At 41.9% G+C, this 144,179-nt stretch overlaps 3 protein-coding genes across 3 annotated transcripts in view; 2 read left to right on the plus strand and 1 right to left on the minus strand.

The window, feature by feature from the left end:
- Nucleotides 1–46,062: 46,062 nt before the first annotated feature.
- LOC310855204 (nucleolar RNA helicase 2-like) lies at nt 46,063–63,011 on the plus strand. Its single transcript, XM_083760129.1, has 16 exons — nt 46,063–46,208; nt 49,333–49,539; nt 51,253–51,393; nt 51,496–51,568; nt 51,685–51,863; nt 52,134–52,251; nt 53,497–53,682; nt 54,812–54,957; nt 55,609–55,758; nt 55,960–56,121; nt 57,488–57,607; nt 58,617–58,690; nt 58,900–59,059; nt 59,313–59,447; nt 60,825–60,869; nt 61,381–63,011. The coding sequence occupies exons 1-16, from the start codon at nt 46,116–46,118 to the stop codon at nt 61,624–61,626; spliced, it is 2,235 nt and encodes a 744-aa protein (XP_083616255.1). The 5' UTR covers nt 46,063–46,115; the 3' UTR covers nt 61,627–63,011.
- Nucleotides 63,012–63,834: 823 nt separating this feature from the next.
- chs1 (chitin synthase 1) lies at nt 63,835–97,310 on the minus strand (the record flags this gene model as incomplete). Its single annotated transcript, XM_083759337.1, has 33 exons — nt 63,835–63,843; nt 64,404–64,470; nt 66,037–66,116; nt 66,721–66,858; nt 68,113–68,223; nt 69,224–69,328; nt 71,744–71,897; nt 74,232–74,313; nt 74,492–74,600; nt 76,279–76,360; nt 77,010–77,124; nt 78,101–78,205; nt 78,717–78,896; nt 79,506–79,621; nt 79,866–80,034; nt 80,153–80,353; nt 81,623–81,681; nt 82,476–82,651; nt 83,033–83,098; nt 83,370–83,517; nt 83,704–83,868; nt 85,223–85,318; nt 85,608–85,729; nt 85,934–86,030; nt 86,229–86,325; nt 86,460–86,637; nt 87,195–87,313; nt 88,347–88,422; nt 88,937–89,097; nt 89,391–89,592; nt 89,688–89,873; nt 91,130–91,265; nt 97,264–97,310. The coding sequence occupies 33 exons, from the start codon at nt 97,308–97,310 to the stop codon at nt 63,835–63,837; spliced, it is 3,954 nt and encodes a 1,317-aa protein (XP_083615463.1).
- A 43,722-nt stretch (nt 97,311–141,032) lies between these two features.
- The window catches only part of LOC310878179 (CUB and sushi domain-containing protein 1-like), a 740,702-nt gene continuing 737,555 nt past the window's right edge, over nt 141,033–144,179 (plus strand). The window contains exon 1 of the mRNA XM_083792333.1: nt 141,033–141,102. Coding sequence (XP_083648459.1) covers nt 141,066–141,102 — 37 coding nt within the window. The 5' untranslated portion in view covers nt 141,033–141,065. The remainder of the gene's footprint in view (nt 141,103–144,179) is intronic.

The following is a 144,179-nucleotide window of genomic DNA, read 5'->3' on the forward strand; positions in this document are numbered from 1 at the left end:
CAGTTCAGACGTATGATAAAGCAACGAAGCATGTAACTCTGTTTCTCCATAACACTGGGCAGTGTCTTATTGGTGCATATACTGCCTTCAAGGTGTCATTATTCTCAATAGTATAGTTCTTCAACAGTTCTCAATTAACTAGGTCATTATAGCTTGTAATAAATCAGATAATGGTTTCCTCCTTGGCTGTGGAAATTGCGACACGCCAGTTGTTTTGACTCTCAGCCAATATATCTGTTAAGACTAATTGTTTGCCAATTTTGACAAATTCATATTTCAGGCCCCAGGCTATTACTGTAACATGTTTACATCTATTTAGTATGCAGCCATGGTCCTTGCTCATGGGAAAATAGAAATAAGATTGTCATTGCTGGAGGTAGCAGAAGTTCTACTGAGCTATAGGCTTAATTGATCAGCTGTTGGTCTGTCTGTTCAGGCTATCATGCACACGGCATGAATACAGAATGAAGCCTGCCATATTAGACTGATATGAGACATATTCATGTGTGCCCAAGTGCATGCATGCACTTATATTGTGAAGTTGCTTCAAAAAATCTTCAGCCTTATATAATAACCAGTAAGACGCCTAAGGGTCACCTGCACGCATCCGCCTCGTTGACGGCAGACTGTTGGGCGAGTGCTGGTGCTTTGGCATGGGGGCCCGGGGGGGTCAGATCAACATGGAATGAATTCTGTACTGGCCATATAAGGAGCTTGACTTCAGTGTACAGGGTTTGATAAGGTCAGAACAGGTCAGCGCCATATATGGAGATATCCTCAGGGTTTGATGAGGTCAGTGTCCTGATCTTCATAAATGGAGATCCAGGTGATGATAGTCACGCTCCACGTATGGAAATTCATGTGTTGTTCAACTTGGTTCATTTGAAAGTCTGAGTAGAGTCGCGGCAACCACAGTAGTTAATAGTTATCATGAGACTGTCACAATATGGTCATATATTCCCATATATGCGCCTAATATTGAATGATCACATTAGGGATTTCCATACATGCGCATACCAGGGATTGTATAAGGGCATACGCTGGGAATGCCCATGTATGGACTTTTTTTTCCATTCACATTTTAGGCCTATAAGGATTTGATCACGTTTTCGGGCGTGATAAAATAATGTAATTAGTAAGGCCAGGCGGGGCCTCGGGCCAGCCCAGTTAGGGCCCAGGTAGAGCCAGACCTTAATTTCCGGCCCTGTTGAGAGCTCTATTATTCACTGTCACTACTAGCCACTGGTCGGATTTCCATTACTGTGGTGTCCACTTGCTCATTATCGTCGTATGTCTCCAGTTTGACATCTGACCTCACTGATTCCATAAGGATATATCTGACCTGTTGTGACATCACAATAATGACTCACTGGCCAATATCTCTACTGCTGGGGCAGACCGGCGTGTGCACGCATCCACCTGGGTGATGGCAGACTGTTGGGCGAGTGCACAATGAAATGCACAATGAAAAACAGGTATGGACAGGGTTCATGGCCATGGCCAGGGTTCATAGCCATATACAGCGTGTCTTGGAGACGTGACATCATAATATCACAATATGTGACATTCCTGGGCTTAATATTGATGACATCAGGGGGGCATTTCCATGTATGGGGATTTTGAGTGACTCCATCTTTAACATACTGTATGTTAGTTAGAGCCCATTGTTTAAATGGCTAATGCCAACTTGCATTGCACGCTCGCACACACGCATGCACGCACACACACTCATAAATAAATCTCCATAATATTTGCATGCTCTGCTGATAGCTGAAGGTCATGAGAACACACGCCCCTGCCCTGTTCACCACAGTGCACGCACCTCATAGGTTCTGCTGCATAATTTAAGGTGAAATTAATTACTTTAAAACAAACTCACAGGAGGTTACCATTCAAATCATTTAAGGACTCTTAATGAGTTTCTAGGCATGCATTACAAAGCTATTTATCAGGTCAAGGAAACTTTGGCTCGGCAGCACTGCTTTGTTAGTGTCACCACCACTGATTTATGATGTCTTGCCCTCCTTTATCCGGCTGAGAGGAAAAGTTAAAAAGCATGCAGTGTTGAGGGGAGTGTATCTTGAGATACCAAGGACAAATGGCAGACTACACCTGAAAATACAAATATTTTTGTAAACCGTTCAGTGCTTATATTAGATCAACATGTGACTGGAAATGTGGTTCTAGGGCCCGTGTGGCGCAGGTGTAAAGTGCGCACTGGGTTTGATTAACGCTGGGGGCGTGTTCTCTCCTCCGCTGGGTAAACTATCCAACTCAATCAACTTACGCCCATCCGACAGGAGTTTTCATGCAATACAAGGACGGGTTTGGGAGCGTCTTAGCGAAGGGAAAATTGACACTGGGTAAAAAAAAGGGTTGCAAAATCGTGGGATAAAAAAAAGTAATGCGCGTGTCGGACCAATGCACCGTCAGACAAATGACAACGGCACCCTACCGGGTTTGACCCCCTTTGCCTTTAGAGCTGCCTTTATCCTTTGTGGCATAAATTTAACAAGATGCTCAATTGCTACCATGGAGCCAAAAGTGTGTCAAGAATATATTACACCACCACAACCACCAGCTTGAGCCATTGATCCATGCATTCTTTCACCTTGTAGACACCAAATTCTGACCCTATCACCCGAATATCGCAGCAGACATCGAGACCTATCAGACTAAGCAATGTTTTTTCCAATGTTCCATTTTGATCAACCAAATTGTAGCCTCAGTGTGCTGTTCTTGGCCGACCGGAGTGGCACCACGTTTCAAAGATGCTCTCCTCGGTTGTAACGAGTGGTTATTCCAGTTACTGTTGTCTTTCTATCAGCTCGTACCAGTCTGCCGATTCTCATCTGACCTCTGGCATCAACAAGGCATATAAATAACAAACAAAACCTGTGTGCAACGATCAATACATCATGTCATTCCTCTGAGCTGTATACTGAGCACTGAGCAGGGTTAGGTAAACAACAGCCAGGGGCAGCCATTCATAGAATGCTGATACATTACGAGATATTGTACAGTGTCATACATAATGGACATTCCCCCAAGTACTGCCTGCCAGTGTTGCCAGGTCTGCTTATTATAAGCGACTTTGGGCTTGTTTTCCTATAAAGTCACTTGTAAATATTCATAGTTGCGGGTTGCTTATTTGTTTGGCTTGTTTCTGAAGTGTAGTTGCTTATTTGGGCTTGCGAGTTGAGATTGATACTATGCGTCATGCACTAGGGGAGGCATTGCAAAAACAGGGAGTCCACACAAGAGTATAAACTTTTTTAACATATATTTATTAAGTTAAAGTAATTAAAGAATGGTAAATTATCAGGTGTGAGATGTGAATTATCAGTAATGTCTGCAGTGTATGGATGTGTGGAGAGTGCTGTGTGCATGTTGTATTAAATGGTGTAAAACATATCATTTAGACAAAAGTTTGGTTGTGCCCTTGGGCCAGGTGGCAACCCAAGCAGGTCCTGCTTGCAGGGAGGACAGAGAGAGAATGTGCTGCAGAGCGTCCTGGAAGATAATTTCCAATTCATTTTTCCCATAGACAAAACATAGTTTCAGAAAGTAAAGACCTGTAAGCCTCGGACAAAGCTAACTCGGATGGTGACTGTGAAGTTGCCCGAGGGCCAAGGCTCCAAAAACAGTCAGCGATGCTTTTTGTGGATTTTATTTCTCCCAACTCCAGCTCCAGTGCAGATATTCACAATGAAAAAATATCAAACTGCAAAAATAATACTGGCCAAAAATACAACATAGCGTCAGCTATAGCAGATGAGAAGTCTATAGCAGCCCACGTCACGACGACGGGCTGTTGTTTTTGACCTGACCTAGAGTTCATAAAACTGCTGATTAATACTGCACTCAAATCAGGGCAATGCTAGTGATGACTAGAAGATGAAGAAATCTTCAGTGAAATGTAATTCGAACCACAACTTTCTTCACAAAGGACTGAAAGGAGAGTATAGTACAGTAGTTTTTGAGGGCAGACATATGCCCACTCACTGCAGGGCATTTCAAGTTTAAAGCATAAATTTACAAGCTTTCACAAGACTGAAGTAGAAGTATTGTAAGTCCCTATATGATGTTATTCTTGTCTGAAGGATTTGAGTGGTTCTCTGATCTTGAGACAGGCCTAATCATGGCTTTTACCAGCATAAAAGCCTGGCCTTCAAGCTGCAGCAGAATAGCTATACTTTTGACAAACTGCATGAAACTGCAAAAAGATGAGGCTTTCCAATGCATTTAGGCCAGTGCTGTGATGAAGAGGGCCTTTTGTGGACAAAAGTCAGGATGGGTAAAGCTTTCAAATGCATGCAGGGTTAATGATGTACAGTACATTAGGTGCAACAATGCTAGATGCCTTTCAACGGCATGGTAAAGAAGAAGCGGGGAGAAGTAGAAATAGTACAGAGAAAAGGTGATGAATTGGGGACTGCCCGCTGGTCCGACCTGGACTAAAGAGAGCTCCTAGCAGTACCAACAGCCTGACCTCCCGTTAGGCTGTCAACGCAGCTTTTTCAGAGTGCATTGAAGCAGCCAATGTAGACAGTAAAACCAAGCGTTTATTTAAAATAATATACACATTATTAATTTGATGAATTTGGTTGATAAAAGATCCAAGTGTGTCGCTATAATGTCGTGTTAACTTTATTGACATTATCAATTAAGCACATTCTGGACTGTCATAATAGGTGAATATTTGGAAGAAATGTGCAACCATTATGTGACAATATATGCTCACAATTCAAGTATCCAATATGCTAATTCTCCTTGCTCCTTGCCAGTGATAGTGGAAAAAAGACATGCAATGAAGGAGGAAAGAGAGCAGCACTTGGCCATGTCTCCTTCCCTGTAGGAACCACATGTCCTTTGGGTCACCTTAGTTAATTTGAAAGCCTTATAGTCTTCAAAGGCACTTGCCTAACACTTGAGGTGGGCAGTAGTGTGAGAAATTACAGGGCTTCAATTAGTTTCTACCCCTTTTGCCTCTGAACCGTGACACCCAGAAAGAATCGATAACCTCTCAGTTATGGTGGCGAGTTCGCTAATGAGATGCATGAGAACACTCTCTGTGGCAGGCAGGCTCGCTCTCAGCCCCATATTAAAACATTCTCTAATCAACCAATGAAGGTTGTCAGGGGTTTTTGAAGGTTAGTTGCTTGGATATGTCAAAGGGATATGCGTGTGACTGTGTATGTGCGTGTGTTTGCATGCGTGTGTTTGCATGCATGCGTGTGTCTGTCTCTGGGTTGAATGAACATGCATGCAACAAAGACATGAAGGAGATCTAATACTCTAATGTTCCTGAACATTTGTGTACGATGCAAATTTGTTTGTCGTCTCCACCAGCCGAAGGCTTGGGGAGAGTGTGTTTGTCCATCTGTCCGTCTGTTACTAGCTAATCTCCGGCACCGTTAACCCGGTCGATGCCAAACTTTGCACATACACTCCCTGGATGCCAACGACGAACCTCTGCCCCCAAATTTCCACCATGAGGCAGCTTTTCACATTTTTTACCTATACCTGCACCGATCTGCGTGAAACATTGCATGCACACTCCCTAGAGGCCAAGGACAAACCTTTGACCTGCATTTTCCACATCTGCCTTTCATAGCACCACCAGGAGGCCGACTTTTGTAAAACAATTTTTTTTATATTACTCCTCCAGATTCTGTCCAAAAATCATGCAAATCGTTACACAGTATCTCTATAGTCATGTGCTCAAGACGGCTAACATTGGCTTTCAAAGTTTGCACGATTGGCCCGCTTTGAACAAAAAGCCTCAAATCATGAACACAGCATGCAATTTACGTGAGAACTTTCACATACTTTCCTACTAGGCTGAGGAATATATCCCACCCTTTTCACATTGGCCTATTATCGCGCCACCAGGAGGCCACAACCTGACCTGGCCTGGTGGAGACCTGTGCCCCGAGGGGCACTTTTTCTAGTTAGTCCTTTGTTTTGTTTTGTTCTTTTGGTAATTTCTCCCCTTGTTAGTCCCTTTTAGGTAGACCTACATTTCCTCACAGACTTGTCTCTGTAATTTCTGTCCCTCTGAGTGGTAAACATTATTCTGTTGCATGTATGTTATCACAACTAGTAAATGTAAAGAAATATGGGGAGCGGGGATCACAGCAATCCTGAAATCCAGAAAGCCTTGAAATCTGCCTAGACATCTATACGTTAGAGAGAGAAAGACCTGAGCATGGCTGTCACAGAAGCAAGGCCTGAATGATCGGGTAACCACAGAATAAAAGCAGCTACACCATGCACTCACAACCGCTGATGACGGTGTGGCTGACTTTAAACATTGAGATATAACCTATTGTATCTGTGTTTGCAGAAACGTACAGCTGCAGCATTTCTTATAGCGACTGGCTGTTAAATATATATTTAATGCTGATTTATTATAATTTCATTTCAGCTCTAACCTCTAGTGAGTACAGTAATTGAAGCATACAGTATTAGGGATGGAGCTTGAAACCCGATACCCGGAAAAAAACATGATAACAAGCTTATTGATGCCCTGTAACAATAAGCTTTAGTTTGGGCTTATCAAGCCTGTTATCGAGCGTAGTGGCCCATGTCGTCATATTTAAACAATCAAGACTCTTTGTCTTGATTAAGTACCCTATTGGCCTGCATATAAGACTATGTTCATGGCAATATCCTAAACAAAATGGGGTCGTATTATAAGCGGGGACTAGACTATTTGACATTCAATGTTACAACGTGTACGTGTGTCTCCTGAGATGGGTTAACGAGTATGTCCGCAGGGGTGCATACGTGTGTCTCCTGAGAAGGCGGACCGTGGATCACAAAAAACATTCCTTGGGGCTGGGCCGTGGCTCAGCGGTCCAGGCACAGTCTGGCAGTGTGCTGCGGGTTCGACTCCTGATCCAGACACCCCCCCCCCATTTTGGTCCAGGCCCCCTTTTTTTCTGCTTAGATTGAATGCCCCCCCCCCCCCCCTTCCCCATCCAGGCAGTATAAAGTCAACTAGTTTTCATGGTTTTGTGTGATTAACATGATAACATTTCACGACTCCAGGCAGTATAAAGTCAACTAGTTTCCATGGTTTTGTGTGATTAACATGATAACATTTCACGACTCCAGGCAGCTGGAGCCCTCCTGATGTTTTAATTGAGTTTGCCTGCTGCAGACCCAGCAGGATGAAAGACTTACAATGAGAAATAATCCATAATGACCACTTAAGCAGTCCAGAGAAGCCTCATGTGTGACGCCGCGACACATTAGCCAGCCAATGCATCCATCCATATACAGTACGTATCAGTGGTGTACTCACATGTTTTACTTAAGTCCGGAATTAAACATTTTCGTAAAAGTACAGTAACGGCATCAAAATGTACTTAAAGTAACAAATGTAGAAAGTACTCATTATGCATTTCAAGTTTTCAAAATGTATAATCATCCTTTGAAAATAGCAGCTATTTTACCAGTAAGACCTCACCCTAAAGGGCATCCGCCTAGGTGACAGCAGACTGCTGGGCGAGCGCTGGTGCTTTGGCATGGGGGGTCAGATCAACATATATGGAGCGTGTCTTGAGCGTGCAGTTCGGAGACACTTTCACGTGTCGCTGTGTTAACCGCAGGGACCTCAGCCACCGCTGTAAAGGTCTCATGCAGCCTGCCAAGGCTTATCAGGGAAATGGTCAAGGCCATGAGGCCAGCCATCCGTAGGTAGGCCTACGTTCCAAACAGGAGTGTGCCGTTGACTCTGTCCGGACTCAGTTTACGCCTTGTAGGCGAGACATGAAAGACATGATGCCTATGCATGCATCTTGAAATGAAAAGACTTGGTGGTGTCTCGGAGGTCCAGGATAGGACAGAGCCCTAAAAGTACAAGCGTAGGCTGAACCGCCTCGCCGGCAGGACCTGAGGCAGAACCCAACCATCGTGGTGGAGCCTACTTAAAAATGTACTTGAAGTAGTCCTAAAAAGTAAAGTAAAAGTAATCATTATGCAGAATGTTCCATTTCACGTTCTCAAATGTATCAAAAAATCTTTTGAATGGATCCGAGATGCAGTGGAGTAGAAGTAAAAGTATTGGAAATGACCTCTAAATGTTACTTAAATTCAGTACTTGAGTAAATGTACTTACTTTCCACCACTGAGTATACAGTATAATAAGTTTGTCTAAGAGCTGTCAAACAGAGTATGACGGGATGTCATTCAGACCCATACGTTGTCAATCAGAAAACGAGAGTGAAGGTGGGCTTCTGTCAGCACTGGGGAATGGAACAGTGATGAATAGGTATGGTTATAGAAGGAGGGAGGACTCTGTGCCAGCAGTGTGCCATAATCTTATTAATAGTAGTTTCAGACACGCGTGCACACCGCACACACATATTGTGCAATATATGCACAATCTCTCGATATAGAATATAAAGGATTGTAAAACGGGAAAATGGCAGTGATCTAATTTATGAAAAATAGTATTTAATCGGTTAAATTATTTTATGAATGAATAATGAATAGATTCATGCGATGAACACTGAAGACGGAGCAATCAAAAAGGTCCGCTTTTCCTTATTAACAGCTTTATTATTATTATTACTTGCGCAAGCAGAGCGCGCAAGTAATGTTTTCGCCCGGTCTCTTCCGCCGTGACAGCTGTCCCGCCATTCGATGTTTATGCAGAAAAACATCAAATCTGTGCCTGTTTTGCTGGGACCAAATGACCACAAATGACCATATTTCTTACATCATCATTTAGAGCTAGTCATACGTATACTATATACAGTACACAAGTAAGACGCGCAAACGCGTGAAGCGAACGCAGCTCGTGTGTGTGTGGTTGTGTGTGTGTGTGCTACAGCTGCGCCCTGTGTGTGTGTGTGTGTGCGTGCGTGCGTGCGTGCCACAGCTGCGCCCTCTGGTGGCGGGCCGGTGGTGTAACAGCGTGACACCACACAGCGTGACACACACACAGACACTCAGCCCCTGCTGTCATAGTAAGTGGCTCACTGCGTTCGCAATAATCAGTAAAAAATTAAATAGCAAATTGTGCCTGATCTGCTGGGACCAGAGTACGTGGTGTGTATATGTATGACTAGCTCTTAATGATGACGTAAGAAATATGGTCATTTGTGGTCATTTGGTCCCAGCAAACCAGGCACAGATTTGCTGTTTTCTTGCATAAACATCAAATGGCGGGACAGCTGTCACGGTTTTTGGCGCAAAGTAACCACAGTATACCGCTAATCAACTTACAACTACACACTTTATACAGTATAGAGTATAGAGTATATATGTATACGTATATAGTATATGCCTATATACTATATATATACTATATATATTTCTTACGTCATCATTTAGAGCTAGTCATACGTATACTATATACATAATCAGTAAAAATAAAATAGCAAATTGTGCCTGACCTGCTGGGACCAGAGTATGTGGTGTGTATATGTATGACTAGCTCTTAATGATGACGTAAGAAATATGGTAATTTGTGGTCGTTTGGTCCCAGCAAACCAGGCACAGATTTGCTGTTTTCTTGCATAAACATCAAATGGCGGGACAGCTGTCACAGTTTTTGGCGCAAAGTAACCACAGTATACCGCTAATCAACTTACAACTACACACTCTATATAGTATATATGTATACGTATATAGTATATGCCTATATACTATATATATTTCTTACGTCATCATTTACAGCTAGTCATACGTATACTATATACATAATCAGTCAAAATAAAATAGCAAATTGTGCCTGATCTGCTGGGTACGTGGTGTGTGTATATGTATTACTATTGACTAGCTCTTCACCCAAACTTATATAGATAGAAACTTGAATCATACTTAATAATAATAGGTGTTTATATGCATAAAGTAGGTAGGTAGCAAATAGTTACATCTAAAAATTATACATTTCAAACGTTCCTTCACAGAGATACTGAGATTTGACAGTTTACAGCGGTCGAAAGGACTTGCGCGCTCTGCTTGCGCACTAGTTGGCCATTTATGGCCTACTAGTGTGCAACAAGCAAGTATGCACTCGACAGAGTGCAGTTCTAGTTATTATTATTATTATCATTATTAACCTTTATTTAACCAGTAAAAAAACACATTGAGACTGAAGTCTCTTTTACAAGTGTGAACTGGCCAAGAGAAGAGGCAAAATTACATTGGTTACCCATACAGGCCAGAGCCGATTTCAAGGTGCATGCTCCTCCTGACTTTTAAAGCCCTAAATGGACTTGCTCCACCATACATGTCCAGCTTAATAAAAATGTACATCCCCTCACGACCTCTACGCTCCCAAGATGCTGGAAAACTCACAATCACATAAATCACAATAAAACAACAGTTGGGGGCAGAGCATTCAAACATCGTGCCCCCTGTCTCTGGAATGCTCTCCCACAAACCGTTAGAGATGCCAACTCACTAGACATTTTTAAATCTAGACTCAAAACCCATCTTTTTTCCCTGCACTATGGTTCCCCCTAGTTCACTGAAATCATTCACCTTGCTCTATATTAATGGATCTTCTGAATGCATTTTTTACACCCATTCGTGATAATCTATACAGTAGCTGTGTCCTATCGCATGATACTGTACGTATGTCAGCCATGTATTATGCTTTACCTCTTCGCTATTGTGTTTTTATTGCTGTTTTTTTGCTGTGTTATTGTTGTGAAGTGCACAGAGACCCCTTGGGGTGATGTTGCACTATAAATAAAAATAAACTGAAACTGAAAATAAGTAACAGCTCTGTCAGTAACAATGAATACAAGACAATAACAGGACAAACATGCAAGGCTCATAAATACAGTACCCACTACCAAAGAAGCTCAGAGGGAGAACAGGAACATCTAAAAACCAACCAATAAAGGCTAAAGGCAGCCCCGCGAAATTCTAGTCATGGTAATTTGAAGGTCTTCTCTTCCACACTGTGAATATATACCTTATCGCTTTGAGTTTGTGTTCATCAATCTCAGTGGTTTTCAACCCTTTTCATATCAAGGGCCATTATTTATACTGCATTTGAGCCACATAGCACCATTTGATGAGATCTTGCCTTGAACACCCAGAACTAAAGTTGGTACCATAGAAGAGATAACAGGCTAATCAACAAACGTTGATCAAAATTATTATTTCACATTCTGTAATTGTGTAGACTTCTTGTAAATTAACTTAAGTAATGCAGATGTTTAACAATAATTGAACTCTTGACAGTGTAAAATGAAACCAAATGGACCAACTCTCCATTTAGCTGGGGACCACCTGGACCACTGGTGGTCCCCGGACTACTGGTTGAGAACCTGCACTGATCTATCTGTATCTTGGCTACAGGCAAAGAATTAACTCTTGTATTTAATTATACAGAAATAAATGCAGTGTGTTAATTGGACAAGGGCATGATGGAGCTGCACAGTTTCACCACAACTATAGAAAAACCTTTAGCATGACTTTTAGCATGACCTGACCTTTTGGTCATGCTGTAAAAAAAAACACCACCCCCGCACCAACATCCATAGTATGCAAAACCTTGGCTGATTATGAATCATTTTTCTGTTCCTGAGATGTGAGCAATTATGTAATGTTGATGGTTGATTTGTAGTTTGACATTTACATGTACTGTATATTGACTTCATTTGACACCATGATGTCACTGATGGCAAAGGACTGGATTTAATTTCCCACATTATGCTTTTTATGTATCCGTTACTGAGATACATGACCTTAATGGTGAACTTGACGAATGCAGCCAGCCTCTGAACAGAATGTAATATATCAACAGGGATCATTCGGCTTACCAGGTGGCATATAGTGAAATGTCACTGCAATGTACAGTAGTACAACGTACTACACACAATGCACTTACACAGAGTGCAAGCATGCACATACTGTACACACAATCACACATTTACACACAAGCCATTGGTCAAGCTGGATCCTGTTCACATACCTGATTGCATAGTTGCAGCATCATATTTGAGTGATCATTCACAAATCCCTCTGGAAGGGTGGGATGACATATAGCATGTCATGGATTGCATGATGAATATATACCCTATAGATACAGAACAGAAACTGGAGTTGATTTTAAACACAGATAAGACAAAGGTCATGCTATTCTCCAGGGCTAGTGAGCTTTCCACAAAATATCCCTATAGGGCTACACCTTGCAGGGAGAAGCTATAGCAATCAGTCTCTACCTAATACCTATACATACTGTATCTGGCTTTTCTGAATCAGATTGACCATTAGTTATGTTTTAAACTCTGCATCTCAGGCCTAGTCTCAAAACTCATTGCAAGCCAGGTGTCATCAGACCTCTTACCTCGGCTTGACTGATGATTTGTTGTACATGCATGCTTTGTCACTGAATTCTGCATAGTGCCTTAAAGGTATATTCATACTCCAGTTTTAGGTGATAAGGTGACCACCGAAAACTACAACATGACATCACGGTGCAGTGGTAAAACTACAACATGACATCATGGTGCAGTGGTAAAACTGTAGTATGAATAGGCCTTTAAAGGATGACTTTGCCCATTTTCAACCTATCTTCATATAAATTGTCCTCACTAATGCTCATGACATTATGGTCCCATTTTTGTCTACTCATTCTGTGTCTCAGAGGAGGGCTGTCGACAGTTCAGAAACCCACATACCAGTGACATCATCGATGGGGGGATCCAAGTTACTGTACGTTCTATTCCTGGATGGTTAGCATGTAATATAAAGTCACTAGCTGTTCTGGCTTCCATCATATGTCATCAGCATTAATGAGGAGGACCAATTATATGAAGATAGGTTGAAAATGGGCGTCCTTTCTGAACTGATCTCTTATGAAGCTTTCGTCAAACTTCTGAAGGACTTGAGCTTGAAAGTGTAGGAAGCTGCCATTGTTTTTAGCATCAGTATATTTGTGCCAGCCAAACCCTGTTATGAAAATCTACAATATTCACAAATTTCACATCTAAACAAGCAGATTGCTGAGGGGGAAAGCGTGCTTATTTTGTAACCTCTCAGATGGCAATCATGCTATTTGCTCACACAGCTCCAGAGCAGAGAGGAAGAATGAAATGAAAGAGTGTGAAAGATTAAAAGATTGTTTGTATGGAATCTACACTACATCCCCTTTTCCTCAGTGTAGAAGATGGAAGGGATGGAAAGAAAACAGAGGGGGAGAATCAGCCATGCGTAGAATTGCTTCTTCAAAGGCAGAGCACCTCTTACATCTGAATAGCAAATGAAATGGACACATTTATACATACAGATGATGCTTAAGATCCACCTATATGCTGGCTCTCATACTCAATGATGGACCATGTGGTAGCCTTAATGTATTTATTGTGTGCGTGTGGGTGCATGCGTGTGTGTGTGTGTGTGCGCAAGTGTGCGTGCGTTATTTCATAATGTTCCCTGATCTTTGGTCATTAAAAGCTTTACGTTGGACTGTTCTGCCTCTGACCTGCAATTGTGTTCTGTATACCTTCTCCTAAATCACATCCTTGACACATGCACGCACGCACGCAAACATGCACGCACGCACGCACGCACGCACGCACGCATGCACGTACGTGTGCATGCACGACGACTGTATATGTAAAGGAGCTCTGCCTCTTGCATACTTTGTTCTGTCTACAGCTGAACAAATCTGCTGTCCTGGTCAGAAGGTCAGGCTGCAGTCTGTGCTTTAGGATGCGTTTCTGTAAATAATTCTCATATAAAAGCACCATTCAAAACTAATGGCTCCGTTCATGCGTTGAGCACCAAATCCATTCAGCTATCCGGGTGGGAGATTGGTAATCAAAGCTTTAAGATGAGAGGTCTGAGAGTCCAGGACTCTTAAGAGGTTTGTGTCAATACGGTTTCACTCCCTACACTGGCAAAATGTACAGAGGCCCAGAAAGGTATCTATGCAGAGGGATTTTAGCAGCAAATAGAAGAAGAAGAAGAAGAAGAAGAAGAAGAAGATTAATAATAATTGAAAATGAAATGTATCACAGATTTTCTAAATTCAGCACTTAAGTTAACTTAAAGGGAGGACATACTACATAAATTGCTTTCTTGTCCAGATAGAATCCAAACATGCAATTGCAAAGCCAAATGCACAAAGATGTTGTATTATCCCACAAAAGTTGTGCAAATACTGTATCATACACAGGCCATATTTGCTACTTTGTTGCATACTCAAAAAGTACATTGAAAACCCTTAAAGACGGTTTTGTGCACACTGATGTGAACAACAGTGAATCATATCTTCGGGGCATCTGTTCTTGCTTTTTACCTGTTTGATTGTTGATCTTGAGGAATTTTGGTAATATTTAGGTCTTGACCTTGACCTTAAATGTGACCTTGACACCCTGCCATGCAACTAGTCTCACGTAGCCAGACACCTATTCCACATCTCCGAATGCTATAGAGTCTGGAACTACACCTCCCAAAATCCGAGCAAGGAAGCTGCCATTTCGGTTCACGGAAATATATTTTAAAATACCTTTTTTTTGCTTAGATGATTTTATTTGCGCAGCTGTAAAAACTAAACAGAAGTGGGAAGGAGGTTTCACTTCTGCTTTATTGCTTGCTCATGATCAGGGCTTCCGTTGTCCAGACTGGGGCTTGCAGATTTTTGGGGGGTGCATGAATAATACAGACATTAAAAATCTATAGTCTTGGCCGCCACACGATGTCATCATGTCTGAAAGACAGATGTTGGAGGCCCTCAAAAAGACAGCCAAACATAGTGAGAGTCCAGACAGGCCAGGCCTTTTTTAATCCTTTGTGTCTACAAATTAATGAAAAGACGAATACGTTGGAAAAACGAAATAGGCCTGTACATTCATAAACAAATACACAGTAATACAAAAGATGTTCCCGAAGAGTAGGCCCCTACCTCTGAGTGGTTAAAAAAAAAAGAATCAAGTGCCAGAAGGGCAGATAATCTTATTGTACATGCCTACTCTCTGCACAAAATCTAATTACTGGCATGACAAAAGCATCTTTCCATGGAAGAAGAATGGAGATAGCCAATACATTCACGACGTGGTCTTTTTGTACAGTATACAGAAGTTAATTAAGGGTCAGATTGGGGGCAGACTCATCCAGCCTCTTTCTCCAGCTCCATTATCTGGTCTGTATTCAATTGGAACAATGACAGAAATGCTTCATGCCGAAATGAGGTTGAAAAAAATGTATGCATGCACAGCTGCTGTAAGGTGAACTTACCAGTTCACGATCATGCCAGTGGTCTAGCATGTTTAGTCCATTTACTAAGATGAGATGGGCAGTATTTACATGAAATATGTATTTACATTACTTTTTAGTACCTTATAATGTATTGCATTTGACAGGCCTGCATTGTTTTGAAACAACTTGTAAGAATAGTAAAAAGAATAGTAAATTAAACTATTTGTGTGGTTTCCGCAATGGCTTATATTGCCCCTTCGGGACTTATCCCCCCCCCCAAAAAAAATCTCCAACAAACGGTTACATTTTTTGCATTTGCGGTGCCCCCTATGGATAAAATGGAATTGCTTTTGGCTCTGGGTTGATTAAACCACCCACCACATGTGATTCAAATTTGGGATGGATTGTACATTCCGTTTGTGATTTGTGGCATGTTTTGTAAAATAGGCCCCTCCCACTAACTCAGAAGCCAACTAGAAAAAGTGCCCTTCTGGGCACAGGTCTCCACCAGGTTATCCACAGATCCGTGCAGTTAGAGGTAAAAACACTTTTCGGCCAGTTATAGCGCCACCTTGAGGCTGAGTTGAAATTGTTCATGTGGCATTTTGTCCTCGGCCTAGTGGGAATGTGGGTGCACAATTTCACGGAAATCACGCGATGTGTTCATGATTTGCAGCATTTTGTTTGAAACTGAGCACTCCTGTGAACTTTGGAAGCCAATCTTAACCAATCAGGATGGAGTGTGAGAAATATGAAAGACCGGTTTGGTTGAATGGCTCTAGAGAGACTGTGTACCAATTTGCGTGATGTTTGGACAAAATCTGTAGGTGTGCTGTGCAAAAACCTGTTTTGCACAAAGCGGCCTCCTGGTGGCGCTATAACAGGCCGTTCTGGAAAGTTTGGGGCAGAGGTTCATGGTTGGCATCCAGGGAGTGTGTGTGCAAAATTTGGCATCGACCGGGTTAACGGTGGCTGAGATTAGCTGGTCACGGACGGACGGACACACGGACACACGGACGGACGGACGGAGTGCAAAACATACTCTCCCCATGCCTTCGGCTGGCGGAGACAATTACAGCTTTTGTGAGATTTGGACAAAATCTGTAGGAGGAGGAGCAAAAAGTGTTTTTTGGAGAAAATTCTAAATAATCGAACATGATTTTACAACTTACGGTTCAAGAGTTATAAGCCAAGCATAAAGTGGACTGTTATAGCGCCACCATGAGGCCAACCGATATAATTATAAATATAATATAGTATATAATTTGAACCTCCCCTCCAAGTTTTGTAACTATAGCACTTCTCAGAGAAAAACTTTCTTGAATGTGAGTTTTCCATTCATGTCAATGGGGAAATTTAATGCACAAATAACTTAATATCAATTAAAATATGTACAACATTTCTCTAAGCAAAATACAAGCACACCATTCCCGATGAAGCCGGTCGATTTGACACATGGCTGTGTGTACAGTCAAAACTGTGGGACAAGTAGTACGTAAAAATAAGTTACTCTAGAAGAAGAATAAAGTGTTACAAGTACTATAGTCTGGTTAAAACATACTTTGCTCTTGTTTAAGGGCAATACATGCTCCTATGATAATGTTTTGACTTTTTGATGTAGGGTCTCGGAACTTTTACTCAGAACTTTGCACTCACAGATGTCCTGATCTCTCTTAACATGTTTGGAAATTATGTTTTTTTCCAACGTCGGTATGTAGGTACCTCCAAGCACACTTGGACATACAGTACATACATAAAACAGTAACACAGACAGCTTTTGTGATGTGTGTGTGTGTGTGTGTGTGTGTGTGTGTGTGTGTGTGTGTGTGTGTGTGTGTGTGTGTGTGTGTGTGTGTGTGTGTGTGTGTGTGTGTGTGTGTGTGTGTGTGTGTGTGTGTGTGTGTGTGTGTGTGTGTGTGTGTGTGTGTGTGTGTGTGTGTGTGTGCGTGCGTGCGCGTGTGCGTGCGTGCAAGGCTGTGCGACAGTGACACTTCGTGGTGAACTAACGCTATTTCCGGGACAGACCCAGCCACCCAGCCATGGACAGACCCAGGGACACACATGTCAAAGTAAAAAATGGAGTTCAAGATTCTTTGACTGAGTGCAGACTTTGCCTACTGTCCCCCGAGTCTTTCCAGGCTCAAACTGAGGCTTATGTGATGTATTTGTGTGACATTGTCAACTTCGACCGGGTTGAAAGAAATAATAATGAAAAAAAAAAGAAGCTTAGTTGGCCTAATCCATTTCAATGCAGGAAAAACACTAGAAAAAGTGCCCTTCTGGGCACAGGTCTCCACCAGGAGGATAGGAGTGTGTGTGATGTTTGGCAAAATGTTTAGGAGTAGTATAGACATTGAGGAAATGCAGAGCCAGATCACTCATAGCATCTCTGAGGATAGAATTCTAGATGAGCAGGGCATGTGCAGCATTTTGTACAAAACGGGCTACTCCTGAAAACTTTGGAAGGCAATCTTAGCCAATCAGTGTAGAATCTGATAAATCCAACAGTGTAGTCTTGATCACATTACTACAAAGATCATGTGTACAGATTTGCGTGACATTTGGATGAAATCTGTGCGACTAACATAAACAATGAGTTTTGCAGAAATCTGCCTCATGGTGGTGCTATAATCGGCAGATGTGGAGGGATGCAGGGAAAATGTTTTTCCATGGCCTCTAGGGAGTGCGCATACAAGTTGTATACAGATCGATGCAGTTATAGGTAAAACAGGAATTGCCCTGTTATAGCGTCACCATGAGGCTGATTTGGAAAAGAATGTCGGCCTTGGCCTAGTGGAAATGTGTGTGCATAATTTCATGGAAATTGCAAACTGTGTTTGTGATTTGTGGCATTTTGTTCGAAACGGACCAATCATGTGAGCTTTGGAAGCCAATCAGGATTGAAGATGGGAAATTGTGCAGATCCGTGTTGATCACATGACTATGGAGATAGTGTATACCGAATTGTGTGATGTATGGATAAAATGTGTACGAGTTATCTACAGAAATGTGTTTTGCCTAAATCTGCCTCATGGTGGCGCTATAACAGGCCGTTGAGGAATATTTGGGGCAGAGGTTCGTCGTTGGCATCCACGGAGTGTGTGTGCAAGTTGGCATGGATCGGGCCAACGGTGCCGGAGATTAGCTGATAACGGACGGACGGACGGAAGGACGGACGGAAGGACGGACACACGGACGGAGTGCAAAACATACTCTCTCCCCATGCCTTCGGCCTGGTGGAGACAATAAATCAGTAATTTCCAGTTGCCAGCGTTTTTAAACGTTTTTACTAATCTTTCAAGGTTTTATTTGGTTTTGTGACACCATCGCTGTCCATGGTGCTGAAGGGCATCAAACGTTTTTTTCTCCGCTGTGGGGTGCCTCCGCAGATTCCACGACTTACACAGCCATGGCCAACTGCTGGAGTTGTAATGGTTGGGTGAATTGCTATCTAGGGAGTGTGACAAAAGACTGAAGGTAATTTAGTAGTTTCAGCTTAGACCAGCTCAAATTTGGTCAATAAGTCCAGTAGCCTATATCATTGCGATTTATTGTGTGCCATCCTACTAGCCAAATTGCAGTCGGACATGTCTCCAGGCAGGGCACTTGTGCCATCAGCACTTTAGACCTTGGCCACCTTGCGGCATCATGTGCAGTAAATAGGGCCCTAAGTCTTTCATTACTCATTCATGTTTCCATTATACTTTATATCAGTTGCAGAAAATATAATCACTGAATAATAAATGACCTAACATTGTGATGGATGAAGTGATATGACATTCCGTACGAAAGGTCAAAACAATATGATATTTCTGCTCAGGCTGTGATGTTCAAGGCATTCAAGGGAAAGGAGAGGGCATTATATGGTTGTTGCCCTGCCAGCCAAGATCGAACTTTTGGTGACTTTGCTCAAAGTCAGGGATTAATGCCACTCCCACTGAGCTGAGTAAGTGCTACATTTATCTGGATAGGCAGATAGGCAAAGAGGCAAAGGACGAGAGAGGGAGGGGGGAGAGAGAGAGAGAGAGAGAGAGAGAGAGAGAGAGAGCTTGTTTTGCAGTTCTATGTGAACCCGTAGGCCCTTAGACTAGAGAGGGATGGTTGGAAGTAGAGGGAAAGGAAATGGAGAGGAGGGACAACTAAGTCCTGCCTCCACCCGGTGGACGGAGTGGTACTGTACGTACGTCGTGTTGCGTGTATATGCCGTGATTTACGGAACCATGGGAGAGATCCATTAGCAACGAAACAACATAGCCTGCAACCAGAAAGTGATTTATGTATTTAATAAGCATCTCTGGCTTTCATTCCCTTATTTCCCTCCTTTCACTTCCTTATTCTCGACAGCTGCAGTAAGAAAAACCACAGCATGGAAAGTGTGAACTGCCAAGCATGTAGGTGAGTTTGCAATTGGGCTGTATATTCCTTACTATCAGTTTGTATTGATAGCACTCCCCAGCAAAGTGCTCAGAATGGGACTGGAAAAAACTGCTTTTTCTTAGCCAATCAAAATGTATTTGCATAATAATAACTAGAACTGCACTCTGTCGAGTGCATACTTGCTTGTTGCACACTAGTAGGCCATAAATGGCCAACTAGTGCGCAAGCAGAGCGCGCAAGTCCTTTCGACCGCTGTAAACTGTCAAATCTCAGTATCTCTGTGAAGGAACGTTTGAAATGTATAATTTTTAGATGTAACTATTTGCTACCTACCTACTTTATGCATATAAACACCTAGTATTATTAAGTATGATTCAAGTTTATATCTATATAAGTTTGGGTGAAGAGCTAGTCATACATATACACACCACATACTCTGGTCCCAGCAGATCAGGCACAACTTGCTATTTTATTTTTACTGATTATGTATATAGTATACGTATGACTAGCTCTAAATGATGACGTAAGAGATATGGTCATTTGTGGTCGTTTGGTCCCAGCAAAGCAGGCATATACTATATATAGTATATATATATAGGCATATACTATATACGTATACATATATACTATATAGAGTGTGTAGTTGTAAGTTGATTAGCGGTATACTGTGGTTACTTTGCGCCAAAAACCGTGACAGCTGTCCCGCCATTTGATGTTTATGCAAGAAAACAGCAAATCTGTGCCTGGTTTGCTGGGACCAAACGACCACAAATTACCATATTTCTTACGTCATCATTAAGAGCTAGTCATACATATACACACCACGTACTCTGGTCCCAGCAGATCAGGCACAATTTGCTATTTTATTTTTACTGATTATGTATATAGTATACGTATGACTAGCTCTAAATGATGACGTAAGAAATATATATAGTATATATATAGTATATAGGCATATACTATATACGTATACATATATACTCTATACTCTATACTGTATAAAGTGTGTAGTTGTAAGTTGATTAGCGGTATACTGTGGTTACTTTGCGCCAAAAACCGTGACAGCTGTCCCGCCATTTGATGTTTATGCAAGAAAACAGCAAATCTGTGCCTGGTTTGCTGGGACCAAATTACCACAAATGACCATATTTCTTACGTCATCATTAAGAGCTAGTCAATACACCACGTACTCTGGTCCCAGCAGATCAGGCACAATTTGCTATTTTATTTTTACTGATTATGTATATAGTATACGTATGACTAGCTCTAAATGATGACGTAAGAAATATATATAGTATATATATAGTATATAGGCATATACTATATACGTATACATATATACTCTATACTGTATAAAGTGTGTAGTTGTAAGTTGATTAGCGGTATACTGTGGTTACTTTGCGCCAAAAACTGTGACAGCTGTCCCGCCATTTGATGTTTATGCAAGAAAACAGCAAATCTGTGCCTGGTTTGCTGGGACCAAATGACCACAAATGACCATATTTCAGCAGATCAGGCACAATTAGCTATTTTATTTTTACTGATTATGTATATAGTATACGTATGACTAGAAAAGCAAGGCAACGACATTAAAAAACAAGCAGTAATGCAATACAGTGAGGACATGAATAACAAAAAAATAAAAGATCAATTAATAAATGTTGTAGAAGTGGGTCTTGAGCTGAGCTTTAAAAATGTCTACAGAGGCTGCCTGACGAAGGTTCCATGCCGACGGCCCGTAGAAGCAAAAAGCTGCTTCCCCGTATTTTTTAGTTGCCATTTTCTTAGGCAAAGCGAGCAGGCCAGCAGTGGAAGACCGTAGGGGGGCGGTTTGGGACATATTTAGGCAGGCAGTCATGTAGGTAGGAAGGTGCGAGACCATTGAGAGCTTTATAGACAAGTAAAATAATTTTAAAATCAATCCTAAAAACAACCGGAAGCCAGTGCAGTGATGCCAAAACTGGAGTAATATGTTCTCTCATCTTAGTTCTAGTCAAAACTCTGGCTGCTGCATTTTGGTCAAGTTGTAATCTGTCAGTTGTTTTCTTAGGCAGTCCTGAAAAAAGTGCATTGCAGTAATCAAGCCGAGAAAAAACAAAGGCGTGGATTAAGGACAAATAGGCTCTGATTCGTGCAATGTTTAGGTGAAAAAAGGCAATCTTGGTAACATGATTAATGTGTGAATTAAAATTCAATTCAGAATCAATAATAACCCCCAGGTTCTTTACTGTACTGTTACTTTCTACAGTCAGGTTGCCAAGTCTGCTTATTATTGATTATTTCTGCTCACTAGAACCGATTATGAGAACTTCTGTCTTATCCTCATTTAGCTTGAGAAAGTTCTCACTCATCCAACATTTGATGCTAGACAGACAGGTCAACAGCGGGTCTAAAGCACAGGGATCATCTGGAGCCACAGAAAGATATAGTTGGGTATCATCAGCAAATGAAAATTGACTCAGTGATTGGTAATGAGTTCGCCCAATGGCAGTATTTACAAGGAGAAAAGCAGAGGACCAAGAATCGAGCCCTGTGGAATACCAGAACTGATGTCATAGATAGATAGATAGATAGATAGAGATAGATAGATAGATAGATAGATAGATAGATAGATAGATAGATAGATAGATAGATAGATAGATAGATAGATAGATAGATAGATAGATAGATAGATAGATAAAATTGTCATACATTATATCCCCTGTTAACTGAGCAAGTGTGAAATTTGTTGAAACTGGTTAAATTCTTCCTAAAGAATAAAACCTAAAGAAATACCAGCTGACAGCTGCTGAAGCTAGACTAAAAGCACTGGGTGCTGGCAATGTGATAAATCAGTAGAAAAGAGCTAGAAAGGGAGCTTTCAGGAGAGTGAGAAGTAGCAGGTGAAGATCAAGTGACCACATCCTGCTGACTACTCTGCATTCTAACAGCTTAGTTAGGGAACTTGCAGCAGCCATTTACATATCACTAAGCTATAAATCTACAAACGTGAAAGTGTGGGAGGACTGCAGAAAAAGGATGAAAATGGCATGCAGAGAGAGAGAGTTGGAGAAAGAAAGAAAGGGAACTTACTTTACCACCAGTTCATTTCTAAAATGCCAGGTGTTGAGGAAATCCATCCTTATAAATTTACATTTCTCGTGCAGCCAACACAGCCGCTTTCAATTTGAACAAACCAAACTTTGCGTGCAAAGCTATAACTATATTAAATTGCTTTGTATTATTTCTGAAAATACATTCATAAACCCCACTTAGCTCTGTTCCATACCCTTCCTGCTTTCGATTCTGCAAATTTCTGCCCTGCAGTAAGGCTATGGGACAAACGGGGTTAAATCTCAAATCGAAATCAGACCAGCCTCTCCTCTTTAGTGGAAATCTCACGAACGTTTGACCTACTCACCAATACAAACACGGGTTGAAAGCCTACTTTCCTTAGTGGAAGCACTCTGAGCCCCCCACCACACGTATAAACGGTACTTTTTGGCCAGAAAGGGATTTTTTTCCACCGGAGGAAAAATATTCTCTATGTGGCAGTTCTCTGGGCAATATCAGTAGAGGGCGCAGCGGAGTAACTAAAAATGTTTTTTTTCCGGTGGAAACAAAATCCCCTTTTGGCCAAAAAGTACAGTTTATACGTGTGGTGGGGGGCTCAGAGTGCGTCCACTAAGGAAAGTAGGCTTTCTATTGACACAACCCGTGTTTGTATTGGTGAGTAGGTCAAACGTTCGTGAGATTTCCACTAAAGAGGAGAGGCTGGTCTGATTTCGATTTGAGATTTAACCCCGTTTGTCCCATAGCCTTACTGCAGGGCAGAAATTCGCAGAATCGAAAGCAGGAACCCATTTTTTCACCCCTGTGTCAATTATCTAATGTTACCCTGGGCTCTACACACCCTCCGCCAACCTGGGGAGAGCAACGGACTTGAACTCATGCTTCCTTCATGCCTGAGTGTCCAAGTTGCTCCTTTACACCTGACAGGGGGGAGTTTCCCTTGCTGGACGTAGCGTGTGGAAGGAACACGTTATTCCAACCAGTTCCAACTTCCTTTCCCCTCCATCAGGCGCCCCGGCTGGCCAGGGGGAGGGTAATCCTAATGATAAACACTGACACAGAAAAATAAATAAATGTGATCAAATTAGCCTACAGTACATACATGGTACAAATGCATGAACTGCCCACATTGCTGTCTCGGACTAAAACCACACACCTCAAAACCCAGAAAACCTACAATATAAATGATTGTATTAACTGTAGCACTACACATGTGGTTTATTATCGCCTCACATTTCCTTGTCCCAATGTATTTTATGTACGCAGAACTATAAGCGCCGCCTACGAGATTGCTTGGCTGAGCATAAATATGCCATTCGAACCAATAATATGAATTACCCTATATAGCCAGACACGTTAATCAGTGTCATGACAATAATGACACCCTGACCCTGCTAAGGATCATAGGAGTCTGGAGAGTTCATTCCTGAATACAATACGTCAAACCTCTCACTACAAGGGGGTGGTCGTTGACATTGAAACCTTCTGGATGCACTCACTGTGCCTAGCCTTAATGAGGACATAGATTGTATGTGTTTTCTATGACCATGAAAAACAACATACTATAATGTTGTTTTTCATAACTTTTGTCTTTTTTTATCGTCAAACCATGAAAAACGACATAGCCTACTATAGCATGTTGTTGTCTCCACCAGGCCGAAGGCATGTGGGGAGAGTATGTTTTGCACTCCGTCCGTCCGTGTGTCCGTCCGTCCGTCCGTGTGTGTGTCCGTCCGTCCGTGTGTCCGTGAGCAGCTAATCTCGGCCACCGTTAACCCGGTCGATGCCAAATTTTGCACACACACTCCCTGGATGCCAACGATGAACCTCTGCCCCAAACTTTCCAGAACGGCCTGTTACAGCGCCACCAGGAGGCCGCTTTGTGCAAAACAAGTTTTTGCACAGCACACCTACAGATTTTGTCCAAACATCACGCAAATTGGTACACAGTCTCTCTAGAGCCATTCAACGAAACCGGTCTTTCAGATTTCTCACACTCCATCCTGATTGGTTAACATTGGCTTCCAAAGTTCACAGGAGTGCTCAGTTTCAAACAAAATGCTGCAAATCATGAACACATCGCGTGATTTCCGTGAAATTGTGCACCCACATTCCCACTAGGCCGAGGACCAAATGCCACATGAACAATTTCAACTCAGCCTCAAGGTGGCGCTATAACTGGCCCAAAAGTGTTTTTACCTCTAACTGCACGGATCTGTGGATAACTTTGTATGCCAACTCCCTAGAGGCCAAGGAAAAACCTTTGCCTGGAATTTTTCACATCTGCTCTTTATAGCGCCACCAGGAGGCCGACATATGTAAAACACATTTTCTATTATTACTCCTTCAGATTTTATCCAAATTTCACGCAAATCGGTACACATGATCTCCATAGTCATGTGATCAAGACAGGTTTTTTTGATTTCTCATATTCCATCCTGATTGGCCACGATTGGCTCCTACACTTTTCAGGAGTAGCCCGCTTTGTACAAATCGCCACAACTCCTCAACGCAGCGTCCGATTGCGATGAAACTGTGCACGCATATTCCCACTAGGCTGAGGAAGAAATGCCACTTGACAGTTTTCAACAGCCTGATGGTGGCGCTACAACATGCCAAGTCGCGTCATGCACTCGCACACACACACACACACACACACACACACACACACACACAACCGGTCGATGCCACATTTTACACACACACTCCCTGGATGCCAACGATGAACCTCTGCCCCAAACTTTCCAGAACGGCCTGTTATAGCGCCACCAGGAGGCCACAACCTGACCTGCCCTGGTGGAGACCTGTGCCGATTGGCACTATTACATAGTATATTGTATGTCGGTTTTCATGACTAAAAACGTGTCGACAACCATGAAAAACGACATTGAAAACCATGATGAAATTGGAGGCCGTATTTTTTCATACAATAGATCATACACATAAACGACTACTGACAAAAATATATTTTAAGGACACAGACACACACGCACTACTCCATAAACACAGTTACCACCCAAAGCACACTTTTGCAGGAATCATCAAATCACAAATCATTCGGTTTTTCAGGATTTCATCCAATAGGGAACACTGCAGCATGATTGCTCACATAGCAGCCAGCATACAACCACAGACTCAGATCAAACTCAGACAAATCATTACAACACTTTATCACCAAAACTACATCACCTCCAAACAACGCGACTTCCTCTATGGACCCGATAACCCCAGACCTAGGATTTTCTATCTACTACCCAAAATCCATAAGGATCCCCAGACTTGGACTATTCCCTTCGAGGTGCCTCCCGGCAGACCCATAGTGTCAGACTGCAGCAGTGAGTCCTACCACATAGCACAATACATAGACCACTTCCTCAACCCCCTCTCCACCATACACGCCAGCTATTTAAGAGACACATATGATTTCCTGGAAAAAATCAAGCCCATAGCCGTGCCACCACACACATACATTTTCACCATAGACATTGACAGCCTTTACACTAACATACATACAGCCACTGGTTTACAGGCAGTTAGAAACCTTTTCCAGACACACCCGGACAACACTAGACCAGACAATGCCATTTTACAACTATTAGAACTTAGTCTTAATTGCAATGACTTCACATTAAATAACAAACACTACTTACAGATAGAGGGCACAGCTATGGGCAAGACATTTGCACCCGCTTATGCTAACATATACATGAGTGAGTGGGAGAGAGAGGCCTTGGCAAAGTGTCCACTACAACCTACCATGTATTTCAGATTTTTAGATGACATCATAGGGCTCTGGCCACACACCTTACAACAGTTTGATACATTTTTACAGATTTTGAACACACACCATGCTTCCATAACCATCAAACACATAACACAGAGATTAACTTCCTGGACACCACCGTATTTTTTCATACAATAGATCCTACACATAAACAACTACTGACAAAAAATTATTTTAAGGACACAGACACACACGCACTACTCCATAAACACAGCTACCACCCAAAGCACACTTTTGCAGGAATCATCAAATCACAAATCATTCGGTTTATAGGGAACACTTTAATCAGGCCACAGTGCCACACACACACTCTTTACAGTCCTCCGAAGGAGAGGTTACAGCAAAAGGTTTTTGCGCACCATCAGGAGCAATGCCCTGGCCTCTCTCTCCCCCACCCAGCCACTCTCCACAAACACTCTGCCTCCTACCCCTAACCCTCTCACCCCATTTCTAACCCTAACCTCAATCCTAGCCTTCTTCCCCAGCCACCTCAGCCTCTCTCTAGCGCAGGGACAGGGACGGACCTGGACGGGGCCCACACATTACCCTCTCCTCTAGGTCTTCCCTCCTCCAACTCTTCTTCTCCCACCATCCAGGCCATCGGCTCCTCTACCATTACAACACTACTCCCATTCATAACCACATTTTCACATACACTCCAACCACTACACCACAAATTTAAACAGAATTTCACCACCACACAACAATCCTACCCCCCATTACAAACACATCAAGTAATTTCGGCACTTAGAAGGAATAAGAACCTGGGTGACCTCCTTGTGCATTCCAAATTTTCCACTTTACCTCCCAAGCCCCCACATACACTCCATTTCAAACCCCGCAAATTCATCAACATCCCCCATAGTCACACTTCCTCCCCCATCACGGACCCCCTGTCTCTGACCACACCCAATATAGTCTACATCATCACCTGCACACAATGTCACAAACACTACATAGGAGAAACCGGACACACACTAGAAACACGCCTCAAACAACACTTATATCACATCCAACGAGCAGACATACACACAACTCTGTACACACACTTTCAATCCCATCCTATCGCTAACCTCATCATTTCAGGTCTGGAATGTGGAGTCCGTTGGACCAGTGGACAGCGGAAACTCATGGAACACAGATGGATAAAAAAATTACAAACTGTAACACCCACTGGTCTTAATGAAAGAAGTTGATTTTTATCCCCTTCCTGTTCATTTTTCTGTAAAATAAATAAATGGTATCCAGGCCTTGCTGTGAACTTTTACTCCTGTTTGGTTTTAGGTTGTTTTATTAATGTCCTTTTTTATATCCATTTTACCATTGGGTTTTAGAGTATGGTTTAGGTATGCAGTCTAGCTTAAACTTGGACTCAGGGGGGTGGACGCCTCTGCCTTGCATAGTCCCCAGTGAATAGGCAGTTGGCCCTTCACTGGTAACCCTATTTTGGACTCATTTTAAATATGAAGGTATTGCGGGCAGGGATTTTTACAAAAAAGCCTCCCCTTTTAAAATACATACATACACACATACATACCTACATACATACATTTCAGAAGTTTTAGCAGTTTTTAAGGACCCACTTTTAGGCCAGTGCACCAGAGCAAACTCTTGCCTTTTTTTAAACCCTACCCATTTTAACCAAATACATACATACATACATTGCTGCATATAGGAGTAGCTAGCACCACTCAAAAATAAAACATTCAATATAAAACATACTCAATGAAGGACTTGACACTCGAGTAACAGCACTGTCCGCAGGCATCAGGGAGTTTTCATCTTAACACGTACATGACACAAAAACTGTTGACCCTGTAAGCCTCATGCAATTAAGACCCATTGTGCACTTGGTTCATAAAGGCACTCAATTGAATCGTGCCTTAATTAGAATCATTGGTAACACCTATGTTTACCCTACTATTGGTCTTGAGGCCTCAAATGTGAGACATTTGTCATGCAGATTGGCACGATTAAGTGCCATAATTATAGCACAGGAAGCTGTGCATGTTTCTATATCTGTCCTGCCCCTGGACAGGGTCATGACAAAGTCAGCATCCACTGGCAAATGCCTCATAAATTGGAGTCAGGGGCCATTAACGAAATATTGAATATAAAGTGAATGAGGCAAGTTAAAAAAAAAGAAACCTTATGTATGTATGTGTAAAGTATGACTTGCCTCCAGGGATGTGCATAGAGTGTTACAGAGACAGGGGCTGAAATTCCGCAAGAGGGCACTTTTGTTAGAAAATAGCTGATCTATAAGCTCTCAACGCGTCTCGCTGCGACGCGTTGAGAGCTTGTAGTTCAGCTATTTTCCGGGCGCGACCCCGCACTCGTTGGCTCCTGGAGATAAGGCGATGACATGGATTTCTAAACAAATTCAAATTCAATGCAAAATGCTGAGTTCAAGATCAGCAGAGTTCAGAATAAAGCAATTCTCGGGTATGGCATGGAAAGGAGAGGAGGGCATTTGCATTTCTTTCACCATAGTAAATGCTGCAGTTGTTTTACATATGGGCAAAAGGGCAGGGGCTGAAGCCCCCTTTGATGTCTATGTGTGCACGGGCCTGCTTTCTGCTGACCCTAGGTGTCTATTAGTAATATAGATAATTATGATCATCTTCTGTTAGTAATACAGATCACAAGTAGCCCTTCGGGAATAGCACAGTATGCAACATCACCCTGTACCTGACAAACTTGTGCTTTCAACCGTTCCTTCACAAGCTTCTGTAGTCTCACCTTGTTTCCTGAGTTGACCATGAGTTGGTTGAACTCGGCAGCTCCTGGGAACTTGTCTTTGGACTTTTTTGTATTGCTTTTGACAAAGTGAAGTGCAAACAAGTACAGTATAATCCAATTCATGTCAAAATCCAAAACCCCTTTGTGCCCTTACACTTCCCCCCCACCTTTGGTCCAACATACAACGTGCAACATACGACAAAAAATACATACAATTACAAACAAAAAGACAAGAACAAAAACAAATCAAATAATCGTTATGATGTATCTCGCTCCATAGATCCATACATATACGTGGGTTTTTTAGAGCTTGTCAACCAGTGGAGCTGATGGTAGTCTCCTGTAGCGTCTTTAGTTCAGTTATATGTTTAATCATAGGGCCACATACATGGTCAAATTTTCCTGGTGTTCCCCTCAAATTGAATTAAATTTTCTCCAAGTTTAGATACATCATGAGGTCTTTAAGCCATATAGATGCTTTAGGGGCCAGTGCAGATTTCCACTCCAATAGAATCCATCTTCTTGCTAATAAAGTTATAAAAGCAAGACGCTCATCATCCTTGATGCTGATGGTCATATTTGTCATTGACGAGAATGACGAGACGTGCATCAGCATGGCGTGAGAAGATGATAGAACAGATTTTATCCAGGTAGTGACTCACGGTGCTCTAGAGTGGAGGTCGCTAGCCTCCAGAACAGCCCCAAGGGTGACGTGGTCTTTTGGTTTCTCTGTAACTGGGTATAGGTTGAACAACTTGCTCTCAACAGTCTTGCGCATTGACCGATCTACATTGTAGGTCCCCTACTCTTTCTGCTTTACGTAAACAATATCTGTAGTCAATCAAAGTACGCTAGGTATCACATGTATCCAGATGATATGGTTCTGTACACCTGTGCGCCAACGTTTGAGGTGGCTGTAGCAAATTTGTCTATTTCATCTCCCTGCAGCATGAATTGATAAAAAGCAAATTACTGCTAAACAGCAAAAAAAACAAAGGTACAGTATGTTGTTCACTCCATGCGCTATTGCAGCCCCAGTGAATATCTCCACTCTAGATGGAATCCCCATCGAGTGGGTGGAGCGCTATAAATTTTGGTTGGATAACCTTCATTTTAAATTTCATATGGACTATTTAAATTTACTCTGGCCTTCTACTATACAGATTGAAGGCTTGTTTTGCCTGTTCAGCCCGCAAAAAGCTGGTCACTGGTCTCTTTCTGTCCCAGTTGGATTATGGTGATACCATCTATAGGTTTGCGTGCTCCTCCACCATAGCCAAACTGGATCCCTTGTACCATGCTGCACTGAGATTCATAACTAACTCACCTTTCAGAACGCATCACTGTTCGTTGTATGCTCCAGTTGGTTGGTTTTCATTGACATCTCGCAGGATAGGTACTTTGGGGCATTTCTTGGATTCTTCGCCCCTCAATGGTACATTTATTTTTTAGTTTGGGTTGCTACTCCCCAAAACTGAATATTTCACCACTTTAATTAAAGGTGGGAAAAAATCGAGAACTACACCATTCGATCTGGTGTGCTCCGAATATTAGGTCTCGATTTCTTCCGAAAAGTTGCGCTGTGGCGAAATTGCATCACTCAAGGTAAAAGCTAGCCCTCCAAGCAGAACCCAATGCTACTGAAGTTTCTGACATTTGTTCGACCCAGTGCATTGGGTCCTGTTGCACCACTACCATGCCACCTAGTACGCAGCCATTCTTAAACATAAACAACAAGTTTAGCGCCTGTCCGCGCTCTGTGACGACATTTTTCAGTGTGAGCGTTTCTGAATATGTAAAGTATAAGTACCCATACATGCCGCTGCGAATATCTCCTGTGGCGCGAAAGCCGTTAAGTATTTTTTATCTTTGTTTGACCGATTTGGTCGCTTTGGTTCTTCTCTTCCTTCCTTGTTTATTGACACCTCATTGTACCGCCTATCTGGCTAGCTAGTGGCGCTATAGCTATGACAGAGCAGATCAGAGGCAGGGACGTAGCCGCACAAGCCAACCGCACACCGGGAGGCGGTACAATAAACGGTAAACAAACAAGAAGAAATAAAGCGACCAAATCGGTCAAACAAAGATTAAAAATACTTAACGGCTTCCGCGCCACAGGAGATATTCGCAGCGGGATGTATAGGTACTTAAAGTTCCCGAATTCAGAATAACTCAAGCAAAAAAAGGCCGTCACACGGCGCAGATTCAATCTTAGAGAGCATGTCTACTTCCGCGTTCCGGAATTCCCAGACGAAAATATAGTTATGACCAGGGACCCAACATAAAACTCATAAAAATTTCAGAAAAGCTTTATGTAGGGTCCCGAAAGGGGCTAGGTAAAAGCCGAGCTTGTAGAAAATATTCACCTCATGTGTGTGACTGTGACGTCAGTGAAATTCCGCCCTCTTGAGGCTATCCTCTAGCTGTGCTTTGGAGGGTGTTCTGTTTAAACTTCAACTGTAGCTAAGTCTTATATTTTTTCTAAACCGTTTTTTTTACTGGACATTAGGGGGTCTTTGATAGATTATGCATCATTAGTTTTATAAGTAAAGGTCCCTGCTTTAATGCAGGGTGCAATCCAGCAGGGGCCAATACTCAGACAGCTTGGTCATACGCCCTCCAAACATATCTCCAAAATATCATCGCAAATTAAGGTCACCTCACAGCACAGCTTTAGCCCTATGACATTCAAAATCTAAGTCCATGTCTGTCAAAAGAATTGCTGCTTCAAGCTTGACACTCTCTCCCAGAGGAAAGGATAGCCCTTCACCAAAAACACTCCAGCACACAAGGCCCCAGAAGCAATCAAAAAAAGTAATCATTGAGCATCTGATTACTTGGAAATATTAGAACAGAATAGAAATTTCAGAAATCAGTGACTGATTACTTTGGACTGACAGCTAATTAATTCAATCATCTGAGGAGATTCCATTTTTAGATTTAGATCTCCTATAAATGCCAATCAATAATAGTCCCAGACCTAATAGCAAGTAGCCTTAATAAAGTGGCTGCCCTTCAGAAAATCAATTCACAAGTATCGCCACAGGTGGAAAATGTAGATAGGTTATTATGCTGGCTTGAGTTATGAAGCATGCACCCTATACAGTATGTGTTCATCAAATGGACTGCTATTTTATGACTGACTGCATGGTCAGTTATTTTCTTTTAATTTTGATTTGCTATTTCCTATGTTAAATGTATAGTTAGAAATTAACAGTCAGTGTAGTTTAACAAATGGCATTGTTAGCATTTGGCTGCAAGGAAAATTAAGTTGAACGCAGATCTCTTAAATATATTCTAAATCATTGAACATAATTTTGCAGGACATGAACTGAAACAAAGAAACACTTTTTTAAGGATGTTAAAGATTTGCACACTGTTTGCACACTGTTAGTGATTGCACATTGGTTAAGTGCCATTGCCATGTCACATACTGTCCTATTTTGTGTTTGTGTAAGTGTTATTCTTATCATATATTTCATGTGGCACCTTAAAGGACGACTTCACCACTTCTCAATCTATCTTCATAAAATTGGTCCTTACTAATGTTCATGAGAGTATAGCAAAACATAATAATAATTCTCTGCAGTATCTCATAGGAGGGCTGAGGGCAGTTCATAAAACCCGTCTTCCAGTGACATCATCATTAGGCAGATTTATTTTAAACATGATTCTTATATATAGATTCTTATTAACACAAGAACGATGGCTTCCATTATCACATTGTAACTTTTCAGGAATAGAAAGCCTGCATCGATGATGTCACTGGAAGACGGGTTATGGTGCCGCTGAAAATACTTGAGAGTAGAAGTAAAGTTGTGCCTCAAAAAGTAACTCAATGTGACCACATTTTGCTAAGGGACTGCCATTGGATTTTCTTTTTCATATCATATGAAGCAGTTTTAGAGATATGGCTTATAGAGTAATGTCTTGCAGAAAACAGCGAGTTGAGAAAACAGCGAGTTGAGAAAACATGCGTGAAAGATTCACTTCTGTGGACTCTAACATTACACCTAGCTACATGTTTAAGCATTTATTTCATATTTGCATGTCGATTTCAGCTCTGATATTTATTTCAGACATGCTCTGTATGTGAAGAGTCTGCCTGTGCTATTAACTAATTTGGGATAAAGAAAAAATAAATCTGTTTTTCTCCCTGGTGAAAAGCTGGAGGTTGCACGATGGCAGTCGCTCAGTAAAATCTGGTCACAAATGTACTTAGTTACTTTCCACCACTGGCTACAGAGATGACATGATGTAACCATAGACTGTAAAAAATATGGACAAAGCGTTCCCCGGGTCTAACATGAACGTAAAATGAAGCCTGTAATAATATGCTAATTCCTGATGTAAGTCGCCATCTTTGGTACCAGCTGGCCATTGGCTGGCTCCGTTTTGTATACCAGCTGGTCATTGGCTGCCCAGACAACGAGGCGGGACTTCCCCCCTTCTTCTCCGTTGGTTTTTATTTTGACTCGAGTGGGAGGGGAATCCCGATCATAGACTGTAATGGTAGCCACGCCCCTCAGAACATACGCGATGATTTTTTCTTTATGGTCATTTTTTTAATTAATGGGACCATAATTTTCCAAAAAGAATATTATGACATTAGAAATGAGACTTTAAACTAGTGACTGGAAGAAGAAAGTATTCATGACCATGTTTATTAAGGTAATACAGTCTAGGTGAAGTTTGGCCAAAATACATGGGCCTCTATGGAGCTATGGGGCTTTTTGGGTCCGGTCCAGCGCCACAACAGGCCATTATATGAACTACCGATTTCAAATGAGGCTTCACGAAATATCTGGCTGACTGCCCCCCTGGATGTAACATTCCACCAGCTACTGGAGTTTAGGGGTGCTTCTTCAGACAACAAGACACTGTCAGCCTGGCTTTTCTCTTTACATTTCCATCCACCATGCACCCACCAGGACAATATAGCAACGAGCCACTCGGGAAGAAGAGTTCACTTCATGCTCAGTAGAAAACAATCGCATTCTCATCTGTTGTCAAATGATGTGAAAAAAAAAAAAAAATAATTAGCTATATTTCTGGATGCATATCTGCTGTCATCATCGGGGTCAGAATGATTCATCTAATTTATGTGAGGCGTTCCGACTCTGTGTTGTTACATGTAGAATTAACCAATGGGTTAATGGGTTAGACCTGAGAAAAAAATTCTACAAATGCCTTCTAAATCCTGAAGTTTTCTGAAAAACCCATGTTTCTATGTCAGTCATTCTCAACCATTTTCACGCCAAGGGCCCCCAGAATGATCTGTATTTGGCCGCGGACTCCCATCTGAAAATATGTAGTTCCAGTGACCCACCCAGAAGCAATTATTTGAGTTAAAAACGTTCGCTGTGAAAAAAATATATTCACGATTTTTTTTAAATAGCAGATTTAAAGAAGCTTGTAACGCGGCTCTCTGTGCCGCGCTATGAGCTTGTAGATCTGCTATTTTTCAATCGCTAAAGTAAAACATAATGCTTAAAACACCAAAAGGGGTTCCCGCCCAGAATGAGTTTTAACTGAGACGGGGGTTCATTTGCATAGCTCTATGACTTCTCAACCTGAAACTGCACAGTATTACCTGTTCTGTCTTTGACTCCTGAGAGTAATGTGTCCCCATGTTAACTTTATAAAGTTGGGCTCGCAGTGCTTGTATGTTCTGAAGGTTTATTAAACGCACATATCAATCCTAATCATATCTTCAGGAGCCAACGTTGTGGGTGATTAATACATTTTCAGAGCATACAATAAGAGATGCGAGCCTTCCTTTATGAATTGAACTCAGTGCCAAAGAAAAGTTATATTAAGGATATGCAAGAAACATATGTCCTCATTTCACATTAAGTGCATTCACTTGTATGTGTTATTCACCCTTGACCTGTCCTCGTTGAGGTAATTTCAAAGCCATCATCTGCTCAGACTGTTGTTCTATATACCTTAATTAGCCTTTATTAAGCAATAATGGTCCTTCAGAGGTTGAACATAATCTAATTACAGCAGCTAAATTAGGTCCTAACAAACCACAGTTCCTGGGGAAAAAGCCGTAAAAAGACTGAGTGTAATGAGATTGTAATTACAATTTAGCCGTTTAGCAGATGCTCTTATCCTTAGCGACTTACAAAGTGTAAGGAATAAGTGCAACAGACAAATTAGAGGTGAGTTTTCAGACAGTGACTGAAGATGGGGTGACTCTGTGGTCGTGACTGACAGAGAGGTGTCAGTCCACAGCTTGGCAGTTCAACAGAAAAGGAAGCAATGCGTGTGTGCGTGCGAGCGTGTGCGCGTGCCCACACACACACACACACACACACACACACACACATTTCCTAAGTTCTTGTGGCGCTTCCCTGTCATCAGAGGATAAGAGAATCATCAGACCAGTCAGAAAGAAAAAAAATAATAATCTAATATTAAAATCTTGTCTATGGGGTTTTCTCTCTGCAATATCGGTAGTGGAGTAACTAAAAGCATTGTATACGTGTGGTGGGGGGCTCAGAGTGCGTCCACTAAGGAAAGATAGGCTTTCTAATAACACAAGCCGCCTTTGTATTGTGAAAACATAGTGAAAACATTATTTTTGATTTTCGCTACAGAAAGAGGCTGGTCTGCATTTCAAGAGTAGCATATAGGTGCTATAGGTGTTGCTCTGGTTTGGCAGTAAAAGACAGTTTGGGAGCACACAGGCAACAAAGCTTATTTGACAGGCATGGGTATAAATGGGTTCAGTAATTATAATCCAAAAGATGATTGTGTTCATCCAGTATCGCTGCAATAGCAATTCTATACAGCACAGGAGGAAATAATGGTTTATTTTTTGCATTGTTCATTGTGATTGGTCATCTTTACTGTACTGTATATCAGTGGTTCCCAAAGTGGGGTCCGGCCGTCCGGGGACCCCCAGGGGTCCTTGTAGCCCTGGTCCAAGGCTTACAGCGAGCCTCTCTCTGACGCCTTGTGGAAGTACCTTCCACAGACCTCTGGTCATATTTCCACTCCCGTGCGCTGTTTTTCTAATACCAGCAAATAAACAAAACGACGAAACCACTCACCGAAACAAAGCCTGCTAGACCTTGGTAAAAGTCTATTCTCGAACCTGGGAAGCGTCTCAGGTCCCCAGTTTCTCTCTAAAATGCAAAATTTTAATAACGCAATGTACCCTGAATTTAAGGACGGTAACGCTATCCTACACTCGCGAACCGCCAGGATCACATTACTGGCGGTTCGCGAGTGTAGGATAGCGTGATACAGTTAAATTCAGGGTACATTGCGTTATTAAAATGGCACAAAGTGCATTTTAGAGAGAAACTGGGGACCTCAGACGCTTCCCAGGTTCGAGAATAGACTTTTACCAAGGTCTAGCAGGCTTTGTTTCGGTGAGTGGTTTCGTCGTTTTGTTTATTTGCTGGTATTAGAAAAACAGCGCACGGGAGTTGAAATATGACCAGAGGGCTGTGGAAGGTACTTCCACAAGGTGTCAGAGAGAGGCTCGCTGTAAGCCTTGGACCAGGGCTAGGGTCCTTGAGCGAGTTCCTGGGGGTACCCAGGTAAATGATAGTTTGGAACCAAATGGACCCTTATGGGTCTGTAACTCTGAGAGTGTACAAATGGAACCAAATTTGTACACTCTCAGAGTTACATTAGCATTGATTTTACAATATAAATTGGGGGATAGAAATTACATTAAATGGGGGTCTGTAGACTAATGCATGTCAAACTGGGGGTCTGTGAAATTAAACAGGTTGAGAATCACTGCAGTAAAACTTTTCTCTTATGAGAGTCTCTGACATATCTTTTTCAAATGGGAGTCTGCGGGCTTATTAGGGTCAATTTGGGGGTCCTTGGCATGGACAAGTTTGGGAACCACTGCTGTATATCATCACTGACTTTCTTTCTTATCTCTGCCATAAGTACATGGTATTCAGCAATGCATCCGGGGATGGATTTGCAACAGTGTATATCAGGTTGGCAACCAAAAGCATTGAGGTGTTTTTGTGCAATGTGCAGTAATATTGCAGTGCCCCCTACTGTACAAAATTATATTTTCATTTTCAGTCACATTTTTGTTACTTCAGAGCTAGAATTGAGCTGTGAGTTGAGCAGGCACCGTGACCTAATGACCGTTTCTGTGCCACATTGAAAAATGAATGGAGGTGCAATTGTCTATAGAAGCACTTTCGTCCCGATTGGTGGCATGAAATAATAAGAGTATTGCAGTATGAGGAAAATGCAATGATTGGTCTCCGCACTGCACTTAACAAGTAGGATGACGTTAATAAACAACATTGACACAATGAAAAATGGTGAGAGAATAAAGTGCTTTAGTTCTTCTAGGGGGGGGGGGGGCTCTGTACACATACTGTAGGCCTCTCAGAACCGGAATGTCAATAAACACTGGTCAGGTCACATGACCACATCATCATGTTAACTATGACACCAGTCAGGGACGTGCACACATAGATATCAAAGGGCGTTTCAGCCCATGCCCTTTTACCCGTAAACAACTGCCCTCTCCAGACTACGGATGCAGCATTCAGCGAAGTCTCCTGAACTTGAATGCAACATTTTGCATTGAAGTAATTTGTTTCGAAATCCATGTCGTACACCGCATCTCCATTAGATAAAGAGTGCAGGGTTGCGACCCGAAAATAGCTGATCTACAAGCTCTCAATGTGTCACAGCGCCACGCGTTGTGAGCTTGCAGATCTGCTAATTTCGCTATTTTGGGCCAAAAGTGCCCTCTTATGGGATTTCAGCCCCTGCAACACTCTCTGCACGTGCCTGACACCTAACCCCGCGTCACCAGACTTTCCACCTCGGAGGAAAGCCTGGTCTGTGTTACTTATCGCCTGTGTGATCGCCTGTGTTATCCGGTCTAGACTGGATAACACAGGTCTAGACCGGATAACACAGTTTTGGTACTTAAATTATATGTAATTGGCTGCCAACCCTCATCTGAAAATATGTTGTTCCAGGGACCCCCCCCCCCCCCCCCCAGACAAAAGGTTAGCTCGGAACGAATATATTCAATGATTTGCGACACATTTTCGCGATTTCCCCCCAAAATAGCAGATATACAAGCTCGTAGCGTGGCACTCGTGACAATCTGCTATTTTTCAACAGCTAAAGTTTAACAAAATGCTTAAAACACCAAAATGGGTGCCCACCCTGAATGGTTTAATGAACCACAGAGTAGCCTGGGCACCATTTCATTTCGGTATATGATCCGGGTTGGAGCCGGATGATATGCTTACGTCATGTTGTAGGCAATAGTTTGCCTACAACAAACAGGAGGAAGCGGAAGCGGAAACTTCCTTTTCCCTCTCAATAAAAGCTCTCGCTTACGAGAGCTTTTATTGAGAGGGAAAAGGAAGTTTCCGCTTCCGCTTCTTCCTGTCTGGCGACTACAAAACAATACTACAACATGACGTAACCACATCATCCGGCCCCAGCCCGGATCATACAGACTTTTGAAACAGAGACCAGGCTTTCCTCCGAGGCGGTGGAAAGCCTGGTGAGGCGAGGTTAACCACAGAGTGAACAGTGTCTGAATCTAACTCTCAAAGTAACTGCTGGCACTGCGGCTAAAGATGGAAACTTTGTGCCAATGGTTTTTAAGGTTGCGTGTGCATCTTCTTCATATCACATGGCTCACAGTACATTTGTACATTGTTCTCTGATACGCTTTTCTATCTGCAACAATAATTAGCAAAGTTATTTACTCTTGGATTTATGAGACCTAAAAATGGTAGCTATAAAAGCACCAGTGTGTTAAAAAAAGAAAAATACAAATAGAAGGAAAGCACGAGCAATTTCTGATTAGCGTAATTTCTGAAAGATTTGTGTATGCCTCTGTCAGATTTAGGTTTATGCTATTAGAGTAAACAATAATAATACAGTAGCCTATAATAACCAATTATTGGTGTTCATACAATGTCAATATTTTGTATCTTTTTGTAATGTAGCACATTTTTGGGGCACATACCAACCAATGCAAATTATTCTAGAATAAATGCTTTAAAAAAAACAATTTATTTTCTTTACAAATATAGAATCAACAATTTTCATCACCGTATAACATGGGCATATTAAACGTGTGATATTTACCAGTCATTCCACACTATGTTGGGTTATGTAAAAATGCAAAAGCAATTTGTCTGTCTGCTGCTGGGAAGGAACTAGCATTATTGTTAAAGGTTCTGAAAATTAACAGCTATGAAAATCTGGAATAAATTATTATTTGTTTTAGTTTTTTACACTAGACCGAGTCTAAATGATGGCTTCCCAATGTGAATTGGTTTCCCAGCAAGCACAGTCCTGGACCTGGATGAATTATTGACGTCTCGATTAGAGCCAGATCAAGTCAAACCAAGACTAGTCAGATCTGGCCCAGAATATCACATGATTTCAACCAACATAATATTCTGCCCACTAAGACGGACATCCCTGGATGAATCAGAGAGTCTGATCGAGGCCAGATCAACTTAGGTCAAATCATAACTAGTCAGATCTGGCCCAGAATAAGCTATATTATTTCAACTGGTGAAGACGTCCTGGAAATGACGTAAAGATCATCCCCTATTGATCATATGCAGACCGTGTCTATCTTTGACGTAAAGATCATACCCTATTGATCATATGCAGACCGTGTCTATCTTTGAAATGACGTAAAGATCATATGCAGCTCAAAGAGGAGAAATGAAAAGCTTTGAAGAAATAAAAAGTACATACGAACTGACTAATCAGGACTTCTTCCGATATTTACAGATGAGAGACTATTATAACAAAAACATTAAAAAACCGACGGAAGAAATACACCCCATAATACGAATCATTGAACGGGCATATGGTAGAATCACACCCAAAGCCATATCTGTTTTGTAAACCAGGGGTTCTCAACGTTTTTGGCTGGGGACCCCCGGAAATGCTTTGGCCATGTCTCACAAACCCCCGCCCCGCCCCCCTCCCCACCCCCAATACAAACTGACTGCAAAAATAACCTTGACAAGAAAATATATCATAAATGAATACTGACACCAGATCTAATCATTAAGGAAAGTTTATGTGTACTATGTGTTATGTGTACCATGTAAACTCTTCCTTTCCCCAGCCATTCAGTTGCAATTTATTTTTATATATAATTTGGGGACCCCCCGAAATCATTTGGTGACGCCCCCCTTCCCCCCACCCCACCCACGGGTTGAGAACTGTTGTAAATCATAAGGTCTATAGAAGACCTAAGATACAGGATGTCCTTGTACATATGTACATGCATATACATTGTGTTCTATGCTCAACCTTCTGTTCTGAATATTTGTGTTACTCCCAGTACAAACAGAATAGTGCTTCTTTCAGTTCTTTCCTCATTTTCTACAGATCCACAAAAATGCCATATATTTTTTTCCATGAATCCATTTCCCATTGAGTGTCTTATTGAAATATTATTATTCATAGTTACAGAGACATCGTTGTCAGAATATTTTTGTTTGTTTCAGAAAACCATGCTCATTCACCTTTAAATTGTGAGTTAAAACACACCTGACTAGTGTGCGGAAGGAGAGAAAACAAAACAAACAAATCTGTGGGTTAAGAAGATCAGTCTTATAGTACAAACCTCAAAAAGCAGTTTGTCTGATGTTGTGGTTCCAGCCTTGTGTTGACGAAGAGTGCAGCAAAATGACAAACCATCTCCTTGCTTGGCCACTAGGGGGCAGAAGAATAGTTAAACAACTAAATGGGTGATAAGGGAAACCATATCGAGCATACTTAAATGAGAGAAATAAAATCACTACAAAAAAACCAAAATAACGGGGAAGGTAATGAATGTTTTTTTCAATTCAAACATATATCGTCTGAACTCCAATAATGGACTACATTTGGATATGGAGATAAAACATTTAGCGGCTATGATTTGACACCACGTCAAAAGAAAATCTACCAGTAATCTAATAAATGAGAGGAAAATAGTTCATTTAGGAAATGTGCTCAACTACCCCGGTGGTATTTTGCTGTGTCCACTCAACGCCAGGCATAAATTCACTTCAGCAAATGTTTTCTAAATGACATACTGGTTCTGCAAAAAGTCACTGCGTGAAGAAGGCATCTGGTTGGAATCTATAGTCTCACGTAGCCAGACAAATTCCACAATCTCCAAATGCTTTATAGTCTGGAACTACGCCTCCCGAAATACGAGTAAGGAAGCTGCTATTTCCGTTCACGAAAATACATTTTAAAATATCTTTACATTTTATTTTTTTATTTTCCTTTTCTGCTAAGCAACAACCTATACAACTCTATCACTGTAAAGACCAAACAGAAGTGGGGAGGAGGCTCCACTTCCGCTTTATATTTTACTCATGATAGCTTTTCCCGTTGCTCCAGACAGTATGACGGAAGCATTTGTAAATTGCGAGAGGCTGCAGTCTGGCAACACGAAACTAAGAGAACATTCTGTACAGACGAGGAGAGTCCAATGCAGGCCAGGGGAGAGTTGGGGAATAGGGAGGGTCACACAGGTTAGAACAGATCAAACAGAAAGAATGGAACGCATCTTGCTTTCATGAAAAAGAGAGAGTGTGAAATAGGGTATATACAACAATAAACACCCAATCCTGCTCCAGGGAAGTTATGGGACATTTCTTCTCTCAATATCTGTACCATAATGACAGCAGCAAAACGTTGCTTTACTACTAGTGCCAAATATACCTTTCATATAATGAAAATAGTTCCTTGACCATACTACATCATATCTGTATCATACTGTGGTTTAATAATTTTATATATGAGATTACGTTAACTCTTCATTATGGTTTTATCCATGGTGTAAAATACATTTACTTTACTGTACTCAAGTACAATTTTGAGGTATTTGTACTGTAGGCCTATTAATGGAGTAATTCCAATTTCCAATACTTCTACTCGACTACATCTCATAGACAAATATTGTACTTTTACTCCACTACATATTATTTGAAAATGTTAGTTACTAGATACTTTGTAGATTTGAATTATTATTACAAAAAAAGTACATTTTGATGCCAATACTTTTGTACTTTAATGTACTTTAACAGTAACAAATGTGAGTACTTTTTGCACCACTGGGTTTTATAACAAACCTCCCCATGCATCTAGCCTCTGGAGTAGCATTGGGCATTTCTCAGGTCTTGGGTATGGGTCAGGCATGCTAGGGCCCACCACGGGTCTCTTACAGAGTCTGCCCACTGGGTAACATCCTCAGGTTCGGGAGGATAGGACATCCAGGAGGGGCTGCGATAGGAGGTGGGCGGCGTGGAGACAAAATATTCAGAGTATCCGGGCCGGGTGGCTGCTGGGATGGCGTACACGGCTGTTATTGGGTTTCCTGTTGGGGAGAAGAGGTGGACAGAGAACTTGCTGGCATTAATTAATCTAAGCAGATTCGAATGCCATCAATGAATCGAGAGGGACAAAATCATGTTTAATCAGAGCATTAATTTGAATGCTGCAGTAGACGTATCTACTGAGCTGCCGCAAAAAGAAAAAATATATATATAATTATATTGTGATGTTTTGGAGAAATTCAGTAGAGTCTGCATTCTGCGTTGATCACAGCTACCGTTTTGGCAGCGACGACGTGTGTTGTCCGACATTACTAACCCTAACCCTAACTCTAAAAGATCCCTAAACTCAAATCAGTTTTAACCAGCCACGTAAGTCACCTAACAGCATATCAGTCACGTAGTCAGTAGCCGTGATCAACCGCACATAATGCAGCCTATACTGAGATATGGTAGGTCAGTAGATGGCTAGATTTAGTCAGAGCATTCAATTGCTCTGATTAAACGTGTTTTTGTCCCTTCTTTCTTTCAATGTATTGATGGCATTCCAAACGGGTGTAGAGAATCTCAACCAGGGGAGAAATAACACTTATACTGAGTACTGTAAGTTGTATTGCTTATGCAGCATGCTGCTGCACGCACGCCTCACCTGAGCAGGTCGGTGACGGATGTCTCAGCGCTCCTGCCCTTGGGCCCCAAGTCAGACGATGAGCTGAGATGGAGAAGAGATCGGGAGAGACTGCACTTACATGGACTTGTTGGCCCAAATGCAATGCTCTGTCTATGCCGCTAGAGGGAGCAAGCACTCCACCTGGGTGGGTGCAGTGCACCTTATTGACATTCTTGGCATTTACCAATGCACAAGTTCAATATTCAAATCTAAATCTAAAATCACCCCTTGCCACAGCAAATTATATATAGTGGTCAGGGGATCTTAGTATAATCTGATCTGATTTAAAAACAAAAAAACAAAACAAAAAAAAAACAGTTTTTTGATGTTTGTTTCTGATCAAATATTAAAATTGGTTCATTTTTCCAATTTTCTAGCACATACAAAAGATCAGGACAATGCTCCAATTTTTGATTCTCGACACCTTTTGCCGGGATCTTTAATGCCATACACTAGGCCAGTGGTTCCCAAACTGTGATGCATGCACCCTTTGTGGTGCGACATGAAAAGGCTAATGGTGGTGCTATGTTATTTTAAATATATTATGCCTATATATGGCAAGTATAATTATGCAGAATATAGCCTATGCTGCATATATATGCCATATTCAGGTTCATATATGTGCATATATGTGGATAAATAGGAAATATATGTCTCTCTAGTCTCTATATAGCGTATGCAATTTATATTTCCATGTGGGGGGGGGGGGGGGAGTGCGTCAGCTAGGTCAGGAGGTTTGGTTTGGCCAAAATGTTTTGGGAACTGCTGCACTAGGCTATAATAATAATAATATTAATAATAATAATAATTGCATATTGTCAAAACTGTGGGAGTGGTCTGAAGTTTAGGGTTTCTCTAAGATTTTTTTTTAATATTGTGACAATTACTATAGTGTGACAATTACTTTAGTCTGGTTGATTGATTGATTGAATGAAATATGTATTAACAGTACATTTCAAGCACAACTCAATACAAAGACTTAACTGTGAGTGGACGACCCAATAAAGCATGTTTACAAGAGGGCCCACCTTGTTCAATTCATCAAAATATTTAGAGACGTACAAATAGACACTTCTATATAGCCAAAGAACAGAACAGGAATTCATCATAGGAGGTAAAAAGGGAAAAGAAACATATAGTGGGGGGGGGGAGCTATGGGATTCAGATTTTTACGGGGGCCGAATTGCAGCCGTTCGTAGGTGCCCTTTGGGCTTTGAGAGCGGTTTTTTAAGGAGTCAAGGGATTTGTCTTAATGACTGTTGGTAGGGCGTTCCACATTTTGGTGGCATACTTACTTTTACTTAGGCCCGTCGCTCCCAGTGGAGCATAGGCCATCAACGCCTCTTCTCCATCCAACGCGGTTTTGGGCTTTCCTTTCCGCCTCTCCCCAGCTGATTCCCTGTCTCTTCAGCTCCACCTCAGTGTCCCGCCTCCAGGTGTTCTTAGGCCGCCCTCTCTTCCGCTTCCCCTGGGGGTTCCAAGTCAGTGCCTGGCGTGTTGTACTAGCTGCCGGTTTCCTCAGGGTGTGGCCAATCCAGCCCCACTTTCTCCTTAGGATCTGTTTCTCCACTGGTTCCTGACTCCCTTTCCTCCAGAGTTCTTCACTTCTGATTTTGTTTGGCCACCAGATCTTGAAAATGCGCTTCAGACAGCTGTTAATGTCTGGATCCTTTGCAATGTCCTCTTAGTCATCCTCCACGTCTCTGAACCGTAGAGCAGTATGGATTTGACGTTGGAATTGAAGATCTGCACTTTGGTTGTCAAGGCTATCTGTTTAGAGGACCAGATGTTCTTCAGGATGATGAAGGCTGCTCTAGCTTTACCTATTCTAGCTGTGACATCGTTCTCTGTTCCGCCCTGCATATCTAAAATGCTGCCGAGGTAGGTGAAGGAGTCGACTGCCTGAATTGGTTTGTCGCCTACTGTAATTGGGTTATTGTTCTGGGTGTTGATTGACAATTTGACATTATGTTGGTCTTATTCAGGTTGATTCTTAAACCTATACCCAGGGATGTATTTGCCAGCCTGGTTGTCTTGTCCTGCATCTGCTGGTGATTGTGTGACAAGAGAGCCAGGTCATCGGCAAAGTCCAGGTCATCCAGTTGTGTCCATAGGGCCCACTGTATGCCGTTTTTCCTACCTGCCGTGGTGGTCTTCATGATCCAGTCAATGACTATTATGAACATGAGCGGCGATAGGAGGCATCCCTGCCGGACTCCAGTCTGGACTTCAAAACTGTCTGACATTTGGCCTGCATGTAGTACCTAGCTTGCATGACATTCCTTGGTAGGTTTTCTGTATTAGGCTGATGATTTTTTCAAGACTAAATAATTGAGTCCCTTGTTTGTGCCGAATCTGGGTTGCACATGCAGGTTAACCACACTAATAATAATTAATAATACATTGTACTCATAGTCTCATACAGCACTTTCCCAAATGAGGTACAGCGGTTTACATAAAAAAAACTATAACAAATTTCGACCTTAATGCTCAAATTTGAGGGTTATATTGTACAGGGGGTATTTTAATGTAAATATATTTGTATAATACATTGTACTCATAGTCTCATACAGCACTTTCCCAAATGAGGTACAGCGGTTTACATAAAAAAAACTATAACAAATTTCGACCTTAATGCTCAAATTTGAGGGTTATATTGTACAGGGGGTATTTTAATGTAAATATATTTGTATAATATACGTGTGGTGTTGTGTAAACATATCAATACAATACTTTATAGCTCACCACATCCATACATGGGGATTGTTTTGTTTTGTCACATGATCCTTTGCGGTGAATGTAGAATCCAGAAACGAGAGAAGAAAGACATCTGTGCTTTTTCTTCTTTTTACTCTATTTCTATTTCTATGTACAGTCGGCTTTTGGTCCTCGCCATGCCACGCGGACGAGCGCATGCGCATTCCTTTCTACCCTGCTCGCTCGTGGAGGTAGCCGTGTCCGCGTGTTTTAGGGTTCCATCTGGAGAGAAATGCCGTCCAAAATCATCTTTGACTCTGAAACCGAAGATAACATCACCATGGGCGATGACAGCGGCACCGCGGCGGAGGTTACGCCGGCAAAGGTGAGCAGAAAGACGGCGACGTGGTTGAGAAATGAGTCTGTGTGACTGACTGTGTCCCGTTGTTGGAACACATGTGGTGCTTAAAACTCAAGCTATAGCTTTGTGAATGCTAAGAGTAGATTTTAAATGTGTCATCATTACTTACACGTTTAATGACAAACTGTGTATTATTTAATGTATTTTACAAAAATGAGAATGAATATAACCTATAGATACGAATACGATATATCTAAGATCTAACTAAGTAGTACATTATTACAGCTGAGCTAGTTTCTCTAGCATGCAGCTAGTTTTTGTATGGATTATTGTGTGCCATTATTGTGTGTGTCACCGTTCATATGACAACCGATATGGTATTATTATTATTAGCGTAATAATCTCGCATACAAGGGACAGCTGTTGTAACACCACGTTGTATCGCCAAAGAAAGATCTAATCACGCCACGGATGTAAATACGGTAGTAGCTGTGTGAACTAGTCGAGCATACATGCTAAGTTGCTAACTAGTGCATTGTACAGTACTTTAAACGGCCATGTGGTTTTCAGCTGATCGGTAAGTCACATGGAACGACGCTGAACGGTCGTGGTTAATAGAAAAGCACAGCGCTGTGTTAACAAGTCGGCGCTGAGGGCGGCCGTGTTTGATGACGTGCAACAGCTGGGCCGGTGTATGTTGGCTAGCTAAATCATAGCGTTTAATTTCAACCCTTTTCATATCCATTATTTATTCGGCATTTGAGCCACGGACCACCATTTGATGTCTCGGACCCAAAACTAAAGAAATATTTTGTTAAAAGAAAATAAATAAATTTGATTTTGCCCACAATTCCCTGCTGTATTGATGTAGTAGCCGCAATTTGCAACGCTAGATTTTTTTTTAATATTATGGGATGAATCTAGAGTTGCAATACCCTCCATTGACTCCCCACTCATCCAATTTGGTTTGCGATCTGCTTGTCTTAAACGACGTTAAACTCACCAACATTGCAGCTGTAGTCCAAGCTTGAATTATCCTCTTTCAATCTGCCGAGCTTGTTTTTCATAAAAATCCACAATAGACATGTTTGTTATGAGCTACTTTCTGTCAAGAAATTCTGTGCAGGTGATTATTTTTTCTAAGTGCTCGAGTTTGGAAGCACTCGTCGTATGTCACTGAACGGCCCTGCGTACCACCCGTTTCGAATGTGCACATAATGCATGAGGCAGCAGTGCGACCCGTTTTTGTTAACGAGTGCTTCCAAACTGCAACACTTATATCATCTTATACTTATATCATTATATCACATGCAGAGGATGTCTTGACAGAAAGTAGCTGTCATAACATCTCTACGGTGGATTTTTATGAAAAACAAGTTCGGCAGATTGAAAGAGGATAATTCAAGCTTGGACTACAGCTGCAATGTTGGTGAGTTTAACGTTGTTTAAGACAAGCAGGTCGCAAACCAAATTGGATGAGTGGGGAGTCAATGGAGGGTATTGCAACTCTAGATTCATCCCATTATAAAAAAATCTAGAGTTGCAAATTGCGGCTATTGATGTAGTAACATTTAATAGGAGAGACAGGCAAATGTTGATTAAAATAACAATTCTTCTACATTCTCTAATTGTGTAGATTTCTTGTAAATTAACTGATGCACATGTTTAACAATAATTTAACTTGAGAGCATTTCATCTTGAACGGACCACTGTTGGTCCCCGGACCACTGGTTGAAAACCACTGAGCTAATTCACATAACATAGTTTTGTTTGCCTTTGGCTCTCAGGCAAGCAGAGACAGTGCCCGTTTTTAAACATCTTTTAAAAACACCTGTATGTGAAATGCTTTTCCTAATTCCGTTTTTACATGTATGTGTGTATATGTATGTAGGCCTTTGTATATGTATACATATATAATGTGTATGTATATATTTATTGTTTCCTTGATGTTTTTTGATGTGATTCTATGCTTTGTTATTTCTGATGTTCTTGATGTTGTTTTTGATTGTTGTTTCTAACCTGTCTGTAAAGCACTTTGTAACTTTATGTTTGGAAAGGTGCTATATAAATAAAATTCATTCATTCATTACACAAACATAATAGAGGAGAGCTTGCATTAGCTGTACTCAAAACAATACATACTACTAGGCCAGCAAGTCATCTTGTCTTGATTCTCCAATATATATTTTACAATATGATAAGACAGCAGGGCCTTACCTGGCTGGTGGTCGGGTGAACCTAAGATTTTACAATATAATTTAAATTGGGCGTCCCAGAGATAGAAATGCCATTAAATGGGGGATCATAGAGTACCGAAGTCTGACGTCAATATCGGTAGAGAGCACAACTCCACATGTTCGTGTACTTTCTATTTAGATCGCCTCATATAAGAACTGTGTTTGAAAAATAAACAAACATGTCACCCTGGCCGCTTCACTCATCATGGATATTAAGAATCAACTGACTGAGAGAAAACTCTTAATGTTCAAGGTCAAGGTTTCTTTATTTTGTCTCCCAAGGGAGAAATTTGTCTTGGACCCCAAGGACACACCCTGCAGCATACAGATACAAGACAACAAAGGCACACAGTGACCTGTACAACATTAGAAAACCACACACCAACATACCTAGTGCAAAAGAGGAAGAACATCACCTCATAACCTACTGCTACTGAATTAGTTACATTTTCGCTAGAAGCAGACTGTATCATATGAGTGACTGACTGTTGCAAACGATACAGAGACACCTCCCTGACAATAACGCAGAGACAGCTTGTTTGGACCACAATGCTTGTATGAAACGATTTTAAGATGAGCCCATGTTATTCTCCATAGAGAAATTACTTCCTAGAACCAGGGGAATCGAAGGGATGAGCGAGTTACGTCAGGACTTCGGTGCTCTATAGACTAATGCATGTCAAACTGGGGGTCCTTGAATTTAAACCGGTTGAGAATCACTGCTAGAGCGATAACAATCTTCTCTTATGGGGTCCCTGGCATATCTTTTGAAATGGGGGTCTGCAGACTAATTGGTGTCAATTTAGGGAACCACTGTAAGTTGACTGCCTTTTGCTGCTCATAGGTAAGTTTACCCGCTTAATGTGTATTGTATCTGACAATCTACTGCCTATGCCTGCTTTTATTTTTAGAAAATCAAGAAGACCAAGGATGGCAAGAAATTAAAGAAAAATAAACAGCTGGAGGTAAAGGAAGAGCAGCCAGATTGTGAGCCTCCGGCCCCAAAAAAGAAGAAAAAAGACAAGCGAGCAGCGGACCAAACCAGTAACGGCGCCATAGACCTGAATGGCAACTGTAATGGTGTTAATACGACACCCGACATGGAGGAAACTGAAAAGGTCAGCACTCTTTGAGGGGATGAATTGACAGCAATTCCAATCACTAACACAAAGCACCGTTCTAATACAGACCCGTTAATACAGATTTTGTCTGTGTGCCATTTGGTCCAATAAAAGCCACTAAATTAATCCAGTATTTCAACCGCAGATGCCGCTGTAAACAAAGACGCACAATAGAACATAGCAGTGGCCTTGCCGCAATTTGCAACTCTAGATTTTTTTATAATGGGATGAATCTAGAGTTGTAATACCCTCTATTGACTCCCCATTCATCCAATTTGCTTTTGCGATCTGCTTGTATTAAACAACGTTAAACTCACCAACATTGCAGCTGTAGGGCAAGCTTGAATTATCCACTTTCAAACTGCCAAGCGTTTGTTTCCTAAAAATCCGTTATGAGCTACTTTCTGTCAAGAAATTCTCTGCAGGTGATTCTTTTTCTATGTGTTGGAGTTTGGAAGCACTCGTCTAAGTCACTGAACGGCCCTGCGTACCACCTGTTTTGCATTTGCACATAATGCAGGAGGCAGCAGCGCGACCCGTTAATAAAAACGAGTGCTTCCAAACTCCAAGATAATTTATTGACAGAAAGTAGCTCATAACATGTCTACGGGGGATTTCTATGAAACAAAAGCTTGGCAGATTGAAAGAGGATAATTCAAGCTTGGCCTAGAGCTGCAATGTTGGTGAGTTTAACCCTTGGACTGCCACCCCAATAGCAGCTTTTCAGTGCCTTCTGCCAACTCTATTCATTCAATAGAAAAATCTGTGATATACACAATATATCTCATTTTAACAGGTAAAATATGGTCAGGCTAGTCTACGCACCCACTGACGCAATAGTAACTCAAATAGCACCCACTCACTGACTGAAGGTTCCCCCTGGTCATTTTGTCACGTAGGCTCACACATTTCCAGGGGTGGGGGGTGCCTGTTCCCTGTTCACAGAACAGGTATTCAAATGCTAATAAGGTGGCTTTTGTTCCACTGACCGCACGTACAGTTCATTCACACTCCTGCAGCAACACACAGTCACACTACACTGACACAGTCAGCGGAGAGGCTGCTGTCTGTGTGCTGTCGGCCCGTCTGTAAAGAGCCATGAGCCGGGAGGGATGGGAGGGGCAGCAACACCGCCGGGTAATCTCCACACTGACTTGAGACTTGACAAAAAAGCAAAAAAGCAGATCGCAAAAGCAAATTGGATGAATGGGGAGTCAGTGGAGGGTATTGCAACTCTAGATTCATCCCATTATAAAACAAATCTAGAGTTGCAAATAAGCAGTGGCTGTGGTTTTCTGGTCCCACTGAAAAATAATTTTAAGCCTAGAATCCAGCCATCCTGTATCCTGGTGAGCCATGACCATAAAACCTTTGAAAAAAATGGAATAATTAATTATATGATATACTACGTTTTATAAATACCCTTTATATAGCAGTTTCCATTTTTCTTTCTCCACAGAATCAAACGTTTTATGGTCATGAATGATTCACCAGGATTCTGGATGGCTTGATTTTAAAATAATTGCTATAAATATTTTATTCAATCTAAATTGGAAAAATGGCCGATATTTCAGTGGTTGTTTTCTGTGATTTCAACATGGACATGATGTTTATAATGTAGCATGTGTCATCAGAGCATCCTATTTCAGTCTGATGATTCTGTTTACCTGCCAATTATCGGCCTTACATTTATTCCTCTCATCTCTTCAGAAAATGAAAAAGAAAAAGATTAAAGAGGAATCGACCGATGAAGCTTCACCTCAGACCAACAGACATTCCACCCCCAACACCCCCGCTCAGACCCCATCTCAGTCCAGCGATGACTCAGACATTGATAGTGAGAAAGCAACGGTGAGTGGGTTTTTAATAGTATTTTTTTTTTAAACCCTTCTTTTGTTTCCACAATTTCAAACTATTTTGGAAGTGTTTAAAACGAATTATTTATTAATTTAGGAGACAGAAGAGCAGAAGGAAGGGGCTTTCTCAAACTTCAACCTCTCCCAGCACACCATCAGCCGGCTAAAAGGTACATTTCTATCTTGATATGTTGACAGCATTGAATCCTGGTTTCTCAACAGACAAATATATATCCATGTTCATATATATCCAATCCTCATGATTCTCACTTCCTCTCTTTCTTAGCTCGGGGAATCTCTTACCTGTTTGACATTCAGATCAAAACGTTTAAGGCCGTGAGTATTGGAAAAGATGTTATCGGCCAAGCCAGAACGGGAACCGGGAAGACCTTCGCCTTTGCCATCCCATTGATTGAGAAGCTACAGAATGACCCTGCACAGTTGAGCAGAGGACGCCCTCCTAAGGTCCGAATAGCTATTATATGCATAAAATGTACACAGACTGCACACAATATATTGTAGATACCATACTAGTCCTGCTATGTAAATTGTATGCTGAAAGTTTTGGTGGACACTTAAAGTAGGGACGACGCATACAAATATACTCTTTTTCCAATGTAATTTCTAACACAATTCACTCACTAACTTTTCCTTTTTTGTTATCTTTGTGTCTCCATTTCCCTCTGCCTTGCCATCTGTCTCCCTCCCTCTCTCTCTATTTCTCTGTCTGACCAGGTCTTGGTGTTGACTCCAACTAGAGAACTAGCTATCCAGGTGCATAAGGACTTCAAAGACATCACCAAGAAACTCTCTGTTACCTGTTTCTATGGAGGCAGCTCATATAACCCACAGAGTGAGTTACACACACACACACACACTTCATTTTTCACTTTCTGAATGGATATCGCAATATCTACGTTAGAAATGTGTCAGTAAGTTTTTCCTACATGTAATTTGGTTCACTGTGTAGCCCCTTAATCTAGTAAAAGGCAAATTTTATTTTATTGTATTTATTTCATTTATTATTTATATCCTTTACTACCTGTTTATTTTATTTTATTGTTGTTGTTGTCTTGTTTTGTGATGGAACCGGGGAGGGTGGGGTATATGTGGGGTTGTTTGTCTACAAAAATTGAAAATCTTATAAATAAAGTTATAAAAGAAAAAAAAATGTGTCAGTAAAAACAGAAGAAGGCTCTTGTCTGTGTGAGTGGTGTTGGTGAGGTGTGGTAAGAGTGCGGTTGTAGCAGAGATTGACAGTATTGAACGCATCTGTGTCACCTTGGCTTTAAATCGTGAAAATGTGGCGCAAATCTTTGAATGTAATTATATTATTTCGCAGCAAACGTTTTTAACTCAAATCTTTGCTTCTGGGGGTCCCTGGTACAAAATATTCTGAGATGCTGGTCCACGGCCAAATACATATACAGCAAAATTGGGGGTCCTTGACATTAAAAGGCTCGAGAACCACTGGCCTTGAAACAGAAAAAAAGACTTTTGTAGAATCTGGTCTCAGGTCTTGATGCATAATGACAGCCTAACTGACTTGTGACACACTTAGTAATTACATTACCCAATCATCATAACCTCTAAAATGGCTGGACAAATGCTGCGTTCTTTGCGGAGGTCCTCCACAAAGTTTCTTCGAGAGGAGAGCAGAACATGGTGCCGAACATGGTGCCCCCCCTTAACACTTAAATAGTTAGGACTTTCTACATCGTCACCATGTTTGTTTGACTCTAAACTGCCATCTAGTGGCCATATGTGAACAGTGGCTGTCAGGTTACATAACTTGAAAAATGAAATATTTATTCTTCGTATGTAAAGGGAGTGTAAATGGGCCTTGACATACACTATTCTGGGCATGTCACAATAGGCAAAGATTCAGCCAAAATTGGTGAACGTTTGGTAAACGTCCTCTCCACACTGTTGGGAATTGGGAGCTGACCACTCAGTTCACACGGGTGTGATTTTTATTTTACACAACACACACACTTGAGCATATGACCACCACGGTTCAACGTTGAACCGAAATTGCTAAAAACTACACTGCTTAAGTTTGCATTAGTTTCTAATCTTGATTCTCTCCTTCCTCCAGTGGATGCCATCCGTAGCGGTATTGATATTTTGGTGGGGACCCCTGGTCGCATTAAAGACCACCTCCAGAACAATAAACTGGACCTCTCCCAACTCAAGCACGTTGTTCTGGATGAAGTTGACCAGATGTTGGACATGGGCTTTGCAGACCAGGTCGAAGAAATACTATCTTCAGCATATGAGAAAGGTAATATATGAGAGAGAGGGCGAGATGTTATTATTTAGCTTCAGAGATAGTTTCCTCATGTATGAATTGTTACAGTGCACTTCAACCACGTAGAGTCTGTGGGGGCCACGGGACTGCAGCCCCCATGAAGACTCCCAGGGCCCCTTTAGGCCCCCATGGGACATATTATTTTTACATTACAGATTTTCTGGGAATTATTGACCCACTGTCACAGAGCATACTATTTACACATGCTCGGATTCCGAAAATGTGAACCTCTCCGCCGGCTGTCCAGAGGTGTTAAAAGTGTTGGGTGCAGCCACCAAGTACTCAAATGCTAATCGAGTTTCTTTTGTTTTCACCTAGCCAGATGTCCACAACATCAAAGCGTGTCAGAATTTCATGGTATTTGTTCTTGAGTCGTGACATAATAACACTGATCAAGAATTCACCAAAGAGACTCGTCTTTGAAACCGCTGTGCCCCAAGCGTTGGACCGTGAGAGCAACCTCGCTGAGAGCAATTGTTTCCAACTACACTATAGGCGGCGGGTGTGTAAGGCTAGGGAAGGCTTCCCAAACTCATTTTTAGACCATCTGGGAAATAAAAAAAATAAAAAACCCGCGGCGAGAATCCCCCCCCAACGCCATTCTATAGCCTACCCAAAGGTAAAACGCACCCGCCGCCCGACATTTCTCGCAGAAAAAAGTGATTCAGCCATTTCAGCGTCTCTCTCTCCCCTGAGTGACCGGCTGCCGCCACCGCTCGCTCAATCAATCACTCCGCAGTCTCCGCACCTATCTCCCTCTCCCTCCCCCCCCCCCCCCCTCTCTCTCTCTCTCTCTCTCACTCACTCACTCACTCACTCATATATTTATATATAATATAGTCCTGAAAGACAAAGTCCTCACCTTGCTTGGACATTGGACAAAAGTGCCAGCGAAAACAACTTATTTTTTTTTCCCCCGCTGGGGGGGGGGGGGGGGGGGGAACGGGGAACGGGGCCCCTTGAGGATTGATCAAACTCTTCGGCTCTGGTGCACTTCCATGAATGAAAGCACCTGATGCATTGTATACATTTACTCCTGTCTATGTGTCTGTCACCGCTATGACCATCTGTGTGTGTCTTGTGTCGTCCCCGTCCCCCCCAGATGCTGACAGCAACCCTCAGACATTGCTGTTTTCCGCCACCTGTCCTGCCTGGGTCTATAACGTTGCGAAGAAATACATGAAGCCAGGGTACACGCATGTCGATCTCATAGGCACCAAATTGTCCAGAGCTGCAACAACTGTAGAGGTAAGAGTTCATGTCTACCCCTTTTGTGGGTTTTTACCCTTCAAGACGGGAACCTTCGGGGTTCTTGTTGCCATGTACAGTATATAGCAGCATAACATTTTTGTAATTTCTGAATAAATATTTGTTTTTCAGAAAACTTCAGGTCAGGATTTAGAAGGTGTTTTTTAGAATCAGCCTCAAAATGACTTGAGTAGCATCATGTAAATCGTTAACCACAAGAACCCTATTCTGATTTCTGGGTTGAACACCAGTGAAAATAGTTATATGCTCACAACACACCGATATGCAATGCGTTGTGACTCGTGAGGTTTTGACTTGGCTTGTAGATGGCTGTTTCAGGCAAAGAGATTTGGTGTAGAGGGGGGGGGGGGAGTCGAGACATACATGTATAGGATTTAAGCAGTTAGTGCTAGTGTTAGTTAGTGCTAGCTTTATACCAGCCTTTAACCTGCACAACCCCCCCACGTTTTTGAAAAGGTGTATTTTGATGTGGTTTTAAAAGTGAGATTTTATGATCTTTTTTTACTTCAGTTTTACATGTACATGTCATTTATATTTGCATTGGAAGCATTTAGCGGTTGTATCTATCACAAAGTGTGATGGACTGAATACTGAAAGAAGCGTTCTTCTCTCTGTCTCGCTCCCCTCCAGCATCTGGCCATAGCATGCCACTGGTCCCAGCGTGCAGCAGTGCTGGGTGATGTGATCCAGGTGTACAGTGGTAGCAATGGCAAAACCATCGTCTTCTGTGAGACCAAGAAAGAGGCGGACGAACTGTCCATGAATCCGCTAATCAAACAGGTACACACACACACACACACTCCATTAACATGTATACAGCACGAAACCAATGGAACGATTCTCATTACCCAGTAAAATGTCTTGCTAATTCAAACCCAAAGCACGTCCTTCTTTGTCACGTACCTCAAACAAAAAGAGCGAGTTGTTTCTTATTATTGTGTTCATACCATGTGTAATATGCTGAATGTGATACTATTTCAGAATTGCCAGTCCCTCCACGGTGATATCGTTCAGAAACAAAGAGAGATCACACTGAAGGGCTTCAGAAATGGCTCCTTCGAGGTTCTGGTGGCCACCAACGTAGCAGCCCGTGGCTTAGATATCCCTGAAGTAGACTTGGTAATCCAGTGCTCTCCACCCCAGGTATATTTGGTTTCCTTATATTATATATTATATTACTGACAATAATGATAACAGGGCCTGGACATACCTGATGCACTATTGCATCAGGTGCACTATTGGTCTCATCGTCATTGTGCAAGGTACAGAAGCTTTTATTAGCAATATGAATTCAGTTTTTATCTTGGGTGTTGTCGTTGAGCTTTCCATTAAAATATAATAATTTATATAATAAGTATAATAACTTTTTCTTTACTACAAATAATGACAAACTGATCATTAGTGCTGTGTGCTCACGTGCACTGTGAATCCTAACAAAGCATGTTGGCAGGGAGACGTTAAAGCTGTAATTTTATTGTACAATCTTATTGTAATGCATAAAATGTTGTTTAAACATTCTGTATGGTAGAGTATGTTATAATACAAAATGTAAATAGCACATCTGCAGTCATTCGAGGTGCTCTCCCTACTCTTCCATTGAGAAATGTAGACCCTAGTGGTGGACACGTGTTAGCGTAATATCCCCTCTGGCCAAAGTGGGGGTTCTGTCTTGACTGAGCGGTAGCTGTTTGGTCTCCCACGCCGCCCGCAGGCCTGAGTTTGAATCTCGGGTAGCACATACACATCTTGAAGATTGCATCTTTAATTATGATTTTGATCCACATCAGGTGTGGGTAACTTTGACGAGGGAGAGAGCCACTATATTTCCACACTCACTCCAGAGGATATTGCCTATTTCTGTCCTAGCAAAAATAGCCGATCTACAAGCTCAAAACACGACGCATAGCGACACGTTTTGAGCTGGTAGGTCAGCTATTTTTTCCATATTTGAATTGAATTGAAATACTGAATAACTTTTTGCTATTTTTTTATTGGAATCCTGAAAAGTAACCTTTTTATATAATTTCAAATGCACTTAGTTATAGTTATGTTAACATTATGTACTAAATGCAAATACATTAGACATAAAAAGACAATGACATTTTAATACTAGTCATTAAGCTACATATTTAGACTGAAGTAATTAAAGCGGGTCATGTTTGGAATTGTAACAGCCGAAATCAATAATATATCGGTATTCTGACATTAACCATGCAGGCCACATTAAGTGAAGGTGGGTCCTGTGGCCCCCGGGCCGCCACTTGCCCATGTATGATCCACATCGTCCTAAATGGATGGAAATCTAGACGGCTGTGTCTGCACCTGTGTCTACTCTGCACCTAATTCTAGAACTTGGTGTGACAGCTGTGTCTACTCTGCACCTAATTCTAGAACTTGGTGTGACAGCTGTGTCTACTCTGCACCTAATTCTAGAACTTGGTGTGACAGCTGTGTCTGCACCTAATTTTCCGACCATTCTTCTGTCCGTTTGTCTGTCGTTGTCTGTAAGGATGTGGAGTCGTACATCCATCGTTCAGGGCGTACGGGCCGAGCGGGCAGGACCGGAGTGTGTATCTGTCTGTACCAGAGGAGAGATGAGGAGCAACTACGCTACGTAGAGTACAAAGCTGTAAGTCACTACTATGTGCATTTATTTGACATGTTTGATTTTATTTCCAGAGGACGTGGAGGGAAGGGAAGGGAAGAGAGGAGCTGAGTGTCAGACGAGTGGCTATATTGGAACTGTTTCAGCAATAATGGACTCTATGCACACAGAATAACTTCTTACTTCCGGGCCGCTTCCCTACTTCCTTCACAGGTGTTACCTTAATTATGGCTCTGCTCCATTTAGTGTGCAGTGGTTCTCAAACCTTTTCATTTCAAGGACCCCCGTAACTTTGAGTGTACAAATGGAACCAAATGGACCCTTAAAGCTCCATTTCGTTCCATTTGTTTACACACCCGTCCGGGGCCATTTGGAACCCACTCAAGGACAATTTTGAGACCCACTGGTGTAGCAGTGTTTCCAGTGAGCCAACACACACTATAGCACCCTGACTCTGTTTGACCAGAATGGAACAGAGACTTCATTAGTATCAGCAACACCACCTACCAAGTTCTTTCCAAAATGGCGTGTGTGCATAGAGTCCATTGCATGGAAAACAACGCTTAAACGACATGAACGCTAGCTTCCCTATTTTGGGCCGAACATTTGGTGAAAATGGCACATCTACAAGGCAAGCTCACAACATATCGAGTTGCGACACTTTCCGAACTTGTAGATCTGCTATTTTCAGCAAAGTCATTTTGTGCATAGAGCGAAGAACAGAAGCGCCTAGTATAGAGTCCTGGGGGACACCAGTCAACTAAGCATATGATTGTTTAAGTGGTTTTAAACTGTGTGTGGCATGGAAAGAGGAGACGGAACAACAAAGTAAACGGAAGAGAGGCTAGAACTGAATGGAGGTTGAGCTATACTACAATGGCAAGGCAAATATCCCCTTTTACCAATAGAGTTCAGTTCACTTCAGAAAGGAAAAAGGGAAACTAATTGTTCGCATGCACTGAGGCCTCCTGTTCATTTAACTTTATTGTTGGCTGAATTTCATAGTTCATAATTATTATTTTTCTCCACCCAGGGCCTCACATTCAAACGTGTCGGCGTACCCACGGCCAGTGAACTAATCAAGTCATCCAGCGACGAAGCTCTGAAGTGGGTACCCTTGGCAACCAGTACTTTGTGTGTGTGTGTGTAATAAAACAAAGTTTTGTTGGTTATGATGGAGATACATTTTGACTTACTATAGAATAGACAATAATGTCTCTTGTCATTGCCTATGTACTTTAAGCATTGATTTATCCTAAAAATAAACATCTTTAATCTTCAAATTTGAATGTAACCTTTTGCTCAATCGTATCCAGGTGTTTGGAGTCTGTAAGTGCTTCTGCCATCGCCCAGTTCAAAGAGACTGCTGAGAAGCTGATTGAAGAGAAAGGAGCAGTTGAAGCTTTAGCTGCTGCCTTGGCCCACATTTCTGGAGCTACCAGCCTAGAAGATAGATCCCTGCTAAACTCTGAATCGGTGAGTTACACACGCACACATACATGCGGACAGACACACACACACAGCCATGTTGAAGCACTAGTCCATACTAGTTTATAAGCAAGCATACTACACATACCCACAAATACACCTACTGACCTTTTTCTCCCATCACTTTACAGTATGTCTGTGTCTTCGTTTCCCAGTTAAATCCTACTTTAAGGGCCCTTACAGTCCAGCACAGTACATGTATAACTCCGTTGTTCTGTCCTTTTGTCTTTGTTGTGTACAGGGTTACAGTACACTTAAGATGGAGTGTTCTCAGGAGATGCACAGCTTGAGTTACGCCTGGAGATCCCTCAAAGAACAGCTAGGAGACGAGATTGAGCAACACATTCACAGAATGTGTTGCCTTAAAGACCAAAAGGTATGTGTGTACACACACACACACACACACACACACACAGGTACTGTATATAGTCAGAAATATTTTTCTGGATTGTTCCTCGTCACCAATGTGTGTGAATTATAGAATACCCAGTAAGGATTGCATGTTCTTTGAAAGGTTGTGTGATGTAGAAAAATATTCCCTTCCCTTAGTTCCTCTCTTCCTGTGGATATGTATTTGACTACTTGCAGACCTAGTCTCTTGTAGCAGTTCAGCCCACTGACTGTATGATTCTTGCCTTATGCCTTATCGCTAATCTTCTGCATATTTCAATTAAAAAAACAGACTGCTGAGGGCTCCCGAGGCGATTTAGAGGGTGCACACACAGGACGGATATCCTGTTGTGGGCGTCCATCTTAATGCTAAATAAATAGCGTCGATGCTAGCTATGCTAGCTAAAATATAGCCATCCTTGCTCTCTAGAAAGCGCCAACGTTTCCATCTAGACCACCGGATAATCAGGAAAGACCTCTGAACGTCGCACGTTTTATCCAAACCACAGAGAGCTCCGTAGATTTCGAGTTATTCAGCTTTTTAGTCGGCCTATATAATGGGATGCGGACGGGGGCGAGGTTGCGCAACCCGGTCTAGGATCGCTAAAGAAGAAAAGGCGATCCGGTTTGATATCGATAATAAAGCTTATCAGACTGAGCATTCCGCCAGAAGCGGAAGCTAGTTAGATTCCTTAGGGCGGAACGTTACGTCTGAAGCAGTAAGTCTGTTAAAACACCTAAGAAGATTAGGGACAGCAATGTGTGTCCATCCCTGTGTCCGTCCGAGTACGGAAATGGCTTTGTGTCAGTCTCTCTCACACACACACACACACAGTTCAGACGGGTCTGATTCTTTTTTGGAAGGGGACTGTATTTGAAAATGTGAAAATACCGACTGCATCAGGTCTCATACAAAATACAAATTTAACTAGTTTAACTGCAGTGCAATATCAATAGTCTTGTTGGCAGTGTAGCCAAATGTAAGTCACTAATCTGTGCTGTGAACAAAACAAAAACTATTCCGCCTTTTTCCACATGCATGCACAGCATTGCTATGATATTTTCAGTCCAATAAATTCTTTTGTTCAAATGGCAGTGTAGCCAAATTTAACCAGGTGTGTAAAGGTCTCTACAAAAAATAAATAAACACAAATAGCATTTCTATCACATCTTGAGAATGAAGCGTCAACAAGGCACAAGCAATCGGGAATCTTTACAAATTCCAGTGAGAAGTAGAATTTCAAGTTTCTGACCGTTTTAAAATTAACCTTCTGCTTCTACAAAGTGTGGATTTCACATCACATCTATGCACACAGATCTTTGCTCACTCAGGTGTGCATGTTTTTATTGTTTTGTCAAACAGGGAGTGTGTTTCGACGTCCCATCTGACCAAGTCAAGGAGATGCAGGTTAGTTCTAAAGCCAAAACGCAGTCACTTTTGTCAATCTTTGGTCGGTTAGTGTTGGTTTATGTCTGAATGTGAGCCAAAATGGTTAATATTAAAGTAGCTCAAAGCAACGCAGATTAAAGGAAATTCATTTAGAGTCTGAGTATTAGCTTTGTAATTGATATGTCAATTAAATCAAAACAAATGTAATATTTAGTGTTTTTTATTCAATCTACTTTGACTTCAAAGTACTTTCGGAAATGTCTTGTGCAGTAGTTTAAAGACAAAAAAAAAGAAATCACAATGCGTAGGTACACAAATGCTATTAAAAAAATTATTACATAAAAGCATAATATAGGCCTAAATCCATATGGAGCAATTCTAAGTACTGTCTGTAAATGCAACCTACGGTATGTGTTTACTATAGTCCAGCAGTTGGGAAGGAGGGCGTCTGTTGTTAGATAGTCCAACGGTGTATTGCATTTATTTAATCTGGTAATAATGTGGCCCACGTTCTATGTCGTCTAATTAGGACAACTGGAAGGATGGTCGCCGTTGGCAACTGACTGTCTGTACAGAACTCCCAGATATTGTGGAGCGGCAGAATAGTGGTGGTGGTGGTGGTCGTGGTTTCCGTGGTAACGGAGGCGGTGGCAGAGGAGGAGGAGGGTTCCGAGGCGGAAGAGGTCGCAGTGGCGGTCGTGGTGGAAGCGGCTTCCGGAATGGCAGGGGAGGAGGAGGGCAGAAACGCAGCTTCAGCAGCGCCTTTGATCACTGAAGAAAACCCCACCTAAGTTCTATCACACCTGCTCTGGACTGTTACCATTTGCAGATTTTTTTTTGTTTTTGCGAAGTCCATCAGCGATGGACTTTGCCGTACACACCGTGGCCATTGTTGGTGCTTCTGAATAATCTGACGAATCCAATGGAGCCACCATTTTAGAAGCTTAAAAGTAGGGATGCACCGGTGTATCGTCCATATTTGCCGTTATCGGTCAATATTGGCAAATAAAACTGACCTTAACCGATGGCAGTAGCCAATATTGATCTGTTGTTGATATTGATAAGCATACATTTTGCATTGGCTATGTTGGTGTGTTGGTTATCTGCAGCCTACCAAGCTGTAGATTCTAAACATTTATTTCTTGTATTGAAGATGTATTTGTTTCCCTGGCACAAAAGGGGGACAAAAACTAAATAAACATATCTGTATCTTTATCGGCTTTCGGCTAAATTGTCGTTTTAAACAACGGTATCGGCCAAGAATTTCCATATAGGTGCATCCCTACTTAAAACGAATCACATGAGGTCATCATGATGAAAGAGTTATGTGAACCTACCGTTTCATCGGCTTTGACAAGTCAACCCTTATAATATAGAGGGTCATGTGATGACTGGCACTGTGCTACAAATGCAAAGACAGAAAAAAGTCTGCTGTTTTTCTCTCTGTGTAGTTGCAGCTGGCAGCCTTTAAGTGATGGCTGGTGTGTTTCTTAACACTTTAGTAGAACTATGGTTAATATATTCATAATGTCTATACCATATAAACAATATAGCATATTTACCATATAAAATTGCCACCTGAATGGGTTTAAATTGCATGGATACTTACTCAAAGCTCAAATCAGAGATGACATTAACATTATGCCATTACCTTTTCCAGCACTCGTGCTGGAGTTGTTAATAGTAGCTGGGGGTTTTTTACTGCCTTTTTTTGGGGAACAGTGTTTGGCGCGGTTAGACTCAAGCTTTGAAAAGTGCAAGGCACACTATTTTGAACTGCCACTAACAACCCTGAAAAGAGTGTCAACTTGAGTCATGTCGTAAACACTCTTCAGTTTAAAATATGTAATTTCCGTCAAGCAATACTCCGTGAACTGAAAAGGTTTCAATTAGGCGTAATTGCCACTTGCACTGAGTATAGTGGAAGTTGCCTTGTGAGGCTCACCATTCCTGCGCTAAAGCCACAGGGAATGTTCAAGACAAGCGTGTTTAGAACGTCAACTTCAGCTTGTGAGTACCGCCCTGAATCCTGAAACCTGTCCCCAAAATGACATCAGATGATTGCATTTGCAATTGCTTCTATAACTGTCTTGTCTTGTACTGCATCCATTCATTTGAATGAGTTGACTTGGTCATTAAAAGAGGTCTGAATGAAAATAATGAGTTTGTCTGTTTTTTAATTGTTTAACGACTGGGTATTATTCTTGAGGCGCTTCTGTACAGTTAAAGGTTATGCTAACTTTGTTTTTGTACATATTTATAACATTCATTCATGCGAACATGGAAAGACATTCCGTTAACTGCGCACAATAAGTAAATATAACAATATAATATAAAATGGAAGAACAAAATGAATTATCCCTGGGCCTACTAATACCAACCAAGGCTCGTGACCAGACCATTATTATCCCATTTCATGTTGGGTTCAGCAAGTTCAGTTTTCGTTGTTATAGTATATTCGACCCCTGGGGGGTCTACTAGGCCATTAAAACTAAATTAACTGGATAATTACTGTGCAATTTCATTCAATGTAAAACATTTATTCTTATTCTGTTGTTGAGACACATTTGTAGCATCATTTCATCAGCTGGCCGCATAGGAACTGATGTACAGTACATGCAGGCTTCCATCCATAGTTGCAAGAGTAACTGCAGGCCTCTTTAAAAGCAGCAATAGTAGTACTGACTAGGAGGAGTACTGATATCAATTCATAACTCTTTAAATGATGATTAAATACTAATTCATCAGTTTAAATACATTCAAATAGTCACTTCACTAAATACATTATAGAAGCCTTCAGGTTCAATGTAAACAATACAATAGTCAGTTAAAAATATTCATTGGCTCAAATACCAATACATAAAAATATGACTGTTTAAATAATATTTTGGCGCCTTTCCCACAAACATTTCAGTATGGAACATTTCATTATGCTAAAGTGTTACTCTGTAAATGCTAACTAATAGTGTTAATTAGATTTCCCTCATAGAAACTGAGAAAGAGAAAATAAGCTTAAAAAAGAGAGAATGATTATGTACAGTAAGAAAACACAAATGGACCTGCCCACTAGTTACCGTTTTAAATCTGAACAAATCAATATGAAAGCATTGCTATTCAATGAGGCAGGTCTGTACCATATGCAATTAAATGAATACAATAAATTATAATTTACATTATAAATACATAAAAACGGACAGAATGTTCTCAGTACAAATGAAGGGGGAAAAAGCAATTTGTTGTGACTTGTGAAACACATTCCCATGCTTTTCCAATGGTCATAAGGCAACTGGTTGCAACATAGATACAAATAATTCATATTGCCATTGAATGTGTGTAGAACTGTAGATGGTAGGCCTACAGTTGGTTGCTGTCGACTACATTTGCAAGTCTTCGCCGGTGATAACCAATCCATTGGAAATATGGTTCTCTATAATCATTCCATCATCATCCTCCTAGACAACACATACATTAAAAGTTAAAACAGGATAGCTTTATTATCGTGTGTGTGTGTGTGTGTGTGCGTGCGTGCGTGCGTACAGATGTGTCACTTACGTCTTCCTTTTCCTTGTAGTCTTTCTCTGTGCTGCGGTAAGACACTACGTGGATCAGAGTGTATATCCTATGACGAGATAGAGAGAGGTCAAGTGGAAAACAGGGACAATGAGAGGATGATTACAGGCGGGCAGAGGGAGGTGGGGGGAGGATATATACAGAGACAACCACAAAGGGAGCAGAAAGAGAGGGTAGTGACAGTCATGGAGACGAGGAGGAGGTAAAAAAGGTGTGTGTGTGTGTGTGTGTGTGTTAGGGCTGTCAAACAATTTTAATCACAGTTAAAAAATGTATAATGTATAATTAATCACCATTCGAACTATGTCCAAAATGCCCTTTTCTTGTGAGAACCGAAAGATATGTGACTGATAAGTCACTGATAAGTGAGATAACTCACTCAGATATGAGATACTCATAATTATGAGATAAGTCACTGATACAGTAAGTGAGACATGGAGAGAGTTTCCGCTATGGCTAAATACTAGGGATGTCCTGATCACGTTTTTTCCGGATCCGAATTTGTCTGGCAGCCGACGGGACCAATTTTGTTTAAAGTGGGAAATTTGGTATATAGTCTTTTTTATTGGCCTAAAATATTGTCTATATACATACATTAATGAATCCACTTGCTGACCGGCTGTTAGTATTTTCCTATGGCAGGGAAAATTGTCAAAATACAATGATATTGTTGACATTTTTGCCTGCCATAGGATGGTAATGGTAGTGTCACAAACCCCTATAAAAAATTGCCCAATACCAACAGCCGGTCAGCAAGTGGATTCATGAATATATAGACAATATTTTAGGCCAATAAAAAAGACTATACCAAATTTCCCACCCGTCCACCTCGACTGCCGACTAATTCTGATCATTTAATTTTGAGACACCGATACGATACCGATCTTTCCCGATCCGAACATATTTTTTGAGTGGTGCAACCACTCCGTCCGTGTTCGTCCGTGTTCACCTATGTGTTCACCCGCCTATGTGTTGGTTAATGAGCACCAGTATAATGAGTACCAGTAGGGGCGCTGTTGTGCCATGCAGAAACAGAGAGAGAGACAGTGCTGCACTGTTGCCTGCTAATGAGAGAGAGGGGGGGGGGGGGGGGGGGTCGAGGGGGGTTGCACCACTCGGTTCACACAGGTTCTTGGAATCATGCATGGAATCATAGCAAAATAATGATGTATTGGTTAATTAGAGTGAATACAGTTCTACAGCTTATAGAACTCTTAAATCTCTCTCATTCAGAGAGAGTACTACAGACACCTATGTCATCATGCATAGAGGGGGTTGCATTTCCTTTGTTTCATCATAGATGTTTTTCATGCCTCTGAGTGTGACTAGTCTTTGTTTGATGATCTCTAACTGGGACCAGAAGGAAAGCAACTATCATAAACAACAGTTTTTTACAAAATCTCATTTCTTACACATCTTTCTATGAGATTTACATTAGACAATTAAAAATCGGATATTTTCTCCCCAATTCCGATCTTTTGAAAATCATGTGATCGGAGCCGATTTCCGATCACCCGATCCGATCGGGACAACCCTACTAAATACTATATACCTATTAATGTGGGGGTCCCTGACAGGGGAAAGGTTTGAGAACCACTATATAGTATGTCTTTACCTGTGATACAACATGGCCATGAACTGAATGAGCAGAAGAACAGCGAATGACAACAGGAACATTAGACTGAGAGGCTCCACCTGTCAATCACCAAGAAAAGTTATGTTATGACGTCAAATTATAACATGGACAAACGAGAGATTTAGCAAAGGTGTAAGTAAACATGTATTTTTTTGAGGGGCGCTAGCCCCTCCTATGTCCAGCTTTCAACAAACAGTGAATGCCATCGTACAATTGCAATTGCAATTGTGAGTGTTTGTCCGGAATGAGATGATGTATGATGATATATGATGGTAAGAGGGCCCCTCACGGGTGTGAAGTTTTTCTATTCCATCAAGCTACTCTCATTCCATAAGCACTTTATATTAGTTAAGGAATCCTAGTTAGGGTTATTTAGGGTTAGTTATTCTTTATTTGCTAGACATTTACGTCACAGCCTATGCACTGGCATTTCAATTAGTCTAATTAATAGTCTATAATGAGCCACTAAACAATGATAACATTTGTCTTTATCAACTGACACCAGTGCTGCTGAAGAAGCAATAGTAGTCACAGACAGCCCTGAAACATTTCTCTCAATATGACTGAGAGTAAGACAAAATGAACATTGAAATTGCTTTTCATTCTCATCATATGTCATTCGTGATCAGTCTGTGGGTTCAGCCATGGGTTCTTGTTGCTAACCTTGAGGTCTTCTTCAGATTGTGTGCCATTTGGATAGAACTTGGGGATCCTGATGCTGAGGACATCATTTCCTATGGCTTGCAGGAAGAAGGTAGCTACCACCCACAGGACGTTGATGATGAAATATAGAAAGACCGCCTGCAGGGAGCAGAGACACACGAAGTCTTTGCATGAGACAGATAGATAATTACGCTAACTGGTGGTATAGTATAGAACATAACGAGTCCAGCAAAACAAGTCAATGGCGTACCGACCCTGTGGAAGGAGCATTATTACTAAAACCTGCCTCCTGATCTTATCTAAAGTACTACTTATATAAATGAGAAGTTCACCCAAATAAATACTTATTTTCTATTGATTACTCACCCCATGAAGGGGGTCCATTCTTGAAAAGCGCCTGGACTACATTTGCACGCGTCGCATCACTATGGACGATCATAAAGACGACCGTAGTAGACACTTTTTCCATGATTGGCTGTCTCTAGGCTGCCTCTAAGCCAATGGGAGACTTAGCCATAAAACCCATAGTCTGAACGGCATAATAACAACGCGTAGCGAGTGGCAGGAATAAGCCCTAACAAAACACAGTGTGAGTGAACCAACAAGAACGTCGGTCGCGAACGAAAACGAGAAAAAATGAGCTTGTCGCACCTGGCAGTTATGACTGAGTCATTCTTGTTTTGTTTTTACTAAGCCAATATGAAGACACAAAGATCGAGTTTCCCTTGTGTCTCCATAGGGAACCAGTACTGCTGGTCATCAAATTATTGGTTTAGGAATGCAACAAAAACAAAATATCCATGAATGTAGCATAGGGGGAAAAAAGTAATTTTGGGCGTTAACTATCCCTTCAACTAACTATTTACTTCATGCCAAGTCAAAAATTACATGAACTAAAAATGCACTCTTCCATTAAATAATTAAACAAATCCCACAAAAGTATTGGTTTGTTAAATTTGCTGCTAACACAAACAGCAACATTTGGGTGTCTTTGTAATTATGACATTAATATTCATGTGGACAAAGGCACACTCATTATTATTATGAGAGTTTGTAATTTACCCAAAATATGTCTGATAATGATGATTATGATTGAATGTATGTATATTTACAATTTAAAACGTATTCCGTCAGTGTCACGCACATCAAATGGCGTATCGTGCCCGCTCGGACAGTAAAATAAATGGACCAGGAAACTAGCACCGCTGCCTGGAAGTCGTCATCCTAAATCCGCCATGCTCACCTGAGGGCTCCTTCGGTGCTGCTAGATGCTAACCGTGAGGAGATTTTTCATTGAGGCGAAAAGATTCAGAGAAAAACGCAACATACAAATATAAAAATACATTAAAGACGAAATGGCCACGGAAATAGTTCATCATTTGTGTCACTGACCTTATTGCGTAGTGATTTCAACTCTTTGGTGACCTCTTCCAAGTGCGCCTTTGTGTCAACGATAGGGGTCAGGTAGCGATCTATGAGCTTGATCCAGAAATCGTTCTCAGCCTAGGCACAAACACACTTATCACTCACCATCTCTCTTTTCATTGCAAGTCAATATTCAGATTATTGTTTAGTTCTTATCCTGGGAAACCAACAAAATAAGCAATAAATTAATTTGTAGAGGTAAATTGTGATTACAAGAAATTTATTTATAAATTGCTGTGTTTGTTACAATATCCAGTGTGGTTGGAGTTGGCGATGAATAGTCCTACTGGAATCTACAAGGGATTATTTCCATAGACCACTGACAGTGTATTGATAAACAAACTAATTAAATTAATAGAATACTCGAAAAGCAGTTTCAATTTATTTTATATGTTATACACCAACACAACTTGGATCTTTCATAATCAATTCATGTCGACCATTAGTCTGATTTGCCTTAACCTTTGCAGCCTTCACAGTCCATTTATGCTATTGCATTTGAATACATACAAACAACAAACATCAGGAAGGCACAAAATAAATGATCGATTAATTAGGCCTGAGGACGATTCTAAAAAGAAATGGCTTCTATTAAGTCCTGACAGTTTTCTGAAAAACCCATGTTTCTATGTCAAGGTCAAGGACCCCCAAAAATATATGTAATTGGCCGCTGACCCCCATCATGTTGTTCCAGGGACCCCCCAGAAGCAAAGATTTGAGTTAAAAACGTTATTAATTATTCAAAGATTTATTTTCAAGATTTTTAAAAAATAGCTAAAGTATGACATAATGCTTAAAACACCAAAAAGGGTTCCCGCTCAGAATGGTTTTTTTTTTTTTTTTAAAGATATTTTTTTGCGGCTTACGCCTTTTATTGATTTTTGAAGGGACAGACAGTAGGCTGACAGGAAACGGGAGAGAGATGGGGGAAGACATGCAGTAAAGGCCGTGTCGGGTCCGGGAGTCGAACCCGCGGCACACTGCGACTGGATTACCAGTCCGGTGCCCAGACCGTTACGCTACGGCCTGGGCCCAGAATGGGTTTTAAATTGGTTTTTTTTGTTCAATGTCATCTTACCTCATCTAACCTTTGCACCTGCGGGGCGATGAGAGTTTTCTCTATGGCTCGTTTCACCCTTCTCTCTAATCTCTCCATTCTGTTGGTCTTCAAAATACGACGAGCCTGGGGGAAGACGTCAAACATTCATTCATTAATTCACTAACTCTCTCTCTCTCTCTCTCTCTCTCTCTCTCCCCTCTCAATATTTTGTGATCCCCCCCCATTTTTCTACCCATTTAGTCATTCTGCCAATTCCCTAATTGTGCTGCAGTCCCTTGTCAAACTTGGAATTTCAAAATTCCATACTTTTTCCAGACTAAAAAGATATTCCCAGGGCGGCCAAGCGGGTGAAACTCATACAAAACAGAAAAAAAAATCACACCCGTGTGAAACGAGTGGTGCAACTTCCCTCTCTCTCTCTCCCCCCTCCTCTCTCTCTCTCTCTCTCTCTCTCTCTCTCTCTCTCTCTCTCTCTCTCTCTCTCTCTCATTAGCAGGCAACAGCGCCCCTACTGGTACTCATTATACTGGTGCTCATTAATGAACACATGTGAACACATAGGTGAACACGGGAACACGGACAATGCTGTTCCTTGGAGTGGTTGCACCACTCAAAAGTACAAAAATCACGGCACTCCATCTTTAATTAGTATCATCGGTAACACCTGTGAATGAAGTACGCCCAGACATAGGCCCTATGTCTGGGCCGCTTCCCTACTTCATTCACAGGTGTGTGTGTGCATAGAGCCCATTGGGTTAAATTGAGCACCCAGTTGCACCACGGAGGGTTCAACCCCTAGCCTCCGCAGTGGGGTACCCCTCTTTCTAAACCTTAGCTTTTCATAACTCCTGTGCACCCCTCTTTCTAAACCTTAGCTTTTCATAACTCCTGTGCACCCCTCTTTCTAAACCTTAGCTTTTCATAACTCCTGTGCACCCCTCTTTCTAAACCTTAGCTTTTCATAACTCCTGTGCACCCCTCTTTCTAAACCTTAGCTTTTCATAACTCCTGTGCACCCCTCTTTCTAAACCTTTGCTTTCCATTACTCCTGTGCACCCCTCTTTCTAAACCTTAGCTTTTCATAACTCCTGTGCACCCCTCTTTCTAAACCTTAGCTTTTCATAACTCCTGTGCACCCCCCTTTCTAAACCTTAGCTTTTCATAACTCCTGTGCACCCCTCTTTCTAAACCTTATATAGCTTTCCATAACTCCTGTGCACCCCTCTTTCTAAACCTTAGCTTTTCATAACTCCTGTGCACCCCTCTTTCTAAACCTTATAGGCTATAGCTTTTCATAACTCCTGTGCACCCCCCTTTCTAAACCTTAGCTTTTCATAACTCCTGTGCACCCCTCTTTCTAAACCTTAGCTTTTCATAACTCCTGTGCACCCCTCTTTCTAAACCTTAGCTTTTCATAACTCCTGTGCACCCCTCTTTCTAAACCTTAGCTTTCCATAACTCCTGTGCACCCCTCTTTCTAAACCTTAGCTTTCCATTACTCCTGTGCACCCCTCTTTCTAAACCTTAGCTTTCCATTACTCCTGTGCACCCCTCTTTCTAAACCTTAGCTTTCCATTACTCCTGTGCACCCCTCTTTCTAAACCTTAGCTTTTCATTGGAGCCTGCAGCTGAGCCTGCAGAGATCGACATCATCAGTCATTTGACCACCGGAACAGTCAGGCGGTCATGGATAGAGTAGCAGGTGGAAACATTTGTCTTTGTAGTTGGCATTGAAACGGTAATAACCTTTTTCTTTTCAACCGAAAACAACACCACTGGCTCCACTGGGATGAAAGGTTAATAAGTGTTTGTTCCAGTTATAGGGGACACTTTTTCAAATGGCGTTTTTCCTTGAGACTGCAGCTGAAGCAGTATTTCAGTAAGAAGTAAGCAGGTTATCATGATTTACACTTGACTCAGTGGCGAAACACTCATCTATGTAAGCATATTGTGACGGCCGGCCCCCTGGGCCTTTAGTCTACTTCTAATGCAGCGCTGGATTGGAGGGCGGAGCCAGTGATGATGAGTGGAAGGGGAGACACCTGGCCATTGTCTCTCCAAACACTATTTAAGAGACCTGCTCTCACAGCACTTCAGATCTGCTTTTCTCCACAGGCTGCAGGGGTGGTTGGCCGCAGGAGAGCACCCTTGTTGATTTCTTTGTTTTTGGTTCTAGATCTAGACTTTGGGCAGCATGTTTCCCTACCAGTATGATCTGGAAACTTTAATTTAATTGTGTGAATTACCTATTTCTTCAAGTATGTAATAAAATACTTATTTTTGGATTGTCCTCCGGTGTGGTTTCCCCTTTTTCGTTATGGCCCCAGAGCCAGTCATAACTTTGATATCCATGATAATGATGACCAGCTACTACTAGTCTGTATCAGAGAGACTGCCACTGCCTGTAACATGTGCGCTAAGAATTGATATATAGATTCATGCTTTGTTCCTGTTCACTTTGTTCTTATCTTTGTTTCCATATCGAGTTGGAGACTCATGAGGGACCACAGGTGGTCGCAACCTAAATCCCAACAATACCTGCTCGCTCAACGTTTGCTGCAGTTCCTCCAGCTGGCTGTCTGTCAGTATGTCCTCTGGTCCCACTCCGCTCAGCTCTCCAGCGACGGTGTCTGTTAGCATTAAGACCAGCTCCTCACACACATCGTCCTGGTGTTTGTTCCGCAGAGCGTATCTGTGGACAGAAGTGCAAGACAACGTAGAATTACAGTTCATCATTCCAGTCGCGGGACTTGTTGTCTGTATGACACGTGGTTTGTCAATGTGTGCAACGGTGATGCAAATATAGGCCTAAAATCGGGTACGTTTTATTTATGTTAAAATAAAATGAAACGGCACCACTACAAGGATTTGGTGTGTGTCACGGGGCAGCCCGTGCCCTATACACACACACACACACTGATTAAGGACATTGCACGCACGCACACACCACACAGATTGGGGTTAGTGGGGCAGACAGGTCCTATCATATAATGTCAATACTGTTGATGTATGCATTTACAGGATGTACAAATGAAATGATACACACAGGGAAAACAGTCAGTTTATTAACCTGTGTGTTTATTGTAACCTCAGTATTTGCATGGCCTCGCCAGTGCTGTCACTTTAAGAAGGGGGGAAGGTGCCAAGTACTATTGAGGAGTAGGGGTGTTCCACAATGTCAAGTATCAAAGTATGTCTATTATCTGGGGAAATGAATGTAACCCCATATGATGTATAATCTAAAATAGAACATCTAGGTATGGGGTTACTTATTCGGGTTCAGCTGATATCTGTGAGCTTGTAGATAAGCTGTGTATATTTAATTGCTTCTCTGTTGGTGGTAGGATCCTCTCCTATAAAGAGGAGACTGCAGGCAGAGCTAGTCAGTTATGCTCGGGCAGGCATCATGCTGACAACCCCGTGAGAGAGCTGCTAGGTCCCATGTCATGGGCATAGCCTAGTGCAGTTTTTATTTTTCCTTTTTCCTTCGTTGAGCGTGAAGTATTTTTGAGTTCTTTGTTTTGTATTTTGGCCAGTATTATTTTTGTTGTTTGATTTTTCTGTTGAGAATATCTGCACTGGAGCTGGAGGTGTGGAGCAATAAAAACCACCAAAAAGCATCGCTGACTGTTTTTGGAGCCTTGGCCCTCGGGCAACTTTACATGTGGTGGCAGCGGAAAGTAACAACAGTTCAGGATGCCTCCAAAACCACATCTGCGGAACCAGCAACAGCAAGTATCATTTGAGGAGGAAGAAGAGGGTGCCACAGGAGGAGAGATGGAAGAACAAATCCACACCAAGGTGAGCACTACCTCGTCCCAAGAGGAAACTTTCTCAAATCTGGCATCCTCCTGCACAAATAATGTTCTGTATGTTGACGGAATCTAAGTCCATGGGTATGCATAAGCACATGCATGCAAGCAGGCAAACACACACACATATATGGCTCCATCTTGCGACACCCTTATCCCTAAAACTATTTGCCTAAAATAGGCAAAAAAACCTATATAATTTTAAAATAGTTCAACTAGCGGATCTACATCTACATTGTAGATGTAGTAAGCTTGTAGATCAGCTATTTGAACTATTTTAAAGTAAAAAAAAAAAAGGCAAATAAGTTTAGGGATAAGGGTTAAGGGGTGGCGCCAGACATATAGCCCGTAGTGTAAAATGAGAGTTGGGGTTAGTTAAGCAATTTAAGTAATATATTTTGAAATGCGGTCCATTATATTATAATATTATATTATACTTTAAACCAAAAGATTTTTGCCATTTTATCTTCTATATGAGTAGGCCTGGGCCGCCGCTGAACGGTCCAGGCACCTCGGCTGGTAATCCAGCCTGAAGGCGTGCCCGTCTGCCTTTGCCACATGTCTTCCCCCCATCTCTCTCCCACTTTCCTGTCACATGTGTACCCTATCAAATAAAGGCCAAAAAAAGCCATAACAAATATCTTTAAATGAATAGTCAGTTAAAGTCCTTAACATAGGCCCAGGCCGTAGCGTAACGGTCTGGGCACCGGACTGGTGATCCAGTCGCAGTGTGCCGCGGGTTCGACTCCCGGACCCGACACGGCCTTTACTGCATGTCATCCCCCCATCTCTCTCCCGTTTCCTGTCAGCCTACTGTCTGTCCCTTCAAAAATCAATAAAAAGGCGTAAGCCGCAAAAAATATCTTAAAAAAAAAAGAAAAAAAGTCCTTAACATACCGGTATTATCTAAGTGTAAATGAGCCTTTAGGCAATTAGCCTCAGTCCCAGCCTTACTCATCTGCGAAGAGAAAAGCCTGGTCACAACCTAAGGCAGGGAAGCTATCGGCAGAAGTGTCGGTCCGACTCGGTCAGGAAACATCCATCAGATGCATTTCCCCCGGATACGATATGTTTCCGACCAATCACAACACTTATTTCATTCACGGAGAATGTAAAGTGATTTGTAAAGCGTCAACGTCATTTCCTTGAGTGGTACTTCTGCCAAAATCCCGCAATTTACGCCAAAAAAAATGAGAGATGATGATCTAATTTACCTGATGTGTTCTTGTAAGTTTCTCTTCAGGTTGGCATAAGTCAGCTTCTTCAAAAACTCTTCTTTCACTGGCTGAACCCAGTCTACCGAGTGCACACACGCACGCATGCACAAAGCACACACACACACACACACACACACACACACACACACACACACACACACACACACACACACACACACACACAAATCATCATCATTCAGAAAGATATTAGCCATGAAGTTTCACATTTTATTGGCTGTGTTCAACATGTCTCTCACCACTGGCAGGAACCACCTCAGTCTCCTCCAGGTAGTCAATGTAATGATCATCATCATCATTAGTGTCTTCGTCGTCGTCATCATAGTAATCATAGTCCTCAGATGTAGTCTGGGACAGCTTCTCTTTTCTAAGACTGTCACCGCTTTCACTGGACCACAGCAGACACACACACACACACACACACACACACACACACACACACACACACACACACACACACACACACACACACACACACACACACACACACACACACACACACACACACACACACACACACACACACACACACACAGATCGATCAATCAATTACACATCTTAATCCGGATTAAAAGTGGATTTCAAAAGCAAAAAGGTGGCTTGTTAATTCTAGGGAAAATAAGAATACAATAGGCAACACGATGTGATACAAGGGAACGGTGGTTCTATAGGGTGATGTTGAAAATGAAGACGAAACTGGCAGAAATGTGGACAATTTGCAGTCCTCCTGATTTTTGACACAAAGAACATTCTGAACACAGGGGTGGGCAATTTTGACAATGGAGAGGGTCACTATATTTCCACAATCACTCTAGAGGGCCGCAATGCAACGTGTTTTGAGCTAGTAGATCAGCTATTTTTGCTATATTTGAATTGAAATCCTGCATGTTTTTTGCTATTTTTTAATTGGAAACTTGAAAAGTTAAAATTTTATTTAATTTCAAATGCATTTAGTTGTAGTTATGTTAACTTTATGAACTAAATACAAATATATTTGACCTAAAAAAAATGACAATAACATTTTACTACTATTGTAATTAGCTGAAATCAATAATATATCAATGTTCGGATATTAACCTGTGGGCCGCATTAAGTGATGGTGGGGCCGCATGTGGCCCCCGGGCCGCCAGTTGCACACTATTACCCAAATTAGAGACATCCAGATGAACTGAATAATGTTTTGACTGAATGAAAGTCCCAAGTCATTGAATGAGGAATAATGAATTTAAATTTTCAGTAAAGGAGCATCAAAAATACAATCAACTTGACCCTTTATACTTTGTTCCCCCTGTACTATATACTAGGCCTGTGCATTTTCCCCCTGTAGTGTACATGTATCTTTTTGATGAAAATACAGCCTCACAACACACTGCGTTGCGATGTATTGTGCACTTGTGGATCTGCTATTTCTGCGGATTGTTCACCATGCAGAATAGGGATCTAAGATTCATGTGATGTGGTTCAGATTAGCTGACTGATTGCTTGATTGGTTGGTTGATTGATTGATTGATTGATTGATTCATTCATTCATTCATTCATTAATTAATTCATTCATTCATTGATTACCTGCTACTAGAAGATGAGCTCTGATCTTTCCCTTTCTTTGTATCTGTCTCATGAATGTTAGTCTCTTCCTTTGCTGCATCTGGTCTGGCAGGAGGCTCTGTGTGTTTTTGTTGAACTACTTCATGGCTAGTGACAGGAAGGGGCGGTACCTGGACAGGAAGGGGCGGTACCTGCTGTGCATGCTGGCCAATTGTTGCTGCAGTGATCTGCTGAATCATCAGATTCTCAGTTTCCTGGGTTACCTATAGAGGAATAAAATAATATGAATGTATGGAATATTATACAGAAAAATACTGTAGTGTGTGTGTGTGTGTGTGTGTGTGTGTGTGTGTGTGTGTGTGTGTGTGTGTGTGTGTGTGTGTGTGTGTGTGTGTGTGTGTGTGTGTGTGTGTGTGTGTGTGTGTGTGTGTGTGTGTGTGTGTGTGTGTGTGTGTGTGTGTGTGTGTGTGTGTGTGTGCACCTCTATCTTCATGTCCCAGCAGCAGAGTTTACATTGTTTGTCACACAGAACATTCTGGGTCTTCTTGTTTTCCACCTCAGCTCTGTGACAGAGAAACGCAGGTCTCATTGAACATGAATTACTAGGCGTGTTAATCGCTGCCCGTTTGAAAGGACCTTAATGACAGTAGGACTGTTGGTATGTCTAAGCAACATAATGTAGATAGACAGACAAGACAGACAGACAGACAGACAGACAGACAGACATATAAGGCCAGTACAGAATTAATTCCATATGTTGATCTGACCCCCCCAGCAGTCTGCCGTCACCCAGGTGGGGCCCTTTAGGGCGAGGTGGCTTCTCGCCCCCAGGGCGTCTAAAGGCCTATTCATAGTCTGGATTTTCGGTGGTGAGCTGACCACCGGAGCTGAAATAACGTTGAGCGGTGGTGAGTAAAAACAGAGAGAAGGGCTGGAACGGTGGCGGTGGTTTGCTCTTCACCGCGGCTCGTGACGTCATGTTGTAGTTCGGTGGTCACCCCACCACAGTAAATCCAGACTATGTATGAGCCTTTACTGGTAGGCCTATTCCAGTTTTAGGTGATAAGGTGACCACCGGAAACTACAACATGACCTCACTGAGCCGCGGTGGTAAGCGACTCACCGCTCACCCAAACACATCTCTCTTGTTTTGACTACAAACAGGCATTTAAAAGCATACATTGTAATAGTGATATAATAACAGTGTTTTACTTGGACTCCCTCGTGCCCCATGACACCACGTGCATGTTGACCAGAGAGTAGATAGTCAGCAGCAGGTACCCACTGGGAATACATATGAAGTACATCAGCCCGTAGATGATCATTCCTGTGGAATAATACATACAGTATGTATTGCATCAGCCCGTATACAGTATATGATGATTCCTGTGGGACAGCATAGCATGATATTTAATACTTAATGACACCAACTCATACCTTACATACATGATGATCGTCCATATCTAGGAAGATATTGCATCGTGTGTTGGTTTAATGTCTGTTAAGTTAAGTTAGTAGTTCAGTGTGTCTCTTTTTTAATGACCGGTTGAGGTCTTGAGGATGTACGATAATGTAGGAGCAGCCAGTGGTAGTATACGTTACGTAAATACATACACCCAACGGGCATGCACAGTACAAAATAATACCCTGTAACTACCTAAAAAGAATACATGCCAACTAAGAGTACAGTACAAAACAAAACAATAATTTGTGTATTTAATTTGTCAACATAGATCATATTTAAATCACAAATCTATACTTAGTTGACTGTGATTCCAAGGGCTCTGTACTAGACACCCTAACAATTTCCCATGCACTCACACACTCAATATATTTGTCCCAAAACAGCTGCTCTACTAGCTCACAACCCGTTGCAATGCGATGCGGTATGAGCTTGTAGATTGATTGGCTATTGAATATTCTATATTCTATATTTCTTGACAGAATGTAGCTCATAACGTTTCTATGGTGGATTTTTATGAAACAAAAACTTTTCACATAGGAAGAGGATAATTCAAGCTTTTCGTACAGCTGCAATGTTGGTGAGTTTAACATTGTTTAATGCAATCAGACAGGAGTCAGGACTTTTCTGTTTGGATGAATGGGCTGTCAAGGCCAGAAAGTAGTTTTTTGCCACTCAGTGGGCGTTCCCGCATAACTTCCAGGTACGATGATGTCACGCGCATACCCTCTATTGGGATGCTACGATTCAAGTGATTCATATTTCATAATTTAGTATATAATAGATTATGTACATATAGCATATTTATGTCATAAATTATACATCATATCACCAACCATACCAAACTCTTCAGGATGCAGAATTGCTGTCACCAAGTACATGATGGTCATGGAAACCAAGAAGACTCCGGTGGGGGTGAGGAAGGTGCCCTGCATCACCATGTCACCTGGAAGGTCAAAAAGATATATATAAAAACTAAAAGCTTTTAGTCTCTGTTATCAGGTGTAATTGGAATTTATGTATCTGATACACTGAATGTTTTACTGTTAACCACTTAAGTCCTATAAAAAAGAAGAAGAAAATGGTGAAAAAGCTGGCAGTCACCTACGGTATGTTGGCTATTTTTGTTTGTTTGTTTGTTTGTTTTTTAGAACCAACCCATACACTCCATATTATTCAAGTATGTCTTGACATCATTTCTAACCCCAGTGCGGTGGGATGTAATTGATGGAGAGGCATGGTCCTGGATTATACAACACACTACACTAGATATACACATTGAATAACAATGTTTAGACTGTATCACGGCCTGCCTGCCAGCCAAAAAAACATTAACATTCAATAAATGATTTACTATGTACCATGCCAACAATGGTTGGAGGGAGGAGATGCTGCCTGGTGGTGATTATTAAGAAAAAGGAAAAAAAAACTAAGAACGGAATGTCTTGTTTACCCACCGATGATTGAGAAGAATGACGCAGTCATGAGGAACGCATAGAGAACACTCATAATGGCAGCGATGGTGATCTGGGTGTTGGCCTTGGTCACAAAGCAGATGATGATGTAGAACACCGGAGGAATGCATGAGACGAGGATGGAGAGAGTGCCAGCCATCTTAAATACAAACTGGAATGCACCTGAGAGCATGTGTTTAGTTAGACTTAGCAACAGTCGGACACAGCATCATGAGTCAGACACCCTCCCCCAAACCCTAACCTCACAGGAAGCCACGGGTGATTTTTAACAAGCCTTTACATTGTGAACACCAAGTGACACCAAATTAGGAAAAACGTTTGGTAAGAACATAGAGATAGACCAGCTGGCTCCAGCCCCTGAATCAATAGCCACGGCCATTAAAAAAAAGTGAAACGAAATTAAAATTCAGGCTGAGTGTCAGCTAGGCTAAGATAGACTCCTTGTAGACCTAATTAGCTATAGCGTGAGACCTAATTGGCATGCCGACGATAACAAAGAGAGCACAACACTTAATATTTAGGGACACAGAGGCAGACGATGACCACTGTGAATGAATATGGCAGACGTTTCATAGCAGAGAACTGAAGCTATACCGTACTGTATACCTGCTATCATCAGCGTCACAGAGGCTGGTCCCAGGATGGAGGATAACTACTGTACCTGCTATCATCAGCGTCACAGAGGCGGGTCCCAGGATGGAGGATAACTACTGTACCTGCTATCATCAGCGTCACAGAGGCTGGTCCCAGGATGGAGGATAACTACTGTACCTGCTATCATCAGCGTCACAGAGGCTGGTCCCAGGATGGAGGAACCCACAGTGAACATCTGGTAGAAGATGTACAGCCTGGAGATGGAGGTGTTCCTCTTCACGGTCTCCGCACCACTGGAATACAAATCACAACCTTAATGATAATGTATAATAACTAACAGCGACCGTATAATGTCTGTGTCGATTCTGTCCTAGTGTCCCTGAGTAATCCTTTGAAGCCAATGGGTCCTCTGAATCACACAGATTCAGTGACACCCATAAGTTTGAACTATAGGTCGGTCGGACACCCTACATTATTTTCGTTATTGTGTGTCCCAAATCCCAATAATAACAAAAAGAATGAAGCCATCATATTGACCTAGCCAGCAGATCCAGTGTGTTAGCCAGCGTAGAAGGACCCCAGCGCCTTCTCTGGTTGTAAAACTCTTTGAACTCCTGCGGAGAGTTGGTGTATGCGTCTGATGCAGCGTTGTACTCCACACGCCACCCTTGCATGAGTAACAGCGTACACAGCCAGCGGTCTTCCCCTATAGAGAGAGAGAGAGTGACACAGCGATATCACAGAGATATCAGTGCGTGAGTGCGTGCGTGCGTGTTATTGGTTTTGTTTGAGTGTTCATTCACATCAGCGTGCATTACACCAACCTTGGTCATACTGGACGTATTCGGAGGCCCTGGTTGCGGTCGTGGTGTACCTCTTCATCACGTTGTCGTCCATCAAGGCCGACCCTCGGAACAAGCTGAAGCACCCTGGACTGCACAGCACCGAGCCAAACACGTGCTCCGATGTCTTCTGGAGCCAGTGGCCCACTGCATACTCAAACTTCTGGTACCACACCATGGGACCTGGGCAGGAACCAGGGGTGGAAGTATATGCTCACATTTCTTTTTACTTGCCGTACGTAAGTAAAAAGCATCAATATAACAATATAGAAATACTCTGTTACAAGTGAAAGTCTGGAATTCAAAATATACTTGAGTAAAAGTACTAAAGTATTGGCATCAAAATGAGCTTGTAGTAAAAGTACATAAAGTGTACCAAAAGTACTCGTTATGCAGAATGTCATTTCAAGTTTTCAAATGTATAGCAATATTTGGAAAATATACTATCTACGATGCAAAATGTACAGTATGGGCTGAAGTGGTTAATCTATGTTTAGTAATAATAATCAAAATCTGCAAAGTAACTAGTAACTCAAAGTTTTCAAAGAAATCTCGTGGAGTAAAATCTGGAGTGTAGTAAAAGTAGGCTATTGGAAATTGGAATTACTCAAGTTGTACTTAAATAAATGTAAATGGTGCATTTATATAGCGCCTTTATCCAAGGCGCATTACATAGATTATGCATTACATTCACCCATTCATTCACACACCGATGGTGGTGGAAACCATGCAAGGCACCAAACTGCACATTGGGAGCAATTAGGGGTTCAGTGTCTTGCTCAAGGACAATCTACCGATGGGTGAGTACAAATCGCCTTTGTGACGCTGATGATAGAAGGTACAGTAGTTCCTCTACACTAACTCTGGGGGAGCCCGGGACATTTGTACTCACCCATCGGTAGATTGTTCTGTTACAGGACATTTGTACTCACCCATCGGTAGATTGTTCTGTTACAGGACATTTGTACTCACCCATCGGTAGATTGTTCTGTTACAGGACATTTGTACTCACCCATCGGTAGATTGTTCTGTTACAGGACATTTGTACTCACCCATCGGTAGATTGTTCTGTTACAGGACATTTGTACTCACCCATCGGTAGATTGTTCTGTTACAGGACATTTGTACTCACCCATCGGTAGATTGTTCTGTTACAGGACATTTGTACTCACCCATCTGTAGATTGTTCTGTTACAGGACATTTGTACTCACCCATCGGTAGATTGTTCTGTTACAGGACATTTGTACTCACCCATCTGTAGATTGTTCTGTTACAGGACATTTGTACTCACCCATCGGTAGATTGTTCTGTTACAGGACATTTGTACTAACCCATCGGTAGATTGTTCTGTTACAGGACATTTGTACTAACCCATCGGTAGATTGTTCTGTTACAGGACATTTGTACTCACCCATCGGTAGATTGTTCTGTTACAGGACATTTGTACTCACCCATGCCAGTCGGGTGTATTCTACCACAGGCTGCTCCGACGTTCTCATACATCCTCAACCTGTCAATCAAAAACAGTTCCTGCAGAAACTGAAAACTGAAAACAAACAAACCAAGTTCATTCCTTTATAAAAAATAGAGTGCCGGGGGCAGGATAGAAAACAAGCAATATCAACTAGCGTCCCTAGTGTTGCTAATCACTGCTCTAAGAAACAAAATAATTGGAATAAAATGATGAGCTGGTTCACTTTCTGAGAACAAAATGAACTGGACAACCTACCTATCAACAAGGTCAAACCTATAGAGAGTGTCTCTCAAAAGTGTTGTAGTAATTAGCACATCAGTCAATCAGTAAAATAATTCATTACATCTTGTGGGGCTGCGCAGATCAGTTCAGTTAGTCACTCCTAGTTAGTTAGTTCCGGAGACCACCAGTTGTCCTTGATGGGATTCCAGGTGGTCCCCAGCTAAATTTGGTAACCAAAGTTGGTAACCAAATGGGCCCTCATCGATCTTGTCCTTATCGAGAGTGTAAAATGAAACCATATGGACCCTCACGGTCCATTTGGTTTAATTTTACGCTTTCAAGAGTTAAATTATTGTTAACATCTGCATTCAAATACTCATTTACAAGAAGTCTACACAATTAAGAGAATGTAGAATAATTGTTATTTTAATCAATGCTTGCCTGTTATATCTCATATGGTATACAACATCAATACAGCATGGTACATATTCTTTAGTTTTGGGTATGCTAAATGTCATCAAATGCAGAATAAATAATGGGCCTTGATATGAAAATGGTTGAAAACCACATTTTAGTTAGTTAGTTAAATAATGAGTTGTCTAACTAACCTGTCTACTAGCAGGATCAGTGCTTTGGGCTGGAAGTCGGTGTCTCCATCCAACGCCATGATGTATGTGTTCTCGTCTGAGATGTATTTCCTCTTGGTGTCGTTGTCGTACTGAGGCAACAGGAAACTCTCTCCATCCAGGGAGATCAAACTGGCTCTGCATGGATTATTCTGGCGCTGCATGTGCACACACAACGTATACATACAACACATTCGGTTTTTTATGAAGTTTAAACACACAATGGTAAATACTGCACAGGTATGTGCAGTATGTTGTACATGTACAACAAAGGCACAGGTAAGAAGAAATAACTTAAAAATAGGGATGTGGTACAATATTGTTTTTTCGTGCTTAGAATATAGAACTACTCAACCTGTACAAGCAAGCAAATGCACACACGTGCACGCAGCCGCCCACACACATACATGTGCGCACACTGGCATTACACAAGTCAACTGACTGTTACAGCACGCACTCACGCACGCGCGCACACACACACACGCACACACACTCACACACTCACATACTCACTAACACGCACACAATGATGACCTTACTTGGATTTTCTGGGGGTTCTTGACAATATAGCCCTTGTAGCCCAGTAGATAATACAGGTACATAATCTGAATGCACACACATAACATATAGGATTATTTATACAGTATTAGTTATACAGGAGTATTTATATTGATCATCAGATTATAACAATTCACTTAAGGGTGAATTAATGTGCGGCATGCCCCTTGCTTTGTAACCATCGCAGTTTTGCTCCTTTTTTCATTCAATCGTCATTTCAATAGGATAAATGAACACAGATTGACGTGACTGTGTATATATAGCTGCTGAACAGCTGTATCCCACTTCACAAGGATGCCGCCCACCCATACTGTATACCTGGGACCAGCGCTTTTTGTTCCTGATGAGGGCTTTGTCTTTGAGGTGGATGTACAGCATGTTTCCCTCTGGCATGATGCACATCAGCCTGCCTCCGTACGGCGTCTCGATGATCGACACGTCATCTGGTTCTTTATTGGTAAAAACTCTGGATGGATGGATGGATGGGATCAATGGATTTATGAATAGATAGATATAGTCCGGCAGCCGACAGGCTTCTTTTGTTTAAAGTGGGACATTTGGTATATAGTCTTTTTTATTGGCCTAAAATATTGTCTATATACTGTACATATTCATGAATCACACACACACACACACAGGCATACAATCTCACCTGTAAACCTCGATAGTGACATTGATCAAGTCATTGACGTATTCGTTCACCAGCCTTTTCCCAGAATGCTTTTCCTTCATGAAGGAATCGTCCACGTAAATGTGACACTCAAAGTCAAAGCAGTCTTTGTGCTCCTCCTTGGGATCACCTCGGTACCGGTCCAGCCTGAGACAAGGAGGACATTTTCCTATTTTGAATAATATATAAGAAAAGTGGAGGAAGCCTGTGGTCATTATTAGACATGTCTCATGTTTGTTCTGCTGCGATGTCAGTTCATCACAGTGGTTTTCAACCAGTGGTCCTTGTGGTCCCCAGCTAAATGATGGAGAGTTGGTAACCAAATGGATCCTTATTACATTAGATTTTTAACTCTTGAGAGTGCAAAATACGCGTCCATTTGGTTTAATTTTATGATCTCAAGAGTTACATTTAAAAATAGAATATAAAATAATAGCTTTTATCGATCAACGTTTGCCTGTTATCTCTCCTATGTCACTGGTAACATCAATACAGCATGGGATTGTGGACACAATCTTATCTTAACGATAACAACATATTCTTTAGTTTTGGGTCTTGTATACCTCATCAAATGGTGGTCCGTGAATCAAATGCAGCAGCCGAATGAATAATGGGCCTTGATATGAAAAAGGTTGAAAACCGCCGGTGTAGTGAACAGACATGTAGTTGTCATTATGGTACTAGTGAACAGACATGTAGTTGTTATTATGGTACTAGTGAACAGACATGTAGTCATTATGGTACTAGTGAACAGACATGTAGTTGTCATTATGGTACTAGTGAACAGACATGTGGTTGTCATTATGGTACTAGTGAACAGACATGTAGTTGTCATTATGGTACTAGTGAACAGACATGTAGTTGTCATTATGGTACTAGTGAACAGACATGTAGTTGTTATTATGGTACTAGTGAACAGACATGTAGTCATTATGGTACTAGTGAACAGACATGTAGTTGTCATTATGGTACTAGTGAACAGACATGTAGTTGTTATTATGGTACTAGTGAACAGACATGTAGTCATTATGGTACTAGTGAACAGACATGTAGTTGTCATTATGGTACTAGTGAACAGACATGTAGTTGTTATTATGGTACTAGTGAACAGACATGTAGTCATTATGGTACTAGTGAACAGACATGTAGTTGTCATTATGGTACTAGTGAACAGACATGTAGTTGTTATTATGGTACTAGTGAACAGACATGTAGTCATTATGGTACTAGTGAACAGACATGTAGTTGTCATTATGGTACTAGTGAACAGACATGTAGTTGTCATTATGGTACTAGTGAACAGACATGTGGTTGTCATTATGGTACTAGTGAACAGACATGTAGTTGTCATTATGGTACTAGTGAACAGACATGTGGTTGTCATTATGGTACTAGTGAACAGACATGTAGTTGTCATTATGGTACTAGTGAACAGACATGTAGTTGTCATTATGGTACTAGTGAACAGACATGTAGTTGACATTATGGTACTAGTGCCAACCTGAACATGGACGTGAGGATCTTCAGCATCTCGTCGTAGGTCTCATGCCACATTGTGGCACATAGATAGATGACACAGTTCTCTATGTCGTCATGGCTGGAGAGGGGAGGAGAGTGTAAAAGATGGACAGAGTCCTCTTTAAACAATATGAACATGCGTTTATTAAAGATGAAAAGGTTGGTGATACAAAGTCTACTCTCTGCTTCGTGCCCGATCATTTACCACAATACCAGCTCTGCTGTGCAGGTACAATTGTGCAGGCGTAATTGTTACCGTATATGACAGAGAGGACAGTCATTCTACATTCAGTCTACTTGCATTCTAGTGAAATATTTGATCAATGTGACAATGTTTTGTGAAATGTACTAATAATGAAGCCTCACACCTCTCCTGGTTACGGGCACGGGCCACTTTCATCTTCGTGTTGAGAAGCAGGGACAGGTCGATGAACGATGACTCGTAGAGGCGACGAACAAACAGCTGAGAGGTTCTCTCTATACGTTGGACCTGAAGAGATGTGCAGACACATACTCGTAATCCTGTGTGTCTAATAGTAACCAGATCTCACATGTCTTATCGAAATCGATATAACCTATAGGAAAAATGCTTCCTTGGATTCATATATGGGTTGGTGATCTGTGACCCAGCATAGCTGTACAATCTTCCATAATGTCGATAGAGTTGCGTGTGTGCGTGTGCATGTTTGTATACCTTGATCTTCCAGACGTAGTAGGTACATGTGACGAAGCCCAACCACATACACGCTCCCTCCAGGGCCAACATGGAAAAAGGCCATTGTAGATAGGAGCTGTATCGAATGCATTTATCAATACATTAATCCATTTGATTTGTGAAACAAACACCAAACAACGCACTGGCCCATGCACACACACACCAACATGTATGCTCTATACCACCATGGATTATTTCACATGCATGCATGCAAGCACCCACGTACTCACGCATGCATGCATGCACGCACACACGAGCACGCACGCACACAGACCTGTTTAGAGAAGTTCGACAGATGCTCCTGGTGATCTCTAACACGACCACTGGAGTGGTGTTCTTATGACTGATAAAGACCAGGCTGTCACAAAACTCTGTAAATGGATAATAACAATAATAACTATAAGAATTATAATAAACTTTATTTTTATACTAACCTTTATTTCTATAGCACTTTTCATGACATGCAATGCAGCTCAAAGATAGATCATATACCGTATAAACTCACCCATGATGCTTGTGTACTTGTGTCCGTTCAGTTCTTTTGCTTGGGTCAGGAAGAGAATAAGCCCCACTAGCAGCACCGTAGGTCCAGTGCTGGTTAACGGAAGAGCAAAACTCATCCTGACTGAATGGATCTTACATGCCACCACTCCAAACCAATGGCATGCTGCTGAGCAGAATGCCTGAGATGAAAGAAAAGGAATCAGTCAGTCAGTCAGTCAGTCAGGCAGCCAGCCAGCCAGACTGACTGACTGACTGACTGACTGACTGACTGACTGACTGACTGACTGCCTGCCTGCCTGCCTGTTCGTCCGTGCCCGGACAATTTCTTGACCCAACCCACATGGGATTATCAGACACAGTAACAAAAAACTAAAACAGAACATAAACATTCAGGTGTGTACCCAGCCAGCAACTCAACCAGATTTCAAACAGTACAGTAGACCCACACAGACCTGTAGATTAAATAGATACCAATCTATAATACAGTTATATATAAGTTAATCTAATAATACAATTAGGTTATACATCACCCTTCGCCTCCTATATATCCCACACCCATAAAATACTCTGAAAAAGCTAAAACATGATGAAAAATAAACTCAACCAAAGCACCACTTGTAATGGCAACGTCCGTCTGTCTGTCTGCCTGCCTGCCTGCCTGCCTGCCTGTCTGCCTGCCTGCCTGCCTGCCTGCCTACCTGCCTGTCTGCCTGCCTGCCTGTACTCAGCCACCCACCTGTAAGAAGAACAGTCCCAGTCCTATCTCCAGCAGTTCCCCATCTTCACCCGCACGCTTGAAGTCATTCCAGACGATAGAGTTCTGGATCACAGCGTGATAGAGCAGGTACACTGCTCCTATTAATACAAACAAGTACACGCATACATGTACATACACGCAGTATAATGATTCATAGAATAGACTTGAATGACAGTATAAAACCATACCTAACTGAGGACTGGACTTATTAGACTAGTAGGGGCAGGGCAGAGGAAAAACATGCAAAGTATTGTTTATACTTGACACAATTACAAGGCAAGGGTTACAGTATATTATTTAATTTCTTATAGATACAATTCCATTCACCATTTGTGGCAACAGATATTCACAGCAGGTGAATTATTATTGCAATATTATTATGAATGGTATAATACATTATATATAAAATAGTGTATAGTGTATGTCATGTATACACACCATAGATATGATCATGACATGCCTCATCTGTTTCATTTGGTCATTAGTAATCTATATGTTTGATGAATCAATCGTGAATCAATCGTGTATTTGTTTTTCCTCACGATTTTGTAACCCATTTTTCACCCCTGTGTCAATTATCTAATGTGATCCTGGGCTCTACACACCCTCTGCCAACCTGGGGAGAGCAACGGACTTGAACTCATGCTTACTCCCCTGAGTGTCCAAGTTGCTCCTTTACACCTGACAGGGGGGGAGTTTCCCTGGTTGGACGTAACACGTGGAAGGAACACGTTATTCCAACCAGTTCCTTTCCCCTTCATCAGGCTGGCCAGGGCGAGGCAGTTTAGAGACCAGGATTACTGCAGGATTTTTTGTGAGGGTACCTACCCTAGGGGACACGGGGAGAACATGCAAACTCCACACAGAAAGGCCCTTTCGCCAACCCCACCTCGGGTATGGGCACTGATGGAGGAGAGAACACGCCGCCAGTACCCACAGCGTCCCCAGCGGGAATGGAACCCAGGACCTTCTAGCTGTGAGGCAACAGCACTACCGACTGTGCCACTGTGCCCCCAAGAATTGGACATACTGTATCGTTTCTTTTCTTGCTTTTTTTTTCCTGGTCCAAAAGTACTGTACTGTACCCACTGAAGCCCTAGTATAATGGATACGGCAAAGGGACATGCTTACCGATCACCAGTATCCGTAAAATGCTACTGATGACAAACACAAAGTCCCTGAATCCATCTAACTCTGACAAAACCTCCTGCAGAGAGAGAGAGAGAGAGAGAGAGAGAGAGAGAGAGAGAGAGAGAGAGAGAGAGAGAGAATTGTGTCTTCACAATTTGAACTTTCTGCAGGCGTCTGTGAGTTTAAGGTTGATAGTTTACTTTACCAAAGTATTCCTTGGCAATGTGGCAGCTTGTTCATTTTCATAAATAATTTAATGGAAGATGGAAAATTACAGCAAGGTTTCGTCCATAAAATGACACAGCCTGCAAAGAAACAATTAACTTTAGTCGGAGGTCTTTTTTTATGACGTTTATTTACTCTGCTGCAGAACTCAAAACTAATACGTGGAAGTTGGAACCATATCGGTATAGAAACGCTTTAACATTTTCCACTCACCCCTCTTTTTCTAGCAACACAATGGCCCAAACAAACCTCTGTTCCCCATGTTCAATGAGCTCATGTCAAAAATAACATTCTAAAAGTTCCCAAATGAATTGTGCAGAATTAATTTGGGTGCATTTGTCCGGGCGTGTTGACATGCCCTATACCTGCATGCTGTTGGCGGCTTGCACTGGGTTTTCCCACCAGCAGAGCGAAACGAGGATTGAGGCGAAAATTCCAACTCCAACGTAAATGAAACAGTCAGTCTTCTGATTGTCCACAAAGGAGTCCACACGGACATAGTAGTCCACTGCAAGGAGGCAGTAACCTGGTTGGATGATTGGTTGGTTGGTTGGTTGGTTAGTTAGTTAGTTAGTTAGTTAGTTAGTTAGTTAGTTAGTTAGTTAGTTAGTTAGTTAGTTTGCACAATACCGTTAGCGTAGCACTTCATAATAACTATACACTACTAAGCATTAGTAAATACTTAATTATCATCATCATTATCATGAATTCATCATTAGTAAAGCTTTGAGAATCTTTAGACAAGCACATTATCAAACTACTCGTCTTACAGCCAACACATCGCCTACAACAACAAGTATACCAGCAGGTAAACGTTACCAATTAGTACGAGGACGAGCGAGCATACGGGAAACACTATTTTCCACGTTTCTCTCTGGAGTCTGAATACTATTTGTAGTACAGAAGACATGATGCAGACTCCCCCGGTGATGAAGAGATTAGTCAACACATCAAACTGAGGCATAACGATGAGAACCAGGATGGAGGTTCCCAGAGAGACCAGGCACTCAATTGCACAAATCTGGAAGATAATGTATATTATTGTTAAAAAGTATAGTAAGTTATCTGTTTAGTTTTGGAGCTAAACAAGCTGTACAGTATGTGGCGAACACTTACACTTCCCAGGGTTTTAATGTTGGGCTGTACAAAACTCTTGAAGGCACACCTCCACAGTGACTTGAGGAACACCAGGAAGTTGGGGCAGACGAGGCAAAACACCAGCATCAGCATGTAGAACTGTTTATCTTTTGAGGAGCGCATGGAATAGTCACTGGACAGTGTAGACAGCACCAATAGTGAGCCCTGATTGGAAAGACATTTAGAACATTAAGCATGTTTTAGTTAACCAATAAGGTCCTTTTTACATCCCATGGGCTGAAACTCTTTGGTCATGTTGTTCAATAATGTTTTGGAATGTAAAACAAAGTAATTGAGTCTGACACGTCTGCTATGGGAAATAGGAAGGCATTGTGCCGTGACTTAATGTGTTTCTGAACCGGTTATAATCTTGGAGTATTGAATGCTTTGTCATCATTGTTGTAATGATGATATCCACTCATTCTAACAAGGAAGTTGGACAACAAATCAGCTTTGATTGGACACAGACAGGGAAGAAAACTGACAGACGCATCTACAAAACTACAACAATCCGAGTATCTCTGACGAACTCTCGTCTCTCTGAAAAGCATTCCCTCTTTGTGGTGTTTTATGTTGCTTTATCTCTCCCTCTTCCGGTTTTATTTTCTCTCACTCTCTGTCTTTCCCCTTCTCAGAAACTGAGACCGAGTACAACAGACACAGAAACAGCTGGATAGAGAAAGGGTTGGTACGAAGTGATAAAATGACGCTGCCCTACCATAACTAACAATAATACAGAGTGCATGTTGCCAAAGGGAAGGTCAGCATATTAGTGAGAGATATGGTTGCTTACATGACTTTCATAAACACAACTAGGAAAATGTGCTCCTCTGCGAACAGGTCACTGTTTACTACAGGTTTACTACCGGGCCACTGGTAGTAAAAGTCAATCGTAGCCAATCAGGATGGAATATGAAAAATCTGATCCGTCTTGATCACATGACCATAGAGACGTGTACTGATTTGCGTGACGTTTCGACAAAATCTGTAGGAGTAATATCAAATGTGTTTTTTCTAAAATCGGCCTCCTGGTGGCGCTATAACAGGCCGATGTGATGCCATTTGGGGCAGGGTTTCAGCTCTGGCCTACAGGGCAGAACACGGACACAACAACGTCTGGGCCTAGCAAAGATAATTAGACATGGACTGTTTGACAAAAAAAATGTTTTAGCTAACTTAACTTAACTTTCTGCTTCGAAAGATTATGGCTCATCATGAACACTAGATGATATAATTTATTACAGGGCAACATCTGCACAGTTATGATGTTATTATGATACAGTAATCAAGTTGATACTACCCTCACTGTAACAACTTTGAACTTTGAAGTGAGAAGGATGTATAGGGACATATCTAGACAGACAGATGCATACATACTGAACATTATACATAATGAGTAGTAGTACATTAGTAATTTTTACCTTAGCTACAACTGCACTGGTCCAGACAGCCAACCCAACTATTGCAGCTACCAGATACTGGGCCAGTTGGAAACACCTTCTCTTCTGCTCTTTCTCAGCTCCTATGGGGTTCAACTGGAACGGGTCCCATGTATCTCTGATAGGTATAGACACACACACACACACACACACACACACACACACACACACACACACACACACACACACACACACACAACTGTGACATTCTGGGCAGATGCCAGATATGTTTAAAATAACAATGTTATGGTATCGATGCGGTCTTGCAGATATCGATGTTTTAGCTTGTTGTTTATTTATTTGATGAGGCCTTCATGATCACACTTTATTTGAATGAGCACAAATTCTCGCCTTACAGCTGTACATAAAGATATCTCATCTTATTTTCCACTGTGGCAGTCAACAAGGCAAATATGGGCCAATACTGATTTATGGTCTGTATCGTTACACCCCTATTGCTATTTGAACCGTATCAGAACAATGACCAACACATCAATAGATTGCACAATGCATGCACATTAGCCTGTTGTTTAGTTAGCAGTCTTAGACACATAATATGTGTAAATCGGTGTAGGCCTATATTATAGGCCTACACTGATTTATTGCAGAGTAACATCTGCACATAGTTATGATGTTATGAGACATCAAGATGATGGGATGGTGACTGCAGTATTATCAGCTAGGCTAGGGCGTGGAGCAGAATGTGAGATCTTTGAGATGTAGGCCTATACGTAACGTGTGTCACTCAAAGAACACGCACACATAAAAACAGATGCCTATAATAATAATACAAAATATGTAATAGCCAACCGAAAGGACGGCAGCACATTTTATCATAATTATGACATATCACATGCAAAGGTCTTCATTTGCGTCTGAATGTGGACCATATAGTCACATGTAGAAGTCATTTATTTTTATTTAAGATTTTTGACTAAATGTCACCCCCACTGGTCCCCTTGGAAAATGGCACCATACTAGTTCCCTTTAATTAGGCCACACTGCCACAGCTGTGTGGCAAGAGAAACAGATTTTCGTTCAACTGCTCCCTCTGTCGCGCACACACACACACACACACACGCACACGCACACGCACACGCGCGCGCGCGCGCTGCTGCACACGCACGCACCCCACACAGTGCAGATTGAATGATTTGGTTATTTGACCTTGGAACCTGCACTTGTTTGTTTTTAAACATTTATAGTTTGTCTGGAGCTTGTTCTTAATTCTTAAGTCCTGCCATAATCAACCGGGTCAATTCTTCAAGAGTCATCGATCAACATCAACAAACAGTGAGTAAAACAAGACAGCCCAAGCCTTGTGTGAGCATGTTGAACCGTATTCTCTGCCCTGTAGGTGTAGAAAGACAGAGAAAGGCCCTGTACTGTAGTGTCAAAGCCCTATGCAAGTTGAACACTACGTGGTTGTTGATCCGGCCAGGGAGGATCAAGTGTTGAAGCGTAGGGCTTTGACACTGCATTAAGTTGAAAACAGTGTGCCCCTGCCAATCAGCAACACCTGCTGCTTGACTAGGGATGCATTTTATATACCCTGGCAACCTGGCCATGAACATGCCCTGCAAAGTTGTGACGTCGTCAAATGAGTACTAAAACAGGACACCCTCAGGAGCTTTATCAGTCAGTTTACACAAGATTTCCCCACTTGACTTCAGACTTCACCACTTGCACTCACGCATGCACATTTCCCAAGAAGTGGTAGTGTTCCACTCCGGCCGAAGGAGTCTGCAGTTTTCCCCCACCCACCCCTGTTTCCCCTCACTGTATATGTTTCTTTTCCCTTTTTACCTCCTATGATGATTTCTTTTTGACTATAGTTGTGTATATTCGTACGTCTCTAAATGTTTTGATGAATTGAAAATGGTGGGCCCTATTGTAAACAAGTGTAATGCTTTATGGTGTCGTCCACTCACTGTTAACAGTTTTTGTATTGAGTTGTACTTGAAATGTACTGTAATTCTGCAAACTGTTAATACATCAATCAATCAATCAATCAATCAATGCACAGTGTCATGCTCAATGGCACATGCCACGGATCAGTGCATGTGCCTAGGTACTGGCTGACTTCATAAGCGATTGTTTCACCCCGCTCTAAAAATAATGTACTTTCCGGACCTACTTTTATCATCTGTAGCTCTTCTGAAATTACTTTTTGGATACGATACTATGAAATAGGTTTTCACCACTGCTTTTGGAGTGCTCGCCCCACCTCATCTCTGAGATTACAGCGGAGGGTGAGATTCCAGACGGGGCTATTGAGAACTGAGTATAGGATTTAAGTAGATAACATAGCCCTAACACGAACCCCTCCCTCCTACACCTACAGTATCTATCCCACCCATCCCTAATTATCAAGAGAGTAATTACAGTGATTGACGTACATTCGCCCTTGGTGGTAGTTTGGGTGACTATGCCCTTCCTTATTGGTCTGCCAATGTGATGTTTCATGTTTGACTTTGATATTACCATAGCAACTATCCAATAATACTGCCCTGCAGTTATTAAGCTAGCACTCTACAAGCTCCTGAACCCTAGCCAGGTTACAGTGCAGTCAGATTTCACCCCACTGGACGATTTCACTATATATCATCACAGCGGAATTTGCATCTCTTTTTTGTTTTTGTTTTTTTAACATATATTATTGATTTTTCTTTACAACAAAGCAGTTATTCACATATACCCCCCCCCCCAAAACACACATGAGGCAACACAAACACTAAACATCAGGATATGTCCATGAATACAAAGCAATCAAGTATCACCCTACAGCTGACTACTCCAATTAACCACTAGAAATGTGCATCTCCTAAATTGTGCAGTCCACACTTCACACCCACACGCAGATAGATCTATGTTGCTTATTTGTTATCCTGTTTATTCTTAAGTTACTGTAATAACTTAATTACCCTGTTGATGGGAGGCTTGTGTAAACTATGGTAGCTCAAAGAAGCATACATTTGCACGCTTGGCAGACTGACCGTGTGAGTTAGCCTAGCTGTTGCGTGAGTAGCGCTGCTACACTCTTGAGAATAATGTCATTCTCAACCAAACCATTTTCAACATGCAATTATGTTTTGTTGATAAATGTCAATTTATTTATTTTTTGGATTTCTGTCCGTTTTTGACATGTTGTGATTTTTTTGCCAAATGTTCACCTATTATGACATACCAAGAATACTGATGTATTCATCAGTTCATGCAATTAAGTATTAGTTAGCCTATACTTTTAAGCGCTTATTGTTGTTATTCTTTTTTATAGAAACAGCAGACCATTTACAATTTAGCTTGTACAGTATAGATGTCCTTCGATGTACAGTTGTACAATAGTGTGCTGCATGGCTACTTCGGAGTACACAATTTGTGGTTTTACATTACTAGAGGTTTGGGCCGCTACATCACTCCACTGATCCAATATGCCCATCTCCGTATCTGTGTATCTCTGTATCTGTTCATTTCCCCTCTGTAAATGTAATTTTGACCCACACAGTTGCTCTTTTTGACAGAGGTAGCCTTCTGAATCTTCATTAGTTATTGCATAACACACTCCCTCCTGTCTGGTCACGGTGACATAGACTTTGGTACTTTGTTCCGCATTCCACATTTTCCATATTCAGTTTCACTTTAACATTCTGGGAAAACTGTGATCATCATTATGCTTAGTTGCTTACCTAAGCTTGATTCTAGGGTTCCTATGGGAGTGACTTGGCCATGTTCCTCTAACGACATGTACAGCGATATATTTTACTATTTTACTATTTTACTTACTGTTTTAAAACTGCATACTTTAATGTGATTTCTACAAACAGTTTGTGAATACCACATTGAACCCCATTTGCACTTGACATGAGAAACTGTCCTACAGTAGATATGGACCTTTCTAATGTCATACTGTAAGTGCGCATTGCGTTTTGTCACTATGATTGTTGTTCCTGCGATCAGGGCATGGTTGTAAAACAGAGCTTAATTGCACTCATCTGACCTCCCCTGAATTAATAACAGTGAAATGAAAAATGTCTCCTGGGTGCGGCGGGGAGTGATAAAAGGAGCAGCAGTGTGATAACTGATATAACAAACAAATTAAAAACAAAACAGATGGAGGACATTCTTAACCAGCAACCATATATACCACTTTGTAGGACAAATAACAGAAATAGACCATGTACAAGTTCAGCATGACTTGTAGATTAGCTATTTTGAATTGTTAACCGCTTAACCTCTATATGCTTGTAGATCTTCAGTTTTTTAGATGAAAGTTTGCCTATTTTGAATAGCCAGAATTGGGATGCTATAGTGTTGGTGTATAGATGCTATAGTGGTTTAATTGTGATATCAACATCAACAATATAAATATCAAACATATCAGACAGTCTACATTTCCCAAAAGGAAGGATGTATTTCATTCAGCCTGACCAGAGGGATATATGCCCCAAACATAACCCGTCCTTACCATCAAAAGGAGTGGCAGTTTGACACATTCAGTAGAACTCGTGATCTTTTGCGGCCAGATGAAATTTCCTGGGGTTTATTAGGACTATAGTAAATAATTAAAAAATAAATCGCTATAAAATGTTGTAAAGAAATACATATTTAGCCCCATGCTCGAATGCCCCCACCCCTGTCAAAAACAGCTAAAATCCCTAAAACGAAAGAAAGCAGCAAATGAAAAAAAATAACACTCATCTTTTACTTTCTCTAATAACAACCTAAAACATGAACCTTGGTTGAAAAAAACTAAAGTTGTCTTTTAAGTAAAAGTATCAATACTGCATCACACTGCAAATACTCTGAAAATGTCCGGAATTCAAAATGTTACTTAAAAGTAAAAGTACAAAGGTTTTGGCATCAAAATGTAGCCTACTTAATGTACCTAAATTAAAATTAATCCATTAACGTTTTCAAATGGATACAAATCTTTGGAAAATAGCAGATCTACAAGCTCACAATGTGTCGCATTGTGGCGCATTGTGAGCTTATAGACTGGCTATTTTCAAATAGCTGAAATGTATATAGGGCTGAATGGTTAATGTATGTTTTGTAATAATGATAAAAATCTACAAAGTAACTAAATGACTAAAGTTTTCAAAAAAAATTAGTGGAGTAGAAGTATACAATGTATGCAAATTGGAAATACTCAAAGTAAAGTACAAATAACTCAATATTGTACTTAAGTTAAATGTACATAGTTTCTTTACACCACAGCAGACAGTCTACATTTCCCAAAAGGAAGAGGATGTATTTCCTTCAGCCTGACCAGAAGGGCCTTACTTATCCTTATACTTATAGGAATTATACTTACTCAAGAAGTTGTCGCTATTGCATTTGTCGTTGCCTGAGGTCGAGGGCAAGGATGATTGTGCCTTTTACTAAAGTTACACAGGTAAAGCATCAGCTTATAAAGTCTAGTTGGTGAAAAACCATTGTTGTGTGGTCATTCATTCAATCAGAAAATGCTTTCGCATTCAATCAAGCTATTGCTTACGCATACAGGAAGGTCTCAATACGAGTGCTGAAACTGCTATAACAGCCGAAATTAATGCTAATTGGAATAGGTAACCTTAAACCTTTGTCTCCTCTCTATAATAGACTGACAAAATGAGAGCCAACCCTTGATGTAAACATCATTTTCCCTATCTTTATACTCCTTTGGTGCCATAGAGAGCATTTGCAACTTCCAGCAATAACAGACACATAATCTGGGTAGAAATGATTTAATTATAAGTAGGCTACTCTCATTACTGTAAAAGAGTAGCCTTTTCATTTATTTGTTCAAGTAATACTTTTTACTTTTGGTAAAGCAGTTTTTTTGACAAACTTTGGGGAAGCAATCTGGTTGGCAAACTTGGCATTGGTTAGGTCATACTGAAATGGTTATGGTTAGGATATTGTGGCCATTTCACAGTTGACATAAATTATGTAACTCAGTAACTGTTGGTTTAAGTGACAGTATCTACTTGGTTAGGATATTTTAGTGCTCTTACCGGTAGTTTCCAACCCCCAATGACTTTGAGTACTTGTACTTTAAATATTATATAAATCTTGAGATATTAAGGAACAATATAACAATATAAGAAACAAATTGAATGTTTAAGAGTTCTTACCTGTGTCTCGTCTCTCTCTTTCTCCCTCGCTCCTTCAGTTCCTCCATGTTGTTCTGTTACTCCACTGTACAATATTAATGTACTGTAGCACTTAACCAGACAAGGGAAGTTAGTCAACTTTTGCTGTCTTTGCAAAAAAAGAAAACCAAACCAATAGAACCAAACAAAACAAAAGACAAACGCACGCAACAACATATCACTTCATTGTTCTCAGTGTTGAGCCATGTACTGTAGAAACAATAATGTATCAATACGTACCGTATGGTAAAGTGGTTGTGATGAAGCTTGAGGCTTTGCGTAAGATGTTGGCCTCAGTTGAACTCCCACGATTACGATTATTCCTGTATCCCGACTAGAATGAAATCCTCTAAGAGGGGAAATGCATGTTGTGAAAAGTTGTCAAAAGGAAGTCCAGTTTCACCGACTGAAATGTCTCCATCTGTCTATGCTTACTGGAGCATGGAAGGACAACTGTACACTGTTCACCACGATGTGTGTGTGTGTGTGTGTGTGTGTGTGTGTGTGTGTGTGTGTGTGTGTGTGTGTGTGTGTGTGTGTGTGTGTGTGTGTGTGTGTGTGTGTGTGTGTGTGTGTGTGTGTGTGTGTTTCAGGTGTAAGGCAGCATTGCGTGACAGCAAGGCTTAGGTGTGTGTGTGTGTGTGTGCGCGTGCGTGTGTGGTGCGTGTGACCAATCAAAGTTTGTCAGTGGTCAGAGATATCGAAGTCTCCTGGTTTTACAAGTGGCAATAAAAAAGGTCCAAGGATCATTCCTCAACTCCTCACCCCCGCACCACGCCTGTTGATGCTTCCACACAAGAACACACACTACTTTATGATGGTGGCATAAGTGTTGAGATTGTCTCAACCCCCCTATTTATTTACCCAGGGGGGTAACTAAGCTATAGGGTGCTTATTTTCAGTCATGCTCTCCTCTCTGTATAGACTATGTGGTTCTTGTACTGCTTTTTCTAGCCCCAGCAGTCCTTTGACCCTCTAGAGAAGCTGGTCATAGAGTATCTGTCGGGGAGGTAGACGGTGGGCTGACATACGGATCACATGCAGCCTGCAGCATGCGGATTGTATTGTTATTTCATGTTAAGTTTTGATCCAGCACACCCAGCCTATAGCAGGAAAAGATGTGCGTGCCTTTGGCCACTTTGTGACACCTTTTTCGTTGTTGCCATGGGAATGAGGGGATGTATGTGTTGTTGTGAACCTGTGATTAATGTTTCATGCCAGTCTATGTTATAAGAGCCGGATTCTCCAGACATTCCCCACCAGTCACAAGAGAGACATGCAGCAATAATACATGCCATAACCTCTTCCCGCACTCTCTGGGAACATGGCCTCGGGTAGGCCAAGCTGAAGGGCTAGTATGGGTGGTGATGTCACTGCACGTGACCCTGTGGGCTGGGGCGGCACCTGGCTGTCAGCAGGGAGTGTTGGGTGGCACTGCAGGGAGGAGTGGAATGAAGGCACTACGTCCTCCCGCTGGGGGCTCCTCACTGGCGGTGAGTCAGTATAGGATACATCAGCAGTGACAACACGCATGGGGTCAAAAACAAACAAACAAAAAGGGAGTCCTATTGGACTCTCCAAAATCGGGATTGCAGACCCAAATATCTGGCATCGCTTGGGCTTATATTTAGACTGCACGCTGAATGACACCGTCAGCTATTATCGATACAGAATCCTGACAGACAGCCCCAACCTGCTGTCTCCACTGTGGTCATGCACGAAGATGCAGATTTGGACTGTATAAGGAGAGCGAGCACAGATCCTCTGAAGCTAGTTCTGGCTGGCTGACATCCAGGTTGAGAAGTGCATCATCAGATTCTGATAATGTATGAGCTCAGTGACGGTGGACCTGACCCTGGCATTGCCATGGCAGGAGTGCCAAATATGTCACAGTCTGACTGTCTGCCCGACTGCGCCAACCCAGGTTCAAAGTCAGGTTGAAGTTGAATACAACAATGCGGGCCCTTTGTCTAAGACCAATTTCTTCCTCGGGAGACAAATAATAAAGAACCTTGAACATTGAACCCGTTCAAATGGTCCACAGTATAGCAACAGGCATTCTCAGGCTGGCTCTGCCTTCCTGTTCTTGACCAGGCACTTGAATTATAGGCAACATAAGTCTAAGTGTTAGTCTAGTTTTAGTCGACTAAATATCATAAGATTTTAGTTGACCACGCCTACAGTTGATTTAGTCGATTAAAATGTATGTATAAAATGTATTTTAGTCGGGCCTTGATGCCGTCGTAATGGTTGATTTTACTGCTGAAAATAGCAGATATACAAGCCGCGGCGCGTTGTGAGCTTGTAGATCTGCTATTTTCAGCATGCAACCAAGTGTAAAATTACTTATACTGAATCTCTTGTCCACTAGTCCTTTCTAACATTTTAGTTTAGTTTTTGTTGACAAAATCGACAGTATATTTAAGTCATAGTTTTAGTTAGTTAGTTAGTTCGTTTTAGTTAGTTTTTATGTAGTTTTCGTCAGTGAAAAAAGGTAGTCGACGTACATTTTGTCATAGTTTTAGTCAATGAAAACAACACTGTTATACCAGTTCGACCCAGGGCTCCCCCAGAGTTACAGTGTCGAAGTGTACTGTAATGTACAATCTACGTAAAATGCCTTCGATAAAGGGGCTATGTAAATGCACCATTTAACATTTAACTGAGAAGATATTTGTGCCTACCAGCAATAGACCCAATGTGTGTGTTTCTGTAGAAAGCTCCTACATTAATTATTAATGATTAATATATCACACATTATAATTCAGAATGGCCGCATCATGCTGCACATTATTCACTGCACTGGTTTAATCATGTGATGTCCCTGCACAGGGTGTAGTGCACATGCATAACCACTAGGTGTCTATATAGGGCTTTGGTTTCACTTGACTCCACAAGCTCTCTCTCTCTCTCTCTCTCTGTGTGTGTGTGGTTTTAATAGTTTGTGATTCTTCATTATAGTTTAGTTTTAGTTTGTTTTGCCCATTATTTTTCCTAATTCAGTTAGTTTTAGTGTGCGTGTGCGTGCATGTGTGTGTAATCTAAACTACTAATTTGGGAGTCCATTTTCTTGCTAAACCAAGACCTATACATCAATTGGGAAGCAAGAAAAAAAAAATAGTTTGTTGGCAAGAGCTTTGGACTCAAATAAAAATGCTGGCTAACGTTTTCCATTCAGCTCAGAGTTACAGCTTGTGTTAATGTTTAAATAAATATAAAAAAGATAAATACCCTTTTTATTCATTCAACTGCATTTCTATGCTGTGGATTTTTATATAGGTGTTTTGTTTGTATATGCTTTATGTAGCATAGTGGTTCTACAACAAGCCAGTGCATGCATTATGTGGTTTCAGAATACCCCTTGTATTTGTATACTTACAGAGTACCTGTATAAACAGTACCCAGTGCTGTACACATCCCCACTTGCACAAACGTGATGCTCAGCCAATTGGTGAAGCAGACCGGTCGGGTTGGCCTATCAAGGAAGCTGATGCCTACACCCACCCCCCCCTCCTCCCCCCACCACAGATCCGCGGACAGACAGATATTTGTAGTGTTTCGGTTCTCAGAAATGGCGAACAACGGAAAATAACTACATATAGCCTAAATACAAATACATAGCCTACTCGGTTTGAATTTGCATCATGTCTACTATATATTACGCATCCAAGCAATAGCTCATTCAAATCAACATCTTATATTTCATTTTTATTTGTGTTGACAAATGTTGGGCACGTGGATATTTTATTTGAGGTTTGACACTATTGTAATTGATTTCACATGAAAAACAAGGCATTCTATTCATACGCATGCTTTGGTCCAAGGAGTTTGAGCGGACAATCCGGACATGGACATCCATAAACATTCACGGACAAAGAAAGATTGATGCGTAACATCAGACGTGCAATCAAAAAGCTGTGTAAATGCCCATATGTACAAAATGTGAGCGGAAACAAGTTTTGTTTAGTTGTGTTTAATTAAGCAGGAACAGTTCAATTCAGAAAGCATTGATAAATAGCTGTAAAATATTATTTTGTTGATATATTCTACAGTTTGCCTAAGCTCTGTCTGGACACAAGTTGTGGATAAAAGATTGGTAGTCAAAGCAAAAGAAGTGAGGTGTTCTGTTCATTGTATGTTTCACTGCTGGTCAAGAAGGCTGAGAATTAATTGAAGGATTGATGTATAACAGACATGAATCTGACGTAAATATCTTGATGAATTTATACTTCACACAAACTATCACAACATCGTTGCACGTGTAGGTTGATGCTCCCTTTTAGCTCGCTCTGCATTCGTTAACTTGCTGCTCCTCTGCTCATCCACTGGTGGTGGTTTTACTTTATTGCAGAGGTCTCCTCCAACAGGGCTGTACGGGACTCATATCTGATCCGGGACCAGCTGACAATAGAAGGCCTGGTCCAAGTGGGCGACTTATCACTACAGTATGTGCACACACACACACACACACACACACACACACACACACACACACACACACACACACACACTAGAGTCTAATTCCATTGTAATGGTCTACTCTACATGGTATATGCTATAAAGTTAATAATAATAAAACGTGAAAAGATCAGTCAATACACATGCACTCACATGCATGAACACGATCAGATGCACACACACTGATGAAGACAGCCACCGGTAACATGATTGTGTGTGTGTGTGTGTGTGTGTGTGTGTGTGTGTGTGTGTGTGTGTGTGTGTGTGTGTGTGTGTGTGTGTGTGTGTGTGTGTGTGTGTGTGTGTGTGTGTGTGTGTGTGTGTGTGTGTGTGTGTGTGTGTGTGTGTGTGTGTGTGTGCGCACATACCTGGTACGATACAGGGTCAAATACTGTTCCGCTTCTGCATCGGGCAGAGGGTAGTCCCACATCTGAATGTCAGTTATTTGGCCTTCAAAGTCTTTGATGGCCAATGACTGTTCACCATCCCATGTGTACTATTGTGAGAAAGATAAGAGGGGGGTGGAGGCCACACATATTGCTTAAATTGTATTCATATTGAGTCCATAACATAGAATCCAAATGGCTGCTGTGCTGTGTGTATTATGGTCCACTCCACTGTGTCCAAGGAGGGAGAGAGAGACTACTATACAAAATAAATGAAATCTCTATGCGTGTGTTCCGCAACAGTCCAAACGACAGACTTCGCAGATGGCTGCCTTGCTTGGTGTCAAGTCTGTGGTTGTCCAGAACCATATAGGCGTGTGTGTGTGTGTGTGTGTGTGTTTGTGTGTGTGGCGCTCCATCGGTGACACGTCAAACCTTGACGTGTGACACGTCAAACCTTGACGTGTCAAACCTTGACGTGTCACATGGACGCGTGGATTTTGTATTGCTCTGCACTGCACCGTCTGAACTTATGTGTGTGTGTGTGTGTGTGTGTGTGTGTGTGTGTGTGTGTGTGTGTGTGTGTGTGTGTGAACGTCCTTACTCACATCTGTTGGTAGTCTCTTCCTCACACTGGCAGTTATTCCCTTAAACACCTGGGCCACGCCCCTCTTTGTATCCACGACAACACATACACTAGTCCACAGCTTGGTGGAGGACACATTGTCCCAGAATGCCCGAAAGGACGGGAAATTCAAGCTGTGCTGGACGGTTGATTTCTGATATGCCAATAGGTAGCCACTATTACTAGTACCCTCAAGCTTTAACCTGCAGGGAGAAAATATTTTCTTTTCATAATAATAATACAATATAACCAGGTCATCGGTCAATTGACGATATTCAGACCTCTGCCATCTTGCCAGCAAGGTGCTAACTAGGTGCAACTTCCCATAGAAAGCCCATTCATCCAAACAGAAAAGTCCAATCTAAAACACTTTTTGTTTTTTTATGAAACAAGTTTTTGTTTCATAAAAATCCACGTCATGTTATGAGCTACTTCCTGTCAATAAATTCTGTGCAGGTTATTTTTTCAAAAGTCTCAGAGTTTGGGAGTGCTCGTTGGATATCACTCAGTCAACAGACCTGCGTACCACCTGTTTTGAATTTGCACATAATGCAGGAGGCAGCAGGAGGTTGCTTTACTAAAAACTCAAAAAATAACGAGATAACACCTGCAAGGAATTTCTTGACAGGAAGTAGCTTATAACATGTCTATGTGGATTTTTATGAAACAAACACTTTGCAGATAGAGGATAATTAAAGCTTTTTGCACAGCTGCAATGTTGGTGAGTTTGAGTTTGATTAATACAATCAGATGGTACTTTTCTGTTTGGATGAATAGGCTGTCTATGGGACGTTGCACCTTGCTGGCACCTTGCTGGCAAGTTGGCAGCGGTCTGATTATCGTCAATAGGAGACTCAGTAGGAAACTCTTTGAGTCAGAATCCACCGGTCAACAATGTATTTATTGTCTTAGGCCTCTTTTAGACGGCGACGATCTCCATATAACACGTCAAAGTCCCGTTGCGTTCTCATTTTTTCTTACCCTTTACACGAGAACGCACACGTTATGATATGATGTGCTATTATGCTATACTGTCGCTAGGTGGCGATAACGGGCTGCCAAATAGACAGGTCACCCACGTACAAGAAGAAGAAGCCCTTCAAAGCAGCGCAACACTGCTCTGGGCGCGCCACGGGATGGTATATATTTTATAATACATTAGGCTACATAAACGCTGCTGCCGCGGCTGCCGTCTATCACAAGGCTTTTTATTTACATCATGGTTTTACATTCAACATCGCTGATGAGCATCACTTTGTAGGCGAGGAGGGAGGCTTGTTCAGGAACTCCATTATATCATAATGATATGGCTCTGCATCAATGTAATAAACATATGCGCTGTGAGCCAACGTGAGCCATGATGTCATAAGTTTTGCGGATTCACCGTTTTGCCTGTTTATATGGAGACCATAGGAAACGGCGTTCTTAAAGATTTCCACTCTGGGAGGTGGTTTCACTTCGTTGCGTTTTCACCTCCTGAGAACACGGTTCTCGTCTAAATGACAGCAGCAAACGATACTTTATTTTGACGTTTTATATGAACACCATCCTCGTGTAAATAGCACCTTAGTCTAGTAGGCTACAACAAACAACCTAAAAAATGTCAATGAATTCAAGGCTTCATGGGGTGTGTACATTAATTGATAGGTTTTTCTTTTCTCCTCTCCTCTTCTCATTTCCTACAAGCTTCCTTGGTGGGAGGGACTAAGATGCAAGGAAGGGACACAAGTGTAGTTAATGAGGATTTCATTTACGGACCAGAGACGCCGAGTGTATCTTTCTGTTATGTAGGCTGGGGCCGGGCATTGGAGTTCCAATCAAGGTGCATTAGGAGCACCTGGACAGTAACCTTGCGTCAACATGCAGGCTTTCCACCTCGGAGGAAACTGATTATGCGTTTGGTATTTCAGAATGTGTTATTCGCCCAATGTTTCCTTATCGTCTGCTTTGTGTGTCATCTCACAATCTGACGTACATCTACAACCCTAGTATAGCTAAATAAGTAGGCCTACTCACTGATTATCTACCGTGCGGGAGCTTGGACTCAGGGTGAATATGGTTTGTTTCTTTCCATCTGATATGTAGCGCAGACACACGGACACACCATGGCTAGTGATACTAGTGTAGGGAGAGCCGAGGGGGCCCTTAAAAGTGACTGTATCTGTTGGGGATAGAGTGAACATTTTCCCACGCAGGTCGCCGACAGTTGGCGGAGGAGCCACAGGAGGAGCTGGAAGAAGAAGAAGAAAGCCAGAAACATTGAGTGAATCACGATTATCTGTTGACTATCCTCGGAAAAATATATAATCCATAATTAACATTCTAGTGTTAAACTGTACTCATTCTGACATATGGCAGGTGAAGAAAATGTCTGTTCTGTTCTGTACATATATGTTGCTCACTGTCACAACTACTGAATATACAGTATGTTACACAACATTGTGGAAGCTAAATAAGTTAAATAATCTGTTACAGGGACAACACACACAAATGCGCGCGCGCACACACACGCACGCATTACTGCAAATTTCAATGTGTCAATACAAGATTGTGCTACACTCACACGTTCATTTAAAAATATCTCATCAACAATCTGATCTATACTTGAACTGTACAGTAATTAGTTGTACCCTAACCCTAATTAGTTTTGTGTGAAAGTGATAGGCCTAGAGAAGGACTTGAGTTGCAACTAACAATTGCATTACTTTGTTTTAATTGTGTCATAGCAATCTCATGGTGAGAGTGGGTGTCTATTTTTTAACAGTATAGCCTACGTGTTGTGTGTACGCCTACCTGTAGGTTTCGCAGTATTAGTCATTTGAAGAAGATTCAAAAGCATGACAGCTAGGACCTCAAATAAAAACACAGCACCCTTCATCTTTGCTAAACCTTTTCAGTTGTTTATCTCTGTATTAGCTCTGTCTGTCTGCCAGGGTGTTTGCTGTACTCATCCCCGAACGGTGGTTCATATAAAACGTCACATGCTCATTTATTTGAACAACGGTCTCTCTCTGATCGACTGAATAGTGACCTTTGTTCACAGAGATTTCCTGTGCTCACGCTGATTGGACGGTCGGGAGAACCAATAAAATTGAATGCTGCCCTCAGAAGGCATTATAATGAATATAAGTCACATCTCCGCCTGGCACGGGCGTGTGTGTGTGTGTGTGTGTGTAATTAATATAATAATAATTAATGCCCATACATATTTGCAAATGTTTGCGTTGGTGATGAAGACATCTTAATTGTCAAAACATTGGCAATCAAAATAATTGAAATGAAAGGTTACGCAAAGTTGCCTTGAGATCATGAGATGGACCCCAAAACCTCTTAACTCCATTGGACCCTCAAACTGCCTGCTAAAACAGCTAACTCCACCACCTCTCCCCCTCTCATGCATGTAATTGACAATGTATAAAGTCACAACACCAACATTGATGAGGCAGTATTGCTTTGTTTTCAAAATATAAGGTTTTCTTCATTTCCTGAAAAATGAACATTTTGGAGTTAGGTAGTTTCTTCCCGACAGCAGACATAGATAGATACCGTATGCAAAGTCCAATAAGAGAGCATAGTAGATAAACAAACGCATGCAACATTCAAATAGGTAGAATATGCCAAACACTCAATGTAGCTCCATTTACTTACTTTACTAATTATCCTCGTCCCGGATGGGGCATATAAGGCAAGCCTGGTTCCGGCCAGACTCATAGCGAGGACTCACTGACGCCTCTTCCCCGGGTCAATTATGTTTTTTAAGGGCCTTGCAAACGTGAAACGAGGAACGCAGGCATTGTTGCCTGGATCAACACAGGTCTGTTGAAGAGCGCAACAACGCTAGCGTAAAGAAAAAGCTAAACAGAATCCAGTTCTGGTGAGTCGCGGGCGTGTGCACGTAACGAGCATGCGTGCAACAAATTAACTGGACCGCACTCACGTAAATACGCTTGCGTTGTCGTACCGCGACTTCTCCGAGCAAAAACGCAGGTCTCCCCGTTATCGCTCCCCGTTTGCAAGGCCCTTTAGTCTTACTAGAATTACTAAACGTTTCTAAATCTTATATTTAGATTTAGTCTGGCTTAATCTAGTCACCTCATGAGGTTACTGGAGGTCAACTGTTTAATATGTGATTACCATTAGTGTCAATATCAGAATATAAATGGTTCTTTGTGTTTATGCTATTATCTTGTAATGTAAACCATATCTTGTAAAGAAGTCATAGCTTTCCTTGAATCCTTTGAGATTTTGAGAATCTATGATTTATTTATTTTTTTCTCTCCTCTATTACAAACCATCGCTATATCCGTGGCGTAAACGTCTTTAAATAAAAACTTTTTGAAAAGTCTATGAGGAAAATGAACGGGAATTATTTTCCGGGTCTCTCGAGGGGGTGGGACTGCGACGCTCTATTATACAGTAGCACCATCACAGGAGTGCACAGTCGTGTAACTAGATGTCAGTGGACCCGACGCAGGCTGATCAGCGAGTGCCCCTGATAGAGTGCCTCTAGGCCCCCATGCAGTCGCGCTAGTAACGCCCCTGGGTGTGCTGGAAGATCGGCATCAAGCTCAATGCCAAGAAAACAAAGGTAATGACAGTCAACACAGAGGACAAAACCATTGCCACTACAGACGGGACGGTGCTCGAGCGAGTCGAGTACTTAAAGTACATTGGGGCCTGGACTGCCTCAACTGAACAGGATCTGAAGGTTCGGAGAGCACTTGCCTGGAAAGCCTTGCACGGGATGAGGAGAGTGTGGAAATCAGATATGGAAGAACCTGATGTTGGATAGGAAATTGTGGAGGGCAGCGATCCAGGAATCCCGAGTTGGTGTTGGCTATAGACCTCACTCTCGCAGCAACAACAACAACAAATAGCACCACCAGGAGGCCAATTTTTGCGAATTTTCTCCAAATATCACACAAATTGGTGCACATTATCTCTATAGTCGACAGAAATGAAATATTTTATACTTTATACTTAGTTGTACTGTGGTGTCGCGCGCCAAAGTTAGACGATCTACAAGCTCACAACTGTCAGCATACTGTCAGCTCTCACAACATAATTAAGCATAATAAAGAAATGAAGGATGGGGTTGAGGGAGGGAATGAATGAGACATCCAGGCTGAAAGTTGAATCCCGCCTTCCAAGCTGTTGGCTGTGTGTGTAATATAATATGTGCCTGACTGTATAATTAGGCAGCAGTAATGGGAAGATGAGTGTTAAACCGTGAAATACTGGCACATATCTGGCCATTCCTTAATAACTTAATACCATCATACAGTATATCAACCTTAATGCTTGAGCTAAACTATTAAGCCCTAATCCATACATAATTTGGTGATAATATAATACTAGAATACTAGGGTTGGGCCGCTATAGTATTTGGCCCTGATCAAGCCATTGCTGCTGCATGTGCAGTTTGAAGTTGGTCGGTCCCATAATAATAATAATAAACTTTATTTATATAGCACCTTTCATGTCATAAAATGCAACTCAAAGTGCTTTACAGGGCAGAAGATAAAAACACAAACGTAAAGTAACAATTAAGCAAGCAAAAATACAGTGGCCTTAGACAATAAAAAACAATAGCAAAGAGTATAAAACGACAATAAAGCAATAGAAAAAAACAACAGTAAAACAGGCAAGGTGGGTCTTGAGCTGTGCTTTAAATATGGCTGGATCTGTGGCTCTGGACAATGTCTGTCAGTCCTTTTATGACCATATATGAAGATCGCTGATGTCATCAGTATATGCCCATTTATGGCATATGCCCTTTTGCGCTCAGCTGCAGCTTTGCCGTCCAGGTCCTCAACACCCAGAGGGCCGGGTACGGTGCCGCCGTCGTTCACAACGTCAACTCCACGTCCGACAGTCGTCTGGCCAGAATGGGATACACCTGGGAGGTCAGCGTGTGGTCGAAGGTTGTCATCGGCTAGATCGTCACCTTCTTCTTCGTATTAGGCAACGGCACCGTAGAGTGCTTAGCCGCTCACTGCTTTAGCCCGAACACTGTTTTAGCCCAGTAGAGTCACCAGTCACCACTAGGGCTAGCCCTGTTCTGGGCTTTGGTGTCGGGACAAATCTTCGTCCTGGCACCGTTCCTGGTCATCTTTGTGCTCTTCAGATGCCACCTGGCGCTGTGAGCGGACGCCCGGACCGCCAGGGAGCTGCGGAAGAAACAATGTCGGTACAAGACGGACGACGTGCACACACAAAAATGGCTGGGTTAAAATAACCCATATTGGGTTATTTTTAACCCCCCTCCTGGGTTACAAAGGGTCCTATTCAACCCCTGGGTTATTTTGACGCAACAAAATGGGTTATTAATTTTGGCCCATAACTTGGGTTATAACTTGGGTTATAAAAATAACCCATTCAGAGGGTCAACATAACCCAACTTCCAAGTTACTTTGACCCATAACTTGGGTTATGAATGAAGCATTATTGGTTCAATCAATCAGTCAATCATTAAATAAATAAATCAATTTATCAATCAATCAATCAATCAATTCCAACAATAAGGTTACTCTCAGAAAAATAACCCAGAAATCTTATAACCCATGAATTGGGTCCCTATATCCCAGGAAATGGATGTGGCTGGGATGGGTTACATAAATATGTGTTTTTAAAGTGTTTTTACTGTGTATAGTTGCCTGCAAGAGGCATGAAAACTCTTTGTTGGAGCAACCATCAACAACAAACCCTTTCCAACAGATACTATACATATGAATGGAAAAAGGGGAGAGAGACTGACCAAACAAACAGACATTTCATTCATGGTTTTGCTAACAAATCACATAAAACAACATATCACCAAATAATACCATAACAAAACACTAAACACAACGACCCATAACATACACATTCTAATATTCAAATAATAACACACATAAGAACAATAACACACGGTCCTTGGCACCCCAGTGTATGCTGGGAAATGGACTTCCTCTAACCACTCCCATGGGGTGTGACCTATCCGACCCAACAATGGGGTTACCCTCAGAAAAATAACCCAGAAATCTTAACCCACTTTAATAACCCATGAATTGGGTCCCTATAACCCAGGAAATGGTTATGGCTCTGGAAAATAACCCAGAAATATAACTCAACGCAAGTAACCCAGGAATTGAGTTACAGAAATAACCCACATGTTTTTAGTGTGCGTGTGTCTTTGTCTTTGTCTATACTCTCCTGTTCTTCTCCTTTTTATTTTGTCTCTACTTTAGTCCAATTATTCATAATGGCCCCTGTCTTACATAACATAATGTGACTGAAATAATGCAATAATGTGTAATCTGATTACATTTACAATAAGGCATAATCTGATTACATTTCAATAATGCCAAAGTTATTAAAGTGCAGTAAAGTGAAACCTGTAAAACTTAGTGTGTGTGTGTGTGTGTGTGTGTGTGTGTGTGTGTGTGTGTGTGTGTGTGTGTGTGTGTGTGTGTGTGTGTGTGTGTGTGTGTGTGTGTGTGTGTGTGTGCGTGTGCGTGTGCGTGTGGGGGCCTGGGGGTGTGTTAGTGAGAACGAGAGAGAGAGAGTAAGAGAGAGATAGACAGACTGAGAGAGGGGTTTTAAAAATAATGTGGATGAAAACTTGATTAATTTCTCTGGACTTGACCCCCCATGGAAATCCAATATGCCTTAGCTGTCTGCTTGCTTTTCTACATTGTGTGTGTGCGTGCATGTCTGGGTGTTCCTGTGTGTGTGTGTGTGTGTGTGTGTGTGTGTGTTGAGTGTTCATCTACTAACTGAATAGGCCCAAGCTTAGGTCAAGGTGACTTAGTGAATCAAAACAAGGTAATTAGCTGCTAACCTAATTAGCTTGTCTAACAACACAGGTAAAAAAAAAGGCGTTGCGCTTTCATCCCAGAACCTCCCTCCTCCTGCGCCTCCTAATGAAATCTGTTCCTCCTTTCTCCCCCCTCGCCTTATCATAATCTGTCTCTTCTGGGCATAGACTCTCCGAGTTTAACCTCCTCAAAGTCAATGTACTGTCTGTCTCTTCTCTACCGCTCTGTCTCCACTCTCTGCTTATCTATACCTCTGTTTCTCTTTTGTTTCTCTTTTCACTTGTCACTTCACTTCAACCTCCTCCTTTGTCACTATAACCCAGCTCGACCAGTCTCTGGATCCCTCTCCTTCTTTCTTCTCTCTCTCTCTCTCTCTCTCTCTCTCTCTCTCTCTCTCTCTCTCTCTCTCTCTCTCTCTCTCTCTCTCTCCCTCTCCCTCTCCCTCTCTCTCTCTTAGTCAGATGAGCTATTCCACTGGGCCAAAGAAGTCAAAGTAGATGTAGGTTGCCTGACCGGCAAGTGCTCATTTGAGAGCGGACGCAACCGTCTATAAACACAACACCAGATATCTGTCTAAACACCTAAACATGGCCAGAGTGCTCCGTCTTCTGGTCTGTGAAATATAAATTAAGAGCACTGTTTACCTATACTGTGCTGTTATCACTGTTGCTACACTTAAAAATATAAAATAACAAATATCCATAGCTATGTACTGTATTTGGTATAATACATATTTGGTATGCAAGGCATACATTTTTTTTCGCACAGCCCCATGAAGTAAACACAATACGTGTTAAATTGAACGTGAAAATATACGCCAGGGACCCCCATTAAGAGAAGATTTTTAAGGCTCTAGCAGTGATTCTCAATCAGGTTAATTCCAAGGACCCCCAGGTTTGACCTGAATTAGGCTACGGACCCCTATTTTATGAAATTGATATCTCTGGGACCCCCAATTTATATTGTAAAATCAATGTTTTTTTTGTTTTTTTTTCAATAAATGAAAAACCCACAGCCCTCCATATCAGCTGTAGCAGAAGTAGCCGTTTTGGAAAGGCAACGCTGCAGCAGAGACTTGAACAATTTAAAAGCAGTTCATAAGAAAACAAACTGTTGACGTTGAGCTATTCTCTCAAGACAGCTTCATGAGAGATTGAGATTGATCTGGGTTCCCAGATTGATGTTGACCTAATGTCAGATGATCATTTGCGGGGATTATCTGGGAAAAATACTGTAGGATGGCAGCACCATCTGGACGCATGCATGCACTGAGAAACATCAATACTATGGTGGTACTTTTGTACACCCTCCTCCACCTTCCTTTTGATCTAGCCATTGGCAGTGGTGGAAAAAAAAGTACTCGATTGTTTTATTTAAGTGTCAATACTGCAATAATAAAAGTGTGGAATTCAAAATGTACTTGAATGCAATTAAAAAAGTGTTGGAATCAAAGTACCAAAGGAGAAAGTACTCACTATGCAGAATGTTCCATTTCAAGTTTTCAAATGCATACTAATATTTTGAAAATAGCAGATCTACAAGGTCACAATGCGTCGCATTGTGAGCTTGTAGGGTCGGCTATTTTCAAATGTATAAAGGCTGAAGTGTTTAATGTATGTTTTGTAATAATAATAAAGTAACTAAAGTTAAAAAATAAATGTAGTGGAGTGAAAGTACAACATTTGCCTCTGAGATGTAGTGGAGTAGAAGTAAAACTACTGGAAACTGGAAATACTCAGGTAAAGTATAAATACCTCCAAATTGTACTTAAGTACAGTACGTAAGTAAATGTCCATTGATCTCCAGTGTTGAGATGGGGAGGTGTTTACCAATCAAACAGGCAAAATATTTCCACACTTAAATAATATAAGGCAGTGGTTTTCAACCCATTTCATATCAAGGCCCATTATCTATTCAGCATTCGTGCAACGGACCACATTTAGCCTCTCAGACCCAAAACTTTTAATATTTTGTTGTGGTTGTCGATAAGACTTTGTCCACAATTCCATGCTGTATTGATGTTGGTACCATTAGGAGAGATAACAGACACACGTTGATCAAAATAACAATTCTTCTATATTCTCAAATTTTCAAGACATCTTGTAAATTAAGTAATGCAGATGTTTAACAACAATTTAACTCTTGAGAGCGTAAAGTGAAACCAAATGGACCCATAAGTGTACATTTGGTTTCATTTTACACTCATATAAGTTATAAGGGTTAAATATCTAATAAGGGTCCATTTGGTTACCAAGTATCCATCATTTAGCTGGGGACCACATGAATCCCCCTCATGGACCACTGGTGGTCCACAGACCACTGGTTGAAAACCACTGACATAAGGCAAGTCAAATACATTTCTGATGAATGTATTTATGTGAATGAAAAATGATGTAACAAAAATGTCGTCAAACAATATAATCTGTAATTCTGCAGATTGAATGTATGCAGTAATAGGGCATATGGTTAACATTATTTAGATGTCATGTTGTGGCACTCATGTGGCAAACAAGATAAAGTTATAATAATAAAGTGATAGTCCATCAGTCCGTGTTTGACTGTGGACATTGAAACGTTTCAATCATTGCTCCATAGCAACTAGAAGGTATAGATAGTATCAGGCAGTCAGAGAGAATTTTTTTCTCAAACCAAAAAACCTTGACTGACCAGCCAGCTGAAATGCTTCAGGGTATCTAATTCTAATTCAGGAGGCTGATGCATTTATCAACACCATCAATGGACCAGAGCAAGACATTCTTTAGAGAAATGGTTCTAGTTAAATGGTCATATCGAAAAGCCTTTTTAGCATTTATATTCACATTTGCTGCCTGGTCACACCCAGTGTGAATTTGCATGAATGGTACTTTAAATTGTACTTTGACTTGTCGCGGCGCACGCTATCGCCCATCTGTGGACATCTGCTCATCCGTCCGACTTCAGACTAGACGGTGCACTCGCTCGTGGCAATGCACACACCAACTGTGAAGGTGATTGGTTTTCATGGTTGAGATAGGCTATACGAAAGAGGAAAACCCTTTTAGTTAAAAGAGGGAAAGTGCTGTGTAAAGTTAGACGAGGTCAAAAGAAGTTTTTTCCACAAAGGGAAAAAATTGAAAAAAGAAAAAAGTAAAAGTTGAAAAACATAATTACAGCAGCAAGCTTTAGAAATGTTTTGGAATCCATCCCAGGAAGTGAGTATTACTGTTGAGGATTAAATCTTAAAAGGACCATTGAAAGATTTGGTGAGATTAATTCTCAGTTTTTCAACTCTTGCCAAAGCATAGAAATACAATTTAGAAAAAAGCATGCTTTCATCACATTCCAAAATGAGCATCTCTACAACCATGTAAACGTCCTGGATTAGCTGGTACTCGGCCAAGCTGAATCCCATCCTGTGATTTTTAGAGCAGCTCCGACAAAATGGCACTTCCCCACGAATCAACTCGAGTCCACATTCACGCTAAATTATGTTAATTGTTATTCCAAGACAATATGACATAAACGACACATTATGACGTAAATTTTCCCTTCATTGTCAATGCGTTTACAAAACAAATTAATTTACAAAACAACCTTCGAACTAAAGACAAACATTAAACCTGTGTATAGTTTATTGTTTATTGTTCATAAGGATCCCCATTAGCTTTTGCCTTGACAAAAGCTAGTCTTCCTGGGGTCCGACACAGACAAACATTTAACATAGGCAATACTTACAATTGTTTACAAACACTAACTCAAAATAAAACATAGTAAAATAAAATATAAAATAATAAAATAAAAAAACATAGGAGAAATAAAAAAACAAAGAAACATAGCAAAAATAATCACTTTCAACACATTATACATTTGAATTGTTCTTTTCCCAGGGTTACTGCAGTATGATTTACATAAGGTGTTCTTTTAACTTGATTTTAAAGATGAATTTTGTATTTGTATTGGTTATACACTTTGGTAGTGCATTCCAACCTATTACTGCTCTATAGATAATAGAAGATTTAAGAATATTTGTTCTTGGTTTAGGTGCCACCAAAACACCCGAACTGGCTTGTCTAGTCATATGATTATGTTCGTCTCTTACATGTGCTACCTGTTCAAAGAAATACTGTGGTTTTTTGTCCATTAATACATTTCTAAAGAACGTAAGAATACGTGAATGTAATCTATTCTCAACAGTAAGCCATGATAGATTTCTGTGCATTTCTGCAATGTGTGTCCTGTTGGAACACTGGAGAGCTAATCTGGCAGCTTTGTTTTGAGTTATTTGTAATTTATGTATGTCTGTTTTTGTAGCCGATGACCAGATGACTGGGCAATACTCAAGATGTGATAACACTAGAGCTTGAATTACTGCTTTCCTAGTGTTTAGTGTTATGTAGCTAGAACATTTCCTGGTTACGGCAATACTTCTTCCCATTTTAGTTACTATATTGTCAATTTGTTTAGTCCAATTAAGTTTAGGATCTAGTACCACTCCAAGTAATTTAGCCTCTGTTACCTGTTCTACTGGCTTCCCGGCAAGTGACAGGCTCAGTTGAGGATCACCCTCTAGCTTATGTCTAGATCCAAACACCATGCACTTGGTTTTAGCAATGTTCAATACTAATTTATTCTCATCAACCCAATCCGCTACTGCTTTTATTTCATACTTTAGTATATCATTTAATTCACCTACTGTAAATGCTGTACTGTACATTGTCGAGTCATCCGCGTACATTACTACATTAGATTTATTCAATACCAAAGGTAAGTCATTAGTAAATATCGAAAATAGGAGAGGCCCTAATGAGCTTCCCTGAGGAACCCCGCACTGCAGCTCCTTACTGTCAGAAAAGCTTCCGTTGAAATATACCCTCTGCTTTCTCTTTGACAGGTAGCTCCCCATCCAAGACAAAGCAACAGGGCCAAAACCATAGCATTCAAGCTTTCCTAATAACAAATCATGATCGATAACATCAAAAGCAGCACTGAAATCCAACAGTACCGTCCCCACAAGTCTCTTATCATCCATGTTCTTTAGCCAATCATCAGTCAAATTTTGTGCCAGAGCAGTGCTTGTGGAGTGACCTTCTCTGTATGCATGTTGGCAGCTTGTTATCAGCTCATTACTTGCTAGATAGTCTTGAATCTGATCATATACAATATTTTCTAGAATTTTACTCAGTACTGGAAGAAGACTTATCGGACGACTGTTTGGACCAGCAAATGCTGCTCTTTTATCCTTGGGCAGTGGAATAACCTTTGCTTCCTTCCAAATCTTGGGGCATACACCATACTCTAGGAGTGCCCCTCAAAGATATATAGGGCACTTTAAGAAGGTGAAACGTCGTGCTGCGTAAGCAGGAAGCGACAGAGTGTTTCCGACAACATCTACAACAGATGTAAAAAATATAAATAAAACTTTTTGCGCGATTTAAGAAGAGATTTAGCGGTTCCCAGGCCGGGTGCCCGGCCGGGCGGGTAAAACACTGAGGAGCACTCGGCATGGATTTTTTTTTCTTTCTTTTCCTCGCTACTTCCAGTGATCAATGCATATATCGTCATCATCTTGTGTTAAGACAACGGCTAGTCCGGAACTACCCCTTTAAATTAAATTTGAATGTATTGGCAACATGTTTACGTGTTTACATTGCCGAAGCATGTATCAAAGAAAAGCAATCAAAACTAAATAATCTAATAAAGGGACTCTATATAGACAGGGAGTAGTATATAGGAGTATACAGACAGGTCTGCGCTCTTCCTAATTAATTATGTCCAGTTAATTCAGTTGGGCTCAGGTGGACTCCAATCAAGCATTAGAAGCATCTCAGAAGTAATTACTGCCACACTTATTAATTACTAACATCAAAAGTGCTTGCATCCATGGGATGATGTTGAGCATAAAGATAATCAGTGGTGGAAAGTAACTAAGTACATTTACTTAAGTAGGCGTACTGTAATTAATTACATTCTTGAGGTATTTGTACTTTACTTGAGTATTTCCAATTTAAAATATTTTTACTTCTACTCCATTACATCTCAGATCCAAATATTCTACTTTTAGTCCACTACATGTATTTGACAACTTTAGTTACTGGTTACTTTTGATTATGATTACAAAACATACATTAAACACTTCAGCACTATGTTTGCCATTTGAAAACTTGAAAAATGGCACAGCTGCATAATGAGTACTTTTTGACACCAATACTTTAATGAAGTACATTTTGAGTTACAGACTTTTACTTGTAACAGAGTAGTTCTGTATTGATACCGTATAATTAAGTAAAACATGTGCATACTCTTTCCACCTCTGAAGATGATGCTGAAGTCTGCACACCGTTGTTTGTTCAGTAAGAGCAATGTTCAACGGGAGCAAACAGTGTGTGGACTTTATCATTATGCTTCTGCTTATCTTCTGTTTTCCCTGCACTGGTGTGCCAGAGTGCATGTTGTGCATGCATGGTCTACTACATTTTTTAGTTTTATTATAATGCTGAACATAAGCAGAATTCGATCCCAACAAACCCATCACCAGGAGGACGGTCTTTACAGACAAAGCAAGAATGGACAAAGCAATCAGTCACTTATTCAGATTCATTTCAATGTGTTCAAACTCTGCATGAGGTCAATAATTGTTATATACTGTAAATGTTTACTTTAATATACTGTAAATGTTCTTATTCACTTTAATATATTGTAAAATGTTCTTATTTACTTTCCACCACTGCAGAGAGACAGACGAGAAAACACAAGTGGGAGCAAGAGAGTGAGACAGATGTATTGATAGGTAGGCAGAGAGTGAGACAGATATATTGATAGGTAGGCAGAGAGTGAGACAGATTTATTGATAGGTAGGCAGAGAGTGAGACAGATGTATTGATAGGTATAGGCAGAGAGTGAATAGGCAGAGAGTCAGACAGATGTATTGATAGGTAGGCAGAGAGTGAAACAGATTATAGGTATAGGCAGTAGGAGTGAAGAGTGAGACGGAGAGACAAACAAAAGATGGAAATAGAAACAGAGAGAGACAGACAGAGAAACGGAGTTAGACAGATTGATCGACAGATCAATAGAGGAGCATCAGCAACACAGACTGAGCAGATGAAAGGCTGTCCGCTGTACTGCTCCCTAACTGGAGAATTGAAATTGATCTAAGGGGCATGCCTGTGTGTGCGTAAATGATTGTGTGTGTGTGTGTGTGTGTGTGTGTGTGTGTGTGTGTGTGTGTGTTTGTGTGCCTCTTTGTGTATCAGGTATGTGTGCGCATGAGTGGCAAACAGGCACCCTAGTATGTACGCCTGTCTGAAAGTTTTCATGCATGCAGGTTAGCTGTGTGTGTGTGTGTGTGTGTGTGTGTGTGTGTGTGTGTGTGTGTGTGTGTGTGTGGCAATAAGACTGATTGATTGAAACCGAGACAGACACAAAGTCCTGCACCTTGTGGTCAAATACTATTTAAGAGGGTCAAATCCTCTCCAACGGATATTACTCCTGGGTCACAAATGATGTGGTGACCCTTCCAAATGCTTTTATTGCTGGGTCAAACATTTTAAACTCCAGCTGAACTTTTATCTTTTCAAGTTGCTTCAAACATGGAAAACATGGGGTGCTCGCTGGCCTAGCGGTCCAGGTGCATTCATACCACATAATAGACTCTGGCCTGACAGCGCGTTGTGTTCGAGTCCCGTTCATGATGACCTTTGCTAAAGGTTTAGGGGAAAACTAGCCGATCTACAGTAGGCCTACATCAACATGTGAGCTTGTAGATTGGCTATTTGAAAATGTTTTTCCAAATAGCTACAAAATTGGGTCATTACAGTACCCTATCGTTTTAAATTGTTTTGAATGGTTTACTTCATACATGGGAAACTGGCGGCCCAGGGGCCATGCTGCCAAACATTGATATATTATTGATTTCAGTTAATTACTAGTATTAAAATGTTATTATGTTATTGTTTATTGTATGTCCAATCTGTATTTACGGTAGTTCATAAATTTAACATAACTATAACTAAATGCATTTGAAATTATATAAAAAGGTTACTTTTCAGGATTCCAATAAAAAAATAGCAAAAGATTATTCAGGATTTCAATTCAAATATAGCAAAAATAGATGATCTACAAGCTCAAAACTGCGATGCGTTTTGAGCTTGTAGATCGGTGTGTGGCCCTCTGCAGTGAGTGTGGAAATATATTGGCCCTCTCCATTGTCAAAGTTTCCCACCCCTGGTTTACTTCACAACGGCAGGGATCCGAGCAGCGTCATTCAAAATACTATACAGCTTGTGCAAGGATGCACTGTGATTGGCCAGTAGCCACTTTGAGTGGCAGTCAGGGAAAACGTTCTCGCCAGAACATTATTTAGTATTTACTATTCTCTGCCTATTGGGTCACAACTCGAACAGCCCTGAATCGGCTCAATTTAACTTTGCAACGTTCGACACGGCCACTCGCTCGCCTTAGCTCGCTCGGTGGTGCCTCGCGTGATTCAAGTTGGCTTGTGACGGCGAGCCTCCGTCACGGTCAGAAACTATACTTTATCGACTTTATTTTGTAGGCCAGAGGCACTTCCACGTTGTCCACAGAAGTTTAGGTCAAACAGTAGTGATATATATTTTATTGAGTGTTGTTATTATCGCAAACCTATCAATTAATTTTTTTAATTTTTTTTGGACAGTCCAAATGGTTGATTATGCACGGGGCAGCATCGTGACAGTGAACGGGGAGGAAATGAGTACACATGTACGGATTGTTGGGGAATCAAGTGTCATATGCACGCATTTGCAGTGTGCCAATCCGTTATTTCACCGCCTTTGGGTGAGACCGGGTTGATAGGACAGATGTGACAGCAGAGAGCGTCCAGTGGTTCACACATTTCTTCATGTCAAGGAACCATCTGCACAAAATATTTTGTGCAGATGTTTTGCTGTGAGCTTGTAGATCTTCTATTTTCATTTGTGCTTTTTTTCATAGACCTAGCCACTTCCTTCAATTGCCAAATCTGGCAACACAGCAAGAGGAAGAGGAAGTTATGCACACACAAACGCAAAGACTTATGGCTTATAGGAAACAGGTTAATAGAGTTCCCATGGCCCAGTTGGTCTACGATGTCCTCCCAAGCCCATCCTCCAACCTCTAGGGCCCAGTGCACACTCCACTGTGCCCCACTCTGCCAGAGAGGAGGGTCACATGTTCACATCTAGAGCTGTTTCCCAAGAGCACTGAGTGCGGGGTGCTACCGATGGCGCCATGCATGACCACGTTCTGAGGGTCATTGCAGAGATCACAGATCTCTTTGAGTAGACAACAACAACAACAACAACAACAACCAGCGAGGCATTCCATCACTTTTGATAAGGCATGGGGAGAAGCCACAGCAGCCACCGAGTGCCTGGCAACATTACGGGGGAAATGGCAGCGGAAGGTCGACCCAGGGAGACGAATATACCCTGAATGCATCGCAGCGATCACGCTGTAGGAAACAACAAGGCACGTGGTCCTGCTGGAGTTGACTGTTCCCTGGGAAATTGGAACCATGGGTTGAATACCAGGAATAAGGCATGCAGGATTTTTAAATTGTACAGTATATGTGGACCACTTATATGGCGGCATCTAAGTGCACTGTACTTTTATGTACTGTTACTGTATCATACTGTATAATGTTGCTGTCGGGAGGAAACGACCCCCCCCTCCCCCCTCCCCCTTAAATCACTGCTGTCTTCCTGACAGCAGAGATAAGTAAGAGTTTAAAGGCCTCTTCGCCTTCACACTGATGTGCACACTTATGGCAATTTTCTGCAGTTTTTCAGAATAACGGCAGCAGTCTGCAAGGACTTTAACAGCTAGTTTAGACTCAATTGCTTTGTTATTGTTCTCCTTTCTTTTTGTTTCTGTCTTTGTGGTCTCCACATGCAAGGCCGAAGGTATGGAGAGAGAGAATGTTTTGCACTCCGTGTGTGTGTGTGTGTGTGTGTGTGTGTGTGTGTGTGTGTGTGTGTGTGTGTGTGTGTGTGTGTGTGTGTGTGTGTGTGTGTGTGTGTGTGTGTGTGTGTGTGTGTGTGTGTGTGTGTGTGTGTGTGTGTGCGTGTGCGTGTGTGTGTGTGCGTGTGCGTGTGTGTGTGTGTGTGTGCGTGCAGGGTTAGTGCAGTCATCCATACCTGTAAAGGTTTTACCAGAAGACAAATAATAGTCTTTGTCGGTGCATTATATTGAATTCACAAGACCTCCATCATAAGCATGTTCTTACAAAGTGCCATACCTGCAGATGAAATGGACTGCGCGCTGGCCATTAAATCAACCTTAATAACATAAAGTGCCTGATGTGTATAAAAGCTGGGTCATTGGAGACAGGGGTTTATTGAGCAGCATGCAATTGTTTGCCTTGTTAGGAATTCAGATATGCACAACATCTGCTGCACTCTTTATAGTTTGTCACCCTAGTGTGGGTTTCTCCTTCTGAACGTGAATGGGATGATGCCATATTAATTACATGATGTGATGCCAAGTTATGGAATGGAAACTCAAGAGACACTTTTATTTTTTTCGCCTGGATGAGCCGTGTTTTGAGCTAGCATCTATAGACTATGGGTGATTGGGTGTTGTAACACTTTAACTGGATCACATTCATTCGTATAGTTTATATTTTAGTGTTATGTTTACAGTTTGTTGTAGAATCACGCTTTTACCAAATTAGGTACACAATAGCTCAGGAATCATGTGACTATATGCGCGTCAAACTGCTTATATTAGACGTACAGCTGAGTATTATATTCCATACTGTCTGTCTCTCTCTCTCTCTCTCTCTCTCTCTCTCTCCCTAATGAATGCAACATCCAATCAAATTGGAATTGCATGTTGCCTTGGGGGTGAGAGTGACACATGTGTTAATAATTGCTCTGTGTTGCACCAAGGACTGTCAGTCCATGCATGAAATCCATAAAGTCCATTCATTGCACGGAACAACGTACTAATTGAAAAGTGAAGGTCTCCTTATTCAGGAGACAGGACAAAACTAAAACCAGGGACGTGTGTTTTCAATGAGTCTATTATGGAGACAATGGAGTTGAATAGTTCCATGTAACCCAGAGAAGAAAGGCACAGCACTAAGGAGTAAAGTTTGCTTTGTTAATGGGTCCATCACTGATTACATGTACAATTTGTGGGAAGGTTACATGATTGAAGCTCTTTCATTTTACTCTGCCCTGCACTCATCATGAAGGCTGTATGTCTGACAGTGGGGGCGCATATGGTGGTCCGACGTACTAACAGTCTGACATGCAACAGCCCGACACATGTGTGGCTGGTTAAGACTCACCCATGGCTCCTGACATGCGTTGCTGGTTAAGACACATGCGTGGCCGGTTAAGGCACACCTGTGGCTCCTGACATGCGTTTCCGATTAGGATAGGTACGTGGCTTCCCTGTGAGGTTAGGGTTAGGTTAGGTTAGGGTTTGGGGTAACTATGGACTAATGCTTAGACTGTAAGGATAGCAGTGTGTATTGTGGCCCTGCTTTCGGCTACCTCCAAAAAGATAAGCTTGTGTTTCTGACTTTACTCTAGCATAGTTTTCTGATGAAAAAAAAAAGAATGTCAAGAACAGCTTCAGATTCAGTGATATTTTGTTTTAGGTCATGACATTTTCTTTTTGGGGGATGCAGTTGAATTGATGGAGCAGCACTTTTTAGTCTGGACTGGATTGTGTTTGTTTTAAGGTGCCAACCTCCTTAAATAAATCCATCATGGAAGTATTTCTATACTGTTCCATTTTTTATTATGCAACAAACAAACAAACAAACCCAAATATATAAATATATTGTATTTGAATGGAAAATAAATTATAATTGTAGGTAGCAATATATTATGGATCTATTATTTTGTATTAAAAATAAAATAAAATCAATTACAATACTGTTGCATATGGAGCAGGTGAAAGCCGTTATTCTACACTCGATATACAACAGATGGGATTAAAACACTTCTTAATACAATACGAAATATTATGGAACACAAATGGGCCTGCATGGTCAGATAACATTTTACCTTCAGGTAGGCTCCAAGAAAACGAACACATTTACAAGTGCAGTTACTAACAAACAATACACTATCAGACAATTTGTGAATTGTAGTTCCTCTAATGTAGTCTACATGATCACATGTAAATGTAATCTACAGTACGTAGGCAAAACATCTAGGGCAGTCCGTACACGCATCATAGAACACATGAGTGCCATCAGACGCAAGGACATCAAATCTCCTGTCGCCAGACACTTCATGGAAGCCGGTCACTCCATAGCAGATCTGTCTTACACAGTCATTGATCAAATTAAGAAATCTAGAAGAGGGGGTGATTTAGACACTAAACTCCTCCAAACTGAATCTAGATGGATTTTTTATTTAAAGTCTGTCAATCCAGGTGGCTTAAATGAAGATCTCTCCCTCCAGTGCTACCTATAAAGTAAAAAGTTATATTCAAAAAGTGATTGTATAAGTCTGTCAACATGTGATGTATGCAATATTCTTGTTTCCTTATATATAACTGTGATTTTGTATATCCTTTCTGTAATGTCCACGCCCACAATCAGGTGATGTCACCAATTAGTAATTCTCAGCACCTGAGCTGTATTGTTTTGGAGCTCTTTAAGAGTAAACTCTTTGTCTGTGAAAAACCATAGCACTGACGAAGGTCTAAGGACTGAAATGTTTGCTTTTTAATTGCACCATGAGCACAGAGCACCATGAGCACAGAGCATGATAAAATAAAAGTCTCAGTCTAAGGAATTTTACTTATTTTTCTATACAGTGAGCGAGTCTTTTCCTGTCAAAGTTTACCTTTAGGTAGGCCTAAGTAAATTTATGGAGATGTATATGGGAGTTAACCCATTAAGAACAGTTTTATGAAAAATGTATGTGTCAGTGGTGAGTGGTGCTCAACGTTTTTCATGTCAAGAATGTTCACTTTTTGACAAACAAAACTAAAAGAAACCAATTATTGCTGTCGCCCATACCAATTATTTCCTCCCACAAATTGCTTCCGCTCAAATTGATTAAAACCCAATGTTGCTGCTGTGTCTTGTATGAATATGTTTACTTCTTCTTTGTGATGTCTTGAAGGACTTCAGACAAGAGAACATCAGTACACTTTCTTCTTTGTCAGTAATTCGACGTGTACTTTTTAGACTTTTGCATTTCTATCCGTCTTGTGTTGATTTTATTTTTATTTTACAAAATAATATGGATAGTTATATGCTTCTATTGTTGCGAGTGAGTGACAAATAAAACCATTGATTCTCTTGATTCTTCTTCTTGGCAGTACTGTGTTTTCAAGAGTGTATTGAGGGCAGTGGGCACTGCACTGTGACTATCATAAATACCAAGGCCATTTTTATTTGTATAACCTGCAGGCACAAGCACCCAAAAGTTCATGTGAGCTGAGTTGGCAGCAGAGGACCATGTCGAGAGAAAACATTTCAGTTGTGTCATGAGAGAATGGAGTGGCAGGGACGGTATTGCAGTCGCTGTATCGCACTGTTGTGTGACGAAAAGAGAGCTGAGCCAGAAGGCAAAGCTCTCTGTTTACCGAGCAATCTTCGTTCCAACTCTCACCTATGGTCATGAAGTGTGGGTCATGACTTAAAAGGATCCCTGGCTAATAAGACAAATATGTCTTAAAACATCATACTTGCCCTCCGTCACAGGGCAACCCATGCCCTATATACACACACTAGGAGGGAAGTGAGGTTTGGTAGTAGTACATGATTTTTACCTGGTACATTCAATTAAGAAAATGACAGACTTCAGGGGTTTAAACATTGTTTATTTAAACACTGTTTATTGGAACCAAGCTGTCTGTCTTCTGCAGTACTGGCACCCCTCTGAATTAAACCTGGACTGCCTGTCTTCTGCAGTACTGGCACTGCTCTGAATTAAACCTGGACTGCCTGTCTTCTGCAGTACTGGCACTGCTCTGAATTAAACCTGGACTGCCTGTCTTCTGCAGTACTGGCACCGCTCTAGTCTAGGAAAATTGGCCTCAGATCCTGTGCAGCAGGGGTGTGGCCCAGTGCGTTGCGTTTCAAATGAAATGCGAATCAAAAGGCGGGTTCCACATGGAGTGGGCGCTACATCTAAATAAGACGGAAGGGAAACAATTGCTCCTTGAGCGGTGGTGGCCTACTACAATTCAATTTGGAATTGGATTCCCTTCGGACTATTTTCATGGTATGCACAGTGCTTCAGACCGGAAATGGGAGTGTCCGCTCAGATTCTGAGCGCAATGTACTTCCCTCATAGGGATACGGTCCTTTTTTTCCCAGAAGTCTTTCTCGCCCGCCTAGTGGCGAAAAATAAAACTTCTGGGAACTCAGATTAGCACCACTCTGAATTAAACCTGGACTGCCGAAACAGAGCGGGGCCAGTCCAATTGGTTAAGAAGGGTTGGAACGTGCCAAGTATTGTAGAAGAGAAGGGGTGTGTGTGTGTATGAGGGGTTTAACAGTGTTCTGGTTGTTAAAGTATTTGTGATTATATGGGCGCCTAAAATGTGATTCAATTATGTGGTACAACATTTATTTAATAGTTAGATTATTCCTGTGGTATGGGGAATGTCTGTAAAAGCTGTACTTGTGGTAGGAACCACTCCCTATATAAGGGAGGCTGCAAGGGACAGAAAATCAGTACTACTGGGCAGGCAAAGCGTTAAGAATAAGGCCACTGATACAAGCGGCCAAAATTCTCAAATGGGTGGCTGGCTGGCATCTCCCTTAGAGATAGGGTGAGAAATTAAGTCATACGGGAGTGACTCGGAGTAGGGTCACTGCTTCTTTGCTTGAAAAGGAGCCAGCTTAGGTGGTTCGGGCATCTGGTTAGGATGCCTCTCGGGCGTCTCCCTAGGGAGGTCCTCGATGCACGCCCCACTGGAAGGTGACCCCCGGGCAGACCAAGGATGAATTGGGGCGTTTATATATCTCCACTATCTGCTGAGACCGCCTCAGGATCCCAGAGAAAAGTTACTAATGTTGCTCTGGAGAGGGAAGTCTGAAGCTCTCTGGTAGAGCTGTTGCCCTCGCGACCCGACTACGGATAAGCGGTTGCAGATGGATGGAAGACATATTTTAATATTCTAACCACACCTGGGGGTCTATTGGAGTAATGTTAACTCCATTGACACATACAATCACGGCACTACATCTTTAATATGCAAGCGCAATTTGTAAATCCTTGAGGTAATTACTAAATTGTGTGCAAGTTACAAAAATTATATTCATGTCACCTCTCAGTCCTTGCTTCATGCAACTCCCTGATGTCATTCTTTGAAAGTGAAAGACACACACACACATGCACAGCTGTCTCATTATTTCTCATTCACACACCATGTCCTTCAGTTTCACCGGTTCTCCATGTATCCTTCTGTCAGTCTGTCAGTCCACCTTGCTCTATCTCTGTCTCTCACACTCGCGCACGCACGCACGCACGCACGCACCTCCCTCTCTGTCTAAATTCAAGAATGAAGAGAGAGAGAGAAGTCATTCTCATTCAAGCCGATGATTCGCAGTGCAATCACAGGGAATATGCAATTAACAGGGAAAGCTTCAGTCAATACCACGTTGTCTATACTCTTTGCTCTGTACACCTCTCCTCTGCTCTCCTCTACTCTCCCCCTACTCCTCATCTCCCCTAAGTACACCCCAACTTCCTTTGTTCTCTTCTGTTGAGTGCATCCTCTGTCTGTCTGCCTGTCTGTCTGTGATACAAGCTGATCAATTCCTGTTTGACATTTAAGGTATCAACAACACAAGTTTAGAAAAATAAGTGACTCAAACATTTTGTATACATGACCTGTGTTTCATCGTGCCGAGCAGGGAGAAAATGCAGCAGAGCCGAACGCCAAGATAAATATCATATGCACACTTGTATTCTCATTCTATAATACATATTGGTTCAATCTATTCGTGAGTTGTCTGACTGAACTAGCTTTTGTGGAAGACAACAATACCTATAAGTTATTACATCCCATCGGGGCATGCACCTCTGACAACAACAGGAGGCACTGCTCATGGGTCAACTCCACCTGATCTGAAAGTGAGGAAAGCACTTGCATGGAGGGCCCTGAACGGCATGACCAGTGTATGGAACTCCAACCTCCACGTCAAACCAAACTCAGCTTTGTCTATGTAACGGTAGAGTCTGTTCTCCTATACGGCACCATGCAGGAGTCTCTAGATGGGTGCTTCACCTGAATGCTGTGTGCAGTACTTAACATCAGCATGAGTACTCATGTTACCAACAAGAATCTGGATGGAATGCCAAGGGTGAGCCAGAAAATAGCAGCAGGACACTGCCAGCAAACTGGTGCTGTGGGAACTGGGAACCAACACACGGGCACCGGTCACAGGGCGTCCCACATTAACATACTGTATGTAGATGTACTCAAGAACGCTGCAGGAGTGCAAAGCACCAACGAGTCTGTCCTAATTCACTACTGAAGTTCATGTCCTGCCCCCCTCACCTGCCTCCGTTTTGGTGTCCCTATCATTTATTCACATTTTCTCTGCTAGGTTCACAAGTGTATATAGGACTTGTAAAATTAATTCAGACATCTGAGATATTAACGACCCGACCCGACTGCCGGGCTATTATATCGACCCGGCAATATAGCTGCATATTGAATACAGTATAGGAGAGAAATTAAATTGCATGTTGTCGTCTGTGATCCTGTGATCCCATACAGGAGCTATATGGGGGAGAGCATAGTGACTCGTTCGGTAGGATTTTGGTTTATTTGGGCGCCATCTTGCTGCCTACATGCAGGCAAGTAGGATGCTAGGCTACTTGGCTGCCAGTCTGTAGTTCGTAAATGTGCTTGTCAGTGATGCTGGTGTGTATTCTGTCACTGCAATACACCATCTTCCATCTCTCTACTATCTTTGACTTGTCACAACTCTTCTACTCTATGGCTCTGGATCGACGGTGGTATTATTATTATTCGTCGTTAGAAAATGTTCGAGTGTTCTGATCTGATAGCCGCCGATCCCCTCCCCTCATGTCAAAACAGTTCTCAATGTTTACATCTTACTTGACGAGAAGACATGTGGATTGTGGACATATCCTTATGGAACCAGGAAGAGGGGAAAAACACCACGAGAGTGACGAGGCTGGGGGTCCAGATGGCATCCCGCCTGAGGCACTCACGGCAGACCCAACAACGGCAGCAGAGATGCTACAGCCCCTCCTACAAAAGATCTGGGAGCAGGAACAAGTCCCAGCAGACTGGAGGCGAGGCCACCTGGTCAAACTACCTAAAAAAGGCGACTTATCGCAATGTGGTAATTGGCGAGGGATCATGCTCCTATCTGTCCCCAGCAAGGTCCTGACCAGAGTCATCCTGGATAGATTGAGGGAAGCCCTGGACAAGAGATTAAGACCAGAGCAAGCAGGGTTTCGCCAGGACAGGTCCTGTACAGACCACATCGCTACTCTGCGTATGATAATCGAACAGTCCATTGAATGGCAGACTCCTCTCTATACCTAACATTTGTGGATTTTGAGAAGGCCTTCGACAGCGTGGACCGAGATACCATCTGGAAGCTGATGCAACACTACGGAATCCCTCAGAAATTCATCAACATCATCCAACAGCTGTATGAGGACTCCGACTGCCAAATCATCCACAATGGAAAGCTAACTTGCCCTCTTGAAGTTAAGACCGGGGTGAGACAAGGCTGCATGCTCTCACCAACAATTTTCTTGATGGCCATCGACTGGATCATGAAAAACACAACTATGGCCAGTAAGACTGGCATCCAGTGGACCCTCACGCAACAACTTGAAGACCTTGACTTTGCAGACGATATATGTCTTCTCTCTCACAAACACCAACACGCACAGTCAAAGCTAACACTACTCTCCGAAGAGGCAGCAAAGACTGGCCTCAAGATCAATGTGAAAAAGACAGAACTCATGAAAGTAAACAACAAACAGGATCTCCCAGTCAAACTACAGGGAGACAACCTCAAAGAGACTGACCGCTTCACATATCTCGGGAGCATACTGGGCAAGGATGGTGGATCAGACGATGACATCAAAAGCAGAATAAAAAAGGCCAGACACGTTTTCACCACACTACGACCCATCTGGAACTCCAAGGCACTGTCCCTCCATAATAAAATCAGAATATTTAACACCAACGTCAAGTCAGTTCTCCTCTATGGATCAGAGACATGGAGAGTGACAAACACTACCACCAATAAACTCCAGACATTTGTCAACAGGTGCCTAAGGCGCATTCTGAGCATCAGGTGGCCTGATAAAATATCAAATGCCAGCCTGTTGGAGAAAACCAACCAAAACGCCATCAGCCAGGATGTGAAGAAGAGAAAGTGGGGTGGATTGGACATACCCTCCGAAAACCTACTGACAACATCACTAGGCAAGCTCTGGACTGGAACCCACAGGGCAAAAGAAAAGTGGGGAGGCCAAAACGGACCTGGAGAAGATCAGTGGAGAAGGTCGACCGGATTATCGTGGGCCCAGCTGAAGAAAACTGCTCAAAACAGAGTCCGATGGCGGGGTGTGATTGCGGCCCTATGCTCCACCTAGGAGCCTACAGGAATAAGTAAGTCATGCGATCTGACCATTATTATTTTTATTACACTATCATCCTCGTTTGAGGACAGGTAGATCTAGCAGATCTAGAGCAGAGCATATATGTGTTTGGGAATGTTGCTGAAGGTTATGTTATTTCAAATCAAAGAAACCTTAGTGTATGTACAGTAATTATTTGATATCTCCGTCCGACAGTCTGACGGCCCACGTGGAATGGACAAGTTAGGGTACAAACTAACAGGGCAGACCCATTACTGTTGTGGATCAAGGTTATGTTATTTTGTCATCTGACACCCAAACCATACAGTGTTTATTTAATTATTTTATATCTATAATGGTATATGTCTCTACAGTGAGGCTGGAAAATGTAGCCTCGCAGCCTACTACTATAGCCTACTGTTTGGTCGATTCTGTGACCCCATACAATACAGGAGCTATAGTTTAGTCCATTCTCTCTAGTCATTGACCTCAACCGGCTGTCGTCCTGGCGAGCGCGTATAATCAGCTCAACTGTTTCTCTCCCAAATGTTGTGCCCGCAATAATGATCAGCCAGCCTAATAAATCATCAGGCAGCATGTTTCTTCTTCCCAGTGACAATTATCTAATGTAATCCTGGGTGCTACACTTCCTCTGCCAACCTGGGGAGAACAACGGACTGACCTCATACTTCCTTCACTGCGTGAGGAGTCCAAGCCGCTTCTTTTCACCTGACAGGGGGGTGTTTCCCCGGTTGGACGTAGCGTGTGGAAGGAACATGTTATTCCAACCAGTTCCTTTCCCCTCCATCAAGCGTCCTGGCTGGCCAGGGGGGGCAGTATAGAGGTCAGGATTAGGCTACTGCATGTTTTTTGTGAGGGTACCTATCCTAGGGGACACGGGGAGAACATGCAAACTCCCCACAGAAAGGCCCTTTCGCCAACCCCGCCTCGGGTATGGGCACTGATGACATGGAGGAGAGGACACGTCCCCAGCGCCCCCAGCTCTCTCTCTCTCTCTCTCTCTCTCTCTCACACACACACACACACACACGCACTGTTTGGATTGATTGATTGATTGAAAGTTTTATTAACAGTTTGCAGAATAAGCACAATAATAGGTCTGCTATAAGAGGATTGAAATACCCATGAAAGCATTTGTTTACATTGTGGTCCTCCATTTTCAATTCATCACACAGGGGCGAAAATATGGAGATAAAGTCGGGTTGTTTTAATTAGGAAGCAGATGTTTTCTTAGAGAACTATAAGGAGACCTTCTCTTCTCTTCTCTTCTCTTCTCTTCTCTTCTCTTCTCTTCTCTTCTCTTCTCTTCTCTTCTCTTCTCTTCTCTTCCATTACTTTGCCTCATTTCTTCCTTTCCTTCACTCTCTCTGTCCTCTTTGATATCTATCCTTCTCTGTCTTTCTCTGCACTCTCCCATCTGTCTCTCTCCCTTTTTCTTTGTGTGCCCAGACAGATCTCTATAATGAAAGGCATGTGTGGCTTTCAGTTCTCCTAGGAGAACAGGTGTGTGGTTTATTAGCTTATACTGTAAAGCGACACGCACGCAACACGTTGCTTCGCGCAGCGATCTTGTAGATTGGATATTTTCACTACTTCCTAAACATTTTGTTTTCTAATTTATGGAATTTCTTAGATTGTTTTATTTATTATTTATTTATGAGTCATGACAAAATGTGTTTTTTGGGTAATGTTGTTTGAAAATGTTTTGAAATAATTATTAAAAACTTAATTTAAGAAACAAATTATAATAAAAGGACCGATTTATAATTTGTCCGTGACCCAAATGGGTCCCGATTCCTGAACCCGTGTTTGGGAAGTGGTGACAAAGATGACTATAGATGGCGTCCTGTTGTTTATATTGAAAAACAACGGACGGAAGACATCTTGTGCTGCAGTGTTACTAAAGCATTGGAGGCGTGTTGTGGACAGCCCACAAGCCTCTTTTGCCATTGTCACAAACACGGGACCGTATCTATGTTCCCTCAGCTCTATGTTCCCTCAGCCTACGACAACCTACCTCCTCCCTCACCCTAACCCTAACCTCCCCCGGGGCAGACACCTAAACCTAACCGCAACCCTCTCCCGACCCGCAGCGCACCCCCGGGGCAGACACCTAAACCTAACCGCAACCCTCTCCCGACCCGCAGCGCACCTCGGGGCTGAGGGAACATAGGGCTGAGGGAACATAGGTATGACCCCACAAACACTACATGCTGCTGAGACCCTGTGTTCTGGTTTCCCAGTGAAACAAATAATTAGTCAGATAAAGTCAATAGTCTGACAAAGTTGTTAGCCAAAGTTACTGTAATCAACTCAACTCATAAACCACTGTCCAGTATCCCAAACCAAGGGAAGCTTTAGCTATAAGGGTGTGCTGCTATTTATTTTGGTGCCCCAGTTTTGACCTTGTTTTCTGTTTAGTCAGGGAGCCTAGATTGTGATTTTCTTTTTGGTGTAGTTTAGGATTGTTTCTTTTCTAGGTAGGGTTGGGGGGAGTTTTGTTTGTTATTTTTAGCATTGGCCACCCTGACGACATGTATATACACGCTTGACCTGTTATATTGTGAATAGACTTTCTCAATAAATGTACACCTTTTTGCCTGAATTGGTTAGTGATCCTTGACAGCCACAACATATATTACTCCTTTGGAGCTAAGACCCCATATATATAGGGTCATAAGGTCGTAATAGCAGGGGTGGGAAATTTTCAATTTTCTTTTGGTGTTTTAAGCATATATGTTATACTTTGGCTATTGAAAAATAGCAGACCTACAAGCTCAGAGTGCCGCGCTACGAGCTTGTAGATCTGCTATTTTTGAAAAATCGAGAAAATGTGGCGCATATATATATATTTCTTTTTGAATCCTGAAAGGTTAACAGAACAAACAAAGAGGTAGGAGCGCACACCAGTAGTGGGGAGGTGCTGACTGCAGGAGATAAAACGTGAAAGAAGGAAAAGAGGCCGCACAGCTCAGTCACGATGCAAGAAACTTTTATTGAACCGACGTTTCGGCAAACAGGATGCCTTCTTCAAGGTATCTAAATCCTGAGAGGCAACATTTTTTATTTAATTTCAAATGCATTTAGTTATATTTATGTCAAGCATATGAACTTAAATACAAATACATTGGACATAAAAAAGACAATAAAATGTTAATATTATCATTAAGCAATCAAGAAATCAATAATATATCACTGTTCCTATATTAGCCTGCGGGCCACATCCACACAAGTGAGAGTGGGGGCTGCATGTGGCCCCCGGGGTGCATGTGGCCCCCGCGCTGCATGTGGCCCCCGGGGTGCATGTGGCCCCCGGGCTGCATGTGGCCCCCGGGCTGCATGTGGCCCCCGGGCTGCATGTGGCCCCCGGGCTGCATGTGGCCCCCGGGCTGCATGTGGCCCCCGGGCTGCATGTGGCCCCGGGGCTGCATGTGGCCCCCGGGCTGCATGTGGCCCCCGGGCTGCATGTGGCCCCGGGCTGCATGTGGCCCCCGGGCTGCATGTGGCCCCCGGGCTGCATGTGGCCCCCGGGCTGCATGTGGCCCCGGGGCTGCATGTGGCCCCCGGGCTGCATGTGGCCCCGGGGCTGCATGTGGCCCCCGGGCTGCATGTGGCCCCGGGCTGCATGTGGCCCCGGGCTGCATGTGGCCCCCGGGCTGCATGTGGCCCCCGGGCTGCATGTGGCCCCGGGGCTGCATGTGGCCCCCGGGCTGCATGTGGCCCCGGGCTGCATGTGGCCCCGGGCTGCATGTGGCCCCGGGCTGCATGTGGCCCCGGGCTGCATATGGCCCCCGGGCTGCCAGGTGCCCATGTGTGTTATGTGCAAAGTTTGTCATGGATCGGGCCAACGGTGCCGGATATTAACTGATAACGGACGGACGGAAGGACTAAATCGGCCTCATGGTGGCGCTATAACAGGCCGTTGAGGAATATTTGGGGCAGAGGTTCGTCGTTGGCATCCAGGGAGTGTGTGTGCAAAGTTTGCCAACGGTGCCGGAGATTAGCTGATAACGGACGGATGGAAGGATCGGCCTCATTGTGGTGCTATTTGGGACAGAGGTTTGTCGTTGGCATCCAGGGAGTGTGTGTGCAAAGTTTGGCATGGATCGGGCCAACGGTGCCGGAGATTAGCTGATAACGGACGGACGGAAGGACACACGGACACACGGACGAAAGGACGAGTGCAAAACATACTCTCCCCCTGGCCTTCGGCCTGGTGGAGACAAATATGGTGATATTATCATATATCGACACAGATATCGTATCATGAGGTACCCATATCGTGCAACCATCGCAAAAACTGCTACTGACTATATAACCACTCCGACTGAAACGCTTGGTTGTCCAGAACCGTAAACGGTGAAGGAGGAAGTCATAAGAAAATGTGATGGTTGCAGCATGTTTGCCAAACAAATTAAAACGGGTAAAGATGAAAATGGCAACTTTGGATCCAGTTGTGGATAGCCCCTTTCAGAAGTTATACCATTCCCAAATACAATAAAGGTATTCAGTCATGTGTCCATCTTATAGTGAATGAGGCCCATGTTGCTTAAATCCTTGCAAATAAATTGTTGTCACTGTGGAAATGGATGAAAGTGTGTACAGTACACGCAAGGTGGAAGTATCTGCAAGAATAAAAGTGAAGGGAAAAGTGACGGCGCTGGTGGGAAGCGTGTGCATTGAATTTCCCCTATTATTTTCAAGCTCGACTGGCTCTCTGACTTCATTAAACACCCGGCCACCGACTCCACATTTCCAGGAGAGGTCATGTGAATCATTTAATCACGGAATAATGAATTGCGTCAGTAACACAAGATAGCATAACCTATAACCGTTTGAAATCTGTAATCTGCAGTTAACTCGTTGGTTACTTATCGCATGCCACAAAATCTGTATAATACAGTATGTATCATTTGGATGTACTGTAGTAGCATTGCTGTATATGTACAGGTATGGTGGACACTGGGTGGGTGATGGCTGGTTTATCCTGTGTGCATGTATTAGCTTGATCCACTATAGCACCCAGCACACCCATTAGTCTGATTACGGTAGTTAGTCAGGCCAACGGTGACTGTTTTAAAGACCAGCTTTAATTAAAAGTATGTTTTCCACACTTTTAGAGCATTATTATGGGGAGGGGCATAGTTAAAACATTTAAAGTCCCTAAATGCTCAATCTTAATTACTTCCTGTCAAACAAAAATATAGTCATAGTATTAACCATTTCAACCAAATGGATATTCAGCCGGATATTCACGTTCCTATATTGTCCTGATCAGAGTAATTGTCCATTTGAAGTGTTAAACGTGTTGATGAATTGAACAAGGTGGACCCTCTTGTAAACAAGTGTAATGCTTTATTGGATCGTCCACTCGCAGTTAACAGTTTTTGTATTGAGTTGTGCTTGAAATGTTGTTGTGCTTGAAATGTAATCAATCAATCAATCAATCAAACACTGTTGTAACTCTGCTGTATATGTGTTCAATTTACATGTGTGTGTGGTGTAGGCCCCCCCCACCCCCATGATCTTCAGGTACTCTGATTATACCAGGAGAAAGAATGTTTTTCAAAAAGGTGTACAGAAAGTGTTAAAATTACTAAGATGCAACTGAAACATTGAAACGTTGTCGCTTTTTTACCTGCACTCTGAAAATAAAATAAGGCCTTAAACTGTCTGAGTTGCTCCAGTGCCTCCTTTCCTCCTGTAACCTGTCCTGCCTCTGAGATGCACCAGACTGGCCTGCCATAGGCTAGAGGCGCGGTTGGAACTTTAACCTTCTGTTAAAATGATGCTTTTATGTGGCCACACCCAGGGTATCGTTAGGATTTTTATGAGTCCGGTACCGATTCCGGTTCCTAACGGTTCGCTATTTCGGTTCCAAAATGGCATAACATAACTTAAATAAGAGGTCAAATGTTTTAATTATTTTTGAATAATACCTGGTACACGGTACCCATGCATGTTCAGTTCGGTATACGCGGTACCCAAGCATGTTCGGTTCTGTACCTGCTTGGTCCCGAGTTTCGGGACCCAAGTATGCCTGGTTTGCCTGGTGGGTGATGATGGGTGCTGATCCACCTGAACTGAAGCATGTTGTTGTATGATCAAGGGGGAGGGGTTAGGGGAGGGGATGATATTGTGATGTCACTATATCACTGTCATTTTGATTGGGCCTTTTGACCTGGGCTTCGATTGGGCCTTTTGAGAAACCAAAAATACACAGGGAAGACATATTTCAATATTCTAAACACCCATGGGTATATTAGAGTTATGTTAACTCCATAGACAAAAACAGCTTTTGACCTCATACAAGTAGGGATATCCGTCAGAGAAATGCTACATATTTAAAACTGTGATGCCATCGGACATTGAGTAATGATTGATGATTGGTTGCTTAGCCCCAACTATGCCCATCTTTGAGGGTTTGCGTGATTGGCTGATCACCCCATAGCAATGACATATTGAAGATACAAGTGAGGGCAGAAATGTGAAGACACCAAAAGCGATTTGCCGGAATGACATTTGTGATGATTTGATTGGCTGAGCACAGAATGTATATGTACTATGTATTCACATAGTAGATTAAATTACATCACAGAATTATACAGAGTGTTCCGTCTTCTCCCCATTCAACAAAGGCTTTTAAGTGGTTAAACCAGATCAGATCTTTTATCTTTTTGTAATAGCGCTGAATTTCTCAAAATACTGCTATAGTACCTTTCTCAAGTTCTCTAGTATTGACTAGGTACCTTTTCAGTAATGGTTTGATGTGCAGCACTACCTACTCCACTGTGCCTATCTTCCTCGGATTCAGGAGGGGCTGCTTTTGATTTTAGAGGCCTCTGCCTTGGCTTGGATTGTTCCGTTTTGTACACAGTTGAGTCTTATAGACAGAGAGAACAATCAAAATGATGTCCTTTGTTGTCGCAGTGTGCTGTCTCATTGGCAAAGTAATTTCACCGGCATAATAGTATCTTCAGGTTCAAATACCTGCTGTTGGCATCCGTGTCCACTCTAGGGGGAACAATGCATTCTGCATGCAGTTCTCTTAGAGAGGAATGATGATGATGGCGGGTATCTGCGCGGTAGAATCATATTCAGTGTTCAATGTGCTTGATGCCTGTTGATGTCTTTGTGACCATCAATAGCTCTGGGCTCAGACGTTCTAACTCCTTTGTTGATGAATGGACTTGGTGGAATGAATGAATGAATGAATGAATAAATGGATTGACTACATCCAACCTCACCTCAATAGTGATAGCTCTTAGAAGGAAACATATGAAACATACATACGTAGGCGCCGGAGGGGAGGGGGGGGTCATTTGGGTCTAACATGCGATATGCGACAGTCCGACATGTGCGGCATTAAATAAACTACTGATAAACATAAATCAGCATATATTCAACTGGTTGTCAGTTTTTAAATGAAAGCATCCATTTAGCGCATCATTTCTGCTCTGTCACAGGCATAAATATACTGTTTTGACTTGGGCTCTATTTGCATTTCCTATACCTTTCACTACAAAACCCCAAAAAGCGAGATGAAAGCGAGTGAAAAGTGATTAACACAATGAATGATGGCAACAATAAAGCGTCACCCCTTTTGAAATTGATTGCATGTGGGTTCATTTTAACAACCCTAAGCAAGTTTCGGCTTCTGGGTGCCCAACATGTCAGGCAATTTATTTCTGCTTATAAGGCATATTGTTGTATGAATAATTGGAAAAGCAAGAAAAATCACTTATTGTGTGTTAATGCATAACTCAATGAATAAATCCCACCCACCCCCGCCCTAAAAACAACTCAAAAGGGAAAACAGAAAGTACCAGTTTAGAAGATTAGAAGCTAGAATAGAAGCTGTTCAGCCCCTCATTCCATGGACTGAACACTGCACTGAAAGCCCAGTAGAAACCTTACCGAACCCTGGGATTGTGTGCGAGGACATGATAAGGATAGGCTCACATCATTATGCACAGCTTGAGTGACATGTGGACAGGAGGGTATTGTTGATTTGGCCGGGTTGCGCCCCTAATGTGGAAATGCTGGTCAGGAGCCCATGTGTGCATGACCTACTCTGATCCTTTGCCGAACACGACTCGCTCACTGTATAAAGAAATGAAGTAAAAACTTCTATAGACTGAGACTTAGGGAAACATATTTCCTTTTATTTTATCATGCTCATAAAGTGCTCTGTGCTCAAAGTGCAGTTAAAAAGCAAACGTTTCGGTCCTAAGACCTTCGTCAGTGCTATATGATTTTCACAGACAAAGAACTTGCTCTTAAAGAGCTCAAACAATACAGCTCAGGTGCTGAGAATTACTAATGTCACGAGGCAACCCGTGCCCTATACACATACATTGATGGAGAACAATGCACACACCTAAACTACACAGTTGCATCCAATTAACTAACTTTGCCGGCCGGCTTGGAAGACTGTGTTGCACATGAGTGCATATTTTTATTATTGTAGCTCACAGTGAATTGTAAAAGAGAACAAGTACTTTGCAAATATTGTCACAGCATATATGTTTGGTGTCATTTTCATTTGTGTTTAATTATGATCGTTGGGCACCTGGCTCTCCTGCAGTACTGGTGATCCTCTTGACTGAGTGGAGGAAGGTACCAAGTGCTATAGAGCAGGAGGGGTCTGTCTGGGTTACAAGAGCTCTTGTGTTATGTTTTCTATTTATCTTGATGTTGTGTAATGTATCTGAAATGCATCCAAATTGGTTTAGTAAAAGTAGGTAATTGTGTAAGTTAACTCATGGGCCATGGTTAGCCAGATGTTGAGTTAAGTGGGTTACCAATTACAGAACTGTTCCTTGGTATAGTCTTGCCTAGTATAAGAGGGAGGCTGCAGGGGCAGTGAGTTAGTTCAGTTTGACTTGAGGCAACCAGAAGGTAACACCCAGGGAGAGCTGATAGGGCCTGTCATTGCAGGGTTTATAGCCTACACAGTGTCTCAAGTTCTGGGTTTGTTTTCCTAATTTGTTTTCAAGTGTTTTTCTATGTTGTCTTTTTATAAGTTAGTCTTTAGTATTTTGTTTTGTTCGAGGCCTTTCCACTGTGAATAACCTGCATCAGGGAGAAATAAAACACCCTAAAGGTATTGCTGGATTCTGTCACTTTTTGGAGCCTTGGCCACTCGGCCAACTTTACAGGTGACATCACCTGATGGTGGGGAGTGGACATTACAGAATCAATATACAAGTTCATACAGTTATTTAGGAAACATGAGTACTGCATACACCACATTTTGATAGTCTTATACAAAACACTCCAATGCTAACTATGGGTAGCACTGGAGTGAGAGATATTCATTCAAGCCACCCATGTTTCCGTAAGTCTCAGTCTATAGTTCAAGTTTTCCTCTGTTTTTGAGACCACCGCTCCTGTAGTTCTTAGCGCTTCATTACTCTGATCCTTTTCACCACACCTAAGTCAATGCTTCTGTACAGTACATACAAGCAGGGTTATTTGTCTGAGAAATGCTATATGGAGATTTGTGTCCTGCAAATAAAGTGCCCAACCCTCAGGGGTTTAAGAGACACCATTTTATGCTCATAGTCATATAGCATACTCATGTTTACAGTACAGTTCACATTCAATGACATCTTATATACAGTGTTCGCCTGCTCACATGTCTTTATCATGAATAACACAGCCTCCCTCCCCTTCCTTCCCTCCTTGTTGTGTTTTCTTTCCTTTCTTTGTCTTCTGTTCTTTTTATTACTACACAGGAAGTTATTTTTTTATTGTGGCTGTCGGTTTGAGTCAAACTTTTTTTTTTCTTTTTGCTTTGTTGTTTTGTTGTTACTGTTATTGTGGATGTTGTGTTGTGGGAAAAAAGAAAATACAATACAATACTAATCACAAAAAAGAATGATGTGTTATATACACTGTCTCCTCTCCCCTAAAATACATTGAAAGTGTTTGCTCTCTGTGCCTAGAGAAAAAAATAATATATATATTATATTATATTATATTATATTATATTAACTCAGAAACATACATTTACATTATGTTTGGCCTTTGTTCAATAATATAAATCTATACATTCATTTTGACTCTTCACCGACTTCATTAAGGACTCCTCTGTCTTTTTCTAGACAGCTTTCTCTGACATTTCACAGTTTCCACAGTTCTCCCAATGACAGGTAGATGGCAGCCTTGCCACATAGTGGAACTCCTAGGAGCTGTCCATTGTACTGAATGGAGCCTTTCTTTAACTGACTGTCTGTCTGTCTGTACCATTGCCACCTTAGCTGTGTATTTTCCTATACATCTTGTTAAAAACTAATACCAGCTGCGTGTTGTCCCAAAAGACTGCCTGTGCTGGAGGATAAGCCCATTAGAAGCCAACACTAGAAGTGAAAACACACAAACAAAGATAAAAATTAAAAAAAATCTGTCTAAAAATCACTAAACTAGCCAGTGATGCACTGAGAGCTACCAGCTTGACAGATGACTCACATTGGTAAAGCCATGAAATGGTCCAGCCCCCACACGACGCAACCACACTTAAAATAAATACATACAAATAAAATAAAAGAGCTAATGCTTGACACACATGATATGAAATGTATACACACTTTGCCACAAAGGCCTCTAAAGGAATTACGCCTCCCCATGTCTAAAATCGACAAATGGCACTTTATGCCAAAATCAGTGCGGCAGGGTCCCACTTCACGTTCCAGTTCCACTGTAGTTGTAACAAAATAGGCAAAGCAGTATTTTAACATCACTGACTGCAGTAGAATTAACGTGGTCTAGACACGGGGTTATCTCCCCAACCAACAGTTGAATATGAAATAATGTAGCCTATAGGCTACTAAATTATTTATATCTATATCAAAGACAATCTTCACATTTGGTGTATCAAGAAAATACCTAAACCAGGAGACATTTATCTCCCCCCCCCCCCCCCCCCCCCTAAAACAAACAGCAGAGAGGGACGGGGCCTGACACATTGTGACATCAAATGTAAGTAACATCACTCATCACCTTGTGGACTGACGCTTTCTATACAGTACGTAGTGTGTTCGGGGGCGTTGTAATCTCATTAGTGTGATCTCTCCCGGGACCACCGGGGATCAATAACTGGCTCGTGGCTCAGTTTGGGAGTGGGACACACACACACACACACACACACACACACACACACACACACACACACACACGAACAAATTGGCAAACTCGAACTCTGCAGCACGCACGAGTCTTGCCTTTCCTTTCCTTTTTTATGTTCTAACTTCTTATCCCCCCCCCTCTCTTAATAAGTTGTTCTGTGACTGGGTGTTCCGAACTGCCCCCCCCCCCCCCTCTCTACCCCTCTCTCTCTGATCCAACTTACCCTCTCTCTCTCTCTCTCTCTCTCTCTCTCTCTCTCTCTCTCTCTCTCTCTCTCTCTCTCTCCCTCTCTCTCTCCCCCCTTCCCTGCCAGTCGTCGCTTGCTCCCCTCGCAGCGCGGACCTACAGACTCTACGTACCGCAGCAGGAATCTCTCTCCCTCTCTCTTCTCTCCTCTCCTCCATTCATTCAACAAATCTCCCTGGCTCTCTCCTCTCTCTTCTCCTCCTCCTCTCCGTTAATTCGTTCTGTAGATGCTATGACAGCTCACACCAGAGACGCGTTATCCAATTTTAGACCATTAAGTCGTCATTGGTTATTTTCCTCCGAACGTTAAACATGGATGTGCATGTTGTGTGGGATATTTGTGATTGATTTCTGGTCTCTATAACGTTCAAACGAACGTTTTTTTGGCGTTTTCTTTTTTTGGTCCCCAAAACCAAAGGACGCCTTTAAAAAAAATAAAAGAATAAAACAAAAAGAACAACACATGGATTTGGGAGCGCCAAACAAGATGAGGAAATTGAATAATATGACCGGGAATTTGAAGAAGAAGACGGGGCGGTTCAGACGCATTCTCCTCATTCTAATGGGGGTGTTACTGGGGAATTTCTCCTCGTCTAAAGGTGAGTTTTGTTCAGCTTTGACTTTCTTTGGCTGTGTTTAATTGGCGGTTATCGTGTTGTTGTTGTTGTTGTTGTTGTGCGTGGATGAGAATGTTGGCAGTGTTGTTTTGTTTCGTGACGAGAGAGAGAGAGAGACTGTTTGTTTCGACGTGCACGGACGGTGCTGGTGTGCATGGTGCCGTTTCGTTGCAGAGTGGTGGTTCTGTACAAGTGGCAGTGCTGTGAGAACCCATGGAGGATCCACTAGGTGACTTTTATATACGCACAACATAAGAACGGATTGCTTTGCCACGCACGAACCTGATGTACAGTAGCCTACCCCCCGGTATGTGGGTTTCCCACGCATAAAAAGTGTGTGTGTGTGTGTGTGTGTGTGTGTGTGTGTGTGTGTGAGAGGGGTGGGGCGGGGGGGCGGCTATCTTGAAGGCATGCCCAGAGCAAATTTCACTGTGTGTGTGTGTGTGTGTGTGTGTGTGTGTGTGTGTGTGTGTGTACAAGTAATTCTCTTTTGGCTGTCAAAGACTGACAGAGTGGCTGTTGACTCTATTGACACTGAATACATGTTTGTGAATCCTGCATCGTGGTTGGTGTCTGTCTGTCTGTCTGTCTGTGGGTAGATAAAGGGGCTTGGGGGGGACAGGGGATAAGCATTGCTAGTCTTGTAGGAGTCTATACTGTAGTGTCCAACTGTCCACACTGGCAGAATCAGTATACCTGCCTCTGTCTATAAAGACTATACCTACCTAGAGTAGACCTACCTGTTTACAAGACTACCTACCTAGATACCTACCTGTCTATAAGACTACCTACCTAGATCAGTGGTGTGAACCTCTGATGGACCGTGAGGCGAAAACACTATGAACCTTTTGATGATATTAATATATAACAATAATGTTAAAAATGACATGGTATTCTTCCTGTTTTCTTTGTGATACCGATAAATAGTGAACTTAATACCCTGTCAGTTCCATTGATCCAACCAAGCTATAGAACACTGTTAAGTGGACAGATGGGTGGGCTGTGAACGCTTTTGATTTGAGATTTTCAAGTGGCCCTGATCCCCCCCCCCCCCCAAAAAAAAGGGAAACACTGACCTAGTTAAGATAGACACTGGTCTGTGGTGTACGTGGCCTGTGATGAGTGAGGAAAGTGTTAAAATCTGCATTTGGAGTGAGCTTTACTGCACACACTGTTCCATCAATAGCTTCTCTGTGTGTCCTCTCCTTTATCTGTCTCTGTCTCTGTCTTCCCCTCTGGATCTCTCCCTGGTCTGTCTGCCTGTCTCTCACACACATAATCTGCTTGTTTTCTGCATTTAACAAGAATGAAACAATGCCTTCTTGTTCCATTCCAAACATAACGACGGTGATGGTGGTGTAGCCTACATTATGTGTATGTGGATCAGAGAGGAGGAGAGAGCCTGCATGCCCCCCCCCCCTCCCCCTCACCGTTGAGACAGCATACAGCACAGCATGCAGCGGTTCTCAAACAACGTGCCGATTGAGGCACACTGCACGGTGCGCCATGACAACCCGCTTCTCACTCCAGAGGCATCATATTTTGCAGCGCTGTCAGTAGCCCCTAAACATTTACTGTCTAACATGACAGAAGTATGCAATATAGCCTTCCCATTCCCGCCATCATACCGTTGTCAGAGCACCTGTTGTACCCATCTGTCTGTGACCCTTTTATATAATTATGGAGATAAAGCAAAGAGTGGGAAATTGTACACACACATTGTATTATTATACAACTACTTATGTAGTGCAGATGTGTCTTTTTCTTCTATTTTTCTTTGTTCTTCTTTTACAACCGGTGTGCTTTTGTGATAATGGTTTGAACCAGTTTTTCATCACCTGTAATTTATCTCTTCGACTTTGCCATTTAAAGCAGTTGTAAGCTTAAATGATCTGTGTGCGTGCATGCACGCGCACATACGCAAGTAGCTTCCATTTCTATTACAGACCTGTAGACATGGATGATTTATACTTTTGATTTGTCATACAAAGGTGTACCAGTAGTACTACCATAGCCATGGTGTGTCTTTACTTAGCCAATGTAGTGTACTGTTGCACCACACAGTGCTTTCAAAATGTGCCCAAGGGGGTTAGGGTTAGGGTTCTCTTCTCATGTTTTGTGGCACACCCTGGACACACTTTCGGGTTGTTCTTTATGAGTAATGGCTTATTTCTCTCATGGCACCACAGGTCCTGCGACATACTAGTGTCATGTCCAGGTGGTGTACTTGTACATTGCGCTACATGGATCGGCAAAGCTTACTTGCTGACTGGTGCACCTTTACTCCACTCTAAGCCCACTGAACTTTGTAGTTCCTTATTATAGGTTGTTGACCTCCACAGGGCTTCCCTGGCCATAGTCTCCTTGCTCAGAAACGTTTGTATGCATGCAGCTTACACTTCCTGATTGTTTTTTTTTTGTTTTCTTTCTAAATTTGTATCCCACGATTTTGTAACCCAGTTTTATTTTCACCCAGTGCCAATTATCTAATGTAATCCTGGGCGCTACACTTCCTCTGCCAACCTGGGGGGGCAGCGGACTGACCTCATGCCTCCTTCTATGCATGAGGAGTCCAAGCTGCTTCTTTTCACCTGACAGAGGGGAATTTCCCCGGCCGGACGTAGCGCGTGGAAGGGACACGTTATTCCGACCAGTTCCTTTCCCCTACATCAGGCGCCCCGGCTGGCCAGGGGGAGGTAGTTTTTAGAGACCAGGATTACGGCATGTTTTTGTGAGGGTATCTACCCTAGGGGACACGGGAAGAACATGCAAACTCCACACAGAAAGGCCCTATCGCCAACCCTCTTCTTCTTCTCTTCTTCTTCTTCTTCTTCTTTCTTCTTCTTCTTCTTCTTCTTTCTTCTTCTTCTTTTCTTCTTCTTCTTCTTCTTCTTCTTCTTCTTCTTCTTCTTCTTCTTCTTCTTCCTTCTTCTTCTTCTTCTTCTTCTTCTTCTTCTTCTTCTTCTTCTTCTTCTTCTCTTCTTCTTCTTCTTCTTCTTCTTCTTCTTCTTCTTCTTCTTCTTCTTCTTCTTCTTCTTCTTCTCTTCTTCTTCTTCTTC

Source organism: Protomyctophum parallelum, assembly GCF_964188405.1.
Source record: "Protomyctophum parallelum genome assembly, chromosome: 2".
Classification (NCBI taxonomy): domain Eukaryota; kingdom Metazoa; phylum Chordata; class Actinopteri; order Myctophiformes; family Myctophidae; genus Protomyctophum; species Protomyctophum parallelum.

What these genes read in the sequence shown, in the direction of transcription:
- LOC310855204 (XM_083760129.1), top strand. Translation starts at nt 46,116, where the DNA reads ATGCCGTCCAAAATCATCTTTGACTCTGAAACCGAAGATAACATCACC. An exon ending in TTGATAGTGAGAAAGCAACG is followed by an intron (nt 51,394 to 51,495) that starts GTGAGTGGGTTT and finishes TTATTAATTTAG; the next exon opens with GAGACAGAAGAGCAGAAGGA. An exon ending in CAGCTCATATAACCCACAGA is followed by an intron (nt 52,252 to 53,496) that starts GTGAGTTACACA and finishes TCCTTCCTCCAG; the next exon opens with TGGATGCCATCCGTAGCGGT.